At 45.8% G+C, this 113,229-nt stretch overlaps 2 protein-coding genes and 1 non-coding gene across 14 annotated transcripts; 1 reads left to right on the top strand and 2 right to left on the bottom strand.

The window, feature by feature from the left end:
* Positions 1 to 7,034: 7,034 nt before the first annotated feature.
* Positions 7,035 to 25,806, top strand: AP3M2 (adaptor related protein complex 3 subunit mu 2). 10 transcript variants are annotated; one of them, XM_045399088.3, is made up of 10 exons: positions 7,254 to 7,438; positions 8,688 to 8,746; positions 8,826 to 9,170; positions 12,161 to 12,332; positions 16,885 to 17,022; positions 19,700 to 19,785; positions 20,054 to 20,187; positions 21,770 to 21,977; positions 22,274 to 22,418; positions 23,572 to 25,806. In XM_045399088.3, exons 3-10 carry the CDS (start codon positions 8,898 to 8,900, stop codon positions 23,670 to 23,672), a joined length of 1,257 nt encoding a protein of 418 aa, XP_045255023.1. In that variant the 5' UTR covers positions 7,254 to 7,438; positions 8,688 to 8,746; positions 8,826 to 8,897; the 3' UTR covers positions 23,673 to 25,806. The 10 variants fall into 10 exon arrangements, with proteins under 10 accessions (XP_045255024.2, XP_065375219.1, XP_045255023.1 ...); XM_065519145.2 differs by having other exon boundaries at positions 7,254 to 7,296; positions 8,654 to 8,746; XM_005563197.5 differs by having other exon boundaries at positions 7,254 to 7,296.
* Positions 25,807 to 29,180: 3,374 nt separating this feature from the next.
* Positions 29,181 to 69,530, bottom strand: PLAT (plasminogen activator, tissue type). 3 transcript variants are annotated; one of them, XM_045399090.3, is made up of 15 exons: positions 61,905 to 61,976; positions 60,724 to 60,908; positions 47,306 to 47,403; positions 45,583 to 45,625; positions 43,175 to 43,312; positions 42,146 to 42,256; positions 41,639 to 41,813; positions 39,657 to 39,748; positions 37,273 to 37,444; positions 36,492 to 36,577; positions 35,041 to 35,236; positions 34,793 to 34,929; positions 34,477 to 34,617; positions 33,450 to 33,616; positions 29,181 to 30,088 (listed from the first exon to the last, which is right to left on the bottom strand). In XM_045399090.3, exons 3-15 carry the CDS (start codon positions 47,375 to 47,377, stop codon positions 29,930 to 29,932), a joined length of 1,689 nt encoding a protein of 562 aa, XP_045255025.2. In that variant the 5' UTR covers positions 47,378 to 47,403; positions 60,724 to 60,908; positions 61,905 to 61,976; the 3' UTR covers positions 29,181 to 29,929. The 3 variants fall into 3 exon arrangements, with proteins under 3 accessions (XP_045255025.2, XP_005563257.3, XP_005563256.3); XM_005563200.5 differs by lacking the exons at positions 60,724 to 60,908; positions 61,905 to 61,976 and adding an exon at positions 69,311 to 69,530; XM_005563199.5 differs by lacking the exon at positions 60,724 to 60,908.
* Positions 69,531 to 80,142: 10,612 nt separating this feature from the next.
* LOC123575423 (small nucleolar RNA U13) lies at positions 80,143 to 80,242 on the bottom strand. The gene has a single exon (XR_006700710.1). It is a non-coding gene; the product is annotated as a small nucleolar RNA U13 (small nucleolar RNA).
* Between the last annotated feature and the right edge of the window lie 32,987 nt (positions 80,243 to 113,229).

Genomic DNA, 113,229 nt, shown 5'->3' on the forward strand with positions numbered 1-113,229 from the left:
TGATGGTGGCCTGGACTAGAGTGATGACATTACATCGGAGAGAGCCTGAATTCTTGATGTACATTAATGATAGAATCTACAGGGTGTGCTTCTGATTACATGAGGGGATGAGGGTAATGGAGGACTTGAGGATGACTCATGGGTTTGAGTAGCTGGGTGGATGGTAGTATTGTTTACTATGCTGGGGAAAACAGTTAAGGTTGGAGATACATTGAGAGCTGTCATCATTAAAACAGTAGTACACTCATGAAGCCATCCAGGGAAAGCGTAGAGAAAGAACCTTGGAGCGTCTGCTAACAAGCCACAGAATAATGCCATGCCCCTGAGGCAAGAGTGTGGCCTCATGATTGGATATTCTTATGGTTAATCAGCTGGAGAAGGGACCATTTGGTGCAATAATTATGTCCCTCAGGAGACTGGAACCAGGAAGCCAGCCTGAGGCCACCAGGAGAGGGAGGCTGCTGTCTCCTTGTCAGACAGGGCTTGGATTTCAGGAATTTGAGATGGCTTCCTGGGGTTCCTGGGTGAAAGGAGGTACACAGCACCCCTGCCCCCGGAAGCAGGTGTGCATCCCATAGAGACATCTAAGATGCCAGGATTGGATTACATTTGTGAGCTACATTTTTAGTTGCATGTTACTCTTTCTGCTCACTTCCTGTTATCTTCAGGTCTTTTTTTTTTTTTTTTTTTTGAGACTGAGTCTCGCTCTATCACACAGGCTGGAGTGCAGTGGCACGATCTTGGTTCACTGCAAACTCCGCCTCCCAGGTTCAAGCTATTCTCATGCCTCAGCCTCCCAAGTAGCTGGGATTACAAGCGGCCGCCACCATGCCCGGCTAATTTTTGTATTTTTAGTAGAAACAGGGTTTCACCATGTTGACCAGGCTGGTCTGGAACTCCTGACCTCAACTGATCCACCCACCTCTGTCTCCCAAAATGTTGGGATTACAGGCATGAGCCACTGCGCCCGGTCTATCTTCAAGTCTTTAAACAAGCTTTGGATAAATGTCCATCCTAGTTTCTGCTCTGCCATAGAAAATTAAACAAACAACAAAAAAATAGTGTGTCTAAATGCCATTGAAGAGTTAAAGGGATACTGACCTTCCCAAAACCACTATGGTGGTGGGAGCTGTAGCCAGCAGTGAGAGGTCCCTAAGAGGAAGGTGGGTCTCTTTTTCTAGAGTAGGGTGTCAGGTTCAGTTTCTCCTCTCCACATGGACGGGCTCCTTTCATGGCCAGGCTTGACGGAGCTGGTTTTGATTTTTTTTTAGATGGAGTTTCCGTCTGTGGCCCAGGCTGGAGTACAGTGGCGCGATCTTGGCTCACTGCAACCTCCGCCTCCTGGGTTCAAGCGATTCTCCTGCCTCAGCCTCCCCGAGTAGCTGAGACCATAGGCGCACGCCACCACGGTCAGCTAATTTTTTTTTTTTTTTTTTTTTTTTTTAGTAGAGACAAGGTTTCCCCATGTTGGCCAAGCTAGTTTCGAACTCTTGACTTCAGGTGACCCACCTGCCTCAGACTCCCAAAGTGCTGGGATTGCAGGTGTGAGCCACACCGCCTGGCCTGGTTTTGATAAGGGGAGCAGTCTGTTCTTTAACTCCTCCCTCCACTTGACTGTATGTTCCTTGAAGTAACATAGAGTACCGCATCTTTGTACCCGCGGTGTCCAGGAGGTTGTAAGCACTCCATCACTGTTAGTTTAATAGGTGATTGTTCACTAGACAGTGTGAGACAAACACTATGGTTTCCCAAAGAGCTTAGAATCCAGATTTGGTCAGCAGATGCACACACTGATGCATGGCAGAGTGTGCCCGCTCTGTAGGCTACATGAAAGAGCCGGGAAATGCTCTTTGATCACAGAGGAGGGAAACATTACTCCCAGTGTGGGAGTATGAAGCTTCAAACAGACTTTGTGGAGGAGGAAACATATGGCTGGGCCTTGCGGGCTGGAGCGAATTTCCAAAATAGAATTAGAAAAAGACAAACATGTGCCAGGTAGAGGGCTCTGTGAGAAGTGGGGTATGAGGAGAAGGCATTCCATTGCTTCAGTGCATGACCGGTAATGAGGTGTGTTGCAAGGAGAGCATACGTGTGAACAGGGAGGAAGTGGCAAAGCCACAGAAATGACGTTGGAGCTCTGAAAAAAATGTCTTTCTGGGTGGGCAAGGCCCTTCTTGTCTGGGACCAAAAATTAAATAGAAATAAATAAATAAATAAATAAATAAATAAATAAATAAATAAATGGTTCTCAGTGAATCCTGATAGCTGGGATTGACTTTTTATGGTAGAAAAATTTCTCAGCTGTTAAACACCAGAATGGTTTGTCAGTGGCAGCTTTAGAAAATCTTTCCCTAGAGATTTTTATGCACAAAATAGACTGACTTATCGTTTGTCAATGATTTCCTGTGGCCTCTCTTAAAGTCATGGGAAAGTATTATATGAGCTCTCACATTCTATGTTACTTGATTCAATTCAACAAATACTTGAGTGTCAACTTGGCTCATGCCCCCAGGCATTGCTATATGACTGGATTCATACACCCTCCCCTCAAGGGGCCTCTCTTCCAGTGATCCCCATCTCAATGCATGATGCTTCCATCCACGTTGTTGCCTGAATTAGAAACCTACTCTGCCTCACCACCGACATTCCACTAATCCCTAATCCCTATCTTCTCTGGAAGGCATCCACTTCTCTCTAATCCCTGCCTCATGGCTCCAGGCACAAGCTCTCTCCTAGGGATTGCTGCAATTGTCTAAATGACCTCCCAGCCTCCAGGCTCAGCCTGTTCCAGTCCATCCTGCACACGTAGTCTTTCTGAAATGGAAATCTGAAAGCGTGCCACTCTCCTGCTTCACGTTTCTTCAGTGGGTTCCTGGGCTTAGAGATAGAAGGTGTGGAATCTGAGCCATTCTGCTCAGATCTTCCAACGTCCTTGAATCACAGTTTTGCTGTTTGACCTTAGGCAGGTTATTTAAGCAGTCTTTGCACCTTCCTCATCTACAAAAAGGGGATCACAACAGTAATTCATTTTATAGTTGGGGGAATTACATGATTCCGGATCCTCCTCTCTTATGTGAACTCTTAAATTTGGAGAGCCCCTAGAATCTGGTTCTCTTATCTCTCCACGCTCTTTCCCTCAGTCATCGCAACAGGTCCTACTACTTTAAATATCCAGGTACTAAAAACACCCAAATTTATATCTCAAGCTCAGGCCACTCTCCTGAACCCTGGACTCACATGTCCAGTTGCCTTCTCAACATCAATTGGATAGCTAATGGAGCTCACAGATACATTGATATAGTTTGGATGTTTGTCCCCTCCAAATCTTATGTTGGAATGTGATCCCCAGTTTTGGAGGTGGGTCTAGTAGGTGTCATGGGGGTGGATCCCTTGTGAATGGCTTGGTGCCCTCCCCGTGCTAATGAGTGAGTTCTCACTCTGTTGGTTTACAAGAGAGCTGGTTGTTTAAAGGAGCCTGGCACCTCCTCTCTATCACTCTCTCTCGCTCGCTCGCTTCTGCTTTCACCATGCAACTGCCTGCTCCCCTTTCACCTTCTGCCATAAGTGAAAGCTTCCTGAAGCCTCACTAGAAGCTGAGCAGATGCTGGTGCCACGCTTGCATAGCCTACAGAACCATGAGCAAAATAAACTTCTTTTACATTTATTATAAATTACTGAGTCTCAGGTAATCCTTTATAGCAAGCTTTTCCAGCCCGAGGCTAATAGGCTGCATGCGGCCCAGGATAGCTCTGAATGCAGCCCAATACGAACTCATAAACTCTCTTAAAACATTATCAGATTTCTTTGTGATTTTTTTTTTTTTTTTTAGCTCATCAGCTATTGTTAGTGTTACTGTATTTTATGTGTGGCCCAAGACAATTATTCTTCCAAAGAGGCCCAGGGAAGCCAAAAAGATTGGACCTCCCTGCTTTATAGCAAAGCAAAATGGACTAACACATATAATAAACTTAACATGTCCAAAACCAAACTCCTGAGTTTTCTCCCTTCCAACCTGCCCTACCATAGTCTTTCTTTCTTTCTTTTTTTTTTTTTTTTTGAGATGGAGTCTTGCTTTATTGCCCAGGCTGGAGTGCAGTGGCACAATCTCGGCTCACTGCAACTTCCGCCTTCCAGGTTTAAGCAATTCTTTTGCCTCAGCCTCCTGAGTAGCTGGAATTACAGGCACCCGTCACCACACCCGGCTAAATTTTGTATTTTTAGTAGAGATAGGGTTTCATCATGTTGGCCAAGCTGGTCTCGAACTCCTGACCTCAGGTGATCCACCTGCCTCAGCCTCCCAAAGTGCTGGAATTACAGGTGTGAGCCACCACACCTGGCCTACCCATAGTCTTTCTAGTCTCAGTTGATTAAACTATCCTTCTCCATGCTGAAGCTCAGTGGCCCTCGCTTCTCTCTTGTTCTCACTCCCCACATCCCATCCATCTGAAAATCCAGCTGGCTCCTCCTGGAGACTCATGCACAGTCCACCTCCTCCTCACCACCTCCATGGCCACAGCCTGGTCTGAGCTCCATCACTTCTCACCTGGGTCACTGAAGCGGCCTCCTCACTGGTCTCCTTGCACAGTCTTCTCAACCCAGATGACTGATAAATCAGATCCTATCATCCCTTTGTCCAAACACTCCATGGGCTCTCCATAATCTTTAAAAGAGTTTTCTAGCCCCTGTGTGATCAGGCCACCCAGCCTGTAACCTTGTCTCCTCCTTTACCCTGCGCTCATTTCACTCCAGCCACACTGTCACCCTTCCTGCTCCAGGAACTCCCCAGGAGCATTCTGGCTTTACAGGCTTTGCAGTGCCTGTTCCCTTTCCTGGAACGCTTTCCCCTGAGATCTCCCTATAGTTAACTCTCTGCCTTCTTCAAGTCTTGGCGCTAATGTCTCTTCTAAATGAGGCTTATTCTCACTACTCTCTTAAAAACTGTAATTTGCCCTCCAATCCCATAACACTCCTGATAAGAGTTTTTTTCTTTTTATTGCCCATGTCATCTTATAACCTACTATGTACTTTACTTATGTTTATTGATTATCTGTCTTTCCTCCACTAGAATATAAGCTTCACTATGACACGGATTTTTTTTTTTTTTGAGACAGAGTCTCACTCTGTCGCCCAGGTTGGAGTGCAGTGGTGCAATCTTGGCTCACTGCTACCTCTGCCTCCTGGGTTCAAGCGATTCTCCTGTCTCAGCCTCCTGAGTAGCTGGGACCACAGGCACGTGCCATCACACCTGGCTAATTAATTTTAGTAGAGACAGGGTTTCATCATGTTGGCCAGGCTGGTCTTGAACTCCTGATCTCAAGTGATCTACCCACCTTGGCCTCCCAAAGTGCTGGGATCACAGGCGTGAGCCACTGCGCCCAGCCCCAAGGGATTTTTGTCTTTCGTTTACTGGTGTTATGTATCCAAGCACTGGAACAGTGCCTGGCACATGGTAGCTCACTAAATATTTATGGAATGGTACTTACAAATTTAAAACACAGTGTATGGCACAGTGTTTTATAAATATTAGCAATTCCAAGGTTCGCAACCACTTGGCTCCTACTTACCTTTCCAGCCTCATCTCCCTGCACTCTTCCTACCATTCCAGCTCAGCTATACTTAACTTGCTCATCTCCAGAGCCTTCCTCATGTACTTTTTTCTCTGTCCATCTATCCCTGCGTTTGAGGGATCCATTCTCATTTTCAGGTTTCAAGGTAGAGGGTCTTCCCTGACTCTAGGTCAGCCATCTCTACAGCACTCCTCCCACCCGCTATGCGTTCCTTATTCATCACACTGCATTGCAGTCCCTTGCTTCTCATTTGTCTTTCCTGCTGGGCCCTGTAACCACAGGGACAATGCCTGTGACAGCAGTCTCCAGCATCTCTAGCATCAAGCACAGGACGATACCTGGCGGTTTTCGGCAAATGTTAATTCAGTGAATGAATGAGATGCTCACAGCAGCGACTGCATTTCTGCACCTTCGACACACATTATCACGTGTTATCGTATCGTGTGCTGTTCCTTAGGGCATAACAATTGCTAGCATTTTCTAACTCAATCCTCACAACTCTAGGAGGAGGTACTATTCACGTCCTTATTTGAGAACTGAGGAACTTGAAGTTTAGAGGAGTTCCTTCTCACCGTCACCCAGGTTGTAAGTGTTGGAGCGGATTCAAGCCAAGTCCTCTGGCACCAGTGTCCCTAAGCCCAACCAGCGTCACACCATTCTGCCATTTTGCTTCTGGCTTTTCTCCTTAGTTCAAAGTCAGCCAACTGTCTGCCCTTAGCAAGCGTGGAGAGAACCCCCCACCGCACCACCTCAGCAAAGGGCTCGTGTGTGGAGGAGCTGCCACCCACGCTCCATTTCACCAAAGTGAAAACTAATGCCAGGGAGGGCGAACCCCTCATCGGCGAGGTCGCCACTGTCACCAGTGTCCACTGCTGGGTCCAAGGCTGGCGACGCCTCACCGCATCTGGGCCTGACTTCCTGCGACACTGGGGCGACCCCTGGTCCTGACTTCCACTCCACGCCGTCGTTGATCACGACGACTGGGACCACTCAAAAGCGTATCCAAGTCCTGAGGTCTCCAAAGCAGTGGAGAGACCCGTCCAGCCCCTCACTCCCCGTCTGGGAACTGAGATTCTGGAGGGTAGGCGCCCTGCCGCGGCCCAGTGGGGCTAGGGGCCTCCAGAGTAGGGGTTCAGGGCTCGGCGTCAGAGACTCCAGCGCCAGCCGCGTCGACCTGACCCAGGGCTCGGTACAACAGAGAAGGCGGCTCTTCCCAAAGGCACCGATGGAGCGAAGGGTAGTCGCTGCCCTCAGGATTTATCACCCGCGAGGTGCTGTCAGCAACTCCTGCCCGGAAGCCACCCCGCCCCGGCACACACATACTCCAGCGCCCCCTCCAGGAGCACTCCGCAATCACCCGAGCGCAGCGGCCGCCCCAGCCCTTTGTGACTGGATGATTGGGGCCGACCGGGCCCGCACTGTCTTCGACCTCCAATCAGAGCTCGGGGCTACAGAGCTGCACCAATCGGAGATGACCGGGGCCTCAACAGGGCCAATCGGGGTACTCGAGCCCGACAACAGGGCAAGCCGCCAACAGCGATCAATCAGAGGGGAGAAGCGGCTCCCAGATGCCCAATCAGCGGCCTTCAGGCGCAGATCGTGGGCGGAGCGGTCGCGAGGCTCCCGGGTCGGCCAATCAGCGGGCGAGCGGCTGCCTCAGCGCGCGCGGTGGGCGGGGCAGGGCCTGTCCGCGCCTAGGAGCGGTGGGCTCTGTGAGCAGCTAGGCAGGGTGAGGAGTAGTGACGACCCCGGGCCTGGGGCGGGGGCAGAAGGGGGCGCGAGAGTGTCGGGGCCGGGATGCGCGGCGCGGGGGCGGGATCTCAGGATACCGCCGGGCGACCTCTCAGGGCTGCGGGACGCGGCAGGGAGAGGTGAGGGGCCGGGTTCAGGGCTCGGGGAGGGGTCCGCTCCGGCGCCGCGGCGGCGGCGGGCGGAGGGGACACTGTTGCCATGGCAGCGCACGTGCGCTCGCTGGCGCGGCCCGGCGCCCCTGAGCTCTTCACCCGGGAACAGGCGTGCCCCTTTAGCCCGGCCCCTGCCCGCCCGCAGCCCCGCGGCCTCCGTCGCCGCCGGCTCTGGGCCGGGGCCCGCCCAGGGACCGCCCGCCTGGGCCGCCGCCTCTCCCTTGCATGCCCGGCTGTCCGGCTGTCCCTCTCTCCCGCCGTCTCGTCCGGCAGCGCTGGGCACCGCAGGCCTCTGCGTTTTGACCACCTGCGCCGGTCCGCGGAATGGCCACATCCTGGGGACTGGCGCCGGAGAGATGCAACCGCCTGAGGGCCTTGGGGTGTCTGTCCCCCAGGGGAATTTTTTTTTTTTTTTGGAGGCGGGGTCTCGCTCTATTGCCCAGGCTGGTCTCGACCTGAGCTCCAGCGATCTGCCCGCGGAGGCCTCCCTAAGTGCTGGGGTCACAGGTGGGAGCCCCAAGGGATCTTTTTAAAGGCCTCCAATGTCTTACTGCATTAACAAGTGCTTAAGGAGTGCTCAGAGAACAGATCTGATTGGATGAATAAAGACCCCCAAGAGCAGCTTTCCATTCCTCTCCCACCTATTCTGGCGGGCAGAAATGGAAAGCGAACCACATATCTAATTGTACGTGTTCTGGTAACCACCTTAAAATAATAAAACAGGTTAAATTAATTTTAATATATTTGAATTAACCCAGGATATCCAAAATATTATTACAACATATAATCAATATTAAATTATTGGTAAGATTTGAATTTTTTTTTCATACAAAGCCTTCCAAATTTGTCGTGTGTCTTACACTTACAGCACATCTCAGTTCGCACCAGTTACCTTTCAAGTGCTCGGTGGTCCCACAGTGGCTATCGTATTATTAAGCTGCACATTTCTTGTATATGCGTGAGCTGTTGCCAGAACATGACATCAAACTCAGTGTTCTTCGAAGCCCTCTTCAAAGAACTCTGATTGTGTTGCAGTCAGGCAACACAAAACATGAGGCACGGTCCTTTTCTTCAAGGAGCTTGCAGTTTGGTTGAGAAAATAGACACCCACAGATTAAGTACTATTTTAAATGGATGCAATTCGGGCGATAGTAAAGATAACTGGGAGTATATGATTGACAGTCAGATGGCTGATCATTATCCTTTGGAATTCAAGGGAGGGCTATCTTCAGGCTCATGCAGGAGGGGAAGATTGGGCCTGGTCTTGAAAGATGGGTAAGTCTTGGACTGTTGGGAAAAGATGGGGAGGACGTTTTGGTTGAATGGAACTGAATATTGCTGCTTTTGTTTTTAGGGTTGAAAATTTACAGAGTCCTGAGGCTTTCAGACTGAAAAAGGCTTTCTTCTGTCACTGACAATCGCCACCATGATTCATAGTCTTTTCTTGATCAACTCCTCTGGAGACATTTTCCTGGAGAAACACTGGAAAAGTGTGGTCAGCCGTTCTGTTTGTGATTACTTTTTTGAGGCGCAAGAGAGAGCTACTGAGGCAGAAAATGTGCCTCCAGTTATCCCTACCCCTCACCACTATCTCTTAAGTGTTTACCGCCACAAGATCTTTTTTGTGGCTGTGATCCAGACGGAGGTCCCCCCTCTGTTTGTCATTGAGTTTCTTCACCGAGTGGTGGACACATTTCAGGTTCGTGAATGTGGGAAAGTTCATATATGTAAACCGTGAAGTGTCTTTATAGTCCTGTTTCCATTGTATAAAGCCTCCATTAAGAAACTTAAAAAAAAAAAATCAAAACTCTGGTATTACTCACTTCCTTTCCCATCTGATAAGTTTCTGGTTTCTATTTATTGAATTGGCTGCATACAAAATGACAAATGGAATACTTTTGAACCTCTTGCGTGGGAAAGCCAACCTATTTGTGATGACTGTATATAGCCTTTGTAGCTCTGATTCTACTTTTTGCTCACAAATTAGAGTTTAGGTTGTTTTTGCCTGGTGGTCGTGATCCTATTATCTGCGTTGCTTTGAGTTGCATCAGAAAGTGATTGCGTAAAGTTTTAGAAAAGAACAAGTAGAACAAGCTAAACAATGCTTAATTTAACTGTCCCAGTCGCGTAATTCACGAACCTGTACTAGTTCTCAGGTTTGGGGTGTTTCTTTTTAGCGAGAGAGTGCTACTGATGAGCTCTGCTTGCAAAGATGAGATTGGGAAATCTCATGTGCCTATAAGAATTTAAGTGAGCCATTTTATGAGGCAGTTTTCATTTTAAGCTTTTTCTTCAGGAATAGATTTTAAGAACTTAGGGAGTGGTGTCTAAGGGAGGTCAGTGATAGCAGGACACAATGCCACTTGCAGCACAGGAGTTTAGACTGCACCGGCCCTGGATTCACACACAGGAACCTTCTCCCAACAGAACCACTCAGCTTCTAACTGTTGTGGTTATATGCATAACTCGAATGAGAAGCAGGGGCCCTTTGGTTTAAGTTCTGTGTCATATGAGGTCTGGAATGAGTCATATGAACACTGGAATTGTGGAATTGGAGAAGAGAATGAGGACTCACATACTATGATAAAAGTTAAAAAGCAAGTCAAAGAGTGATTTCTCTTGTACTCACGTCTAGAACAACTTCCCTTCCCAAGAAAATTAAAATACGTTTTGTGTTTTCCCCTGCAAATACTCTCTGATAGTACTACTATTTTGGAATTTCAATTCTCATGCAGCATACCAGCCCCTTTGTGCAGTGAAAACCTAAGTATGATAAGCCCAGTATGTGGAAGAACTAGAAGAACCCAGGAGTTGTGATCCTAAACCACTGTAACTAGGGCTTGTTATGATTTCTGCATGTGATACTTTACCCATTCTAAGATGAACGGTTCCACTGGTGGAACTGACAGCCGCTTCATATGGCCATACTAATGTAACTTATTACAAGACAGGAAGTGAGAAGAGTTGTTTGATCTAGTTGAAACCACAGAGGAATTTGGGAAAGCAGAGTAAAGGTGCTAATTTGGAAGTCTGAGACTTCAGAGCTTGTCACATTTGAAGCACTTGTTAAAAGTCAGTGGACATCCTGATTATCAGGTCTTCTCTGATGTGCGTCCTTTCCAGCAACATGATTTTTCCAGGACCGGAATGTGTCAGGAGCAGCCTGGCAATAGAATTGCAGGCTCGCTGGCTGGCTGCAGCACTTGGCCGTATTGCGAGGCTCCTTTCCAGCTGCTTAGTTCACATGATGCCTGGTTTATAAAACCTAGTGGTGTTTTATTTTTTAAAAATAAGTCACTCTTGGGAAGGAAATATGTGACTTTTTTTTCTTTTGAATTCTCATTCAAAATGAGAATTTTTCTCTTAAAAAGAGGAAATCTTTTTGTTTTAGGAATATATTCCTGACTCTTAGGTGGCCTGGGTATTGGAATCTTGTAGATAATTGACGTTATCTAATGTAATTTAGACTCTAGTAGAGTCTGTTCAGTTTTGGATATCAAAGAAATGGAAAGATGGTGAAACAACCTGGAAACCATACCTTATTATGAACTGCACAAGTATCTTGAAAGTGTGGCTCTGAGAAGAAAAAAACTGAAGTGAAAACTCATAGTTTTCAAATAATTGCAGGGCTGTTACATACACTTGCTCTGTAAAACAGAGCTAGGAGGCAAATTTCAGTTTAGCAAAAGAACGAACTTTGGAATGATCAGAGCTGTTCATGAATAGAATGGACTTTCTCAAAAGGGGTAAGTTTTCCTTCATTCTATGAGTTCAGGAGGGTTTTGTGACCCTCTCAGAGGTCCTGTAAAAGACATACTGACGTTGCTAGAAGGGAACATTGAATGGCCATGAACATTTCTTGCTAAAGATCACACATTCCATTTTGTAGTGCTTTATAGTTTACAAAGTACATTCATGAGCATTAGTGCTTAATTAGTCATGCCTAGTTCTTACAGCCCTGTGCCTCCAATGGTGTTATCCTGATTATACCATTAAAGAATCAAGATCAAAATTAGTTAACATGACTTAATCTACAAATGACAAAATTATAATCTAGGTTTTCGGGTTTGAAATCCAGTACTTTCCCACAATCCAGATAATTTAGCATCTAACGGTAGCCTTTTAAATAAAAGGACAAAGAGTTCTTGGAATCTTAGCATCTTAAAGATGATCCAGAGGGATTTTCAGGTATGCTAGCTTGTCCCCCTCATTTCATTTTTTTCCCCTCTCAACTCTTATTCACTGCATGAATATTAAGAAATAGCACGACAGTAGGGGTAAAGATTTTCATGTACTGTTCTTTGTTATATCAAGTATTATTTTGTGTAATTCTTTCAAATTCTTGTTCATAAGCATATATAATCAAGATTCAATTTTGTATTCTGTGTATTTTATCAAGTTGAGGAAATTAACCCAAAGATTTAAGTTCCTCTTGTTTGTAGAGGAAGCTAGTAATCACAGTAGTACCATAAGCCAGTCTAGTGCTCTCTACCAAACAGACTGCCTAGGAGAACTATGGTTATGCTGCATTCCCTCATTGTAGAAGAGTAGCACAGTAACACATGGACAGGCCAGATCCTTAATTCTCTGTAGGCACATTCTTTTTATTTATTTATTTATTTATTTATTTATTTATTTATTTATTTTACAGTATCTGAGTGATCAATGCATGTATTCTATCTCCATCAGGATTATTTTGGAGTCTGTTCAGAGCCAGTGATCAAAGACAATGTGGTTGTGGTTTATGAGGTATTGGAAGAGATGCTTGACAATGGTTTTCCATTGGCTACCGAGTCGAACATTCTTAAAGAACTCATAAAGCCTCCCACTATCCTTCGAACAGTTGTCAACACCATCACAGGTATGGCAGAGGGGGAAACCGATAGAGAGTGGCTATCCTGCAGCCTGAGTGACTTAGTCCAGTGTCACACATTGTTTTGAGTGTTTGTCTTTGGGGATCTCAGGTGTCCCAGTGTTTTAATTTTGCTCTTTGTAGATTTTTTTTTTTTTTTTTTTTTTTGAGACAGAGTCTCCCTCTGTCACCCAGGCTGGAGTGCAGTGGCGTGATCTTCGCTCCCTGCAACCTCTGCCTCCTGGGTCGTAGTGATTCTCCTGCCTCAGCCTCCTGAGTAGCTAGGATTACAGGCATGCACCACCACACCCAGCTAATTTTTGTATTTTTAGTAGAGATGGTGTTTCACTATGTTGACCAGGCTGATCTTAAACTCCTGACCTCAGGGGATCCACCTGCCTCAGCCTCCCAAAGTCCTGGGATTACAGGCGTGAGCCACCGCACCTGGCCACTCTTGTAAACTGAGTACAACCTGAAATAATATTTTTGCTTTGTGGAAAATACCCTGGTTTTGATGACAAAATGAAATGTTCTTTAAAAATATTTTTTTCTGATTACAGAAGAAACACATGATTATTGTAAAAACCTCAGAAATACAGAAAAGCACAAAGAATGTAAAAATCACTCTTAATCCCACCACACTTTTAACATATAATATTTTATGAACATTATCCCATGATGATGTCTTGTACATGGTTCTTGTTCTTTTTTTTTCTTTTTCTTTTTTCTTTTTTTTTTTTTTTTGAGATGGCGTCTTGCTGTGTCGCCCAGGCTGGAGTGCAGTGGTGCGCTCTCAACTCCCTACAACCTCTGCCTCCCGGGCTCAAGTGATTCTCCTGCCACAGCCTCCCTAGTAGCTGGGATTATAGGCACACGCTACCATGCCCAGCTAATTTTTGTATTCTTTAGTAGACATGTGGTTTCATCATGTTGACTATGCTGGTCTCGAACGCCTGACCTCAAGTGATCCCAAAGTTCTGGGCTTACAGGTGGGAGCTACCACGCCTGGCCTTCATTTTTAATAACTTACAGTTTTCTTTCATGTGTGGACCCAAAGTTTTTCAGTTTTTACTGAATCCCTAATTAAGATGTTACTGATATTTTTGTTCTTTTAAATAATAAAGATTACCATTCTTATACTTGAACCTTGGTGTGCACATCTGGATGATTTCTTTTAAGTAGTAGAGGTAGCAATGCTGTGTCAAGGGGCGTATACATTTTAAGTACCATAATGTGTAGCCCTCCAGAAAAGTTAGGCCAATTTATACTTTCAGTAACAATTTCAAAGTGCTATAGTCAAATTGTCATTAATAATTTTTTAGAAACATTGGCAATTTGATAGTTTATTGATATCTTATATTTACACAGTCATTTTTTGTTATTAAGGAGACTAAAATCTTTTCAAGTATTTATTGACTGTTTTCCCTCTATTGTGAATTACCTTTTCATGTCCTTTGTTCATTTTTTTGTTGTTGAAATGTTTTTCTTTTTTCATATGGATTTAAAATAATCTCTTTTATGGGAGATCTTCATGTCTTTTGATTACTGCATTACAGATATTTTCTTACAATCTGTCACTTGTGATTTAGCTTTGTTCTGGTGTAGTTTAGCCACATTCTAAATGTTTTGATTTAATCAAATTAATCATTCTGTTTCATTAAGGTTTTACATTTTGGGTCTTGTTTAATGCATAAACGAACATATTCATGGAATTTTACAAACTGATTGAAAAATGCATTTTAAAAGCATAAATATTGCAAGAATAGCCAGGACAGTTTTGAAAAATAATTACAAAGGGGTTGTTGGGAAGATTTGCCCTGTTAAATATCACTACAGGTTAAGTTTGTATAGTACACAAGACAAATATTCATACAGTAGACATCCTACAAGACCCAAGAGAGTTTTGAAAATAATATTTTTTTTTTTTTTTTTTTTTTTTTTGTTGAGACAGAGTCTCGCTTTGTCGCCCAGGCTGGGGTGCAGTGGCCAGATCTCAGCTCACTGCAAGCTCCGCCTCCCGGGTTTACGCCATTCTCCTGCCTCAGCCTCCCGAGTAGCTGGGACTACAGGCGCCCGCCACCTCGCCCGGCTCGTTTTTTGTATTTTTTAGTAGAGACGGGGTTTCACCATGTTAGCCAGGATGGTCTCGATCTCCTGACCTCATGATCCGCCCGTCTCGGCCTCCCAAAGTGCTGGGATTACAGGCTTGAGCCACCGCGCCCGGCCTGAAAATAATATTTTTAAAAAGCGGAAAGATAAAATGTGTCCTATAAAATGTAATGTAAGATATATTACAGGTTGAACATCCCAAATCCAAAATCCAGAATGCTCTACAATCCAAAACTTTTTGGACACTGACGTGACACTCAAAGGAAATGCTCATTGGAGGATTTCAGATTTTTGAATTTGGGATGCTCAACTGGTATAATCCAGATATTCCAACATTTTAAAAAATCCAAAATTTGAAACATTTCTGGTCCCGAACATTTCAGATAAAGATTACTCAATCTGTATGAAGTTTGGGTAGTTTTTAAAATTTGGTATTTGTCCAGTAACAGACAGATAGATCACTGGGATAAAAGAGTCCAGAAACCGACTCTTGCTTTTATAGGAATTTGGTGTAGATAGATGTGGTCATTTATCAAATCAGCGGACCAGGGGCCAGTTGTTAACTATATTGTGTTAGGACAGTCAGCTTCAATATGGAAAAAATTAAGTCCCTCCACTTCATACTATACGCAAAATAAATTCCAGCTAGGTTAAGGAGCTAAACACAAACTTTATAATTATTAGACAAAAGCAGGAGAATGTCTTTTTGATCTCAGAGAAGGGAAGATCTTTTTCAAATGTCTATTCTAGTTAGTTTGTGATTTTATTTTTGGATTTAATTATTTAATCCATTTGAAAATTATCTTGGTGTACAATAATGTTTCTTTCTTCAAAATAGTTGTCCTAGCACCATTGTGTAATTTATCCTTTTCCCCTGTTTTAGAATGACATTTCTATCTTGTCCTGTCATTGTGGATTCTTGGTCTGTTTTCAGGCTTTCTTGCCTTTTCCCTAGACTGCTTTGATTATTATATCTTGATGATACATTTTAATACATAGTTCCTCTTTTTAAGGAAACAAAGTTGGTGGTTTCTTCAGTATTCTGAGTTCATTTTAAGCCTTGAAAGCTTTGTTAGTGCCTAATCATTTACGAATATTATGAAGTTAGTTAAGCCTGTATCTCACTTTAATCTAGAAGAGGGTATCTAAGAACCACTTTTGAAAAGTTGAAATGGGCCTGACACTTTGGCTCACGCCTGTATCCAATACTTTAGGAGGCCGAGGTGGGAGGATCACTTGAGTACAGGAGTTCGAAACCAGCCTGGCCAAGATGGTTTCGAAACCCTGTCTTTACAAAAAAATACAAAAATTAACCAGGCATGGTGGCGCATGCCTGTGGTCCCAGCTGCTCTGGAGGCTAAGGTGGGAGGATCACTTGCGCCCAGGAGGTCAAGGCTGCAGTGAGTTATGATTGTATCTGCGAATAGCCACTGCACTCCAGCATGGGCAGCATAGGAAGACCCTATCTCTTAAAAAATTTTGTTTAGCTGGTCACGGTGGCTCACACCTGTAATCCCAGCACTTTGGGAGGCCAAGGCAGGTGGATCACAAGGTCAGGAGTTCAAGACCAGCCTGGCCAACATAGTGAAACCCCGTCTCTACTAAAAATACAAAAATTAGCTGGGCGTGGTGGTGCGCGCCTGTAGTCACAGCTAGTCGGGAGGCTGAGTTAGGAGAATTGCTTGAACCCAGAAGGCAGAGGTTGCAGTGAGCCAAGATTATACCACTGCACTCTAGCCTGGGCAATAGAGCAAGACTCTATCTCAAAAAAAATTTTTTTAAAGACAGAAAATAAAAGGATCCAGGTAATGGAAGAAGGAAATAGAATTTAAATTAATGTATTTTATTGTGTCGGTATAAAACCTTTTGAATTAAAAAAAAAATTATGCCTATAAAGGAAAAAACTAGTGAAGGAATTGATCTACAATTCTTAAAAGACAGGGAGAGATCAAATTTGTATTCTATTCCTAAGTTTCAGTGTTGGAACTTAGGAATGAGACAGATCATGTTGATATGTACATTTTAATACCTACCATAAATGTACCTAAGAACCTACCTCAGGCTCAAATACTGTTTTTACCCATGAAATTTTTATATCTATATGTAGATTACCAACTCTACTGAAAGCCAATACATTATTTAAACTGTAAGCTATTGTGGAATCTGAGATACTAAGTTCAGGTTACTTTCAAAACCAAAATATGATATCTGTTTCTCAGGTAACTTTTTCTTAAACCTTTATTCTGTTTGAAGAGGCAGACCAGATGGCAACAAGAGGTTTTAAAAATAGACAAAGTTACCCTATATGGAAGTTGGGGAAAATCTCATCTTATGTTTAAAAAATTATTCAATTGAGTGCATGAATAATGGGAGCATAGAAACTTCCAGGGAGGTGTTCTGTGGTTTCTAGAGTCAAAATGGTCTTAAAATACAGTAATATTAATTGTCTCAGGAAGCACCAATGTGGGTGACCAACTTCCCACTGGGCAGCTGTCAGTGGTGCCTTGGCGACGGACTGGGGTGAAATACACCAACAATGAGGCCTATTTTGATGTGATTGAAGAGATTGATGCAATTATTGATAAATCAGGTAGGTGCTTTTAATATGTTCTCAGAAATATGAAAAGAGAAAGGGGCCTCTTTCATATAATGCTTATAGTTTCAGAATTAACCCCCATTCAAGGTCATGCACTTTAATTTAGTGCCTACTTTGTGCCAGGCACTGTGCTGGGTACTGGGAATGGACGTTAGTGTTATGGTGCAGACCAGGATTTATTTCATACTTTCACTTGCTTTATTGGTGAAATAAAAGCAAGTGAAAGTATGAAATAAATCCTGGTCTGCATCATAATACTAACGTCTTGAATAAAAAAGAGAAGTAACAGGCCAGATGCAGTGACTCATGCCTGTAATCCCAGCACTTTGGGAAGCCGAGGCAGGAGGATTGCTTGAGCCCTGGAGTTTAAGACCAGCCTGAGCAATATAGTGAGACCCTGAGCAACATAGTGAGACCCCATCTCTATAAGAAGTGAAAAAAATTAGCTGAGTGTAGTGGTTCATGCCTGTATTCCTAGCTTCGTGAGGGGCTGAGGTGGGAGGATTGCTTGAGCCTGGGAAGTTGAGGTTGCCGTAAGGCCTGATCATGACACTGCACTCCAGCCTGGTCAACAGCAAGACCCTGTTCAAAAAAAAAAAGAAGTAACAAATTAACTTTCTTATTGATTAAATTTCCTTCTTGAAAGTGGCTTCCAGTTTTGATGGCAGAACTAAAGTTGTAATCACAAAATTCAGGGTGCCGCCTTTTCTATGTATTCTGAATTAGGTAAATATGACTAGAAGTCCTAGAGCTTCAGAATTTGTAGAAGCAAGTCATGGTGGTAATGTGCCTGTAGTCCCAACTGTTGGGAGGCTGAGGCGAGAGGATTACTTAAGCCTGGTAGTTGGAGACTGCAATGAGCTATGATTATGCCTGTGAATAACAGCTGCACTCTAGCCTGGGCAACATAGTAAGACCCTGTTTTTAATTAAAAAGAAACCTCTTCACATTAGTGAACTTATTCGTTCAACAGATGCTTATTGAAAACTTGCATCATAGCACAGTGCTAGAGAGTGGGCACTCGATGATGAATAAGACATAGTCTGCAGCTGCAGAAAGCTTAGTTTAGTCTAGTGAGGGAAAGAGGAAGGTAAAAAGGTGGAGCATATGAGAGGTACCCACCCCTGAGCAAAACACAACAGAGAGGTGGAGGTGTTTATGCTTCATCGGTGGAATGAAATGAAGTTATTAAGATGTGTGGATTTGGGAGCAAAGTATGCGCAAACATCACAATATTGAGCAAAAAATCAGATGCATAAGATTATAGACAGTGGGATTACATGTATATGAAGTTTGAAAACAGATGCAATTTAGTCTAAGGTAATAGAAGTCAGAATTTTGGGGATGTGGATTACCTGGGATGGGTAAGAGGGAGCTCTTGGATGCTGAAAATGTTCCGTATCTTGCTGTAGCTAGTATTTGCATAAATATATATATTTAAAAATTCATTGAGCTGTACACTTTAAGATTTTTACATTTTACTGTTTTACCTCAACGAAAATGTAAAATATATATGGCCAGATCATGAAGAACCTTGCCTGCCAGTTTAAGGAGGGCAGATGTGAGTGATTGAAGAGTTTTAAGTTGGGGAGTGACTTGATGAGACTTGTAGTTTAGAGCGATGAGTCTGGCTGCTGTGTGAAGAATGGTCTAAAGTGGGGTGGGCCTGAAGGCAGGGAGCAGCTAGGAGGCTGAAATCCAGGCCCAAAACATAGACGTCCATAGTGCAATGAGGACAGAGAAGAATGCACAGACCAGAGAGAGGTGAGTCCTCGAAAAGAGAGGAGCTGATCATTGGCTGGATGTGGGCAGAGGAAGTGGACGTCGTCAGGAATGTGTCTGTGTTTCTGGCTTAGGCAGCCGGATAGATGGTGCCATCACACAGGTGGGGAAATGGGAGCACCGGGTTCAGGGCGTGAGAGAATGGACTCACTTCTGACATGTGCCTCAGTGACATCCAAGTGGAGATGTCCATTAGGCAGGATTGGGGCTGAACTTGAAAAAAGAATAGGTAATAATAGGCTGTAAATGAACATTGAAGCCTTGGGAAGTAGGCAAAATAACCCAGGAGAGTGTGTAAAGTGAAAGAAAATAGAAGTTCAGAACTGAAAAAGCATTTAAGGGATGTGCAAAGAAAGAGAACCTGCCGAAGACACTGAGGAAGAGGAGCTGGGAAAATAGGAGGACACCAGGAAAGGTTAGGAGGAAGGGATGTTTGAGAAGGCAGAAGTGATCGACAGTGACACATGCCACAGAGAGGACCTGTAGGATAGAGACCGGGAGTGGCCACTCACTATAGCAGCAGAGCTCACTGGCGACCTTAGGGAGAACAGTTTCTGATAGGAAGTTTTCTGAACTGTTGGCTAAAATAATGGTGCTCTGTTTAATTCTGATACTAGACTGAAAACTCCTTTAGGCTAATAACTACCTCATTAATCTTTTTATCACCATTTCCTCACCATAGTGTCTCATACTTGATATGCAGTTGTTAAGTGTTCAGAATGATGGATAGATGGATTGTATAAATGAATTGGATGGCTAGACAGAAGGAAAGAAAGGGAGAGAGAGGAAGGGGAGGGAGAGAGGAAAAGAAGGAGAGAGGAGGTAAGTTTGTTGAGAAGGACAGAGAAGGTTTCAGTAATCTGTTCTTTTTGTCTTATTCCTGTCTCAGGCTCCACAATTACTGCTGAGATCCAGGGGGTGATTGATGCCTGTGTCAAGCTGACTGGCATGCCGGATCTTACACTTTCCTTCATGGTAAAATCCTGGGCCAGAGATTGAGTTCTTGGGATGAGAAATTAAATGCTGCTGGAAAGACAGAGCAGTGGGAATGGAATAGAACAAGAAAAAATAATTAGGACAGCCACGAGGCTTGTCTCAGGCTTGAATTTTCTAGAAGTTACCACATGATTTCTGTGTGTGTGTGGTGTGTGTTTTAATAAAAAATGGCATTTAAATTGCTTTCCTGAAAGCACAGCGGGTATTTAATGCCCACTTCTTGCTTCTCCTCTCCTGGTGACTGTAGAACCCTAGGTTGTTGGATGATGTCAGCTTCCATCCTTGTGTTCGTTTCAAGCGCTGGGAATCTGAGCGCATCCTCTCCTTCATCCCTCCTGATGGAAACTTCCGCCTGCTGTCTTACCATGTCAGTGCACAGAAGTAAGCAGCTCTTATAATTAAGAATGGAATCTGTGTATGTACGTGTATGTGGAAACCATATCTGTAGTGATTAAGAACTCAGGCTCTAGAGTTACGTGGGTTCACATTCCAGCTTCTGTGGTTACTAATTGGGTAATCTCAGGTGAGTTGCTTAACCTCTATGTATCTCTTTTCTCATCTGTAAATTGAAAATAGTAAAAGTTCTGAATATTGAATAAGAGAATCTGAATAGTGCTTAACACAAAGAAGTGCTCATTAAGTTTGCTGTTATTTTTGTTGTTGTTATGTGTCTAAACAAGAACATTATTTTCTCAAATCGGAATCTGGGCATACTATGTTCAATGTCCCTGATCTAAAAGAAGCATGAAGTTATGCTATGAAAAAGCATAAAATGCAGTGATTTTTGGTCTTGAACATTCTCTTTAATTTGGAATCTAAAGGCTTTTGGAAGCAGTTTTGAATAGTATAAGGTATGCAGACAGAAGAGAGTCAGGAGGCCTCAGAGCCACCAGTCGCTTCCCGTGTGATGTGGAGTGAATCATTTGGGAAAATATCTGAGTGCTTGAGGCTGCAGCCTCTGAAATCAGACTCCCTGGACTTAAACTCTATCTTCAGTCTTAGAACCTTGGGCAAGTTACTTAATCTCAGTTAAGTATAAGGACATCAGTATTGACCTATAAAATCAGTACCTACTGCATAGTTACAGTAGCAATATCTATTTCATACTTACTGGGAGGATTAAACACGGTAGGGGTTAACTGGATATAAACCATTTAGCATAGTGACTGGCAAACAGGAAGTACTCAATAAATGTTAGGAACTGTTATTACTTCAGGATTATTCCTTGACTTCTCTGAATCCTTTTCTTCTGTCAAATCATGACAGCCTACCCTACCTTGTGGGGTTTTTGTAAGGACCAGATGAGGTCAGATGAAAGCATCCTAAAATGTAGAGACAAGAGGATCACTTGAGCCCAAGAGTTTGAGACCAGGCATGGGCAGCATGGCCAAACCCTGCCTCTACAAAAAAAAAAAAGAGTAAAAATTAGCGGGGCACAATGTTGTGTGCCTGTGGTCCCAGCTACTCAGGAGGCAGAGGTGGGAGGATCACTTGAGCCTGGTAAGTCGAGTGCTGCAGTGAGCTATGATCATGCCACTGCACTCCAACCAGGGTGACCGAGCCAGACCCTGTCTAAAAAAAAAAAGAAAAAAATTATAAAAGGCCCTTGAGCTATGAATATTATTCTCCCCAGTGCAAATGATGATTGGTCACATGTTACAAGTTAAAAACAGAGTCATAATGACAGTACATTTTTGTACATTATGCCTTTCTCATAGTAGTATACTCTTTGATTTTGTTTATATTATTCAGAGTCATTTAGAAAAGTTAATTTACTTACTAGACAGTATTTTAGCTTTTCAAAAAGAAAAAAATAGATTACTGGGGTTTTTTTCTGTTTATTTTTTCAGATAAAAAGTTAGGACACAGTTAAGGGAGAAGAAGCTACCCACAGGCAGAAAGAAGAGAGAACTACTATTTTCCCAGTGCACAAATGAAATGGCTCTTTGTCTCTCATTTCCAGTCTGGTTGCAATCCCAGTGTATGTCAAACATAACATCAGTTTCCGGGACAGTAGTTCCCTTGGACGCTTTGAAATAACGGTGGGACCCAAGCAGACGATGGGGAAGACCATCGAGGGAGTGACTGTCACCAGCCAGATGCCCAAGGGGGTCCTGAACATGAGCCTTACTCCATCACAGGGGACACACACATTCGACCCAGTCACAAAGGTAGGGATGAGCAGGACATCTTGAATTGCTGATGTTAACTTAAGCAGAAACCAGTCTGCAGGCTCTCTGCGTAGACTCTAGACCTTGTTTGGAAGGTGAGATGAATCAAAGGGACCTTGTTTTCTAAACTGCGAGATAACAGTAACACATAGGATTCTCAATGGAAAGATACCCAGAGGCAGCTTATAATGTTGTGGACAGGTGCCCTGAGTTTAGATCTCAGCCACCTCAAATGCAGGATTCTGCTGTAACTATTTTTTGGAAAGACCGCTTCTCCATTTTTATTTTCCTTGAAGATGCTGTCTTGGGATGTAGGAAAAATAAATCCACAAAAGCCACCAAATTTGAAGGGGACCATGAGTCTTCAGGCTGGAGCTTCCAAACCAGATGAAAATCCCACAATTAACCTGCAGTTTAAGATCCAGCAGTTGGCCATTTCTGGTAAGTGACCCAGAGCTCGAGAGGCTCCAAAGGGAACAAAAATGGCTTTCTGCCACACGGCGCAGGCACCAGGAGACTTTTCTGGGCTTCCTGTTTACAAGGTTTAGTTTCATTACCTGATATGCAATCTTTAGTAACATCTTTTATGGCACGTTTCTTGGGAAAATTTACAATCCTTCCTTTGAAGTTGGCATAAGTGACCTGAATAAAAGTGCCTGAGACACACTGAGAAAGAAACAGTACTGGTAGAAGAAAGTGTTCACCAGCCATTTTTGGATCATCTTAGGGTTGTTCATTTCAGGTTCCCAAGGTTTTCAGTATGAGAATGCATGTGCATTCTCAGCTACAACTGAAGAGTAATTTCCACTCCTTTCTCCTGATTTCAGAAGACTTTCATGTTTGCTCTTATTTCTATTTTGGAATGACTGGGCCTTTCCAGGTCAGTTCACTATAGTCTGTGCCGACCTTAACACGATAGTGATCAGTTCCCACTTTGGGGGCATTTACTATGTTCCAGGCACTGTTTTAAGCTCTTTTCATGTGTTTTCTCTTTTAATCCTTAGAATAACTCTGTGATGTGGAAAGGAGATGATTTTAGCTTTATATGAAGTTTCTGTTTTTCTGTACAAACGGGCCTTATACAATTTAAGTGATTGGAATTCATTTAACATATAAGCTCTTCCATCTTAAAACGATAAACTATAAAGCTGTATACAGTATAAAATATTTTTGGCTTAGTCTAGTGAGAATACTTAGGAAGCATTCATTTATTATCACTTTCATTGTTAATTCCTTTAGTTATAATTTACTTCACTATTCATTTGTTTTGTTATTAATTCATTTATTCAGTCCAATAATTTGAGAAAAATCATGCAGTGGTCTAATTTTTTCCTTATCCTCATTTCAGTCTGCACATCACTTTGTGCCCTTTCCACTTTAGGGACAGGTCTTCTCACAGGTAGCTTGTCTGTTGGAGCCTTTTTTTTGCTGTATCTGTCCTGAGACTGGAGAATCCATCTGCTCTGCATAAGTGGTTCCCTGTCACAGCGACTTCGGTCCCACTGACCTCAGTGTATTGAAGTGAACAGAAACAGGTAACCTGCTCCTTTTGAATAATTCTCATGTCTATTTTCCCTCTCTCCCTCCTTTCTAGGACTCAAGGTGAATCGTCTGGATATGTATGGAGAAAAGTACAAACCCTTTAAGGGCATAAAATACATGACCAAAGCTGGAAAGTTCCAAGTTCGAACCTGAAGGGAGCATTTGCAGAGGGAATAGTATTGCACACTTTTTCATTTCTTACTTGTCTAAAAGTAAAAAAAAAATCAGCCTGTCTCCTAGGTCAGTCCCCTCCTGGACCCACCCGCTCCCTTTTTTCCTTAGCCTTCAGTGCCATGGAACTAATCAAGGGAGGAAAAGGTCACCAGGGAGAACTGGATGGAACTGAAACACAGCAACACCAGTTCTCAAGGACGAGGTGTGTGATGGGGGTAGGAAGCTTGGTGCTTATGTAACCATTTTAAACATGGTTTCTATAGAAAAGACCAGCATTGTTTAGCTTGCTTGGCTTTAATTATCTAAAGCCAATGAAATACTTCTTTGTTGATTTTTAAGGTAGAAAGATTAGAAAAAAAGAAAGATGGGAAGAAAATGAATGTTAGTCAAGGAAAGACCAGTTAAGGATCTGATCTATGAAGGAGAAGAAAGAGGAAAAAGAAATAAAGGAGTTAGGAGGAGACACTGAAATGAAAGATTGGCAAGAAAAGTGGTCAGACTCTACTTTAAGGAGGGCTGGGAAGGAAAGAGTTGAGTTGGTTTCTTTCTCATTCCTCTACTCATGTAGAAAACACTTGTACTTCTGGAAATGGACTGGAGGCTTTTTAAATTTGAGTCCACTATTGACATGGAAACCCCGGTGAAATCAGATTTTCCCTCGAAGACCATGATGGTATCGGACTAGTTTTTAGACACTGCCTGCCTGTTGCTGTCCATCAGCACTTGGTCTCTTGTCTTCAGTGAGAAGGTGACCCGCCTTCTTCCCATGGTGGCTGCCTAAAATGCTTCTTTTCTAACCCAAAACAGTTCTACTCAATTCCTTTTACAGAATTCACCAGCCATTTTCCTGTTACCTGATCCTTCCACAGGATTTTTTAAAAGTAGGAGAGTTTCAGAGAAGCCAATCTCATAATCCCCAGTGCAGCCAGGGATTGTGTGTCATCGTACTGGAGTAGAGAGGGCCAACTCTTCCCATGAAGGTGGGCACGGCTGTGAGTGAGTGAGCTCGTATCTCCATTTGTCAGTGCTGGACTGGTACCAGATCCTAACCTTCCCGTTGGTTGGAAACTTTTTCCGTCTGTTGCCCTAGGAAAAGAGAAAGCTTACCATCGAGGGTGTGGTTGATCCTTGAAGCTGCTTGGTAAAGTTATTTCCTCACAGTCTTTTCTTTTGTACTCTATCATGTATTCATTAATATCTACCAGTCCCTTTTCATTCTAAGACAAAACATTTCCCCTAAATCTCTGAATAAAATCAGTGCTATAGGAAGATGGACTGTGTTGATCATGGGTGTAAGCAACCCAGTTTAAGAAACATGGCAACTAAAGGGATACCTTGGGCTTGCTTTCCCAGTGGCTCATTTTTGTCCTAGTTCAGTGTATCTATTACTATTTATATATGTATACAAAAGGTTTTTCGTTTAAGTATAGCTTAAGGAATGATACTGTGCTCTGCTTTGTGCATGGAGAAAAAGGAAGACCCATACTCTCCACACCCTAGAGCTTTTCTCTAAATATTGTGCAAAGTTTTTGCTAGTTTTATCTTCCGACTTTGGGACTAGTTTTTGCTGCAGAGTTGTGTTGCTTTGTGATTTTCCTCTGGGATAAAGTGTACTGGACACAACCGGATGTGTTCCACATTCCATCACTCCGCAATTTGTCCTGGAGTGACATACACATCCACCACGGAAAGGGAATCATCTCTGCCCCACAATTCCCGAGTACTTGGAAGCACTTCTCCTGAGGGACCTACAGGATCCTAAGGTTTCCTAGGTCACGGAACAACTAATCTTGGTCCCTGAATATTTCTAGGTTTTTAAGTGCAGCTGTTTTATTTCCTCTAGAACTCATCCTGTTTCAAGGGAAGCACCTAAGAAGATATATATAGAGTGTTTCTAGAGTAAAGGACCTGCAGGTGTAAGCATAGATGAAATAACTGTCCTGTCACATGTGGTGCAGACCATGGAGTGAAGCAGGCATCGCCACCACCATCCCTGCAGTGTCAGCATAAGCAGTGTAGGGTGTCTCCATCAAGCTGTTCGGTTCCGTGTGTGTTTAACATGTGCAGAAGTAGCTTCTCTGTTTAAGTTTAATAAAGTTGAGTTTCACCAGTCCTCTATGTCCTAAGTGGTTTGTTACCAGAACTAACAATAATGCTATGCCACTCACACCTCAGTAGAAGCAGTGAGTAAGGAACTCATCGACTTGGGAGGATCTTACCGCTTCTGTCCTCTCCAGCCAGCAGACCTAAAGCATGTGTTTCAGTCAGTTCTCTGGTCGCATCTGGAAGATAGCGGATACTGATATTAACATCATTTTTAGGGTTGTGCTAGTTATTTTTCACCAGGGTTTTAAAAGACGAAACCGTTGAAACTGCAGGCATTTAGTCTAGCACTTTCCCCATTCTCTTTACCTGCTTCTCTTGTCTTGTTAATTTAGGCTTGAAACGGTGTCACGGTACTTGGCATCTTTATTCCAGGACAGGCTTCTTACAAGATAAGGCACTGGGAGCCGATTGTTACGCCACACCTGTAACTATTTTCTGTAAACATCTCATGGCTGTGAAAAGACCTTAAAACTTGTGTGTAGTCGCTGTGAGTGTTCAGTGCCAGCTAGTGCTCCACCCGTTCTCCCTCTCAGCCACTGTTGACTGCCTCTTTGCCTGTGCTCCTGGTGCTCTGACCCTGGTGGTGGCAGAGGAAGTTGGTTGTATACATGTACTTTTCTCTGTGGCCAGTAGGTGGGGACTCTATGCCATCAATACTCATTATGTTAATAGTTAGAATTTTTTTTTTTTTTTTTTTTTTTTTTGAGACGGAGTCTCGCACTGTTGCCCGGGCTGGTGTGCAGTGGAGCGATCTCGGCTCAGTGCAATCTCCACCTCCCGGGTTCAAGCTTTTCTCCTGCCTCAGACTTCTGAGTAGCTAGGATTACAGGCGCCCACCACCATGCCCAGCTAAATTTTTTTTTTTTTTTTTTTTTTTTTGTATTTTTAGTAGAGACAGGGTTTCACTATGTTGGCCAGGCTGGTCTTGAACTCCTGAACTCATGATCTGCCCGCCTCGGCCTCCCAAAGTGCTAGGATTACAGGCATGAGCCCCTGTGCCTGGCAAACTGTTAGAATTTTTAAAAGGAAATTTGACCAGCCTGGCCAACATGACAAAACCCATCTCTACTGAAAAATACAAAAATTAGCCGGGCCTGGTGGCGGGCACCTGTAATCCCAGCTACTCGGGAGGCTGAGGCAGGAGAATCGCTTGAACCCGTGAGGTGGAGGTTGCAGTGAGCCGAGATCGCGTCACTGCACTCCAGCCTGGGCAAAAAGAGTGAGACCCCATCTCAAAACAAAATAAATAAAAGGAAATTGAATTTCAAATTCAAACTAGTACTGAGGATTGCATGAGTCTTTGGCTTTTGAAGTTAAGTGTAACCAAAAGTTTATGCACTTTTTGATAAACAGACATGACTGGGGCTCTGGGAGGGTACAGTGTCACCATCCGAGTTCCTCTAGGTCTTCACCCAGTAGGAAGAGTTGCACAGGTACCTGGAGATCTTGTTCTCCTGGGCTGTTACCATCTATTTGTTTTATTAACTAGCTGGGAATAATGAGGAGATGATATTTAATTTCCCCTGACACCCGTTCCCGGTAATGATGTGTTGCTCTTTGTGTTTTAGAATTTGCCTCGCTGGGCTGGGGCCCTGTCCCTCAGTCAGGGGCCTCTTCTGAGCAATTGTCTCTATTTAGTCTGTGGTTCCAAGACTGTGTGGGAGGAATGCTCGGGCCTTTTAACCTCCCTTTTCCATCCCCAGGGGCCTCATTGCCTCAGTTCATTTCATTAATCCTGAAGAAGAGCTTGTCCTGCAGAGGGGGAGGGGATGAAATCAGATGAATTTCTGCCAGAGATTCAGTGGCTGAGGGTTCCTTTGTACTGATCCTCAGTGTTTTTCTTTTTTTTTTTTTTTTTTTAAGACAGAGTCTTGCTCTGTTGCCCAGGCCTTAGTGTAGTGACACAATTTCAGCTCACTGCAACCTCTGCCTCCCAGGCTCGAGTGATTCTCCTGCCTCAGTGTTCCAAGTAGCTGGAGCCACAGGCATGCACCACCGCACCTGGCTAACTTTTGTGTTTTTAGTAGAGTTGGGGTTTCGCCATGTTGGCCAGGCTGGTCTCGAACTCCTGGCCTCAAGTGATCCGCCCACCTCAACCTCCTAAAGTGCTGGAATTATAGGCATGAGCCACCGTTCCTGGCCTCAGACAATGTTTTTCTGAAATGACTGAGATACACATCTGTCTAAAAATTGTAGAACATGCAAGTGAGCAGTCTGAAGTCAAGAAATATGTGACTTAAGTCTCTGTGACCTGCATTTACTTACTGGCCTAGGGACTTCAGCACTTCAGGGATGTCCCCCAGTGCCTCCCCCCACCCCACTCAAGCTCTTGGGTGTTAAAGAATCTCTTTCTTTTGTGAGTTTAAAGGTCTTTTCTTCCAAGAACCTCTAAACTGAGCAGTTCTGACAACTCCACCAGAGAGACCACCTTTCTCCTCTCTGAGGAGCTGTGTCAGCATATCCCCAACAGCAGCATTGCAGCATCCGATTTATTCTTGGAACTAGGATGTCAGCGAGAACAAAAGCTGCCAGGCAGCAGCCAGGAATAGGGGTTGCATCTCACGAGTAGAAAGTAATCTAAGATAAGCAGAATGCAGCCTTACTTAGATAACATACTTGTGTGGACTGGTCTAGGGGTTCTTGCTAATGAGCAGAAAATTAAGACAGAATGGGAAACAGATGGCCCAAATACCAGCTTCTAGGCCGAACCAACAGTTGGGATGTTGCTGTGTTAGCAAGGTCGTGCGAGGTTCTTCCTCCCTATCCCCACAACATTCCTCTCCTGCTGTCTGCTCGCTCGCCAGCCACCCTCTGGTTAATTTTCCTAGGGCATGCTTAGTTCCTCACTTCCCTGAGCACAAATCTCCATGGCTGCTGGTTGCCTACAGAATTAAGTCAATTAAGTCCAAAATCAGTTTGGTGTTCAGAGCCCCCATAATCTAAATTCCAGCCTATGTTCCTCTTCCTGAAGTTCACTTCAGACAAGCTCAACTCCTCATTTCTCCCTGTATTCCCCTCTCTTGGTCCTCTAGATACTCACATCTCCATGGAGAGTGCCTTTTCCACACCTGTCCACAGTCCACATCTCACCCAGTTATTTTTTTCCTTAAGATTCCCCAAACCCTCTTGCAACTGAGTTCCACTACAAGTCTGCCCTTTTGTGGCCAGCTCCATTGTACCTTAGTACTTCTCTAAATGCCGATCATCCCATCAGACCAAGCATCCCTGTTCCTCCTTTTCCTGTTCCAGAGCACCTAACCTTGTATGTTACAGGTGTTGTGTACATGTTGAACAAGTGAAGCAGAATTCCAAATGATTTTAAAATGTGAACATGAATAAACAGTGGGATACAGCATCTATATCAAAACCATTCCACTCTGATTTTGGAAAAACCGTGAAAAATATATCTGAATTTATTAAGTATAGTATAAAACAGGGTTGTGGCAACAGTAAAAACTAACATGGATTGCTATAAATATGGTAAAGCCTAGTTGTTCAAATGATACAATTCTTTCATGCTACTCTAAAGTTTATAAAGAAAAAGGATTTACACTTTACACTGTACACAAAAGGAATACCTTCCGAGAGCCGGGGAGTGGGTAAAGGGGAAGGAGACTTGATGTCAAGGGTGCTTTTGAGGAACATGACAGGCTGGCCAGCCTGCCCCAACGTTGAGGCCCTGCTGGGCTCTTGTGACTATAAATATACTGTCTGTTTCTAATGCAATCCGTCTTTCCTGAAAGATCTTGTTATGTTTTACTATTGAGACATACTTTGTGGTCCTGTTTCCAAAGCTGCTCACGGTGACAGGTCAGGAGGTTGAGCTTTAGCTGAAAACAGGGTGGCATGGCCACTTTCTGCCCTGGGAGGAGGCATTCCTGGAGAGGCTAGTGTGCATTCATGTCTTCCCATCTGACAGAGCATCCTGCAATCAGACCAACTCCTGAAAACTTCCAAAATGGGAAGTATCTGGGAAAATGCACTCTTCCCTCTCCTATAGGGTCTCCTCCCGCTCCTGCGGTGTGGTGGGTCTGGAGATGTCTGTATAGAGAAGCACTCTGCCTTTGCAGTGTCTTCTAAAGAGGAAGAGGCAGGGTCTCATTTGCTTTTGAGGAGTCGGTTGTTCCTGGTCACGGTTGCATGTTGTCTTGAATCCAGTCTAGGTAGTTGGTGACCTTGGTGTACACACCCGGGACATCCTTCTGTCCACAGCCCAGGCCCCAGCTGATGATGCCCACCAAAGTCATGCGGCCACCATTCAGACACACCAGGGGGCCTCCTGAATCACCCTGCAAAGGAGATAGCAGGTTTAGTGTTTGCAAAAAAAAGCAGACTATCTGGAGAAAGTATGTGCAGCATGAACATTGTATTCTTCAAAATACAGCAAGCCCTTCAATAATATCCCATTCAATGTCATTTCATTATAACATTGACAAGAAAAAAAAAATCAATTCCTGTCTGGGGACACTGTCTGCCTGGGTTTTGTCCGGGTATCCTGGTTTCCTTCCACATCCCAAAGCTTGCACGTTAGGCCGACTGAGGATGTGTCTACATGGGCCCAGTCTGAGTGAGTGTGGGTGTCAGTGGCTCTGTAATAGGTTGGTGGCATCTGTCCAGGGCTGGTCCTGCCTGGTACCCCGAGCTGCCAGATGGCTCTGGCCACCCCCACCTGAGACCCTGAATTCAAATAAGCAGGTTGGAAAATGAATGAATGAATACAAAGTGTTATAAAGTAAAAACCTGTCTGGTCTATGATAAATACACGAATGAATGATGATAAACTGTGAGGTGTGGAGGCAGTCAGGGAGCCTGCCCTATTTGTGATTGTTTTTGAACTTCATGGCAGTAAGGTGTTCCTTACCATTTTTGCTTTGCAAACATTTATTCCCTGAATTAACCCACCACTATTTCGACTGCCATCACTCACTTATTCTCCAAAAATTGGGTGAATAAATACCATTTGTTTTTATTAACTTTTCTTAAATGTTGTGTTTATGTCAATATTGAATGTTAGAAGTGTTTTGGGTCTTTAGAAGTTTGCTGATATTTTTATGACTAGAAATATTGCCACAAGAACTTCACTCTTTTTATCTTTTTTTTTTTTTTTGAGATGGAGTCTCACTCTGTCACCCACCCAGGCTAGGGTGCAGTGGCGCAATCTCAGCTCATTGTGGCCTCTGCCTCCGGGGTTCAAGCAATTCTCGTGCTTATGGGCATGTGCCACCACACCTGGCTAATTTTTGTGTTTTTAGTGGAGACAGGGTTTCACCATGTTGGTCAGGCTGGTCTCCTTGGTCAGATGATCTGCCTGCCTCAGCCTCTCAAAGTGCTGGGATTATAGGGATGAGTCACCGCACCTGACCAACTCTTATTTATATCGATTAGCTGATGGTAAAATTGGTTTTGGAATTAGCTGATGGTAAAATTGGTTTTGTTATACGTCATTTCACTTACAGTTGCAGTTTCTAAGAACCTGTTTTTTCCTGGCATGCTGTTAAGTGGAGACTTACTGAAGAGTGGGAAAATTGTATCTCAGTTATCTTGGTCCTCTGGAGGATTAGGCTGTATCTATTCTGGTAAAGTAGAGTTAATTACTCAAACGTTTCAGGCCTCAAAAACCCTGGCTTGGCTCCACCACCTACTAGCTGAGTGGCCTTAGACTAACCATGGTTTTCTTATCGGTACCATAGAGATAATATTAATACTAACCATAGGGTGGTTATGGCATTCAGTAGAAAAATGCGTGAAAAGCAATGGAAGACATCTAGTAAAAGTCTTGGTAATTGTTAGCTGTTCTTATATTAAAATGATTTGGTTTTGCTTTTAAGCATGCAGATAGATAATGGTTTCACTTTGGTACAACCTTTTTGTTTTTGGAGTGTAAACTGGGTGGTACAGCTGAGGTTTCTGAAGTAACCATTCAAAAAGAAACTAAGTACTGTCAGGGAATCAGAGGGGAAACCACTGATATGACTGCCTTGCAAAAACAAAGCCCACACATCCTTCAGTGCCAGAGCCTGGCCTCACTTCTCTTTGTATCTCTTCTACTCCCAGCCCCTAAAGAAGAGCTTGGCACACTGCAGACACTGAAATGTCTGAGGAAGATCAATTCCTTGGCTATGTGTAGGTCTTCATACCAGCAGACTGGCCTGTCCTCCCGCACCCCCGTATCTGGCTAATCATGAAATATAAGTACTAATTCTGATAAGGATGCCCACACAAAGGACTCCAAATAGTGTGCTTTCCCAGAGTATTAGGGCTGAATGTGAGTTTTGAAAACTTCTTTCTCGCATCATCTAGATCCTGCTTCCCAATAAGTTGCCTTTCTACCTTCTCCTTCTACAAAGCAGACTCCAATTCTCTAGCACCAACAGAGGCAAACACTTCTTTCTTTCTTCTTTTTTTTTTTTTTGAGACCGAGTTTCGCTCTTGTTGCCTAGGCTGGAGTGCAATGGCGCAATCTCGGCTCACTGCAACCTCTGCCTCCTGGATTCAAGCGATTCTCCTGCCTCAGCCTCTCGAGTAGCTGGGATTACAGGCATGTGCCACCACGCCAGGCTAATTTTGTATTTTTTTTTTTTTTTGAGACGGAGTCTGGCTCTGTTGCCCAGGCTGGAGTGCAGTGGCTGGATCTCAGCTCACTGCAAGCCCCGCCTCCCGGGTTCACGCCATTCTCCTGCCTCAGCCTCCCGAGTAGCTGGGAGTACAGGCGCCCGCCACCTCGCCCGGCTAATTTTTTTTTTGTATTTTAGTAGAGACGGGGTTTCACCGTGTTAGCCAGGATGGTCTCGATCTCCTGAACTCGTGATCCACCCGTCTCGGCCTCCCAAAGTGCTGGGATTACAGGCTTGAGCCACCGCGCCCGGCTAATTTTGTATTTTTATTAGAGATGGGGTTTCTCCATGTTGGTCAGGCTGGTCTCGAACTCCTGACCTCAGGTGATCCGCCCGCCTTAGCCTCCCAAAGTGCTGGGATTACAGGCATGAGCCACCACACCAGGCCGTGGCAAACATTTCTTTTTTTTTTTTTTTTTTTGAGACGGAGTCTCGCGCTGTGTCACCCAGGCTGGAGTGCAGTGGCGCGATCTCGGCTCACTGCAAGCTCCGCCTCCCAGGTTCACGCCATTCTCCTGCCTCAGCCTCCGAGTAGCTGGGACTACAGGCGCCCGCCACCACGCCCGGCTAGTTTTTTTTTGTATTTTTTTTTTTTTTAGTAGAGACGGGGTTTCACCATGTTAGCCAGGATGGTCTCGATCTCCTGACCTCGTGATCCACCCGCCTTGGCCTCCCAAAGTGCTGGGATTACAGGCTTGAGCCACCGCGCCCGGCCTCAAACATTTCTTAATTGTGTGGCTCTCTCCATCACTTCAACAGTCAATCAATTGCCTGGGCTGAAAGGAAATCCTGTACAGGTGGAGTTTCTTGTGCAGATCCTGGGGAAATTTCCTGCAGTTTAAAGTTCTTAGGTTTAGGGGACTTTGATCTTCCTCCAGTTGCTTTATTCTCTGAGGCCCTCATCTAGAATCCCCAGGGGTATCGCTAAGAGGAAATCGCTCTGGTGATAACTTTTTTTTCCTTGGTGAAGAACCTGTTGTCCCAGGGGCATTTTCCCCTGGGTTGTGCCCAGCATGGGCGCGCCACTCCTGTTTACCTGGCAGGCGTCGTGCAGGTTCGCCTGGGGCCCGCCGCTCCGAGTGTCTCCAGCACACAGCATGTTGTCGGTGACCGTTCTGTTAAGTAAGTGTTGTGATGTGCAGCGGCTGGATGGGTACAGTCTGACATGAGCCTCCTTCAGCCGCTCCGAATAGAAAGGAGACACTGAAAGGGGAGAACCGTCATATGGTTTTAGGGAAAGTTATTTATAAACCTTTTAGAAAGAGAAAGCCAAATTTTCCAATAGCTAACATTGATCTAGATTCAACATATATTAGGTCGAATCCTATGACACTGCTGGTATTTTATCGTTTTGACCCACAAAAACAACAGGATTCCGGGACTGAACCCCCAGCCTCTCCCTAGTGGCACTGCTGATGCTTCGGACCAGGCAGGTCCCTATTGTGGGGGACGGGGACAGTCCTGAGCCCTGCAGTGTGCAGCGTCCCTGGCTGCACTCACTGAAGGCTGGTGTTAACCCTCACCCTGAACCGTAACAACCAAAAATGTCTCCAGACCTCGCCAAACGTTTCCTGGGGGACAAAATCACCCCAGCTGACAACCATTTGTTCAATGGTATCTCATTTAACCCTCCTAATCTAATTAGGGAGATAGTTCTGTCTCCACTTTACCAATGAGGAAACTGAGGCTGAGAACAGTTCAAAATAAAAGTCCATGTCCACGGTCACGTAGTTCAGCAAGTGGGATTTGAAATCAGGTCTATGCAACTCCAGCTTCCCAGAACCCACACGCTTAGCTACTGTACTCCACTTCCTACTCAGAACCTTCCCAACACCTGCAGCACTTTGAGGTCTTCATACTGTTGTGTTCTTTCCTGGCCTGCAGTGTCCCTGTGAGGCAGGGGCAGCAGAGACAGACCCCCACTTCACAGGGAGACAGGGGACTGGCATCAGTGCCTGACCCGGACTGGAACCTCACTCTCCTGACCCCATTTTCCTCTGGTGGACCGCAGCCTCCCCTGCTGTCCTGCAGACAGGATGGGGCCGAGACATCCTTCCACTTACAGGCCTCATGCCTGCCGTAGCCGGAGAGCTCACACTCAGTCCAGTCCGGCAGCTGCAGGTCCGCCGGGGGGAGGCACACAGTGCGGACCACGCTGCTCTCCTGTGCACAGTGGGACGAATCTGATTTCAGCTGCAGTAGCGCTGGGAGAGAGAAAGGAGGAGTGAGCGGGCGTGAGGGCCACGTCCCTGGGAGGGGAGAAACACGCAGGAGGGACGGGCTGGAGGAGGAGGCCCGTGCGTGTAAACACAGGTGAGTGCATGTGGGTGTGTTGTGTGATCTGAGTGTGAACTGGAGCCGGGAACGACGAGCTCTTACCAATGTCATTGTCGTAAGTGTCATCATCGAATTCCTTATGGACAATGTATTTTTCTACTTCAAACTTCTGCTCTTCCTCACCAGGGACCACCCGGTATGTTCTGCCCAAGATCACCGTCAGGTGGTGGGGTGGAAACCTGGTGGAGAAACAGCCTTAGAATGCTATTTTTGCTGTGGGATTTCCCCTAAAGGGCTTGGTTTCTAGGCCTTAGAGGATGGAAAAACCAGCTAGGTTTCCGAGCCCCTACCTCTCCTGGAAGCAGTGGGCGGCGGAGAGAATCCAGCAGGAGCTGATGAGTATGCCCCCGCACAGGAACCGCTCTCCCGGCAACCTCCTGTGCTTGGCAAAGATGGCAGCCTGCCAGGGGTGGGAGGCGATGTCGGCGAAGAGCCCTCCTTTGATGCGAAACTGAGGCTGGCTGTACTGTCTCAGGCCGCAGGTGGCTTCGGAGGAAAGGATGAGGAAGCTGTCAGACCCACAGGCCTCCTGCGTGTGTGTAGGTAGAGGGAGGGGGCCATCTGCGTGGCTGTAAAACCACAACTTTCACTTGGTGGGATCAGCATGCCAAGTGTTGTCCATACATTCTCTTTAGTTCTCACAGCAATGAGTTTCAGGAGGCGGAGACTCCTTTTTTTTTGCCCAAGGTTGCAGTGGCACCCGGATTAGTTCCCAAGTATGTTTGACTCCAAAACTGGGGATCTGCCATCCTTCATTTCTTCTAATGTTTTCCTACAGCCATTTCCTGGCCTAAGAAATAAAGGATTGCAGCTTCCTTCTGAGGAATGCCTGCTCACTTCTTTTCCATCTGCCCAACCTTACCCATGCTTCAAGGCCCATGTGCAATCCTGCCTCCTCGCAAAGCTTTCCTGACGTCCCCGCCTGCTCAGCTCTGAGGAGCTTAGGGGCACGGACCACTGCGGACTCACACTAATGCCCTTGGGTGTGAGTTAGCTGGTGGTCTGTGTCTCATCGTCCCAATTAGACTTGTGTTCCTTGGGGAACATGGTTGATCTGTGTGTTCACAGGAGCTGATTAATAACCTACTCACCAGCCATTTCCAAACTAAAGTTTCATTTTGTAGCAATATGCACCAACTTGAATCTCGTATCTCTCACCCACGTCGTGAGCCAGCTCCCCTGTGTGAACTAGGTCAGCAGGAAACGCGGGAGAGCTCACAGTGGAAGTACATGCCTTGGGGTCAGAGGGCATGAGGGCAGGCCCTGGCTTTACCTCCCGGCGCCCAGCAAGCTTGGGCAGGCCACCTGGCGTCTGGGAGACTGCTTCCTACTCAGTGAACTGGAGGTGGGAAGACCACCTCCACCACGCTATTGGACGAATGTGATGAAGGCACTTTATTATCTAAGGAGCCATGCATGCGAGGCCTCCTCCTCATTCCCCATTACTCTCAGCATCACCAATAGAGGCGTCTAGAGAGAGTGGGGTAGAGCCTACTGACTTCTCAGAGAGGTTGCTGTGTTCTTTTCTTTCTTCTCGCCACTCCCCACCACCCCCATGCATGGGACATGGACACCTGTCCACCCACCATGGCTTCAGTCATGGAAGCCCCCTCCCCACCCAGCCTGGAAGTCTGGTAGGCACACAATCTGCACCGGACAGCCATGGAGGCCTAGAAAGTGGCGAGGAGATGGTGAAGAAGGGAAACCAGGTGCAGGGAGGTGGCCGGGGCCCAGTCCTTACAGCAGGAGGGCACATCACAGTACTCCCATGTCAGCCTGCGGTTCTTCAGCACGTGGCACCAGGGCTTGGCGTCCCCATCAGGATTCCTAAATGATAAGGGAGTTTAACGTTTCCTTTTTATCTTCTTATTTTTTAATTTTTACAGAGATGGGGTCTTGCCATGTTGCCCAGGTTGGTCTTGAACTCGTGGGCTCAAGTGATCCTCCTGCCTCAACCTCCCAAAGTGCTGGGATTACAGGCGTACACCACCAGACCAGGTCAGGAGTTTAAGGTTTGCAATCCCATTTTCAGTCACATCACAGGCCATGTAAGAGTAGGAGACTCAGTAAACCGATGAAAACCACTGAGCTGGGAGGGAGGACGCTGAGTTCATCTTGACTTTGTGGCACACCCCCACCCTAGGAGAACTTCTCTTTAACTTTGTTATGCAATCAGTAATGCCGTGTTCTAATCTCATAGGGTTGTTGGGCAGAACTGTGTGAGCTGTCCTGTTATGGAACTCTTACAAATCGTTGGAATAAAGATGTCATGAGAACAACTGAGGACTAAATGGTTACAGGCCAGGACCCTTAACTTGGGATTTGGGTTGGAAAACTGGCAGACCTTCCTTTTCACAATAAGTGTTATTCTAGCAAGTGAAGAGGTTGGACTAGATAGTATTGATGGGTGTTTCCCACATACTGGGTCTGTCATGTAACTTGAGGCATTGAATCTTCCCCCATCTCACACCCTAATCCCACGTTCTGCCAAAACCTGAACCCCCCGCCCCTGTGCTACCTACCGGCAGTAATTATGTTTGCCCAGGCCCAGTGCCTGGGCATTGGGGTTCTGTGCTGTGTAAACCTTGCCTATCAGCATCATGGAATTCCACGGGAGGCAGGAGGCACCCGATGCGGTGAGGCTGTGGGTGCCACGGTAGGCTAACCCATTCCCAAGGTAGCAGTCACTGTTTCCTAGAAGAAAAGAATTCTCAAACTGAAACAAAAACAAATTCTGAAGCATGCAAGTCGGGGCTGGGGCTTGAAGAAGAGCTGCCGGCCGGGGAAGCTGGAGGCCACTAGCCCGGCACTGAGAAGAGTGTAACACCTCACACTTCCCCTTTTGTTGCCCAGGCTGGAGTGTAATGTGCGATCTCGGCTCACTGCAACTGCCACCTCCTGGGTTCAAGCGATTCTCCTAACTCAGCCTCCCAAGTAGGTGGGGTTACAGGCATGCGCCACCATGCTACGCTAATTTTGTATTTTTAGTTGAGATGGGGTTTCACCATGTTGGTCAGGCTGGTCTTGAACTCCTGACCTCAGGTGATCCGCCTGCCTCAGCCTCCCAAAGTGCTAGGATTACAGGTGTGAGCCACCGCGTCCAGCCTGAGCCTTTTTCCCCTTCTTTGAGTCCTTTTACTTAGAGATGGCAGGGGGGTTTCATCTCCACCGGAAGTGGCTCCCTAGATTGCTGTGTTGAGAGACAGACTAGGGGCATCTTCAGGTTCAGCAGGAAGGCTGCTGCGTTCCATGAGTGGGGACTGTTTCTGGAGCTGCTTTGAAAGCTGGTAGGGGTTTCCTTGTGTACACTTAACAGGCTGCGGTGAACCAAGGTGCTTCAGTAGGGCTGGGGTGGGAGTTATTTCTCAGACTGTGTCTGCCAGTGTCCTGAGGATCTGATGATGGGCTTGGGAAGGAGGAGGGGATGAGCCGTAGAGTGCTGCCTGTTTTCATCTATTTCCCCCATTTTTCCATTTTTTTCTCCCCACCTGAAACTGACAAAGCATACTTCTATACATAAATACCATAAATGGAAGGGATTTTCAAGATTATCTAGATCTGCAAGTCCTCATTTAGACCAGATCATGGGGGATGGGGAGGATGCTTTAGAGTCACCATAAAGTCTTCAGAGTCACAGGCATCACCTGTGGACCTGGGTGCTGAATGCACATAGCTGATGCGTGTTTATATATATCATGTACAAATTTAATATATGTGTGTTTTTTATATATATATATATATACACATACACACACACACATATTTATGTATTTATTTTGAGACAGGATCCCACTGTCACCCAGGCTGGAGTGCAGTGGCACAATCATTGCTCACCACGGCTTCAATCTCCCGGGCTCAAGCGATCCTCCCACCTCAGGCTCCCAAGCAGCTGGGACCATCGGCATGTGCCACCACACCTTACTAATTTTTGTATTTTTTGTAGAGATGGAGTCTCACTTTGTTGCCCAGGCTGGTCTCAAACTCCTGGGCTCAAGCAGTTCTCCCACCTCAGCCTCCCAAAGTGCTGGGATTATAGACATGAGCCACTGTGCCTGCCCTAAAAATATTTAGAACTTAAAAAAATATCTTTCATAGTGCTGTGATAAATAATGTAATGATTTGTAAAAGCACCACTGAATTCATAGTACCTTTCTGTAAATTAGGATTTTTTTCTTTCTTTTTTTTTTATTTGAAACAGTTTTTTTATTCCATCGCCCAGGTTGGAGTGCAGTGACATCATCTTGGCTCACTGAAACCTCCACCTCCCAGGTTCAAGCAATTCTCCTGCCTCAGCCTCCTGAGTAGCTGGGACTACAGGTGCCTGCCACCACACCCAGCTAAGTTTTGTATTTTTAGTAGATACACAGTTTCATCATGTTGGCCAGGCTGGTCTCAAACTCCTGACCTCAGGTTATCCACCCGCCTTAGCCTTCCAAAGTGCTGGGATTACAGGCATAAGCCACTGTGCCTGGCCTTGTAACTTAATATTTTCTTTGTTCAATTTTGGAAGTTTGGTTTTTTTGTTTGTTTGTTTGTTTTTGCATTAAAAGGTTTGAGAGGGAGCAAAAGAGAGAGAAAGGCCCATTCACCCATTAATCAAAAAAGGGAGAATCTTCATTCATTCTCAAAAGGACTGAAAACCACTGATTCAGCCCCATCCTCTCCTCCATAGTGGAGGAAACTGAGGGTCAGAGTGTGAGGAGATCAGCTCCAGGTCAGACAAATAGCCAGTCAGAGGCCAAGCCCAGGCACAGACCTAAGTCCTGTCTTTCTTCCCTCTGCAACCAAAATGACTCACTCCTGGCCTCCCCTTTCTCCCCTCAGGTGCAGGAGGGCTGTCGGCCTGTCCTCCCAGACTCTCCTCCCCCAGGGACGCTCAGGGAAAGGTGGGATGGTTGCCACTTACCCTCAGAGCAGGCGGGGGTGCTGCAGAACTCTGAACTGTACTTCCCCGCCTTAAAGACGTAGCACCAGGGCTTTGAGTCTCGGTCTGGGTTTCTGAAAAATCAGCCAAGGGAAGGGCCAGGGTAGGTCAAAGGTGAAGCCTCTCCTCTAGGACCCAAGGTTTGGTATCCTTTTCTGGAGGAATGGGGAGTGCTTTTTTTTTTCTTTTTTTTGAGACAGAGTCTCGCTCTTTCTCCCAGGCTGGAGTGCAGCAGCGCATCTCTGCTCACCGCAACCTCTGCTTCCTGGGTTTGGGCATTTCTCCAGCCTCAGCTTCCTGAGTAGCTGGGATTACAGGCGTCCACCACTATGCCTGGCTAATTTTTATATTTTTAGTAGAGACGAGGTTTCACCGTGTTGGCCAGGCTGGTCTTGAACTCCTGACCTCAGGCGATCCACCTGCCTCGGCCTCCCAAAGTGCTGGGATTACAGGCATGAGCCACTGCGCCCAGCCAGGAGTGCATTTTTGGTTATACACTGGTAGTTGTATCATGTTAGGCAGGAGTATGATTTTGTTCCTGTGTTTACTTGGCGGTGAAGTATGGTTTAAGGAGTTGCATGTGGGTGCCAAGTTGACAAGGCGTGGACTGGAATAGTCTTATGTGTCAACTTGGCCAGGCTGTGGCACCCAGTCAGTTAATCAAACATTCATCTAGGAGTTGTGAAAGTGTTTTATAGATGTGGTTAGTACCTACAGCCGGCTGACTTTAGAAAAGGAAATTGTCCTAGATAATGTAGTTGGGCCTCATCCAATTACTTAAAGGCCTTAAGAGCAAATATGAGGTTTCCTGAATAAGAAATTCTGCCTTAAGACAGCAGCCTCAGCTCCTGCCTGCATTTCCAGCCTGGCTTACCTACATGTTTCAGACTTCCCAGCCCCCACGATCCTGTCAGCCAGTTCCTTAACATAAATGTCTTTCTATCTGGTGTGAAAGGAAAACAAATCTGGGGACCCCAGCGTCAGTGAGCCAAGGGAAATGTCAAGCCAGGAACTATGGCTAACCTGCCTCTCATTTTATTCCTCAATAAGGTAGTTGCAAAGGTTTTTTTCGTTGTTGTTTTTTTTTTTTTTTAATTCCCTACAAGGAAATTCCTTGTGGGCCTGAAGATCTTTACCCTAAAACAGTTCTGTTGACTTTCACCTTGGCATTGTCAGTGGATAGCTGATCTTCCCAGGTGCAGGACAGAAAGTCATCCCTCTGCTTACCTGAGACAAATGCATATTTGATTGCTTCCTCTGCCCTATTGTTTATGTAAAAATGCAGATCAACTGAGCCAGACTCAATTGTGTGTTCAGTGAAAAACTGATCAAGGACTCAGAATACAGCCTTTTGTCTCTTACCTACCTATGGCCTGGAAGCCCTTGCTTCAAGTTATCCCACCTTTCCAGACCAAACGGATGTACACCTCACACATGCTGATTGATGTCTCATGACTCCCTAAAATGTCTAAAGGCAAGCTGTGCCCTGACCACCTTGGGCACATGTCCTCAGGACCTCCTGAGGCTGTGTCACAGGGGTGTCCTTAACCTTGGCAAAATCAACTTTCTAAATTGATTGAGACCTGTCTCAGATACTTTGGGTTCACACACACTCTCTCTCTCTTTCTCTCTCTCCTATCTCTCTATCATCTATCTGTCCGTCATCTATCTATCTATCATCTATCATCTTACATCTACTATCTATCATCTATGTGTCTATCATCTATCTAATCTATCATCTATCAATCATCTATTATCTATCAATGTATCACCTATCATCTGTCTATCATCTATCATCTATCCATCTATCATCTATTTATCATCTGTCCATCCATCCATCCATTGATCCATCTATCCTATATTGGTTATGTTTCTTGGGAGAACCCTGACAGATCTGACAGAATCTTTCCCCAGCCATAGCAGCTTCTTACGGGGGGAAACCCTCCTGGGGGATGTGCCCTCACCTGCAGTAGTTGTGGTTCCCCAAGCCCAGCCTGATGGCGTCAGGCCTGCGCCCGCTGTAGGGCTTCTGGGCCAGCGCGCTGCTGTTCCAGTTGGTGCACTCGGCGCCGCTCTCTGCTGTGCTCCATGTGCCTCTGTAGCTGATGCCCTGGTCCTCGTAGCACGTGGCCCTGGTATCTGATGGAAAGCAGGGCACGGATGCCTCACATGGGAATCCCCTTTCATTCAGCCCTCAGGAGGTTCCCCTCTCTGCCCTGTCATCCCCCAGGCCTGACGCAGGCTGGCTGGGAAGCCATAGGCTGGGCGGTGAGGGTGCCAGCCTGGATCCAGGTTCACACCTGGGCTCTGCCTGCTGCCTGGCACTGTGCTTCCCGACCCATGGCAGAAGCGCCTGTGCTGTCCCTGGCCCCCACCCTTGGCCCTGCCATCCGCACCCTACCTTTCCTTCCTGTGGGGGAGAACTGGGGAGGTGGGATTTCAGCTCCTCTCACATGCTCCCACCTACTCACCTATTTCACAGTGCTTCCCAGCAAATCCTTCAGGGCACTGGCACACGAAATCTGAGAAGTACAGGGCCTGCTGGCAGGTGCCGCCATTGAAACACCTTGGCTCGCTGCAACCTGTTGAGTATAAACAAGCCCCTAATGACAGCCTCCCTCTGTGTGCTCACGCCATGGTTCCAGGAGCCCTGTCTACCACAATCCACACACACTCAAGTCCCGCAGTGTGCAACACACTACAAATACTGTTCCGCATCCTACAAATACTGTTTTCATCCTGCCTTTGGTTGAAAAAAATCCATGCATAAGTGGACCCTGCAGGTCAGACAAGTGTTGTTCAAGGGTCCCCTGTACTTTCAAAGCAGCTCCAAGGATGATGTGAGTTAAAATATTAAGAATGTGCTCTACGTGCCAGGCACTGTTGTACAGTCTACAAAAATTAGCTAATTTAATCCTCACAGCAAACCATGAAGTGTGTACTGTTATTCCTGCCTCTTTACAGCTGAGGAAACTGAGGCAATTGGGCATTTGCCCAAGGTCACTTGGTCTTGCTCCCTTTTCTGCTTATACCTTCACCTTTGCCTAAGGCCAAACAGGCCTGGAGGCTCCTTTTGAAGATTTGAACTTGCTGGGGACCATAAAGGACAGGGCTCATGAGACTGGACCCCTGAACTCGAAGCCTCAGCTTAAAGTCGATTTGTACTGGGCTTTTCTGTGTTTTTGTTTTTGTTTGTGTTGTGTTGTTTTGTTTTGTTTTAGAGATGGGGGCTTGCCCTGTCACCGAGGCTGAAGTGCAGTGGCACAATCATAGATTACTGCAGCCTCCAACTCCTGGGCTCAAGTGATCCTTTTACCTCAGCCTCCCAAGTAGTTGGGACTACATACCAGGTCTGGCTAATTTTATTTTTTGTAGAGAGAGGGGACTTGCTATGTTGCCCAGATTGGTCTTGAACTCCCGAGCTCCAGTGATCCTCCCACTTTGGCCTACTAAAGTGCTGGGATCACAGGCATGCGTCACCTCGCAGCCTCAGTACGTACTTTTGACAGGCACTGAGTGGCACTGTGCCCTGCCACTGTTGCACCAGCAGTATTCCACCCGGTTGCTTCTGAGCACGGGGCGCAGCCATGACTGATGTTGCTGGTATATCATCTGCGTTTTCTCATCTCTGCAGATAACTATGAGAAAAGACAGGCCAGCCTCATTAGAGTATGACTCAAGATGAAATGACTTACCACCCTTGGACCTACTGAGAAAACTCCCTCACTTGCTTTCTATAGACTCCATTGCATACTCCCTTACTGAAGAGGCACAACTGGAAGACAAAAAGATAACGAATACTGGCTGGACATGGTGGCTAACGCCTGTAATCCCAGCACTTTGGGAGGCCGAGGTGGGCGGATCACTTGAGGTCAGGAGTTCGGAGACTAGCCTGGCCAACATGGTGAAACCCTGTCTCTACTAAAAATACAAAAATTAGCCAGGCATGGTGGCAGGTGCCTATAATCCCAGCTACTCAGGAGGCTGAGGCAGGAGAATTGCTTGAACGCAGGAAGTGGAGGTTGCAGTGAGCTGAGATTGCACCACTGCACTCCAGCCTGGGCGACAAAGCAAGACTCCATCTCAAAATAAAATAAAATAAATTTGCATTTCTTTTCTGAGTGCCATTGAGTACCTTCTCATATTATTTATTTATTTATTTATTTAGAGACAAAATCTTACTCTGTCGCCCAGGCTGGAGTGCAGTGGCACGATCTTGGCTCACTGCAACCTCCACCTCCCGGGTTCAAGTGATTCTCCTGCCTCAGCCTCCTGAGTAGCTGGGATTACAGGTGCCTGCCACCATGCCCGGCTAATTTTTGTATTTTTGGTAGAGATGGGGTTTCACCATATTGGTCAGGCTGGTCTTAAACTCCTGATCTCAAGTAATCTGCCTGCCTTGGCTTCCCAAAGTGCTGGGATTACAGGCGTGAGCCACCGCGCCCAGCCTAATTTTTTCTTTTTCTTTTTCTTTTTTTCCTTTTTTTAGGGTCTCTGTTACCCAGGCTGGAGTGCAGCGGTGCTATCTTGGCTCACTGCAACCTCTGCCTCCCAGGCTCAAGCAATCCTCCTGCGCCAACCTCCCAAGTAGCTGGGAGTACAAGTGCACACCACCACACCCAGCTAATTTTTAAATTTTTTTGTAGAGGCGGGGTGGGGTGGGAGAGGCGGCGGGGGGAGTGTCTCACTATGTTGCCCAGGCTGGTCTTGAACTCCTGGGCTCAAGCCATCCTCCTGGATCAACCTCCCAAAGTGCTGGAGTTACAGATGTGAGCCATTGCACCTGGACTTTTTCTCATTGTAATTAATCAACAAATATATATATATGCATAACTGTCTACCAGAGTTTTTGATCCACATAAGTATTACCACACAGAAATGATGCATTTTTGGCCCCAAAGAAAATTGACATTTTAGTTTTTGCAGAAAATGTGCTACTTCTCCAAGTATTTTTGGCATACTGAAAGTAGTTGAAGTACTCCCATTAATATTCTCATGCCATCTTTCTGTTTTCAAGTCAGAATGCCAACTTAAAAAACAACAACTTTACTTTCAGTTAATTAAAGAAGTAGCACGTGCCCACTGTGAGTCAGACCCTTGCTGCTTTTGAGGTCGCTGATGCCAGGATACCCTCGTAGGAAGCAGGAGGCCATCCAACAGTGAAGGCATTAAGAGTCGAGGTGTGACTCACTCCTTTTTTAACACCTTTACAAAGGGTATTGCGGAGTCTTCCAGACTCAAAGGAACTGGGTCGTGAAGGAGGGAAATTGAGGGCCTGGGTTAGTAGTTTTGGACCTGAAGCTGGGCCTCGCATTCCTCAGCCTTCTAGAGTCAACTCTAGGCGTGGACTTAGAGACCCCACCATGTCTGGGGGTTGCCTGGGTGGGACATTCCGGTTGGGACATCCCAGTTAGATCACCAGAGGGAAATGGATACACAGGGATATTGTTACCAAAGCCGCTGGCGCCCTGTGGTGGGATCACAGCCTAGGATGGGACCCAGAGCATGGGGCTGGCCTCCGCCGTGACCGCCCTCACCCTGCTGCTGGCAGCTGTGTGGCCCTGGGCAAGCCGCTTGCTCTCTCCTGGGCTCCGCCTTCTGATCTGTATAACCAGGATCTTGGGCTAGTGGCTGCCCCCTGCCCCCCAACAGGTTGTGATCCCTGACAGCCTGGCTCCTTGGGGGGACACCTGTTTCTGCTTCCCTCAGAATCAGAACCCGCCCCGTGGCCGCAGCTGATGGGAGAATGGTGCCGACACAGGCATCTCTGTAGAATCATGCTGCAATGGCACTGTCACACCGTAGGCAGGTGGCAGGTGGAAGAAGGCCTCATAGGGCCTGATGCACCCCGCACCCCCGTCCTGCCTCCCACTCCCATGACCCCATGTACCCCTCAGCTTCACCCGACCTTGGTAAGATCTGGCTCCTCTTCTAAATCGGGCGTGGATTTCCTGCCAAGAAACCAGAGGTGGAGGAAGGATCAGCACACGCCAGGTGTACTAAGAGTAAAGGTGGCCAACCCAGAAGCCCACAGGAACCTGCCGGCCAGATGCCCCTGCTCAGAGACCCCCTCGGGTAACTGGCCCAAGTGAAAGTCCATCTCCTGCCTTCTAGTCCAATTTTTCCTCTCCTTTCTGACTGGCACTGTCCAGAAGAGCTTTCCGCATGGTGGAAATGTTTTCTGTCTGTGCTGTCCACGACAGACGCGATACAGGGCCACCGAGGGCTTTGAATGTGGCCAGTGGGACTAAGAAACAATGTTTAACTTTAATTCTTTTAAATTTAAACCACTACACATGGTCAGTGGCCACCATATTGGGCAGTGGAGTTGCAGCTGCCTGTCTACTCCACACAGTCACCTGGGCTCTCCCCACTCTAGGGGAGAGGTGTGGCTAGTTTGGACTTCCATGAGGCCCTCTATTGCTAGGCATTTTCAGAGAGTGTGTGTAGCACTTCCATCTCAGCTAGAGAGTAGACACCATGAGGGCAGCTCGCCTCTGCTGTGGCTCATGGCACTTGCATTGCCTTTTTTTTTTTTTTTGAGACAGGATCTCAGTTTGTCACCCAGGCTAGAGTGCATTAGCGCAATCATAGCTCACCAAAATCTCAACCTCCTGGGCTTAAGCGATCCTCCCGCCTCAGCCTCCCGAGTAGCTGGGACCACAAGTGCATACCACTACACACCTGACTAATTTTTGAATTTTTTGTAGAGATAGGGTCTCACTATATTGCCCAGGCTGGTCTCAAACTCCTGGGCTCAAGTGATCCTCCCACCTCGGCCTCCCAAAGTGCTGGGATTACAGGTGTGAGCCACTGTGCGTTGCCCTGAATTGTCTTTTATAAATACAGTCCACCTTGTATATCTGCAGGTTCCATGTCTGTGGATTCAACCAAAACAGATGTAAAATATTTGAAAAATTAAAAATAATAATATAAGCCGGGCTTGTGGCTCACACCTGTAATCCCAGAGCTTTGGGAGGCCAAGGCTTAAGCCTAGAGTTTGATGCTGTGTGAGCTATGATTGTGCCATTGCACTCCAGCCTGGGTGACAGAGTGAGACCCTGTCTCCAAAAAATATATAAATACTACAACAATAAAAATAACGCAAATTAAAAAATACATTATAACAACTATTTACATAGCATTAACATTATACTAGGTATTATAAGTAATTTAGAGATGATTTAAAGTATACAGGAGGGTGTATATAGGATATGCAAACTCTGCACCATTTTATATGAGGAACTTGTGTATTTCTGGATTTTGGTATCCTTGGGGGTCCTGGAACAAATACTCCACAGATATGAGGGACAACTGTATTTTATGGATTAATTCAAATACATTCTTTAAAAACAGCGGCAAAATAATGCAGGCACAGGCAGGGAGTGGAATTAACTGCTTACTCAGGTCAAAATAAGTGCCTGGGCTCTGCACTGGGCCGAAAATAGAGAGTCTGCTGTACCGAAGGGAGTGTGTGCTGTGTGCTCTGCAGCGATGCAGCCCTTGGTCCCTGTGCCTCTCTGCTCCCTGACAGCATTCCCACCCCCGTGGCCCAGATGGATGCAGACTCCTGGAGCCTCCGGAAGCATTGCAGCCTCGAGGGGCAGGACATAGGGATCCTGGACACCCACCTGGCTGGGCGAAGCAAAGACTGCTCCACACAACAGCAGCACACAGCAGAGCCCTCTCTTCATTGCATTCATGATTGCTTCACAGCGTCCCTTAAATTCTGGAAGAAGAGAAAAAAAGAGCTTGATCACGTGGTGCGAGAAGTCCATGATGGCAACAGAGGAGGAGAAGTCGCAATGTTGTCCTGGCTGGCTTCCTCCAGCGCCAGCCCCGCGGGAGAAACGCCAGACATACATCTAGAAGAGGATTCTAGAAACTACGTATTTTGTATTGTTGTAAAATACACATGGCACAAAATTTACCACCTTAACGATGTTAAGTGCACAGTTCAGTGGAATTAAGCATGTCACATTGTGACCACCGATCTCCAGAACTTCTCCATTACCCCCAACTGAAACTCTGTAGCCACCAGAGAGTAACTCCCCATTCCCCATTTCCCCCCAGCAGCCACCCTGCTACTTTCTGTCTGTAGGAATCTGACTGCTCTACATACATCCTAGAATTGGAATCAGACAGTGTTTCTTCTTTTGTGACTGGTTTATTTCACTTTGCAAATGTCTTCAAGGTGTATCCATGCTGTAGCGTGTCCTTTTTTTTTTTTCCTTTTTTCTTTCTTTCTTTTTTTTGAGACAGGGTCTCGCTCTGTCATCCAGACTGGAGTGCAGTGGCACGAACACGGTTCACTGCAGCCTTGACCCACCAGGCTCAAGAGATCCTCCTGCCTCAGCTTCCCAAAGAGCTGGGACTTCAGGCATATGCCACCGTGCCTGGCTGAGAGAGAGAGAGAGAGAGAGAGAGAGTCTGTGTGTGTGTGTGTGTGTGTGTGTGTGTGTGTGTGTGTGTGTGTGTGTGTGTGTGTGTGTATGTAGAGACAAGGTTTCTCAATGTTGTCCAGGCTAGTCTCAAACTCCTAGGCTCAAATGATCCTCCTTCCTCAGCCTTCCAAAGTGCTGGGATCAGGCTTGAGCCACCGCGCCCAGCATTTTTCCTTCCTTTTTAAGGTTGAATAATACTCTACTGTGGGATAGAACACATTTTGTTTATCCATTCATCTGTCAATGCTGGGAGATAATTTTGCCCAGAGATTTCTGTGGGCTGAAGGGCTAGACCATTTCTGAGACTTCTTTGGCAGCCCAGAGACCACAGCACTCTGGCTTGGTTTCCTGGAAGGGCATTCCCGCCCTGGGCCTGACTAGATGGAGCCACAGTCATGTCCTCCTGGACTTCTGCAGCGGAAGCCGTCGGGATTTTATTGCCAGCACATCATACAGCCAGCCTGCCTTAGACTGCCCAGGTTCCTCCATGCGTGATGGAGCCTACTCACCTGCCTGAGGGTCTCCCCACAAAGCAGAGGCCCCCAGCCCAACCTCCACCCCTCCCCACCACTCTGCCGAACATCTGTCTCCTTTTCCATAGACTGCAACAGATCTGGCAATGTGCATATTTGCAGGAAGGAGGGGAGGCAGCTGGTGTTTGGTCGGAAGACTCAGATCTTCCTGGACCCCAGAGCCCCAGTTTCCATCTGCTTCTCCCCTGTGATCCTGCCCTTGGCAGCTCAAAGTAGGTTAGTTGGTCGGGTGTTATTTTGTGGTCTGGCGGCCTGCTCCCTCCTTCATCCACAAAAATTGAAGCATGGCATTTCTTTCCCTGACTCATTTCCCTTTGGTCACAACAACTTTAGGTCCCACCCTCCCGCTTCCCTGAGCGTCCTAAGGGCATGGAGGCATGCATAGGGGCTTCCAGGCCTTGCCTCCTTGCCTGGGTCCGGCTCTGGATCTTTGATCATCACTTTCAAAAGAGCTCCCCCGAGGGAGGTGCTGATCACCCTCCTCGCCTCACTGCATTTCATGTCTGACGAATTCTCCCTGGGCTGCTGTGTCAGGCAGAGGGGTGTAGGGAGAGGGAGAGGGAAGCCTGCAGGAGGCTCTGGGTACAGTGATTCCAATGGGAAAACATGGCCCAGAGGGAGGCTCACGAGCCTGGCACCCTCCCAGCCTCCCTGCACCTATCCCATCACAAGGGAACAGAAGTGCCGTCTCCAGCCTTTGTGCCCGCAGTGCCCGAGGTGCGCTCTTCGGGGATCCCTTTCTCCCTGGGAGGAAGCAGCTGTGCTACTCCCTGGCTCCAGGCAGTTTCAGAGGAAAGGGAGTCAGGAGCCCAGGCCACCCAAAACAGGAGTGCAGGTCAGAAGCCAAGGCCACCCAAAACAGAAGTGTGGGGTGGAATCTTCTCATCACGGAGACTTACTCCAGATCTTCTCTTTCTCAGCTTTCCTCAAATGTCCCGTTTCTCAGAACTTCCCAAAATTCCTCTTAAATTCCCCTTTTTAATTTTATCCCATTACTTAATCTTGTAAAAATAGCTCATGTGAAACTCCCTCCCCATTTCTCCCTGATGTTCATGTATTTCTAGGTTACCCCACTCCTTACTCTTAAGTAAGACCCAAGGATGGTGAGAGCTCCCACTTCACAGGAATTCTGAATGAAACAACAAGTAAGTGAGTACAAGGAACTTGACCTTCTTCATTGTGCTGTCCACACCACCCAGCCCTCTCGATAGGGTCCTGCACCCCAGCCTGGGATATCAGTTTGGGTGTTTTTTCCAGATGCCCACCAAGATACTGTTTTATTCCAAGAACTCAAAGTCCTTCTAAACGGAATGCAATCCCAGATGCCGGGAAACTGCAACGTCAAGAGTGCAGTATGGACATGTTGGCATTGCCTGGGAACATCCCCCTTTCTGGATAACTAGGGGTGGGGGGCCAGATGGAGGAGGAGCACGACCTAGGGCCGGTCCACACACACCACCGGCTGCATCATGTTCAACCCTTTTGCAACTGAACAATCTGAATACGAGATAAGAGAGCAGGAACATATTTTTGTCTTTGCTCCTGAGAGAGTTGGAGACTTGTTTCTTCTCTTCCTTGGCCTCCCTGGACCTTCCTGCACCTTGAGCTGATTCAGTGCAAGTGAATCTCACCCCAGCGGGGCGATAGCTCTGTCTGCATCACGCAGAGGCGATTCGAGCGGCTGGAAAGGCCGAGTGGGGTAAGAGATGACAAAGAAATGAGTCATCCGGCCAGCAGAAAAACAGTGCAGTCTGAAAACAAGAAAGAGAGAAGAGAGGGAGGAAAAATGTGTCCTTGTTTTGCCTTCGCTGAAGAGGTGGGCGTCGAGGTCTGGGGGCAGTGCCGGGATGCAGAGCAGAGTGAAAGCCAGAACCGTGGACTCAGACTAGGGACCGCAGGGCGTGGCTGGGATGGACTTTGGGCCTCACCGAAGGGAGGTCCACGAGTGCTCTGGCGAGGCCCGGGTGAGAGATGACATTGGCGGAAGGGATGGTAGAAGCCTTCAGAGGCTCATTTTTATAAATAGAAAGACTTCTAATTTTGTTATGTGTTATCTCCCTTTTGCTATATTTAGTAGCTTCTCAGGATCATCAAAGAACTGAAAAAAAAAAGAAAATCAAAAAACGGGCAAATGAGAAGAAGGAGGGAAGGGGGTAGGAAGGGACGCACAGAAAGACAGAAAAGGGAAAAAAAAGAAAGGATAAAAGAAAGGAAGGCCCCAAGGTTGACTGACTTTTGCTGGGCTGGAATCCAGAATCACTATATGAGAGGAGAGGTGGAATGCTGGTCCCCAAGACCCCAAGGCCTAGCCCTGTCAGGCCACCCTAGCACACAAAGTTGATTTTTTTAGATTTGCAAAAGGCTCCCTCTCTGTTGGATGAAGTTCAACAGCCTCAGGGCATGGCAGGTTGACAAAGAATCTGTGCAAATTAGAAAAAACAGAGTCCATGGGTTGGCTGATAGAGTGCAGCCTGGATCTGAAGCATGTGTGTGCAGGCACCTGTGTGTAGGACACAGCCAGCATATCTGTGCTTGGCCGGCCCTATCTGCTTCCAATCTGCGTGTGCGTCCTGCAGAGCAGCTCTGACCTTCCTGCCTGGAAGCCGTGTTTGGTCTGTTGGCTGTAGCAACCGGAGTGACTCTGTTCCCGGGCCCCGCCGAACAACCTGTGAATGATGACTGTTCTCGGGGAAAATAGGAACAATAGTCTGGTAACCAGGAAGTGGGGTACTGTGCTGTAAGCTCCCTTTCCTGGGAGATGTACTGTTTCCCAGAGCCAAGGATGTGTGACGTTTTGGCTGAGAAATTGATGATCATGCCAACCAGAAAGGTGGTGTTCATTTCTGTGGTGGCCACATGGGGAAATGATGGTCGATGGGCACCAGTGAATAACTGATTCTGGATTGGGCACAGACCCTGGAAAGGAGGAGGCCAACTGGAAGAGGGACAGGGGAAAGTCGGTGGGGTGCTGTCTCAGTGCCTGTGTATTACTTCTCCCTCTATCTGCTTCTACCAGCCCCATCTTCCCTCCATAAAAACCAGCTCCTAGCAAAGGAACTAATCAGCTTATTCACATAAGATAAAAATGACTGAAAAAAAAATTAATGTGCTGACCTTCGAAAAAGTATCTATATTTTGACATAAAAGCTCCTGCCAGCAATGCAAAACCAAGTGGACTGGATGCTCCAAGGTTGCCTCTGGGGCTGACATCCTGTGGTTTCTGTTCTGCTGTGAGGACATGTGATATAGGGAGTGTCACATGCGGTATAAACTGGGAAACTCTTACAAACGGTGCTATAGATCTATTGTTTCGATTATATAGGAAAGTGAGGCCTCATGAGGTGGTTCACGCCTGTAACCCCAGCACTTCGAGAGGCCAGGGTGGGAGGATCACTTGAACCCAGGAGTTCGAGATCAGCCTGGGCAACACAGTGAGACTCTGTCTCTATCTATTTTAATACAAAAACATTTTTTAAAAAATAGATTATATGGCCAGATGCGGTGGCTCATGCCTGTAATCCCAGCACTTTGGGAGGCCGAGGCAGGTGGATCTCTTGAGGTCAGGGGTTCAAAACAAACCTGGCCAACATGGTGAAACCCCATCTCTCCTAAAAATACAAAAAAATTAGCCGGGCATGGTGGCAGATGACTGTAATCCCAGCCACTTGGGAGGCTGAGGCAGGAGAATCGCTTGAACCCGGGAGGCGGAGGTTGCAGTGAGCCAAGATCATGCTACTGCACTCCAGCCTGGGCGACACAGCAGGACTTCATCTCAAAAAAGATTATATAGAAAAGTGACTTGCAATACAGGAACTGTACACATGTAGTCAATCAATCAAATTGCAAACAGTGCAGTCACTCCAGATGTTAGTGAACTGGAGAATTATAGTCTGTACTCTTGCCAGCAAGAAGGCAGAAACATGAGCAAGCTAGAGGAGGAGGGAAATTGCAAGGAAAACACAAATGTAAATTGATACCATTATCAAATGTTGCACCATGTGCAAAGTTTGCTACATTTTCCTTTGGTCAAGGAGATTCTTAGGTTATTGTTGCTTTGCAAAAGGTCTCTCTGAAAACCTGAGCAAGAGAAAGTCAGTCTCCAAGAGTACCAATACCCTAAAATGACTCACGGGTTTAAAACAACACACTCTTCACTGCCACCCCCGCCACAACCACCATAGCCCAGATGGATGCCAACAATTAAGAAAAGAAACGACCAGGATTCCTTGGACCAGCAAAGGCACGTTTCTAGAGCAGGACGAGAGCCGAAGTGTGATGCTGGGAGAGGAACTAGCCTTGGAAAGGGTGGCGTGCTCCCACGAAAGCACCACTTTGTTCGGGACAGGAGCTTTGAGCCTGGTAGCTCTCATCTGACTTCTCCAGGCCCTGTGTATTACAGAGGCCATGATCTCAAAATAAAAACCACTTTCAAAAACTACCATCACATAAGTAATTCTTAACTTTTTGAAAAGGTGATTTGCTATAGGCTAAATGGTTATTTTCCCTCTCTTAACAGAACATTTATATCCAGGGGAGAAGAGAGGAAGAGTCTGTTTCTTATCTAATTTCGCCAATTCCAATAAGGTGAAGAGAATAGAATCATCTCAGAGCTGGGTGTGGTGGTTTGCATCTGTAGTCCTAGCAACTCAGGAGGCTGAGGCAGGAGGATCACTTGAGGTGAGGAGTTCAAGACCAGCCTAGGCAACATAGCAAGACCCCGTGTCTTCAAAAGAATAGAATCTTTTCCTGGCACACCCTGTCCCCCACCCATCAGAGCAGAATTTTCTCCAAAGCATCTTCCAAATGTAGGCATATGGCCTGTGTCTAAGCTATATGGAATTAAACTCAGAAAAACCTAGAGCAGGCATGCACAGCTGTCATCTCCTCGATGCCCCACCCTCTGCCTGGTAATCCTGGTTATTTAGAGGAGTGGGGAATGTTGGTTTCCGGTCTAGGAAAACAGAAGTCTATCCTGCCTCCTCCCACAATCAAAACAGAAGAAACCCTGTCCTAATAAACTTAGATCCTTCTGAAGCAAACACAAGGTCCACCTGGTGAAAACTAAATCAGTCAGTACAATAAAATGTTAACCGCAAAGTCTGCATCTAAACAAGCCCTGAGATCTAAAGTGAATCTAAATGAGTGTCATCTTCCGTGATGGAGGTGGTTCGTTCCTTATGTTCCTTCCACTCCCTAAAGCAAACATCACCACATGGTAATTAAATACTCAATGATTTGACAATTCTCCAGCCCAACTCCACATTTCAACACACTTGAATTAGGAAATACTGATCAGAAACTTTCATTGTATTGTTACATGACTTTACCCACATTTTACTGGCCTTACATGAAAGTAACATTATTGTTGCCTGAGAAATGTACACGGATTAATGCCACTCACTCAACAGGTATTTGAGTAGCTTCCACCTTTCCAGGCACAGAGTTTACAAAACGCTTTCACATCCATTAAGTAATCTGAGGCAATATTATTACCTCGTTTTTACAGACGGAAGAACTGAACTTCAAAAAAGTGTAAGGGGATGAGAGCAGTGGCTCACGTCTCTAATCCCAACACTTTGGGAGGCTGAGGAGCGTGGATCATTTGCGTCCAGGAGTTTGAGACCTGCCTGGGCAACATGGCAAAACCCCATCTCAACAAAAAATACAAAAAAATTAGTTGGGCATGGTGGTGCATGCCTGTAGTCCCAGCTACTTGGGAGGCTGAGGTGGGAGGATGGCCTTAACCTGGGTGTTTGAGGTGGCAGTGAGCTGTGATCATACCACTGCACTCCAGTTTGGGTGACAGAGCGAGACCCTGTCTCAAAAAAAAAAAAAAGTATAAGGGTCGTGCTGTATGGTGACACATCCTGTGAGAGTTGGCATCAGGACTCAAGCCCAGGGGACACAGTTCTCTTACCCCAAACCTAACACTCTTTCCACTATTCCTCACTGTCTATGTGACACCGAATTGTAACATTCTTTTTTTTTTTTTTGAGATGGAGTTTCACTCTGTCGCCCAGGCTGGAGTGCAATGGAGCAATCTCAGCTCACTGCAAACTTCACCTGCTGGGTTCAAGCGATTCTCCTTCTTCAGTCTCCCGAGTAGCTTGGATTACAAGTGCATACCACCACGCCCAGCTAATTTTTGTATTTTTAGTAGAGACAAGGTTTCGGCATGCTGGCCAGGCTGGTCTCAAACTCCCAAACTCAGGTGATCCGCCCGCCTCAGCCTCCCAAAGTGCTGGGATTACGGGCATGAGCCACCACACCTGGCCATAACGTTCTTAATGTGTTCCACGTGGTATACAACAGCAGAATGCCACAAAGAAGGGGCGTGGTCACTGGATTCTCAACCTGGAAATCTAACTGCATTTACAGTACAGGTCCTGTGTGAGCAACTCACTCTCTCTGAGCCTGTTTCCTGGTTTTTGTCATGGGCTAATCATTTCCGTCTTGCTGAATTGTAAGGTAGTTAGAGAAGCAGCAGCAAAGTCCTTCCCCCACACCTGGGTGCACGGCAGGAACGACCTGCACCTACTGTCATGAACATCCTTCTTCAGCAAAAGCACTGAGGCTTCCAGCTTCTCCCTGGAACGACTTGAAGCTGCTGATGCAGAGGAGATGCCATGCTCCATGGGGTCCTCAGGGATCCCTGTTAATCCTGAATCCTGCTTCCTCGATCATCTGACCACCTGTGTTAGTCTATAACCAATTCTCTGCAGTTGATGTAGAATTTTGTGCCTTCATCTGTGTTCGTAGAACAGTATCAACAGGAACCATTATTTCCTAAATACAGGGTGGTGTCTTTAATGTGGTTTTTAATCTGCTTTTTTATTTGCCTTTCCCACACCATGCATGCAGAGGCCACTGTGGACTCCCAGCAGAAGCCGGAACTAGCCGCTGAGATGAGACAGCTGGGACATCAGGCCATCTCTATTGATAAGGCCCATCTGACCAGGCCACACCATGAAAGTCAGAGGCATCACATGAGAGAAATAAGTAAATTGGAGCTTCCCAGAAAAAAACCCTTCCCTTTCTCTCAGTAGCCCAGGTGGTAGACACTGGCTCTTGTTACAACAAGATAAAATACAACAAGTTTCTCTTTTCGGTGAACATGACAGAAAGAGAATAACCAGCAGAAATCAAGTTGACCAGTAGTCTCTCTTTCTTATTTATTTATTTATTTTGAGACAGGGTCTCGCCCTGTCACCCAGACTGGAGTGCAGTGGCGTGATCGCAACTCACTGCAGTCTCAACCTCCCGGACTCAAGTGATCCTCCCACCTCAGCTTTTCAAGTAACTGGGACTACAGGTGCATGCCACCATGTCCGGCTAATTTTTTTTTTTTTTCATTTTTTTGTAGAGACAGAGTCTCGCTAGGTTTGGGACCCAGGTTGGTCTCGAACTCCTTGGCTCAAGCAACCCGCCCACCTTGGGCTCCCAAAGTGCTGGGATTACAGGCAGGAGCTGCACGCCTGGCCTCTGTTAGCTCATCCATACTGGGTTACCAGGTTTAGCATCCCCTACCAGTCGCCGTCCCCTGCCTTCTGGAGACTCAGCTAAAATAAAACTGCCCACATCAAGAGTCCCATCTATGGGACTGGAGAAGCTACAGGGGTGTCCTCCTCCGAGCGCCTACCAGACCCCCACCACTCCCCCGCAGGTCTCAAGCACCCGTGTGAGCTGCTTCTCTGTTAAGTACTCACAGACAATGATCTACCTGTGCTATCTATTCACCATCAACGTGTATGGGGCACCAGCTGTGCCCTGGCACAGGCTCTGGCCATGCAAAGACACAGCTCTTATCCTGAAAGAGCTCATAGTTAGGATGGGGCCTGATGAATAACTAGACACTCAGGGTACAGCAGAGCAGTGCCATACCACTCAGCAGGCGGGGGATGGGGGTAGGCTTGGAGTGGAATGTGGGGGAGGTTGTCCATCCCAGGCTTGCTGAGGTGGGGGTGGTCAGGCAGGCTTTCTGGAATGCGTAACACAGAAGCTGTTCCGGGAACACACGAAGGAGTTAGGCAGACAGCGAAGGGGTCTGCTCCCGACAGAGCACATCCCCACAGCTTAGGCCTGGGCCACAGCAAGCACAGAGCCCCTACCCATCAGCACAGGCCCCGACAGCAGGCAAAGGTGAGAGTCGCCCACGGGCTCTCCTGCCAGGGTGTCCTAGGAGGACGTGTGCTTTGGAATCTCTGAGTGTTCTAAGGATCTAGGGGCCTTTGGAGGAATCCAGCATGGATTCTCTAATGCCTAACTATATGTTAATGGAATATTTGTGACTACATAATAAACACAAAAGGCTCTCAATACATAGGTCTCCTGGTATCCGGGTTCAGCCTAGCCCGGAAGTGATCACTTCAGAGGCTCCAGGTGGAATCAGATCTTCTGATCAATCCTCAAAAAACTTCCCCCAGCCACCGGTGCGTGTGTCAGGAGCATCACGTGGCCACCCATGCGCGTCGGCTGGGCCTGTTGGCCAAGTTGTTGCTGGGTCTTGGCCATTGGTGTGTGCAATTCACAGTGGGGCAGCTGCTGCAGACACCCAGTCATGTAACTTGTATAGGAAGAACAGCTGGCTAGCATTCCCTGGCAGTCATGATCAGCACCACAACTCAGGCAAAGTTGAGTTCAAAAATGTTTCTAAAACACTTGCTGTGTGCCCAGCACCTGTTTCATCTTCACTCTGTCACAGGTGTTATTTTTCAGTGGATCAAGAATTGGGTTTATCTGTCCCTCTATCCCATTCTACAGAAGTTTCCCAAGTGGCATAAATAGAAAATATTTTTTGAATATATAATATGCAAATTATCACTAAGAGGGGCTGGGCACAGTGGCTCTTGCCTGCAATCCCAGCACTTTGTGAAGCCATGGCAAGAGGGTCGCTTGAGGCCAGGAGTTTGAGACCAGCCTGGGCAACAAAGCAAAACCCTGCTTCTACAAAAAAAATTTTGTAATTAGCTGGATGTGGCAGCATGCACCTGTAGTCCTAGCTACTTGGGAGGCTGAGATGGAGGATCACTTGAGCCCAGGAGTTTGAAGGTTCAGTGACCTATGATCACACTGCTGCACTCCAGCCTGGGTGATGGAGTCAGACCTTGTCTCTAAATATATGTATATACACACACACATATACAAACACATATTGCTAAGAGAATGTGCTGTCTTTATATGTAGGTAGAAAACAGTCACTATCAGAAGACCATGTGGCTTGACTTAGGGTTGGAGCAGAGTGGATGAGCTTTAAATTTCTTTCTAGCTCTAATTTTCTTTGAGTCTAAATCATCCTCACTCTTTTACCTGGTTTGATGTGAGACCCACCATATGGTTTTGTGAGCTGGCTGACTAGGATGAGGTTTATAGCCTGACACTATGGACAGAAATTTTCTCCCGTATATACGAAAGAAATGGCCCCAAGAAGGAATGAGCAGAATGCACTGGTCCCTCATTGTCCGTCCCAACAGTCTCGTCAAAGCAGAAGCGGAAGTCACTCAGAGAAAGGAAAAAATGTATTTTGAGACTGCAGATGCGTAATGCCAAATAATCAAAGGAAAACCTGTCTGGGCGTGGTGGCTCACGCCTGTAATCCCAATACTTTGGGAGGCCAAGGCAGGCAGATCACTTAGGGTCAGGTGTTCAAGACCAGCCTGGCCAACATGGTGAAAACTTAGCCCGGTGTGATGGCGGGCACCTGCAATCCTAGCTATTCAGGAGGCAGAGGCGGGAGAACCGCTTGAACCCAGGAGGCAGAGGCTGCGGTGAGCCAAGATCGTGCCACTGCACCCCAGCCTGGGTGACCAAGTGAGACTCTGTCTCAAAAAAAAAAAAAAAAAGAAAAGAAACATTGGCCGGGCACGGTGGCTCATGCCTATAGTCCCAGCACTTTGGAGGAGGAGGGCATCACAAGGTCAGGAGTTTGAGACCAGCCTGATCAACATGGTGAAAACTCATCTCTACTAAAAATACAAAAATTAGCCGGGCGTGGTGGCATATGCCTGTAATCCCAGCTGCTCAGGAGGCTAAGACAGGAAAATTGCTTGAACCATGGAGGTGGAGGTTGCAGTGAGCTGAGATCATGCCACTGCACTCCAACCTGGGCGACAGAGCAAGACTCCATCTCAAAATAAATAAATAAATAAATAAAAATAAAAGGAAAACTTGGCATCTCAACTAAAAACCTAAAGTTCTCCTCACCACCAGATACTCAGTATCACAGAGAAGTAGGAGGATTTTGAATTCCAAGGGGAGCTACATTCACCACCATTGTTTATCAGCCATGTTGCCCCCTCAGCCATAGGATTGAGAATAACCTTTACATACTCTTTGGAAATCCTGAAGCCAGCACTACTTTTTCCAAATGGAGGAACCCAGCAAAAGGCCCTCTTAGGCTGCTATAAAACCCCTTGACCAAAAAAACACCTGTCGGCAGAAGAGTAATAGGCCTCGCCTGAGCTACACAGTAAGTTTTCCCAAATGTGCTTTAGTCCTGGCTACTCACTTACCAAAAAGAAGAAAAAGAAAAACAAACAAAAAAGAAAGAAAGAAAGAAAGAAAGAAAGAAAGAAAGAAAGAAAGAAAGAAAGAAAGAAAGAAAGAAAGAAAGAAAGAAAAGCCTTAGATGGTAATGGTGGCTTCAAGTGACACTACCAAGGTATGAAAGGAAAATAAATCTCAAGACCCCCAAATCACTACGCCAAAGGGAAAAGCCAAGCTGGGAACTGCATGAGGCAAACCTGCCTCCCATTTTATTCCTACATAAGACAGCTACAAAGATAAAAAGCTACATACCTCCCTCACAATTTACCCACAAGGAAACTCCTTGTGGACTTCAAGATCTGTACGCTAAAACAGTTCTGCTGAACTTCACCTTGGCAATGCAAATGGGTGCAGGACAAAGGACAGAACTCAAAGTCATCCCTCTGCTCACCTGAGACAAACACATATCTGATTGCTTCCTCTGCCCTATTGTTTTTGTAAAAATGAAGATTCAGGCCAGGCATGGTGGCTCATGCCTGTAATCCCAGCACTTCAGGAGGCCGAGGTGGGTGGATCACCTGAGGTCAGGAGTTCAAGACCAGTCTGGCCAACATGGTGAAACCCTGTCTCTACTAAAAACACAAAAATTAGCCGGGTGTGGTGGCAGGCGCCTGTAATCCCAGCTACTCAGGAGGCTGAGGCAGGAGAATCACTTAAACCTGGGAAGTGGAGGTTGCACTAGCCAGGATTACGCCATTGCACTCTAGCCTGGGCAAGAAGAGTGAAACTCCGTCTCGGGAAAAAAAAAAAGTAGATTCACTGAGCCAACTAAGGCATAAGTGACTCTTCCTCTGCCCCCCCTCACATGTAAATTGTGTATTCAATGAAAGGCTGACAAAGACGCAGAAGAATGATATCTTTTCTTCTCTACCTATGACCTGGAAGCTCCTACTTCCAGTTGTCCTGCCTTTCCAGACCGAACCGGTGCACACTTTACATGCATTGATTGATGTCTCATGTCTCCCTGAAATGTATGAAACCAAGCCACACCTTGGCCACCTTGGATACACGTCCTCAGGACCTCTGGAGGCTGTGTCACAGGTGTGTTCTTAACACTGGCAAAATAAACTTTCTAAATTGACAGACCTGTCTCAGTTACTTTTGGGTTGACAAAGGAATGCCTGGGCTGTTTGTTGAAATCCTTTGAAATCTACTGGCCACTGACTCTGCTCGGCAATGTCAGGCCCTGGGGGAAATCAAAGCCTCAGTGAACTCAAAAACCAACAAAGGGGAACTGCTATTCCCAGCTACTCCCTGGCTGCCTGGACTGTCCCAGGTCTGTGATGAAGCAGGGGGAGCCACAGACACTGGGAGAATCCGATGCAAGCCATCGTGAAATAAACCGAGCTGGTCTTGGGGAGTTGGGCAGAGAAGGAGCACTTTGGAGACAGGGCAGCTTTCATTTGCTCCTGAGATTTTGATCTTGGGCTTTATCATTTGATCCAGAGCTTGGAGGCTGGTGTCTTTGAGAACATTTTAGGTGGAATAAATGGGTGGGCAGGATGGAGCTATTCATATCTCAATACTCACGGTGTCCCTGCCAGTGCTGGAGTCCGACTCTGCCTGCACAGGAAGCACGCACCCAGCAGCTCAAGCTGACCGTCGTGGATTGATTCTAGATCCCAGAATGAGTGTTCTTGCCACAGCAAGTACTACTGCTAGGAAGTCACCTTTGAGGGAACTCCACCTGACAATGGTATTTGCAGGACCGCTTCCTGGGATTGCAATGCACACACATACACACACACACGACATTTTTTCTGTCATCAAGGAGCTACAGGAGACCACCATATTATTCCCAATTGGCCGCCAAATGCATCCTTGTTACCACACTTCTTTGAGCTTGAGTTTGTCATTAGTTACCTGGGACCTCGGCATGTTTTCCTCTTCCCTCCCTCCCTTCCTCTCTCCCTCCCTGTGAGGTTAAGAAAATAAAGATAATAACAGTGAAAATCTAGAGAACCCCACATGCTTTCTGCAGAGTGCTTTAGGAATAAAAGACATTGATGTTAGTTTTTTCCCCTGTAATTAAAATGTCCTTTAAGGAGGACTGCACGCTTGACTGATGCACCCTGGGCAAAAAGCCAGAGGGCCAAACTGACCTGTGGAGACTTGTGGGGGTGGCACCTAGGGAGGAGATCAGAGGCATTTCTCTACCCCACGGGGTAATGTGGGGCGCGAAAGCCACCTGCTTCCCTCTCCCAGCACCTAGCGAATAGTGCTCTGGAAGTAAGGCCCCTCTGCTCCATCCACAGCCTCAGTTCCTTCCTGGGGGTTCATCGGGGGAGGGAGGAAACTGGGGGACCCCAGAGGGCCCTCCCAGCTGTCACAGCCACGTGTCCCAAGGCAGCCGATTTTCCTTTTATTGCCTGCTCATCTTGAGGTGCTCCCACAGCCTATTTGGGGCATTTCTGTATCGTTCTTTTCACCTTCCCCCTTACTCTGCCAGCAGAGGCTCCTCCAATGAATGCAAACTCCCTAGTCTCCCTTCCCCTGACTCCCTCTCACCTCCAAAACACTCCAGCCTATCCCAATCACATGCAAATGCAAACAGACATCTCCCCTCCGGAGTGGATTCTAGCGGATCCTCTAGTTGCCTGAATTACAAAGTTGGTCCGTTGGTTAAAGCATTCCTTCACTGGCTCAGCTTGCTGGAAAGACTTTTAAGAGACAGAAGAGGAGACAGACCCCAACACAGAAACCTGACCTACCGCGGCTTGCTCCTTGCCTTTCCTCGCAGAGGTTTTCTCTCTAGCCCTGGACTCCTGTAGGATCTCAGCTTTGAGCTCCCTGAACAGCTCCAGCCTCCTTTAAGTTTCCAGGCAGGGGGTGGGGTCGGTGGCCCCGGCTGGGCGGGTTTCTGTGTGGCGGGAGGATGCTCAGTGGACAGGGCCATGAGGGAGCTGGGGCGGGCCTGTTTTTATAAAGCAGGGGGAGGAAGTTCACGGTGGAAGCAGCACAGCCCATCCTGGCTTCGGGCCAGGCAGATTATTCACAGCCCTGATGTCATCGAATCACAGGAATTTGGAAGTGGGACGGGATCTTAAGATTCATCTTCCTTTAGAGTCTTAGTGTCCAAGACTTAAAAGGGACTTTCAGGACCCTGTGATGACAAGAAGTGTTTATAATTCTAAAGGCACCAGGCTGGGGCTGGGAGTGGGGTGTCTTCTGGAATCTGTGGCTGTAGCTCTGGCCTCTCAGGACATGAGAGGTTAAGATTGGAACACTTTGTGTGGTGGCGGGAGCTTAGGGGGCTAGCCACTGAGAAGGCAGGACTAGCCTCTGGCTCACCTGCGGTGGGAGGTGCCCCCATGGGGATTTGCTCCAGTAGGCATCTCAGGCCCAGCTCTGTAATTTTAGGGAGAATCTCTCTCTTCCTTGTAAAGTGCAGGGCTGCAGTAGGTGGCCTCTGGGGAGTTTCTGACGCCAGCATCCCCTCGAGTGGGCCCAGGGAATATACACAGGGCCTTGGGGCCAACATGCCTGAAATTCGATCAAAGCCATCAGCCCTTAAGCCCACAGAAGCCTTTCAGTGTTTGCTTGTAAAATGCCCCTGGAAATAGACAAGCCATTTCCCTTGCTGACACCTTTTCAGATGACTAAGAAATAAAAGCCCTGTGGTGTAGGGGAAAGTCTTAGGTTTAAATCTGGCTGTGCCAGTAACTGGGGTATGACCTCAGTCAAGGTTTTCAACTATGCTGAGCTCTGGCTTTTGCATCTGCAGGTCACGTGAGGATCAGAGAGAAGCCATGCATGTCAGGTCCCTGGCACATCATGGGGCTCAGCAGGAGCATCTATCATCATTGGTTCATGTCTGGCTGAGACCAGACCTTTTAAAAATTAGAGAGAGGTGAAAGAAAGAATGCAGGGAGGGAAGAGAAGTTTGGCAGAGGAAATTGCGGGATGACCGACTATCCAGGAGAGGCCAGATTTCATACATTCTGATCCTAAATATACTCATATGTGTCAAACCATGAGTGCTGAGTTTGAAGTTGAAAGGCACCTAACTGCTTTTCACATTGCTTTCAAACTGCTTTTCCACATTTTTATCAAGCTGCAGCCCTGCTGATGGTCATTGTAGAAAAGGGGCACTGGGGGTGGGTCGCCTGCTGAGCGTGGGAGGTAGACCTCCCATGAGCGGCAGCAACTGTGGGTCTGTCTGGTGGGCACGGGGCTGCTTTGCTGCAATGTGGTCTAAGATGGTGAGGTGGTCTAAGATGGTGAGGTGGCTAAGATGGTCAGGTGGTCTAAGATGGTCAGGTGGTCTAAGATGGTCAGGTGGTCTAAGATGGTGAGGAGGGAAGCTTTTTTGGGGGGTGGGGCATTGTGGTTCAGCAGGGAGTGCTGGTCAGGAGGAATCTCATTTGAACTCTTGAGAGGATGGTTTTCCACTGAATGGTTGCACTTAAATACTGGAACTCGAACCTCTATGGAAAACAACATGGAGATTTCCCAAGTAACTAAAAATAGGACATCCATTTGACCCAGCAATCCCACTACTGAGTATCTATTCAAAAAAAAAAAAAAAAGAATTCATTACATCAAAAAGACACCTGCACTCATGTGTTTATCACACACAATTCATAACAGCACAATTCACAGTAGCAAAGGCACAGAATCAACCTAAGTGTCCATCAATGGAGGACTGGATAAAGAAAATGCACATATACACCAAGGAATATGACAAAGCCATAAAAAACAATAAAGTCTGTCTTTTGGAGCAACATGGATGAAACTGGAGGCCATTATCCTAACTGAAATAACTCAGGGACAGAAAGTGAACAACCACATGCATTCACTCATAAATAGGGGCTAAACAATGGGAGACTGAGAGGAGAGGGTTTGCAGATCATTAGCCGGGGCCCTGAGCTTTGCTGAAATATACCCGAATGATTAAGACCCAGTAATACCCTGCAGCCCTAGAAACTGGGGTATCTGTGTTCCTTCTGAATTGAGATCGGTTTCCCTTGGACAGATTCTGGGGAAGCCTGAGAATGCAGAAGTAGGAGTGGGCAGGCTGATAAGGTGACAGTGGGAGGCTTGATTTTAGTCAAGGGATCACTTCGAGGAAAAGAAAAGAATAGAAAAAATGGGAAATAAATCTTGGTGACCTCACATCCTGGGAACATTTTATCAAAGTCCTTCGTTTTCAAAACAGAGAAATAAATCCAGGCCTAGATAACACAGATACAAAGTGGGCACAGGGAAACTGGATGGGGAATTGCTGCAGAGCTTTTCCCAGCCCGGCTGTTTCTGCAGCGGGCGCCTCCTCCGTGGAATGCATGAGTCATGCAGGTGGCAGGGGCAGAGAACAGGGGCTGCTCGGACCCTTCTCACTGGGGCAGGTGGCAGGATGGGCATTCAAAAGAGAGCCATGCTGAGACTCTGCTCAGCTGGGTAAGAAATGATGTGATGTCTCTGGAAACTCAGAGAAAGGAAAAGTGGGCAAGAAACTTATGACAAGGTGGTTTTGGACCAGAAGACGGACATTTTGTGTCTAAAGTAAAATTTAATTTTGGTAGTCATCTGGTTTTCCAGGGGATGGGGTAAATGTCATGATGGATCTGAAATCGGTGTTATTGTGCACGTCTTGTCTGGGTCTCAATCTAGACCAGGAATCCCTGACCCCCGGGCCGTGGACTGGTATCTGTCCATGGCCTGTAAGGAACCAGGCTGCACAGCAGAAGGTGAGTGGCTGGAGAGCCAGTGAAGCGTCATCTGTGTTTACAGCCGCTCCCCATCGCTTGCATTACTGCCTGAGCTGCGCCTCTGGTGAGATCAGCAGTGGCACTAGAGTCTCATAGGAGTGCAAACCCTACTGTGAACTGCACATGCGAGGGATCTAGGTTGTGCACTTCTTATAAGAATCTAATGCCTGATGATCTGTCACTGTCTTCTATCACCCCCAGATGGGACTGCCTAGTTGTAAGAAAACAAGCTCAGGGCTCCCACTAATTCTACATTATGCTGAGTCGTACCATTATTTCATTATATTTTACAATGTAATAATAATAGAAATAAAGTGCACAATAAACGTAATCCTCTTGAATCATCCCGAAACTATCTCCCCTCCCCCGTCCATGGAAAAACTATCTTCTACAAAACTGGTCCCTGGTGCAAAAAAGGCTGAAGACCACTGATCTAGACTAGACTCCCATGGTGGTAACAGCACCAGTTGTGTGAATTCCACACAAACAACGAGAAACATAAAACAGGACAAGCTGAAGGCATGGGAAGAACTCTTACAAATCTTATTCTTGTTAAGAGCTGTTCACCAAACTGTAGCAGGAGGTCTTTATTCTTGCAACTCTTTGGTAAGTTTGAGATTGTTTCAAAATATTAAGTTAAAAATTGGATTATTCTCTTGGAGCAGTAATTTTTTGAATATTTAGCCTGCTGACATGCATTTTTAAATCCCCATACAAGATAATGATAGGTATTCAACATTGTTTTGACTATCTAAAAACTGAAAATAACTTATATGTCAAAAAATAGGGGCCTAGTAGACTAGGACATGTTAGAATAGTGCAATATTGTGTAACCATTGGGATGACTGGTAACATAATTATACCGACATATCAAAATCAGTCATAAAATTGCCCTGCCCAAAAGAAGAAGAAAATAAATTTGTACATGAGCTGTGATATAAATAATGTAGGTCAGGCATTGTGTGTCATGCCCATAATACCAGCCCTTTGGGAGGCTGAGGCAGGCAGATCACTTGAGGTCAGGAGTTTGAGACAAGCCTGGCCAACGTGGTGAAACCCCATTTCTACTAAAAATACAAAAATTAGCCAGTCTTGGTGGCGGGCACCTGTAATCCCAGCTACTCGGGAAGCTGAGGCAAGAGAATCACTTGAACCTGGGAGGTGGAGGTTGCAGTGAGCCAAGATTGTGCAACAAAAGTGAGACTCCATCTCAAAAAATAATAATAATGTAAACACTACATAGATGTATGGATAGAGATTAGAAGAGAAAATTAGATGTTGGAGTACTGTCATTATTGGTGAATTGTTTTTCAGTTCCTTTAGTGATGCTTCTAAATGGCTTTCATAAAAGTAGACGTACTGGCTCCACACTGGGTGACCAGCCCAACACTCTCTTTCTGGCCCTGGAAGGGCCTGGTTGTTCATGGAAGCATGTCAGAAGAATAGGAATTTTCCTTATTCCTTATGATGGAGTATCCATGAGTTTATTCAAATTATTTTTGAACACATCTCATTTTCAATCAATTCTTTTGTGGAGTGAGTTGAGTTTCTTAGGTTGGTTTGCTGATTCTTCAACACAGAACTTTCTCTGCTCCTAAATCTACCTCTTTTGAGCCTCCTAACACATCCCACATCCCCAGCTATCAATCTTCAAATAAACACCCCCCCCCCCCCCCCGCCAAACCCTGCCCCGAGCTGGTGAATATGCAGGCTACTGGAATGAGCCTGCGCCTGGAAGTCAAAAAGTTTCCTTTCTCTCCTCTGAGGTCAGTTGTGCGACTCTGGGCAAGTCCATTTGCCTTTGCTAAGCTATAGGTTCCTTGCGTTTCAGATAAGAGAAGTAAACTCACAGGATTATTATTTGACTCAAATAGGATACCATGGGAAGGAAAACGCTTTGGGACATGCTATTGGTGACTTAGTAAACTGTTTTATAAACATTTTTTGTAGCTTTGTTCTTTAGCTATATCCATCCTCAGAAGGAAAGAACTTTGCAAGGGAAAGCCTCATACTCTTTTCTCAAAGATGAAGAAAGGAACTTTAAAGAGCCCCTGACTAAAATTTTCTCCAACTGTCTCCTGAGCAACATAGGTCTCACACACGAAAAAGAACCAAGGCTACAAAGTTAAGAATTGGAGAATTCTCTCAGAGCAGTAATTTTTTTGACTATTTAGCTGATATGGTTTGGCTCTGTGTCCCCACCCAAATCTCACCTTTAACTGTAATCCCCATAATCCCTACGTGTCAAGGGCAGGACCAGGTGGAGGTAATTGGATCATGGGGGCGGTTTTCCTCAAGCTGTTCTAGTGATAATGAGTGAGTCTCACGAGTTCTAGTGGTCTTATTATTGTCTGGCATTTCCCCTGCTTGTGCTCATTCTCTCTTCTGCCGCCCTGTGAAGAGGTGCCTTCCTCCATGATTGTAAGTTTCCTGATGGTCTGCCAGCCATGGGGAACTGAGTCCATTAAACCTCTTTTCTTTATAAATTACCCAGTCTCGGGTATTTCTTTACAGCAGCATGAGAACGGACTAATACATTAGCCGAGTAAAATACATTTTTTAAATTCCCATACAAGATAATGATAGGTCTACAACTTTGTTTTGACTGTCTAAAAACTGAAAAACAATAGTAGTTTAAACAAAAAACAATATCACTGCACTAAGTAGAAGATAATAACAGGGGAAACTGCGGAGGGAAGAGAAGGGATAATAATAGGGGAACTCTGTGCTTCCTGTTCAATTTTTCTGTAAACCTGAAACTGCTCTAAGGAATGTCTATTAATTCAAAAAATATTGACAAGATGCAGTGGTTAACATCTATAATCCAAGCACTTTGGGAGGCCAAGACAGGAGGGTTCGCTTGAGTCCAGAAGTTTGAGACCAGTCTGGGCAACAGAGCAAGACCCTGACTCTGAGAAAATATTTTTTAAAAGTCATTCAGGGCTTGAATCTGGGAGGTGGAGGTTACTGTGAGCTGAGATCGTGCCATTGCACTCCAGGCTGGGCAACAAGAGCGAAACTCCGTCTCAAAAAAAAAAAAAAAGAAGAAGAAGAAGCCATTCAGGAGGCTGAGACAGGCAGACCACTTTAGCCCAGGATCCCAGGGCTGCAGTGAGCTATGATCATGCCACTGCAGTACAGCCTGGGCAACAGAGCAAGACCCCAAACTCTAAAAATTAAAAAAAAGAAAGTACTTGCAAATGAAAAATATTATCATTTCTGATATTATAAAATCATATCTATATTTATGTATGCATATTATACATAAGAATTTAATTTTATTTGCAGAAATATTTGGTCTGTGAGAACATTCACTGCCATCTGCTTATTTACATATCCAAGTATATCATAGCTAATGAATATAGGAATTTTATCACAGTCTTATAATTTTAAGGGTGTCTATGGTCAATCTGTTTGGTAAAATTGAGCTACTCTTTATTTAACTTAATTAATTTTGAGACAGGGTCTCACTCTGTTGCCCAGGCTGAAGTGTAGTGGCATGATCTTGGCTCACTGCAACCTCCACCTCCCCGGTTCAAGTGATTCTCTCACCTCAGCCTCCTGAGTAGCTGGGATTACAGGCACTACTTAGCCATGCCTGGCTATTTTTTTTTTTTTTTTTTTTTGATAGAGACAGGGTTTCACCATGTCGGCCAGGCTGGTCTCGAACTCCTGAACTCAAGTTATCTGCCTGCCTCAGCCTCCTAAAGTGCTGAGATTACAGGCATGAACAACTGTGCCCAGCCTACTCCCTATTTTAAACGTGCAAACTCTGCAAAGTGGCTGTGCTGAGGCACTTCCAAATGCCACCCGGCTGGTGCTGGAGTTTTGGTTTCTGCTCTATGGGTCCTTCTTCTTCTGGACCTGGTGCCACCAACCTTTGCAGCCTCCTATGGAGGATGGTGCTTGTTTCCTTTCAGCCTTTCTGGTCATTTCTTTTCTTGTTTTAAAATAACAACACCAGGTCAGGCGAGGTGGCTCACTCCTGTAATCCCAGCACTTTGGGAGGCCAAGGTGGGAGGATTCCTTGAGCCTAGAAGTTTGAGACCAGCTTGGGCAACATGGCGAGACCCCATCTCTACAAATAATTCAAAAATTAGGTGTGGTGGCACATGCCTGTAGTTCCAGCTACTTAGGAGGCTGAGGTGAAAGGATCCCTTGAGCCTGAAATGTTGAGGTTGCAGTGAGCTGTGATCGCATCACTGCACTCCAGCCTGGGAGACAGAGTGAAAGCCTGTCTCTAAAACTAAAAAATAAATAAATAAACAAACAAATAACACTGAAAATAACCAAAACCAAGTGAATATGGATAACTCAATTCCTTCTGACCCCAGGGTGACTCCAGAGTCCCAGGCCATGGCTGCGTCTGGGGTGGGCTCCTTTGGGAGAGTGGCCAAAGCCCTACTCACCTCAGTAATGAGATCACTCAGACCTGGGGGCAGGCGCGTTCCAGGAGAGCATGATGACTTCCGCAGCAGAGGCTCTTGCATCAGTTCTGGTCACCCACGGGAGACTGCATGTGCTCGGGGTGACAGGAACACCACTGTTTACGTGGGACCCACCTCCCGCCATGGCATCACAGGACTCGCCGCCCCGGCCTCCTTCCTGAGTCAAGCATTTTTGTCCAGTGAATACAGCTTTGGTGCAGCTTTCCGTATCTTCTCTCTCCTCCTCGCCACGGGAAGTGACACATATTTTATAGAGCTGTTCTTTTGCTTCATTCTAACTGTACATTTTTTCCTCTGTGAGGAGTTTGCGCCAATCGAAATGAACTTGAGATCATTTTCCCCCCAGCCTGTCTTTATCTAGGGGCACACAGCTTCCTGTCTGATTTTAGTCACCGATTGGATTGATGGGCTTAATCACATTCCAAATGTCCGTTGTCCTATCTCCCTGTGTGTGCAGGACTGGCTCAGTCTGCAGCTTTTATTAGAAATCAACAGAAGCCACCAGAACACAGAGCCCTGAATGAGCACTATGGACCCGAATCATCCGACCTGAACTCCAATGTAGAAGAAAGGCCCTCTGCACGCACCTGCTGACCTGCCTGTCACCACTCTCACAGCTGTGCCGGGACAATGGCACAGACCCACCCATTCCAAAGTTACCATCTGATATGTGTGGGCTCATGCAGAAAGTATGCTATAATGTGAAGACATAAATCAGATGGAAAAACACATTGATGCCAACTTGTTTTTTTTTTTTTTGAGACAGAGTCTTGCTCTGTCACCCTGGCTGGAGTGCAATGATGTGATCTCGGCTCACTGCAACCTCCGCCTCCCGAGTTCAAACGATTCTCCCGCCTCACCCTCCTGTGTAGCCCACTACCATGCCCGGCTAATTTTTGTGTTTTTAGTAGATATGGGGTTTCACCATATTGGCCATGCTGGTCTTGAACTCCTGACCTTAGGTGATCCACCCGCCTTGACCTCCCAAAGTGCTGGGATACAGGCTTGAGCCACTGTGCCCAATGCCAACTTTTAAAAAATGCACACTCCCTCAAAGGGTTAACAGCACAGGAGAGGTTGTTGCTGAAGGTTTGCAAGGTAATTGCTCTGAAATCATATTAGAAACCAAAGCAGTAAGTGTGCTTCCCCAGTAGAGAGTGTTGACAGGGACTTGGGTTTAGAATAAGAAGGAAAGAGTTTCCAGCATGTCAATGGGCACGGTGGCAATGGTTCACGATGGGTCATTGAGTCTAGGCTGACAGAGGGCAAAGGGCTGAAAGATAGGGAGGAGTAGCGCTGAGGAGCTGTGGAGACTCCAGGAGCAGGAGGCAGGGAGCTGGGAGGGCCATCACACACAGCTGTCCCCCTTAACCACAAGGATGTGTTCCAAGATCCCAATGGATGCCTGAATCCATGAGTAGTACCAAGCACTATATATAAAATGCTCTTCCCTATACATCCATACTTAGGATCAAGGTTAATGTGGCCGGGCGCGGTGGCTCATGCCTGTAATCCCAGCACTTTGGGAGGCCGAGGCAAGTGGATCACTTGAGGTCAGGAGTTCGAGATCAGCCTGGGCAACATGGTAAAACCCTGTCTCTACTAAAAATAAAAAACTTAGCCAGGTGTGGTGGCGTGTACCTGTAGTCCCAGCTACTCAGAAGACTGAGGCATGAGAATAACTTGAATCCAAGAGGCGAAGACTGAAGTGAGCCGAGATCGTGCCATTGCACTCCAGCCTGGGCGACAGAGGAACACCGTGTCTCAAAAAAAAATTAAAAAAAAAAAAAACAAACAAAAAAACATGGTTAATGTATAAATTAGGCGTGGCAACAGACTAACAACAACAACCAATAGTAAAATAGAACAATCATATCAAGGTACTATAATAAAAGTTATGTGACTGTGGTCTCTCTCTATATACCACTTTCTCAACTTATTATAGTTCTGAGCTGGGCACGGTGTGGCTCACACCTGTAATCCCAGCACTTTGGGAGGTCAAGGTGAAGGATCGCTTGAAGCCAGGAGTTCAAGATCAGCCTGGGCAACATAGTGAGACCGACCTCATCTTTACAAAAAAGTACAGAAAATTAGCCAGGCATGATGGTTTGCGCCTGTGGTCCAGCTACTTGGGAGGCTGAGGTAAGACGATCTCTGCAGCCCAGGAGGTCAAGGCTGCAGTGAGTGCTATACCACGGGTAGTTACCCTGTGGAAAGTGAAACCACAGATAAGCCAGGGGGGTCACTCTAACATGGAGCAGAGAAGGAAGCAGCGGTGGGGAAATGAAAGTATTCTGAGTCATCAAGGAAGGTGACAGTGATTCCTGATTCTGCATGGCGTGGCCCTCCAAGTCATCATACCACCACCACGATACCTCAAGGATGGTAAGGATTTGGAGAGAAGAGGGAGAGAGGAAGGAGAATCGAACAAGGAGAAGCAAGAGAATTCCCCAAGAGCCTGCCTTGCAGACCCCAGGTGGGCCTAAGGACCAACTTTGTAAGTGCATCGCCTTTCACAAAACTCCTTCATGCACACCACCACATCTGCTCTTCACAAGTGTCATATCCTGAGAAACAGACAGAGATGGTGTCATACCCAATGCACAGAACAGGAAACCAAGGCCCAGAGAGGTCAGGTGACTTGCCTATGGCCACAGGTTTGCTCATCGGTACATAAGGGAAACCAACAAGGCCAACCACAGTGGAATCTGGGTTCCAGCCAGGGCGCCATGCACAGAGACACTCCATGCCTTTGGGCTACCTGTCAGCCTCCCAGAAGGCAGCTCAAGTGAGGACGGAGTTTGTTGATGTTTTGTCTGCTGCGCTGCACGCAGAGCCCACACCAGAGGAGAAACACCGATGACAGCATGCTGGCCAGGAGGGATTGCGGTGGCAGTTGCATGTCCTGTGGCTTCCTGGAGCTCAGGCCACCCCTGCAGATGCTGCGGCTGGTCCCCAAGGCAGAGGGGGCAAGTGGGGCTCCTGTCTCCGCAGAACATTCCTGAGACTTTGCATGATATTTCCTCCTGCTTGCTCACTCATGATGGGAACAGAGAACCCTTCCTGAGTCCCACAACTGCCCCACATCTCCTCTGGGGCCTTCTGTGCCCATCTCCCAGTTAGGAGCCCCCGGCTGAGCACAGGAACCATTGGTCTCAGTGGCTGCAGCCTCCTGGCCAGAGGGCAGGTGCCAATCCGGGAAGCTGCAGCTGCGGTGGCACTTTGCCCTCACAGCAGCCTCCACCGTGCGGGGCCAGGACAGGTGGCCCATTTTCCATCCCCACAGATGCCAAAGGCATCGCCTGGCCAGAGTCTTTAAGTTGTCCCTGCAGATGTTGGCAGCCTCCTGGCCTGCGCTCAGCCACTAGGATGTCAGAGCAGCAGGAGGTTGTGCTCCGGAAGGGCAGAGCTGTCCTGGCTGTGCCACAGGGCCAGGAGGGGAAGCCATTTTCCAGCTGAACGAGGCTGAAGGAGGCCAATGGGGGAACAGGCCCACACGTGCAACACATCTACCCAAAGGCCCTGGCATCCCGCATTAACATCAACATGATCCAGAGGTCAAACCACACGCAAAACCATCTGCTGTGAGCCACTGAGCAAGCCACTTCGCTTCTTGGACCGAGTTTCCTCATCTGTAAAATGGGAATGTGAGCAGGGCACAGTGGCTCCTGCCTATGACCCCAGCACTTTGAGAGGCTGAAGCAGAGGGATCACTCGAGCTCAGGAGTTTGAGACCAGCCTGAGCAACACAGTGAGATCTCATCTCTACAAAACATTTTAGAAAATTAGCCTGGCTTGGTGTCTGCCTGTGCTAACAGTGACTCGAGAGGCTGAGGGTGAGGTGGGAGGATTGTTTGCTTGAGTCCAGGAGGTTGAGGCTGCAGTGAGCCATGTTCATGTGACTGCACTCCAGGCTGGGTGACAGAGCAAGACCCTGTCTCTTAAATAAATAAATAAAACAAAATTAAATAAAATGGGAATGCACCTGACACATCTACCCTAAAGGGGGTTTAGAGGATCAAAGGAGATTTTGTGCAACATTTCTATAATCAAGCATACATTAAATTATTATTCCCTAATAAGTAACTTTGTAAACTGCTCAGACCAGAAAGGAGGATCGGGAGCAGAGAAGGTGGGAAGGAATGCAGCTACCTCTGCAGCTCTGCCTGGGAGCCCAGCTGCATGGGATGTTGTTCAGGCCGCCCTGGGGTCCTCCAGCTGTGCTAGTGGAAGCACTGGGGGTTTAGGGGGTCAACAGTGCAGGGAGCAAAGCACCCAGTGGCTGAACGGCACCATTTCCCTGAAGCACTCCTGCCTCCCCTAAAAAGCAAGTAGTGCCTGACTGCCAAATTCCTATAAACGATTCAAGGTAAAGGAATAAACAAAAATACATCTGAAGTGCTCCTATCCGGCAGCCAGGAGTTGGACAAAAAGTCAAACTCAAGTGTTTATTAATATATTAAGTCACCTACCCTCCCAAGCTGAAAGGAGAATGTGCTTCAGTGGATGGTCCAAACTTCCTCAGTGGTGACAGAAGACATCAAAGGACCAGGGCCCCCTGTTGGAGTGTGCTGGCACGCCCACCGCAGAGAACATTCTGGGAACCCAGGAACCTGCATTCTTATTTCCTGGTGGTTTCAGGTCCCTGGGAGAGGCTGTGTTCCTGAGAGTGACTGCCATTAGCAAACGCATGTCTCTGTGATTCTGTGTGGCTCTCTTGTGCCCCCAACAAGATTATCCAGCATGCAGGGGAGGCCTCTGGGGTCTGGCCTCTTGCTGTAACCAACCGTGACCACTGGCACTCCTGTTGTCAAGGTTTCAAACATTTCACCACCACGGGTTCCCTTGACCTGACTATAATTTTAAAAACAGGCCAGGTGTGGTGACTCCCGGCTACAATCCCAGAGCTTTGGGAGGCCAAGGTGGGAGGATTGCTTGAAGCCAGGAGTTTCAGACCAGCTTGGGCAATATAGCAAGACCCCATCTCTAAAAAAAAAAAAAAATTAAAAATTAGCCAGGCATGGTGGCACACACCTGTAGTCTCAGCTACTCAGGAAGCTGAGGTAGGAGGATTGCTTGAGCCTGGAAGATTGAGGCTGCATTGAGCTATGATTGCTCTACTGCACTCCAGCCTGGGCGACAGAGCAAGACCATGTCTCTTGAAGAAAAAGGGTAGGGAGAGGCGCAGTGGCTTACTTCTGTAATCCCAGCACTTTGAGAGAGTGAGGCAGAAGAATTGCTTGAGCTCAGGAGTTTGAGGCCAGCCTGGGCAACATAGGGAGATCCCGTCTCTACAAAAAAAAAAAAAAAGTCTCAGCCAGTTTAATGTCATCATCACTTCCTAAGAAACTGATTTGATCGTTTGTCAAAATCTGACATTTATAAAATCTGACTGTATAACACTTCCTCGGACAGAACTTCTGCCAGGTTTCCCTGCTGTTCTCCTATCCCCAGAGTCCTCTCTCTGGTTCTAGGACGTCCTGGAAGCTGTCCTCAGGAGCACTGTGCCAGGAGGGGAATCTCTCCTGACGGAGCTTTTCCTGATCCAGAGAGGCTGCTTCACACCACAGTTTCACTCTGGTCTACTTATTAGGACCCAGGAAGCCTTGCTTCCATCAAACAGAACCTATGCCTCTACTTCAAGGCACATGAGGGGCCCTCACTCCCCTGGGAATGAGAAGGACAAAGATGAAAACACACATACGATTATGTGCTCAGCCTTCTCCTCCTCAGTGCTGGGTTCTGCTAGGCCAGGTAGCGTGCTGCAGAAGCTAGTGACATTTGTTCTTGGCCCTCAGGACAAATGTCTCAGAAGTCTAGGGAAAGGAGACAGGGAAGTGCTAGAGCTGACGGGTGGAAACACTTTTCTGGGAAGGGCCGGGTGGTGAATAGTGTAGGCTGTACAGGCCGCATGATCTCTGTCGTAACTACACAATTGTGCCCTTGCAGTGTGAAAACAGCCAGGGACCCTATGCAATGAGTGTGGCTGTGTTCTAATAAAATGTTATTTCTAGGCCAGACACAGTGGCTCATGCCTGTAATCCCAGCATCTTGGGAGGCTGAGGCAGGTGGATCACTTGAGGTCAGAAGTTGGAGACCAGCCTGGCCAACATGGTGAAACCCCATCTCTATTAAAAATGCAAAAACTAGCCAGGAGTGCTGTCGCGTGCCTGTAATCCCAGCTACGCAGGAGGCTGAGGGAGGAGAATCACTTAAACCCGGGAGGCGGAGGTTACAGTTAGCTGAGATCGTGCCACTGCATTCCAGCCTGGGTGACAGAGTGAGAGGTTATTTACAAAATCGGGTGGTGATTTGGATTTAGTCCGTAGGCTGTTGTTTGCCACCTTACACTAGAGAGGAGACACACAGGACAGAAGCAGCTCAAAGGAGGGACTGGTCGCTTTTACTGAGCAGGGGGTTAGAATGGGACAGGTTTCGTAGGACAGGCATTGCTGTGCAGACCTGAATAAGGGAAGTAGGCATTTGCCAAGCAGGCTGGGGCGAGGGGCACTGCTGGAAAGGGGGGCATAGGTGGGAGCCCAAGCCCTGCAGCATGGCATCGTGGCGGCCATGGCAGTCTCAGCCCATCAGTGTGGCTGGAGTCGGGGGAGGTGAAAGCCAGAGATTAGGCTAGACAGGGAGGCGGGGCCAGCTCTGAGAGGCACTGTGAGCCATGCTAAGGGCTTTGGTCTTTATCCTCAGGGCAGGGAGAATAGGAACTAATGGAGCCTCTGGGTTTCATCGCTGTTCCAGATAGTTTACGTAAATGATTAATGATCTCATTCATTCTCACGAAATTTGATGAGGTAGGTGTTACACATCCCGTTTTGCAACAGCAACACTAGCTCAACGTTCACTGCTTTCCCTAAGTGGCAGAGTCCGGTCCAACCCAGATCCTCCAGGAGCTGGACCCCTGCTCTCTCCACAGCGCAGCCTCCAACGGAGCCTGAGACCCAGGATGCTTTTCCTCCCTCATCCTACTGCCAGGAACCACCCCCCTCCTCACCCCACCAGCAGGAAGGGTTCAGAGAATGCCACGATTTCCCAGAGTTGGACCCTGGAACCTGGGGTGGTACGGGGGGGGACCTCAAGGCGTTGGCCACTCACCCTGGGAAGCTGCCTGGGGATGCAAAAGCCTGGCTCCCTTGGGGAGAAGGGAGTGGAGTGTTTGTCTGCTCTGCTCCCTTCGTCCTGGCTGAGACCCACCCGGAGCCCACCCAAGGGGTCGTGGCTCCGCAGCTCTGTGACTGAGGTCACCAGGCGAGAGGAATTCCAGAGATTCCTGCTGAGGCGTCAGCCCCAGCTCATCTCTCTGCACCCAGTTTACTCGGTTGCTTAGTTGCAGAACATTTTGGTTCTTTTCATTCCACTCTCTGAAAGTTGGAGCCATTTGCAAGAACAGGTCCCTTTTCTTCTGTCATATGCACCAGGCATTTGGGGAATCCTCACCGAATATCTGTTGAGTTAAACAATTAGTACTGAAGTGCATCATTTGTACAAATGCCTTTTATTTACTCCTTCACATTTACTCCACACCAAGCAAGACCTTCTGCCACCATTTTATAGAGATTTATCCTTAAAGAAGTCTGGTTCAGCCAAGTGTGGTGGCTCATACCTGTAATCCAGGCACTTCGGGAGGCCGAAGTGGGTGGATCACCTGAGGTCATGAGTGTGAGACCAGCCTGGCCAATATGGCGAAACCCTGTCTTTACTAAAAATACAAAATTAGCCAGGCATGGTGGCAGGTGCCTGTAATCCCAGCTACTCGGGAGGCTGAGGCAGGAGAATCGCTTGAGCCCAGAAGGTGGATGTTGCAGTGAGCTGAGATAGCACCACTGCACTCCAGCCTGGGAGACAGACTGAGACTCTCTCTCTCTCTCTCTCTCTCTCTCTCTCTCTATATATATATATATATATATATATATAAAATTTTAAAATCTCTCTCTCTATATATATAAAATTTTAAAAACAGCAAAGAAATCTGGCTCCTTGCAACTCAAAGTGTGGACTTGGGACCAGCAGCAACTGGGAGCTTGTGAGAAATGCAGATTCCCGGGCTCCACCCCAGACCTGCTGAACTAGAAGCTTTATTACAAAAAGATCCTCCAGTGTTTCATGTGCACGTTAAGATCTGAGAAACAATGGAGACGTGACTTTGCACTTGTACCCTGAAACAATCACTAACCCCAATTCCATTCCTTTGATAACTTCTAAAGTGATATTCTTTATATATTCAGAATCAAGTTACATTCCGAGTTCAGAAAACATCATGAGCCCCTACAAATTTCCTCTTCCAAATTCTTCCCCTTGAGTGTACCTGTCCCATCCCTGTTTTTGGCAACAATAATGGTTTTAAGTAGGTAAGAAGGAAGTGAGTAGAAAAATGTTGAAATGACACATTTGAGGGTGACAGCCGAACACCTCGTCTCTGAAATTGCCACTCTGCGTAGGGTGTGTACATCCTGTGCCCTGTTAATTCATTCCTTTGCCAAGTCTTTAGCCATCTAAAGAGAAGATAAGGTGGTTTTTCCAAGGTCACGCACATAGCAGCAGGGATGGGGAGGGGAGAGGGACATGTAAGCCCAGAGGATGCCCTGGTTGTGCCAATGTCCCCGGAAAGACAGGAGAAACCCATGTGCCAGGCCAGTGCCCTCTCTTGCCGTGGCAGGCAGGGTTTCTACATTTCTGGCTGCAGCAGCTGCTTCTTCATGGCCACTGCCTGTGGTGGAAGGAAGAATGCCAGCTCCCACATCAGACACCTGTTTTAAATCTTAGTTCCACAATTTACCAGTAGTGTGGCCTTCAGCGAGACACATGCTCTCTGAGCCTGTTCCGACAGGGACAATATTCACTTTGCAGAATAGCTCTGACGACTGAAGAAAACATGTCAGCTGGGCCTGCAGTGTTCAGCTTGTATTAGATGTTATTTCTCAGAGAGGTGCCCCTAGTCATCTCCCAACCATGTGTTGTACACATTGCCACCTCGTTCCACAACCTTCACTGACACTCTGCTACCTGTGGGAAAATGTGCAGACTCTAGAACTCAAGGTCTCCCCGATCTGGTCCCTATCTCACACTTCCAGCCTACTTCTATCCTACTTCTCCTTTAAATGAAAGTGTGCTAACAAATCTGATTTTCTTATTTCTAATTTACATAATATTATTTTTTCTAGAAATATATAGACAAGTCCAATGGCGCAGGAATCCCCAACCTCCGGGCCATGGACTCGTACCAGTCCATGGCCTGTTAGGAACCGGGCCACATAGCAGGAGGTGAGTGGCAGGCCAGCTAGCATTACCACCTGAGCTCTGCTTCCTGTCGGATCAGCAGCAGCATTAGATTCCCACAGGAGTGTGAGCCCTATTGTGAACTGCACATGCGAGGGATCTAGGTTGTGTGTGTGCTCCTTATCAGAATCTAATGCCTGATGATCTGTCACTGTCTCCCATCACCCCTAGACGGAACTGTCTAGTTGCAGGAAAACAAGTGCAGGGCTCCCACTGATTCTACACATTATGCTGAGTCGTACCATTATTTCATTATATATTACATGTAATAACAATAGAAATAAAGTGCATAATAAATGTAATCCTCTTATATCTTCCTGAAACCATGACCCACAACCCTGGTTCATAGAAAAATTGTCTTCTACAAAACCAGTCCCTGGTGCCAAAAAGGTTGGAGAATTCTTCAACGGACTGTTAAGAGTGCTGGTTGAGACTAGGCTCAGTAGCTCACATCTGTAATCCTTTGGGAGGCTGAGGTGGGCGGATCGCTTGAAGTCAGGAGTTCAAGACCAGCCTGATCAAGATGGTGAAACCCCATCTCTACTAAAAATACAAAAATTAGCTGGGCATGGTGGCACATGTCTGTAGTCCCAGCTACTGGGGAGACTGAGGCAGGAGAATCGCATGAACTCAGGAGGTGGAGGTTGCAGTGAGCAGAGATCACGTCACTGCACTTCAGCCTGGGCAACAGAGTGAAACTCCGTCTCAAAAAAAAAAGTGCCGGTTGATTATAGGACTTAAGCCACTTAATTGATGACTTCTCTTATGCCTGCTAGGGAATTTTGGTGTTTTTCTTCATGGACAAATAATATTCCTTATTTCCAAATAGCTGTACCTCCTTTTTCTATTAAAATAATCCTAAGGTTATTATTGGGAAAAGCGTATTTAAAGTTTAACCCAAGTTCCATTTAAACAACTACGTCAAAGTGAAGTTGGCCTCTTCCACTATTAATAAATCTTCTCACTATTTTGCAACATAGATGACTTCATTCTGTTAACTGTTAACGTTAGTTATGGGATTTTAAACTGATAAGAGTTGGGTGTATAGTTCCAGTTAATTTTTTATGCTAACTACGTAACTTTTTGTCTTTGCTCACTTTTATTATTACTTTGTTATTTTCTTTTGTTGTTGTTGTTTTTTGTTTTGTTTTGTTTTGTTTTTGTTTTCTTGAGATGGAGTCTCACTCTGTCACCCAGGTCGGAGTACAGTGGCGCAATCTCAGCTCACTACAACCTCTGCCTCCCAGGTTCAAGCGATTCTCTTGCCTCAGCCTCTCGAGTAGCTGGGATTACAGGCTCATGCCACCATGCCCGGCTAACTTTTGTATTCTTAGTAGAGATGGGGTTTCACCATATTGGTCAGTCTGGTCCCGAACTCCTGACCTCAGGTGTTCCACCCACCTCGGCCTCCTAAAGTGTTGAGATTACAGGTGTGAGTCACTGCACCCGGCCTACTTTGTTATTTTCATACAGCACTGTTTCTTTTTTTTCTTTTTAAAAATTTACATCACACAGGTAGTGTGCCGACATCTTGATAAGTTTTGAGGGAGGCACATCCACCCATGAGCGTGAAAACAACCATCTGCTTATGAGCTACGAAAGGATTACGTAGCACTTCTTCTAGATTCCCAGTGTTGTTCATGTCAATGACTGAATATGAATATTTTGGGAAATGTTAAACACAATTTAATTAGACTTGGGAAAGGACTAGGGTGAATTCAGAGTAATCAGATGTCCCCAAAACTACCCCTAGTAAATTAGTTTCTTGGACTGAGCTATAATTTGATCATCGAAACCTTTTAGCATTCTTACCATTTTCTGACTCATGTCCTTAGAAGTTCCAATAAAATGCATCATATAATGAATTACAGATTTTTCATTGAGAGAGAGGGGTGGTGTATGAGCACTTTATGGACTGTTTTATTAATTGTCAAATTCTCCTTTGGACTATTTAACCATGGAGACCTTCATTAACATTGTAGTCTAAGCAAGTGAATGTAGCCTGTTGATTTAAATTTAAAGTCTGCGCTTTTCCTAACAGTTTTTTATTTTTTTCTTTTGTGAGATGGAATCTCACTCTGTCGCTCAGGCTGGAGTGCAGTGGTGCAATCTGTGCTCGCTGCAACTTCTGCCTCCCGGGTTCAAGCAATTAACCTGCCTCAGCCTTCCAAGTAGCTGGGATTACAGGTACACGCCACCATGCCAGGCTAACTTTTGTATTTTTACTAGAGACGGTGTTTCACCATGCTGGTCAGGCTGGTCTCAAACTCCTGACCTCATGATCCTCCCGCTTTGGCCTCTCAGAGTGCTGAGATTACAGGTGTGAGCCACTGCACCCGGCCTTCCTAACAGTTTTATAACTACACTTGTACTGACTCTTCTATTCAACCAAGGCTTTGCTGATATGGTGGGCAAATAAGCTGAGGTTATAGGAGAATATCATTTCTAGAAGAGGTTCTCAGAGAGATATTAGCACCACACATTTAATGTTAAGCCATTACTTGCAGTTCTCTGGTAAAAAAATTCTTTGTCTGTATTTAGGACAAAACATGGTGAGATACCTACTTCTCGTCAGGGTCTCGACTTATGTATTCTCTAATATTAAAATCATTTTTGTAATATCACCTACTTACAAACCTAAATGTAATAATTTATTTAGTCAAGAATTATCAACAGATACTAAAACCATCAGGTGAAAGGTTATGGTAAACAGAATATTTTCATGGCACTAAATAATTATGCACAGATTCATTGCGAGTTGCAAAGAGAAAATGTAGTTTTATGATGGAGAGATCTGGCAGTCACCACTTTAATAAGGCAATCAAAATTAGCCTCACAGATAGTGGAACAACCTCACCCAATGTGCCTCCTTATGTGATGCAAAAAGTACACCCTATCATTCATGAACTCTTTCTTGTCCACAATGTTTAATCTGAGTCTATTCAAGGTGGTAAATGTAACTTCCAGGTCCCTGGAAGCAGAGGGGATAGAGAAAAACTTTAAAAAGCCATCAAGAGATCAATTACACAAATCTAGGCAACTTCAACCTGTGTAACATTCCACAAGACAACTGTCCCAGACTTACCACAAATTCAAGGTCAGCCAGATGCAGTGGCACACACCTGTAACCCTAGCACTTTGGGAGGCCAAGGCAGGAGGGCCACTTGAAGCCGGGAGTTCAAAACCAGCCTGGGCAACATAGTGAGACCCTGTCTCTACAAAAAAATGTTTAAAAATTAAACGGATAGGGCACGGTGGCATGTGCCTGTGGTCCCAGCTACTCAGGAGGCTGAAGTGGGAGGATCGCTTGAGCCTGGGAATTCAAAGTGCAGTGAGCTGCGATCGCACCACTGTACTCTAGCCTGGGTCTCACAGCAAGATCCTGTCTCTAAAAAAGAAGAAAAAAACATTAAAGTTATGGAGGGGGAAAAAAAGGGCTGGGTGTTTCAGGGCTAGGCTGAAAGGGATGATGGAAGAACACACAACTAGCGCTTGCAAACAATGAAAGCTACAAAAGACATTCCTGGGATCATTTCAGAAATTGGAATACGGTTTGCATGTAGATGATCTTATGGAAATATGATTTGTTCTTATAGGTCTGATAATAGTACTGTGCTTACATAGGAGATTATTCTTAGAAGATTAACACTGGAGGCTGGGAGCAGTGGCCCACACCTGTAATCCCAGCACTTTGAGAAGCCAAGGTGGGCAGATCACCCAAGGTCAGGAGTTTGAGAACAGCCTGGCCAACACGGTAAAACCCTGTCTCTACTAAAAATACAAAAATTAGCCGGGGGTGGTGGCTGGTGCCTGTAATCCCAGCTACTTGGGAGGCTGAGACAGAAGAATCGCTTGAACTTGGGAGGTGGAGGTTGCAGTGAGCCGAGACTGCGCCACTGCAGTCTAGCCTGGGTGATGAGAACGAAACTCTGTCTCAAAAAAAAAAAAAAAAAAAAGCCGGGTGAGGTGGTGGTGCCTGTAGTGCCAGGTTTTTGGGAAGCTGAGGCAGGAGCATCGCTTGAACCCAAGAGGGGGAGGTTGCAGTGAGCCGAAATCATGCCACTACACTCTAGCCTGGGTCACAGAGTGAGACTCCATCTCGAAAAAAAAAAAGAATATTCACACTGTAATATTTAGGGATGACCTGTCATTCATAATAATTTCTACAGCTTATTTTCAAATGGTATAGCAAAATCTAAACAAACATTTTCTATTTAGCTATCTATCTCTCATCTGTCCACCTAAGAGACAGGTTGAGAGAGAAAGAATGCACAAATATGATAATATGTCAGCAATTGTTTAATCTGGGTGGAAGGTGTATAGATTTTCATAGTACCATTCTTTCAACTTTTCTGTGTTGGAACCCCTCCCCTTCAAAAATGGAAAAATAGTTTTAGCTTCATTTTTATTTCAGCTGGAGCCATCCATGATTTAGTTGAAACTTAACTTCACTTTGTAAATCTTAAACATACTGTACATTGGTGAGTACTGGTTTAAGTGAATGGTATGAATTCAGTTACTATGTTAGAATGAAATTTACCATTCCGAGGATAGCTTAGTTAAACCCTCAGGTATCACTTGATTTTTCAAAATCACTGCTGATTTCCAGGTGACACAGTCGAACAAGATATGGTGAACTGCCTCATGGTGTGCTTGCTGCCAGGGCCCTTGAGCTTTCGGTGAACGAGGGGCCCTTATGATCAGTGTGCTGATGCTCCCATGCATAGTTCTGCTGACAACTAACAGTGAAGCCAGGCCCAACCTCTATGCTTCTGGGCCTATAAAAGCCCGTCTGTGGGTTTCCATTGCCCGGCTCTCATATAAGCTAAGTTAACTCGGGAAGCTTTTGTGTCCTGTGTCTGTATTATTATTACTTTTTTTGAGACAGAGTCTCACTCTGTTGCCCAAGCTGGAGTGCAGTGGTGTGATCTTGGCTCACTGCAACCTACATCTCCGGGGTTCAAGTGTTTCTCTGCCTCAGCCTCCCGAGTAGCTGGGACTACAGGCACCCACCACCACACCTGGCTAATTTTTGTATTTTTAGTGGAGACAGGGTTTCATCATGTTAGCCAGGCTGGTCTCAAACTCTTGACCTCAAGTGATCCGCATACCTCGGCCTCCCAAAGTGCTGGGATTACAGGTGTGAGCCTCCATGCCCAGCCTGTGTCGTTATTAAAGCATAAAATCAAGTAGTTTACATAAATGTAAATCCAATTTACAAGTATTATAGGACACATTAGTAACTTAAACATTGTTTATACTTAACAATTAGCCTTCTCATATAGTGTAATAGCTATTGCTGTTGTAGATACTAATCTTCCTTTAGAGGCTTAACAAGATAATAAAAGTAATAGGGTTAGTAATTCAGGGAGGTGGGAGGATTTGTGGTGAATTAATTAGATTAATTTAATTTTATATTTATTTCTACTTTATACTTTTTTTTTTTGAGATGGAGTCTTACTCTCTCACCCAGGCTGGAGTGCAGTGGCCTCGGCCTCCCGAAATGCTGGAATTACAGGCGTGAGCCACCGCGCCTGACTACTCACAAACATTAAGTAAACAGCATTTCCAGATTGCACTTGGCAAGCTGTGATCCTATTTTTCGGTTTCCATGGCCATATCAGGATTGCAGCATCCTTCCTATTTAATAAGATACCATGTGACCTGGGTGATGGCAAACTGTATCCATATGATTTGTGCACTTTTCTGTTTTTCTGCTAAGGTTACATTAAAATAAAACAAAACAAAAGATATCCAACAGATGAAACCAGTTATGCATGACTATAGATCTATTAGTCATGAATTCATTGTCATAATGTTTTATTTAAGAGAATGAAGGTTAATTTTGGGTTGCACGATCTTGAAGAAAGACTCAGATACTAGCTGTCTATATTTCAGCCTAGAAATTGCTTTGAACAGTGGCCCAGTGCCAAGAAGAAAGATCCTCGGCCAAGTACCTTGGGGCACATCTGTGGTCCCAGTACTTTGGGAGGCTGAGGCAGGAAGACTGTTTGAGCTCAAGAGTTGAAGACCAGCCTGGGAAACATAGTGAGACTTCACCTCTACTACAAATTTTTAAAAAATTAGCTGGGTTTAGTGACACACGCCTGTAGTCCCAGCTACTCAGAAGGCTGAGGCAGGAGGATCACTTGAGCCTAGGCGAATTGAGGTTGCAGTGAGCTATGATTGTGCCACTACACTCCAGCCTGGGTGACAGAGCAAGACACTGTCTTAATTAATTAATTGATATATAAATTTCCTACATTCTATTATAATGATTCCATACAACTAGAGAGCTGTAAATAGTTAATTTAGACCTACCAATAAAACAGTAATGTTTACGTAGAGGAGGAAAGATCATTTTCTATTATACACAGTTCTTTTTTTTTTTTTTTTTTGAGACAGAGTCTCACTCTGTTGCCCAGGCTGGAGTGCAGTGGCCGGATCTCAGCTCACTGCAAGCTCTGCCTCCTGGGTTCCCGCCATTCTCCTGCCTCAGCCTCCTGAGTAGCTGGGACTACAGGCGCCGCCACCTTGCCCGGCTAGTTTGTATTTTTTAGTAGAGACGGGGTTTCACCGTGTTAGCCAGGATGGTCTCGATCTCCTGACCTTGTGATCCGCCTGTCTCGGCCTCCCAAAGTGCTGGGATAACAGGCTTGAGCCACCGCGCCTGGCCCACAGTTCTTAATTGGAACTGAGAAAATAACTTTTATGTGATGAAAGTGAGCCTTTTAAATTAGCATCCCCAGGCTGTAATCCCAGCACTTTGGGAGGCCTAGGCGAGCAAATCACTTGAGCCCAGAAGTTCAAGAACCAGCACGGCCAACATGGCAAAACTCTACCTCTAATCAATACATCAAAAATTACCTGAGTGTGGTGGCGGATGCCTGCAATCCCAGCTACTCTGGAGGCTGAGGCATGAGAATTGCTTGAACCCAGGAGGCAGAGGTTGCAGGGAGCCCAGATTGCACCACTGCATTGGAGCCTGGGCAACAGAGTGAGACTTTGTTTCAGGAAAAAAAAAGAAAAAAGAAAAGAAATTATTCAACCCCAGAGAGGCATAAAAATGAGCCAGCAATCATGTCCTGCTCCCCACTGAGCTATGTGTTCATCTATTGAAACTACTTGCTAGTGCCACAAGTAGTGAATTAACCTAAGAATGGTGCACTGCACACTATGACACATACCCTGTACCTTATAACAATATACGGCCAATCACAAATCAGTGCTATTTCTGTAAACAATGAGAATTCTGGACAAGCAACTTTGTATCCCCCTTTTATTGCCTTTAAAAATCCACTTGTAGCCAAGACCAAATGGAGCTTCTATTCGAGGTTGCTTGAGTCGGAGTCCTCTAGGCAGCTGTCCTCACGTTGTCTCAAGTAGACTCTTTAAATTATACTTTGTGTCTCAATCCCTTCCTTTTAGGTGGACAGGATAGACCCCTGTAACAAAAGACAGATTACAAGAGAAAAAGAAGCAGATGTTTAATTACATGTGTGCCTCATGTATACATGGGCGATACCTAAAAAATGAGTAAATCCCAGGCATGAATCACTGCGTCCAGCCACTTTTTAAAATTTAAACATACTGCACACTGGAGAGTACTTGTTTAAGTCAATGACACCATTCACTTAAATTCAGTTGCTAGGATGAAATTTACCATTCTGAGGATAGCTTAGTCAAACCCTCATGTATCATTTGATTTTTAAAAATCACTGCTGATTCCAGGGTGACATGGTCAAACAAGATGTGGTATGCCTTACAGTGTGCTTGCTGCTAAGGCCCTTTAGCTTTTGGTGAACGAGGGGGTCTTATGATCAGTGTGCTGACAGCAATCACATTCTACACATTCTACTCCCCCTCTGTTGAGCTATGTATTCATCTCTTGAACCTGTTGCTATTACCACAGGTAGCTATAAATTAACACAACAATGCTATAACAGACACTATAACCCACACTCTCAGTTTAACGATGTATAGCCAATCAATAACTCATGTTGTTTTAATGTAAATTCTTCGTAAACAACTCAGAAACTGCCTCTTCTCTCCCATAAAAATCCACTTGTAATTGCTGCTAAGCAGAGTACGTATTCAGGGCAACTTGAATCTGTGTTCCTGGGTTGCAATCCTCAAGCGTGACTCAAATAAACATTTTACTTGTACTAATTTTGCCACAACTTCTTCCTTTTAGGTTGACACCATAAGGCCAGGAGCCCTTTTGAGCCAGGTACCAAGTCAATTCCTCCAAAACGCCTTATTGTTTCCTTAAAGTCCTCTTTAGTTCCCCAAAACAGTCAGGTCATATCTGATTCTGTGCACGTTCTTCTCATGTACGGCTCAGTGAAATAATTGGTAATATCACCAGTGTTTCCAGTTGTGTTCTATTATACACAGAACAGATTCTCATTGAACCTATGCAAAAAACTACATTGCCATGAAAATAAGACTGCTTCGTAAGAGTTCTGAATTCCAGATGGAACAGGTAGAGAGAAACAAATAAATACTTCAATTCTGTTTACAAACGTATAATTTACCAGATTGCTGTAAATTATAGTTAGCTTAAGAAAAAGAAAAAAAAAACATTTCCTTAAATCAGGAAAAAACAAAACATTTAAAAAAGCAATGTTTCAAACAAGGAGTCATAAAAATTATAATCAGCCTCCTCAGTTTATTTAGTCCCAGGTAATTAATTCTTGTTCTGCTTTATCTTGGTTAGCAGTTTTAAGAACCCACCAGTTTCATTATCAGAATTCTGGACTGAGGGGCATAAGGCAGAAGAAGAGTCCAAGGCAAGTTTCAGAGCAGGAGTGAAAGTTTATTAAAAAGCTTTAGAGCAGTAATGAAAAGAAAGTACACTTGGAAGAGAGCCATGCGGACATCTTGGAGGTCAAGTGTGGGGTTTGACCTTTTTATTTTTTAATTTTTTTTATATGATGGAGTTTCGCTCTTGACCAGGGTGGAGTGCAATGGCTTGATCTCAGCTCACTGCAGCCTCCACATCCTGGGTTCAAGCAATTCTCCTCCCTCAGCCTCCCAAGTGAGTAGCTGGGATTACAGGTGTACACCACCATGCATGGCTAATTTTGTATTTTTAGTAGAGACAAGGTTTCACCATGTTGGCCAGGCTGGTCTCAAGCTTCTGACCTCAAGTGATCTGCCTGCCTTGGCCTCCCAAAGTGCTAGGATTACAGGTGTGAGCCACCGTGCCCAGCCAGGTTTGACCTTTTGACTTGGGGCTTTATATGTTGGCGTACTTCCAGCATCTTGCATTCCTTTTCCAGTGGAATACCCCAAGAAGGTCATATATCAGTTAAACTCCGCCATTTTGCCTCTTAATGTGCATGCTTGAACTCACTCGCCCAACTCCTGAGATCTTATCAGGAAGATGCTGATCACCAGTTTCAGGGTTTTTTTAATCTATAGGGAGACTGCCTTTCTTTGGCAGTGGCTGGGACGAATTATTATTTTAGAGAGGCAGTGTGACAACTGCCTGATTGTAACCACCCAAGGGGTTCATCTTGTTCACCTCCTAGAGAGAGTCAATTCATCAACACAGGGGAATTGCAATAGAGAAAGACTAATTCACACAGAGCTGGCTGTGCAGGAGACCGGAGTTTTATTATTACTCAAATCAGTCTCTCCCAGTGAGAGGTGACAACATGCTAGCAGCCCTCCCTCCCTCTCTGTGCCTTCTCAGCCTCCACGTCCATTCTGGCCGTGCTTGAGGAGCACTTCAGCCCACCACTGCACTGTGGGAGTCCCTCTCTGGGCTGGCCGAGGCCGGAGCCAGCTTATTCTGCTTGCAAGGAGGTGTGGAGGGAGAGGCATGGGCGAGAACTGGGGCTGCATGCAGCGCTCGCGGGCCAGCGTGAGTTCTGGGTGGGCACGGGTTCGGCGGGCCCCACACTTGGATTGGTCGGCCGGCCAGCACCACTGGCCCCTGGCAGTGAGGGGCTTAGCAGCCGGGTCAGCAGCTGTGGAGGGTGCGCCAGGTCCCCCAGCACTGGTGGCCCACCCACGGGAGTTCTCGCAGGGCCTCAGCCACCTCCCCGCAGGACAGGGCTGGGGACCTGCAGCCCACCATGCCCGAGCCTCCCCGCCGGTGGGCTCCCACGCTGCCCGAACCTCCCCAACGGGCACCACCCGCTGCTCCGTGTGGTGCCTGGTCCCACTGACCACCCAAGGGCTGAGGAGTGCAGGCAGGTGGCATGGGACTGGCGGGCAGCTCCGCCCGCAGCCCAGGCATGGGATCCACTAGGTGAAGCCAGCTGGGCTCCTGAGTCTAGCGGGGACTTGGAGAACATTTATGTCTAGCTCAGGGATTCTAAACGCACCAATCAGTACCCTGTGTCTAGCTCAAGGTTTGTAAATACACCAATCAGTACTCTGTATCCAGCTAATCTAGTGGGGACTTGGAGAACTTTTCTGTCTAGCACTCTGTGTCTAGCTAAAGGATTGTAAATGCACCCATCAGCATTCTGTCAAAACGGACCGATCAGCTCTCTGTAAAATGGACCAATCAGCAGGATGTGGGTGGGGCCAGATAAGGGAATAAAAGCAGGCTGCCCAAGGCAGCCACGGCAATCTGGTTGCCTCCCCTTCCCTGGTGTGGAAGCTTTATTCTTTTGCTCTTTGGGTCCGCACTGCCTTTATGAGCTGTAACACTCACGGGGAAGGTCTGTAGCTTCACTCCTGAGGCCAGCAAGACTATGAACCCAACAGGAGAAATGAACAGCCGTGCTGCCTTAAGAACTGTAATATTCACTGTGAAGGTCTGCAACTTCACTCCTGAGGCTCAGGGAGACCACGAACCCACCAGAAGGAAGAAACTCCAAACACGTCCGAACATCAGAAGGAACAACCTCCGGACACACGATCTTTAAGAACTGTAACACTCACCATGAAGGTCTGTGGCTTCATTCTTGAAGTCAGTGAGACCAGGAACCCACCAATTCTGGACATACCGTAAGACGGGGAGCAGAGTTTTTAAGGACAACTTGGTGGGTGGGAGGAAGCCAGGAGCCAGGAGAGCTGATTTGTCAGGGATGAAATCATAGGGCGTTGAAGCTGTCTTTCACTGAGTCAGTTCCTAGGTGCGGGCTGCAAGATCAGATGAGTCAGTTTATTGAACTGGATGGTGCCAGCTGATCCATCAAGTACAGGGTCTGCAAAATATCAAGCACTGATCTTAGGAACAGTTTAGGGAGGGTCAGAATCTTGTAGCCTCCAGCTGCATGACTCCTAAACCATAATTTCTACTCTTGTGGCTAGTGTCAGTCCTACAAAGGTAATCTAGTTCCCAGGCAAGAAGCAGATCTGCTTTGGGAATGGGCCACTATCATCTTTGTTTTAAACTATAAGCTATAAACTGAGTTTCTTCCAAAGTTAGTTCAACCTATGCCCAGGAATGAATAAGGGCAGCTTGGAGGTTAGAAGCAAGATGGGGTGGGTTAAGTTAGACCTCTTTCACTGTCTCAGTCATTTTGCAAAGGCAATTCCATGACCATCACCTGATGGTCGCCTGGTGAGGCGTGACGCCTGCTCCTGCCCTGTTTCTGCCTGACTAGCTTCCCACTGTAACAAAAATAATTAACTGTGGATGATGAAATTCTTAAAATGGTCATGATTAAAGATTTTATGAGAGTTCATTATAATGTAATTGATAAGAAAATGTGATTATTTCCGTGATACACATTTTAAGGCAATAATGAAATCACCTTTGCAAAATTAAGACAGGAAGATAAATCTGATGTGTCTGACTGCATTTGTCTGTAGCTGCACAGATTGGCTGTCTGTTTATTCTTGGGCATGGGCCAAGCTAACTTTGGGAGAAATTTATTTTATACTTCATTTTATTTTATTTTATTTTTTGAGACGGAGTCTCACTCCATCACCCAGGCTGGAGTGCAGTGGTGCAATCTTGGCTCACTGCAACCTCCACTTCCCAAGTTCAAGCAATTCTCATGCCTCAGCCTCCTAAGTAGCTGAGATTACGGGCGTTCACCACCATACCTGATTAATTTTTGTACTTTCAATAGAGATGGGGTTTCACCATGTTGGCAAGGCTGGTCTTGAACTCCTGACCTCAGGTGATATGCTCACCTTGGCCTCCCAAAGTGCTGAGACTACAGGCGTGAGCAATTGTGCTGGCCTATTTTATAGTTTAAATGATGATGGTCCTTCCCCAAAACTGAACTGTTATAAAACGAATGAAAGGCCACCAAGTTAAGAGAAAGAGAAGGGCTCGAATTCCAAATAATTACCTGCCGTTATTCCGGAGGTCATAAGATTTGCAACTTCTCCAATTACTCGTGACGATAACATCACTACTCTAGAATCTAACGTTGGCTTTTTGATGTCAAAATGTTTTTCTTTTTCTTTTTGATTTTTTTCTTTTTACTTTAGTTACTGTGGATTCTTTCTCCTTCCTTCCTTCTTTCCTTCCTTCCTTCCTTTTCTTTCTTTCTTTCTTTCTTTCTTTCTTTCTTTCTTTCTTTCTTTCTTTCTTTCTTTCATTCTTTCTTTCTTTCATTCTTTTTCTTTTTCCTTCCTTTCCTTTCCTTTCTTTTCCTTTCCTTTCCTTTCCTTTCCTTTCTTTTCCATCTTTCCTTCTTTCTTTCTCTTTCTCTCTTTTTTGACAGAGTCTTCCTCTGTCACCCAGGCTGGAGTGCAGTGGCACAATCTCAGCTCACTGCAACCTCTGCTTTCCAGGTTCAAGCGATTCTCGTGCCTCAGTCTCCCAAGTAGCTGGGATTACAGGTGTACACCACCACACCCAGCTAATTTTTTGTATTTTTACTAGAGTCAGGGTTTCTCTATGTTGACCGGGGTGGTCTCAAACTCCTGGCCTCAAGTGATCCACCCACCTTGGTGCCCCATATTGCTGAGATTACAGGCATGAGCCACCGCACATGGCCTGATTGACGTTTTGAGATGACTTTTCAAGTTTTTGCATTTCTGACAACCAGATGGCCCCACCAACCAGTCTTGTGGCCCCCACCTAGGAACTGACTCAGCATAAGAGGACAGCTTCAATTTCCTGTGATTTCATCTCCAACCCAAACAATCAGCATTCCCTCTACTTTACCGGCCTGCCCACCAAACTATCTTTGAAAACCCCCTAACCTCCAAGTGTTTGGGGAGATTGATTTGAGTAATAACTTCATCTCCCACGTGGCATGGCCAGCCTCATGTCAATTAAACTGTCTTTACTGCAATGCCATGGTCTGAGTGACTTGATTTTGTTTGTGCAGTGGGCAGTAAGAACCCATTGGCTCAGCCTGGCCAACATGGTGAAACCCCATCTCCACTAAAAATACAAAAATTAGCTAGCCATGGTGGCAGGCGCCTGTTGAGGCAGGAGAATTGCTTGAACCAGGTGGGGGTTGGGGGGCGAAGATTGCAGTGAGCTGAGATCACATGACTACACTCCAGCCTGGTAACAGAGTGAGACTCCATCTCAAGAAACAACAACAACAAAAAACCAAAAAACTAGAATTATGACTGACAGCATTATACCAGGACATAGCATGGAACATTCATATTAATAACATATATCCATACAAAGGAAACTTTTAAAAGATTAAGCATCACTTCTCTCTCTCTCTCTCTCTCTCTCTCTCTCTCTTTCTTTTTATTTTTTTTAATATTTAGAGATGGGGTCTTGCCATGTTGCAAAGGCTGGTCTTGAACTCCTGGCCTCAAGCAATCCCCCCACCTTGACCTCCCAAAATGCTGGGATTCCAGGTGTGAGCCACTGTGCCTGGCTACTTCTTTTTCAGTCATGCTTCCTATGTAATTTAACATATCAAATAAGCCTAATTAGTTTAATACCTCTCTGTAAAATCTCAGAGTGAGTTCTAGGTCAAAAAGACTTCATTTAGATTTTAATTTGGGAAAGTTGTCAAAACTGTCAAAACGTTTAAAATTCTTGATTAAAATAAATCAACAGGGGCTGGGTGTAGTGGCTCATGCCTGTAATCCCAGCACTTTGGAAGGCTGAGGCAGGTGGATCACCTGAGGCTGGGAGTTTGAGACCAACGTGACCAACATGGAGAAACCTCGTCTCTACTAAAAATTAGCCGGGCGTGATGACGCATGCCTGTGATCCCAACTACTTCGGAGGCTGAGACGAGAATTGCTTTAACCCAGGAAGTGGAGCTGAGGTTGTGCCACTGCACTCCAGCCTGGGCAAAAAGAGCGAAACTCCGTCTCTCTCTCTCACACACACACACACAAAGAAATCACAGGTAACTGTGAAACAATACTTAGTTATCCATATAACCAAAGTGAAAAAAAATTTCAAGAGCAAATACAAAAACTAACATAGCTTTTAAAAAATATTTCAAAATTTTAATTTAAAATATTTTTAAAATTAGAGACAAGGTCTCACCATGTTGCCCAGGCTGGTCTTGAGCTCTTGAGCTCAAGCAATCCTTCCACCTCAGCCTCCCGAAGTGCTGAGATTACAGGCATGAACCACCACACCCAGCCAATGTAGTTGTTTTTTAAAAAAACACCCCCAATCTTATCTCTTTTATGAGAGAAGGCTGATTTTTTTGTTTGTTTTTTGAGATAGAGACTCACTGTTGCCCAGGATGGAGTGGAGTGGTGCAATCTCGGCTTACTGCAATCTCCGCCTCCCGGGTTCAAGCAATCCTCCTGCCTTAGCCTCCTGAGTGGCTGGGATTACAGATGCCCACCACCATGCCCAGCTAATTTTTGTATTTTTAGTAGAGATAGGGTTTCATCATGTTAGCCAGGCTGGTCTCGATCTCCTGAGCTTAGGTGATCCTGCTTCCTTGGCCTCCCAAAGTGCTGGGATTACAGGCATGAGCCACCGTGCCTGGCCTAGTCTTATGATCTCTATTTTAACATTAATACTCATCAGTTGCTCCACCTAAACTCTGAAAGGGAGGGATATAATGGGGCATATCTGACCTCCCTTCCCATAGTGCCTGGGAATTCAGTTTTTAAGGTTTTTCTAGGGTTCCCTTGGTCAAGAGGGGGCCCATTCAGTTGATGTGGGCCTTAGGATCTTATTTTTAGTTTATACCTTGCCAAACATCGAAGAAAAAATTCTGGACTGACACCCACCCCTACCAGTAAAGGCCAAGTGGGGGACTCTTTCTCTCCCCAGGTTATGATGAGGGGGATCTGCTCCTCTCTTCTGGGGGTTACAGAAGAGCCTGGTGAAGAATATGGACTGGCCAGGTGCAGTAGCTCACACCTGTAATCTCAGCACTTTGGGAGGCCAAGGCAGGAGGATTGCTTGAATGTAGAAGTTCAACATCATCTTGGGCAACAGAGTAAGACCCCCTTTCTACAAAAATTAGCTAGGTGTGGTAGTGCATGCCTATAGTCCCAGCTACTTCAGAGGCTGAGGTAGGAGGACCACTAGAGCCCAGGAGGTCAAGGTTGCAGTTAGCTGAGATGGTACCACCGCACTTCAGTTTGGGCAACAGAGCAAGGCCCTGTCTCAAAAAAAAAAAAAAAAAAAAAAAGAATAGGGACTTTCACCAAGACCGAGGGGTAACAAGGCGACCCCACAACTTAGTATCAGTAGAGACCAAGTGGGGAGCAGTAACTAGGAATTCCAATCCCTGCCAGCCAGAGAAGTGTTAGTGGAAAACATTGTCCCTGCCTAGCAGTAATGAGTCCCCACCCTTGAGAACCAACATTGGCTGAGTGGGGAGTGGGGAGCATGTGAAATCATCTTTGCTGAAATTATGAGAGTGAGAGAAATCTAGCATGGCTGGGTCCATCTTGCTTCTAGTCTTACAGGCTGGCTGTCCTCACTCATTCCTGAGTGCAAGCCAAGCTAGCCATGGGAGGAATTTAGTTTATAGTTTAACTTTAAAGCAAGGATGATAATAGCCCCTCCATAAAACTGACTCCCTCCTTGTTCAGGGACTGAAACAGCCTTTGTAAGACTAATGAAAGTCCACAAGATGAGGATGATGGGAGGGGCCTGAATTTTGCTAAGATGCAGGTGTAGTTAAATGATAACCAACCATGGTTCCTTAGGTGGCTTTCCTATAATCCTTTACTAGTTGGGAGTCATGGTGCCAGAGGTCACAAGATGTGTGACTTCCCCAATCACTTCTATAGATAACATCCCTGTTGTAGAACCTAAGATTGGTCTTTTGTGGTATTTTTCAGGCTTTTTAATTCTGGGACCAACTGACTCCACCTGGACCCAAGAGTCATGACTCACCCAGTCCTGTGGCCACCACCCAGAGGACTCATTTTCACACTCCTGTGATTTCATCCCCTACCAATCAGCAGCACCCATTCCCTAGCCTCTGCTTGCTAAATTAGCCATAAAATCCCTAGCCTCTGAATTCTTCAGGAGACTTACTTGAGTAATAAACTCCCATCCTTTTGCTTGGCGAGCTTTGCATTAATTAAACTCTTTCTCTACTGCAACACTGCTGTCTCTGTGATTTGGTTTTGTCTGTGCAGAACACAAGAAGAATCCATCTAGTGATTACACCTGGACCTGTACCCCCATCTGACTGTGATGAGGCTGCTTCTCCTCCCCTGCCAGAGTGGTATCAGAGCAAGCAAGCTAAAACACATGCTTTAAGTAAGATCCAGAGACTCATAGTCTAATGCCCCAAATGTCCATGGGTCAATCAAAAGACACTCAACACAGTTCCTTTGACTGGAGTCTTCATGTCAGCAGCCACAGCCATGGGGCCTCTCCTGTGAGCTGGGGGCAACTGTCCTCAAAGCCCAACAGCATGACCCTCATCCCCCTTCCCATTTCCTTCTTGCTCCCTTTACCTGCCCTCCGGGCCGCTGCCTCTGCCATTCCTCAAGTGGCCTAGCCCGACCTGCTTGGCTCTCCCCACCAGCCCAGCCTAATTTAACATGTTTTTAAATTGGACTTCCTTTATATTGTATTAAGAGTCAGCATCCAAAATTGACAAATTACCAATTTGAGGCCCAACAACAGTGTATTTGTTTTTCCAAAACAAATACTTTCTTTTGAATGGTTTCAAATGAGCCAACCATTTTTGTAAAAGGTGATTTTTATTTATTTATTTATTTTTGAGACAGTGTTTTGCTCTTCTCGTCGAGGCTGGAGTGCAATGGCGCAATCTCAGCTCACTGTAACCTCTGCCTCCCAGGTTCAAGTGATTCTCCCACCTCAGCCTCCCAAGTAGCTGGGATTATAGGCACCCACCACCATGTGCAGCTAATTTTTGTATTTTTAGTAGAGACAGGGTTTTGCCATGTTGGCCAGGCTGGTCTTGAACTCCTGACCTTAGGTGATCCACCCACCTCAGCCTCCCAAAGTGTTGGGATTATAGGTGTGAGCCACAGTGCCCAACTGTAAAAGGCAATTTTTAAAAACCATAAATACAAGATTTTAAACTGAATGATGATATGCCTTCCAGGAAAAACCTTTTTGAATTTCTGTTTTCCTTTATAACAAACTGATTTTTGGATTCCCAAGTCATTTGCACGTTAACAGAATACTTAAATTTGCTTGTTCTGTACATAAACTATGATACAGCCTCTAGACATAAGAAAATTTGAAAAATTAAAGATGGTTGCACAAGATGCTTTCATAATCAAACATGTGACACCACTTGACAATTTGTTAGCCAAATACTGGTTGTTTTGGTTTTTTTTTTTTTGAGGAATCACTTTGGTTTTTTTTGTTCCCCCATTATTTATAACCTTATTAGAAGTGTTCGTTCTTAGCCTGTCTCTTAAGTTTATTTAGAAACAGCAAGTAATTGGGGCCAGGCACGGTGGCTCACACCTGTAATCCCAGCACTTTGGGAGGCCGAGGTGGGCAGATCATGAGGTCAGGAGATTGAGACCATCCTGGCTAACACGGTGAAACCCCGTCTCTACTAAAAATACAAAAAAATTAGCCAGGCGTGATGGTGGGCACCTGTAGTCCCAGCTACTCGGGAGGCCGAGGCAGGAGAACGGTCTGAACCCAGGAGGCGGAACTTGCAGTGAGCCGAGATCGCACCACTGCACTCCAGCCTGGGGGACAGAGCGAGACTCTGTCTCAAAAAAAAAAAAGAAAGAAACAGCAAGTAATCTATATTGCCACACACCTTGAAAACAGAATGTGGGCCAGACACTGTGGCTCATGCCTTGTAATCCCAGCACTTTGGGAGGCCAAGGCGGGTGGACCACGAGGTCAGGAGTTCGAGGCCAGCCTGGCCAATATGGTGAAACCCCATCTCTACTAAAAATACAAAAATTAGCTGGGCATGGTGGCACGTGCCTTTAGTCCCAGCTACTTGGGAGGCGGAGGCAAAAGAATTGCTTGAACCCAGGAGGCAGAGTTGCAGTGAGCCGAGATCATGCCATTGCACTCCAGCGTGGGTGACAGAGCAAGACTCTGTTCCCGCCAAAAAAAAAAATATATATATATATATATATTATATATATTATATATATATAATGTGGTACATTTAGGACACCCACAAAATGAATTTTTTCTTATTGCAATTCAACCTTCTTTTCTGTCTGGCTGTGCTAGGAAAACAGATATTACATGATCTTTATCATTTTTGCCATTATAGTCAAATGTTAAAAGAAAAAATCAGATGCTTTTAATCTTTGTTTCCACTGTCTGTCAGGGTTGAATTAAGAAGCTACTGGTTTATTCCCAACTGTTGATGCCTTTAGATATGTTGGAATCTTTTTTTTTTCTTTTTCTTTTTCTTTTCTGTTTTTGTTTTGTTTTGTTTTGTTTTTGTTTTTGTTTTTTTTGTTTGTTTGTTTTGCTTAGGAAGGGCCAGTTGAAAATCTGTGGCCCAGGAGGCAGAGAATGTAATACCGTTTTCTGGGGAAAAACTGGTTGGCTACTTGATGTTAATTATGGCACAGTAATAGGAAAAGGCTGTGTCTGTGTTTTTAAGTTTTCTTTATTCTGCTTTTCTGTTGCTGTAAGAGTTTTCTGAAATTTATATTTTAAACTTTTCATACACTTTACTGCTTCTAGTTTCAAAATGTGACATTCTTAATAAGCAAGGAATTTTCCTTTAAAAAAACACTCATCACAGCAAGAACCAGGAAGATCTCAAACCGAATGAAAAAAGACAATCAACAGAGGCCAACGCTGAGATGTTAGAACTATCTGACAAAGATTTTAAAGCAGTCATCCTAAAAATGCTTCAATGAGCAATGACAAACCTACTGGAAACAAATGAAAAAATAGAAAGCTTCAACCCTTTGTGGTAGAATAGAGTGGAATTGATAGGCATCTATCAGTCCACCTGCTTATAAGTAGCAGTGGTAAAAGTCATGTTAATGCTGGCAGGAGAACACAAAGAGAATGGGTAGAACTGGTTAGTATGGAACTCAAGCTTCAGTTAGATGGTCGAACTAATATCAGAGGAGAGAGATCAGTTAATATGAAAAAGGGTACCCATTTAAAGTAAGCAGATGGCCTGGCGTGGTGGCTCACACCTGTAATCCCAACACTTTGGGAGGCTGAAGCAGGCGGATCACTTGAGGTCAGGAGTTTGAAGTCGGCCTGGCCAACATGGTGAAACCCCATCTCTACTAAAAATACAAAATTTATCCGGGCATGTTGGTGCACGCCTGTAATCCCAGCTACTCAGGAGGCTGACGCACGAGAATCGCCTGAACCCAGGAAGCAGAGATTGCAGTGAGCTGAGATTGCACCACTGCACTCCAGCCTGGGTGACAAAGCGAGACTCTGTCTCAAAAATAAATAAATAAATAAATAAATATACATAATAAATAAAGTAAATAAATATACATAAATAAATAAAGTAAGCAGATTACGGCATCATCCCTATGGTTGGGATAAAGATTCCTAGCATTGAAAAATAGGATTTTGAATAGAACTAGTATTGTGGGGTTTAGATGCCATTATTAGCAGAGCTCACCTTATAGCAGTATTTTACACTAAAAGTAAATTAGAGATATTAAGGTGGATGTTGTCAAGTGGATGCATCAAGGAAGTAGGGGCTCTAACCCATAATTAAGGTATAATGAGAATTCTATGTATGTGGTTGATAGATTAATTGTAGCTGAGTCCTGTAGAGGGTGGGGAGTAGTACTGGTCCACACTATCTTCCGCCACCCTGTACAGCAATGTCCTCCATTTGGCCTGGTCACTGGTCATTGACCTCACTTGCTGCAGCATCTGCCACTGATGCCTGCAGTCCTTCCACGGCCTCTGGCTTGTATAGCCAGTGTCACCTCTGCCCAGTGTCCCCTCATCCATGCTGAGAAGTTGCTGCTGGTGCTCTGAGCCTCCCCCAGTTCCTTCTGATGCTCTACAGGGAGCTGAGGGACACTGGCCCTGGCCACATCCAGTGCCATTTCCACATGATGGCTATAGGACCAGACTTTACAGTAATGAGCAGGCCACTTGACGAAGGCCCAGATTGTAACCAAAATGCAGGGTCTATTCTGCTACTTGCAGAATCCAATTCATAAGAGCAAGGTCTGGTATAAAGTGGCTTTTATTCCAAAGCCAGTTTAGGGGAAGAAGTACAGGTTTCCTGGCTTAAGGGTACTGCTTTGCTCTTGGAGCAGAAAGTGGGCACTTTTGAAAGGCAGGGGAGGAGGTGAGCAGGTGGGGGGTGGTCCTCATGCCAGCTTAGTATCTTACCTACTGGGCAGTTGGACTGGCATTTTCATGGGCAGAAATGGGTTGTAAAACTGGCCTAAAACTCTCCAGTGGGGGAGAGAGTTCTGTAGTGGGACTTTGGATTGTAAATCGACTGTTATCTCTTGAGGCAGCCTCATGGTGGGTGAACGTTCTGTTCGTGTCTAAGCACAACGTTAGATGAATTTGCCCTCTAAGAAATGTCTGATGAAGAGGCAGTAATAGGCTATTATTGCATTTCTAAAGAGCTAAAGTAGGAGGTGGGGAAAAGGAGGAAAAAGAAGAAAGAGAAAACATAATTGAACTATTTCTTAGAAAAATTGGGGTAGCTGGTTACAGATCTGTGTTCTCAGAGCCCCAAAACATCTCTGGAGGTTTTATATCCCACCGCTTTCCTGAGTTTTGGTTAGGATTCATCATTATCTCAACTATTAATTGACATCATGGACAGTAGAAGAATAACTAGTGTAACTTCACATGAAAGTGTTGGTGCTACTGCTTATAGCACTCCATAAAGACACTTCAGTTTGAAGTTTGGTCAGATGGTAGAATTGAGTTTAATTTAAACAGACAGTATTCACAGGAAGCCAGTTTGTAACTGGTAGTGAGTAGGGTCATGTTGTTCAGAACGTTAAAATAAGGATAAACAGTCCTAGATTCTGGGTTAATCATTTTAAGAGTCTATGTATTTGGACAAGCTCATTTATTGGGTCACATAATATTTGAGGTTTTGCAATTGCACATGGTCTAGAATTTTGTTCATATGGAAAAATCAGAATATATGTAGATACTGGCTGAACTCAGATGATGTAGGATCATCTAGGCAGGTGTGGATTAATCTACAGCTACCCCATTAGGGCATTCTAATCTAACTCCAAGCCTATATGCCCGATTGTCTATACAAACTGCAAAACAAGTTCCTACTATCCTTAGGGTAACTGCTTCTGGAAACCAAGTTTTGGTTCTGTCAATTATATTTATGAACATGTTTCACAAAATGCATTCCTTATTTTATTTGGAAGTTTTGCCGTGCTTTGAGGTCACCCACCCAAAATGAGAAAATCCAGGCCCGTGTGTTTGTTACACAGGTCAGGTAATTTTATTTGAAAGGATTAATTATTTTTAAATCTTCAGAGTCTTCCAGTCTTACTTGACACAGGGTAGTCAATTATCCTATTTGGGAGAAGATCATGGAACAGAGCCCATTCTGTTTCCCCTTTAGAAAATAAGGGAAGGGGCTTCCCAGGCAGTCCCAGCACTGTGTCATTGATGGAGATGGTTAACAAACAGACACATATGGAGCTATTGGTTATATTTTGGGTAAATAGACCTGATTTAAGTATGCCACATTCCTTTTACTTCTTTTAATCTCCCTTGAGGTATTCCTGTGCTAATTAATAATAATTTGAAAAAGTAATTGAATTTTTTTTTAATTTTTAGAGATGGGATCTTGTTCTGTCACCCAGGATGGAGTGCACTGGTGCGATCACAGTTCACTGCAGCCTTGACCTCCTGGGCCAACGTGATCCTTCTGACTCAGCCTCCCAATTAGAATTTCATTTTATATGTGAAATTGTTGTCTATCAATAGATTATCTAGCTACATTGGGAGCCGTCTGTAATTGGGTCAGGGTTTAGAAAGACCCAGTGTCCAAACTGACCACACACAAAAGTGGTATTTCCTATGCCCTACCAGGCTGAACTGCACTTCAGTGCTAGCTCTGTACTCTAGTTTATGACCTATGGAAAAAGCTCTTCTGTGGCATTTGAGAGACTGGTCTGAGAGCATGTTGTTGCGAAAATGATTTACTTTCCAAGGGCTTTTGGGCCCTTTCTTTAGAAAGTCTAGTTTGGGCCGGGTGTGGTGGCTCACGCCTGTAATCCTGGCACTTTGGGAGGCCGAGGCAGGAGGATCACGAGGTCAGGAGATCAAGACCATCCTGGTCTACATGGTAAAACCCCATCTCTACTAAAATACAAAAAAAAAAAAAAAAAAAAAAAATTAGCCAGGTGTGGTGGTGTGCACCTATAGTCCCAGCTACTCAGGAGGCTGAGGCAGGGGAATTGCTTGAACCCAGGCGGTGGAGGTTGCAGTTAGCTGAGATCGTGCCACTGCACTCCAGCCTGGTGAAAGAACAAGACTCCATCTCAAAAATTAAAATAATAATAATATTAATATTAATAATAAAAGAAATTCTAGTTTGATGATTCTTTACGTGTTGGGAATACCTCTCCCTCATGTCTCCAATGACACCATGAGTTTACAACTTCTGGTGTGATGGAAGCAGAAAATGGGCCAGGACACCTCACTCCCTCAGTTCTGCAAACTGATTGTGTTCACAAAGGCTCATTGACAGGCCCCAGGCCATCTGCCAGCAGCTCCCAGGGAGCCACACAGAAATGTGTTGGAGAAGCCTTTGAGTGGTGGAGAATCACACGGCCAGGCAGAGAGTAATGCAGGTTCTGTCTGAACACACTTGGCATGCATTTGACAGCAAGATAAAGAAAGAGTGAAATCCTGTCTCGAGGGGCTCATCGTTTCATCGTTCTGTAATCATTATAGAATCAAGTACTCTAAAGCTCAGAAAGGAAAGACAGCCCTTAGTTTACAAGACCCAAGAGCCCTTATCTGGAAAATGTACTGAAAACACAAACATTCTGGAAAGCAGTTGGGCAAGAACTATTAACAATGTTTATATCTGCTTACTTTTTGAAGCAGCCATTTCACCTCTAGGAACTTCTCTGAAACTCTTGACATGTACAAGGATGTTTACTGAAGATACACGTAAAAGGATGTTTATTGCAGCACTTTTGCAGTAGCCAAAATTGGAAACAACCATAAACAAGGAAATGGTTAATTAAGAAGTGATACATCAATCCAATGGAATATGATCCTGCTGTTAAAAAGAATAAGATCTGATGCAGAGATATTTTCTTTTATGCTTTCTTTATGTTTTGTTTTTTGTTTTGAGACAGGGTCTTGCTCTGTCACCCAGGCTAGAGTGCGGTGGCACAATCACAGCTCACTGCAGCATCAACCTCCCAGGCTCAGGCAATCCTCCCACCTCAACCTCCTGAGCAGCTGGGACTGCAGGGGCATGCCACCGCACCAGGCTAATTTTTGTAGAGACAGGGTCTCGATATGTTGTCCAGGGTGGTCTCAAATTTCTGAGCTCAAGCGATCCACCCCCCTTGGCCTCCCAAAGTGTTGGAATTACAGGTGTGAGTCACGGTGCTCAGCCCAGATATGGTTTCAAGATATAGTACTAAGTGAAAAAAATTGCAGAAGAGTTTATCTCTGTGAATGGCTTTGTCAGAGTTTCACTTTCTATAAAATGATTCTCTATTGCTCTGGTTCCCTTCTCCCCAAAATACATTGTCTCGCACTTTAAAAAGTATCAAAATGGGAAAGATATGTATAATAAAACTTCTATGTCAGGATCCGGTGAGATTTATCAGGCCCCTAGCACAGATCAGGCATCAAGCGATGCTCACTAAATCTTAGCTCTGCGATATCAGTAAACATCTATGTGCAATGATACCTTCTTGATCTTGTTGCATAAAACTGCAGAATCTCAGGGAGAAGGACCAGGAGAAAACAGCTTCTTAAGCAGCTTTTCCACCCTTTGACTATCCCTACATGGCAATTTCAAGTGTTCTGTCTAAGGAAATTGGGACTGGTTTCTTACAGCAGCAGTCCCTTACCTTTTTGGCACCAGGGACCGGTTTCGTGGGAGACAATTTTTCCACGGACCTGGGGTTGGGGTGGGAGTGAGGGGGAACGGTTTTGGGATGAAATTATTCCACCTCAGATCATCAGGCATTAGTTAGATTCCCATAGGGAGCACACAACCTAGATCCCTCATATGTGCAGTTTACAATAGGGTTCCTGGTCCTAGGAGAATCTGAGGCCGCCACTGATCTGACAGGAGGCGGAGCTCAGGCAGCCTAGTGGAGCTATGAGAAGAGGCCACCATCCTTCAGACCCCAGAATTGTATATTCACTGACAACTTGCACCATGCACCTGTAGAAGCCACAGACATGCCACAAACACTCAATGCCTGCTTGTGAAAGCAGCCGGCAGTCGGAGGGGGTGGGCTGTACCCTGCAAAGCCACAGGGGCAGAGCTGCCCAAGGCCATGCATCAGCACATTTTGGATGTGAGACATGGAGTCAAAGGATATTATTTTGGAGCTTTAAGATTTAATGACTGCCCTGCTGGATTTTGGACCTGCGTGAGACGCGTGGCCCCTTGGTTTTGGCCAATTTCTCCCATTTGGAATGGGAAAATTTGCCCAATGCCTGTACCTCTGTATCTAGGAAGTAACTAACTTGCTTTTGACTTTACAGGCTCATAGGCAGAAGGGACTTGCCTAATCTCAGATGAGACTTTGGACTGGAACTTTGGGTTAATACTGGAATGAATTAAGACTCTGAGGGACTGTTGGGAAGACATGATTGGTTTTGAAATGTGAAGGGGCCATGAGATTTGGGAGGGGGCAGGGGCAGAATGATATAGTTAGGTTTTGTGTACCCACCCAAATCTCTTCTTGAATTGGAATCCTCAGGTGTTGAGGGAGAGACCTGGTGGGAGGTGGTTGGATCATGGGGGCAGTTTCCCCATACTGTTCCCATGATAGTGAGGGAGTTCTCATGAGATCTGATTGTTTTATAAGTGACAGTTTCCTCTGGGCTTTTCTCTATCTTTCCTGCTGCCTTGTGAAGAAAGTGCCTGCACCGGGCGTGGTGGCTCATAGTGTAATCCCAGCACTTTGGGAGCCTGAGGCGAGTGGATCACAAGGTCAGGAGCTCAAGACCAGCCTGGCCAACATGGTGAAACTCTGTCTCTACTAAAAATACAAAAATTAGCTGGGCACAGTAATGGGCGCCTATAATTCCAGCTACTCAGGAGGCTGAGGCAGAAGAATTGCTTGAACCCAGGAGGCGGAGGCTGTAGTGAGCTGAGATCTCGCCACTGCACTCCAGCCTGGGTGACAGAGTGAGAGTCCGTCTCGGAAAAAAAAAAAAAAAAAAAAAAACTGCCTCCACCAGTAAGTTTCCTGAGGCCTCCCCAGCTATGTGGAACTGTGAATCAATTAAACCTCCTTCATTTATAAATTACTGTCTCTGGTATATCTTACACTTTATAGCAGTGTGCAAATGGACTAATACAGGTGGTAATGCTCACTTGCCCACCACTCACCTCCTGGTGTACAGCCTGGTTCCTAACAGGCCACAGACAGGGACCTGTCTTCGGTCCAGGGTTTGGAGACCCCTGTTTTGGAGTATTGATACTACCATTCATCATTCTGGCCATTTTTGCCAAGCAGCTGTTCAGTGCATATCAATTGCTGGTGATGTAGAAAGATAGATGTTTTCCAGGAAGCACTGATCTTTACCTTAGAGTCCAACGTTACTGCTCTTTTTACAGAGAGCTTTGATTTTCACGAACATTTTCCATAATGCAATTTGACTTTAATTGGGTGGGTATGCCTCTTTTTAAGAGACCGAAATAACTGGGCGCGGTGGCTCATGCCTGTAATCCCAGCGCTTTGGGAGGCCAAGGCGGGTGGATCATGAAGTCAGGAGTTCAAGACCAGCCTGGCCAACATGGTGAAACCCTGTCTCTACTGAAAATACAAAAAGTGGCCAGGTGTGGTGGCATGCACCTGTAGTCCCAGCCATTCGGGAGGCTGAAGCAGGAGAATCACTTGAACCCAGGAGGCGGAGGTTATAGTGAGCTGAGATCATGCCACTGTACTCCAGTCTGGCAACAGAGACTCTGCCTAAAAAGCAAACAAACAAACAAACAAAAAAAGAGACCCAAATATCCCCTCCAAATTTGAATCACAAAACAGATAAGCACAGGTGCAAATTTTACAATTGCAAAAGGACTCTGCTTTACTGGAAGTTCTTTCAAGAATTCTTTTACACTGGTTCATTTGAAAAGGGATTCACTTTACAAAAATTTGATAATACAACTCTTATTCAACATTTCTTACATAGAACAGGATTTTTTTTTTTATTGGGCTGGGAATGGTAGCTCACACCTGTAATCCCAGCACTTTGGGAAACCAAGACAGGAGGATCACTTGAGCCCAGGAGTTTGAGATCAGCCTGAGCAACACAGGGAGACCCCATCTCTACAAAAAAATTGAAAAATTGGCCAGGCGTGATGGCCCATGCCTGTGGTCCCAGTTTCTTGGGAGGCTGAGATGGGAGGGTTGCATAAGCCTGGGAGGTCAAGGCTGCGGTTGGCTGTGTTAGTGCCACTGAACTCCAGCCTGGGCGACAGAGCAGGCCCCTGTTTAAAAAAAAAAAAAAAAGACAAAATATCCTTATAATTTATATATGTATGTGTGTGTGTATGTGTGTGTGTGTGTGTGTGTGTGTGTGTGTATTATTTTTCTATTAACTGGGACTATCTAAGACTAACAAGACCAACAAATTATAAGACTTTTGATTGTACCATGGGAAACCTGACGGCCTTTCTGAGTCTTAGGATGACATGAGAAACCACAAAGCTCTACTAGAAGGCCATGCATTCAAAAAGGCCCTGGAGAGAAATGCAGAGGCTAGTGCAGATCTCAGGGTTGCACTTAACATCCCTGTGGTCAGGGACAAGTTGCTTCACTGCTCTTCCATTTCCTCATTTGCAATCATGGAAGAAGGATTTTACTCATTGAATTATTTTGAGTATTAAAGAAAACATGTATTATTCTCCAGATGTTAAGACATTATGGGATGGGCACGGTGGCTCACACCTGTCATCCTGGCACTTTAGGAGGTGGAGGAAGGAGGATCACTTGAGCTCAGGAGTTCAAGACTAGCTTGAGCAACACAGTGAGACCTCGTCTTCACTATAAATAATTAAATAAATAAATAAAATACGCTGGGCGTGGTGGTGTAACTGCCCAATGAATTCTTCTTGCCCACTGCCCAGATGGAGCCAATTTATCAAGGCAGGGGAATTGCAGTGGAGAAAGAGTTTAATTCACACAGAGCTGGCTGAATGAAAAACTGGAGTTTTTTTTTTTTTTTTTTTTTTTCTCAAATCAGTGTCCTAGAGCATTTGGGGGCTAGGGTTTTTAAAAGGTAGTTTGAGGAAAGGGATTGGGGTGACTAGGTAATGAGTGCTTGCTGCTGGTTGGTTGGGAATGCAATCACAGGGGTGTGGGAAATGGTCCTTCCGGGCACTGAGTCACTTCCGGATGGGGCCACAGGAGCAGTTGGTGGATCCACATGGAGCCATCCGTATTAGACATGCAAAAAAACCTGAAAAGACATCTCAAAAGGCCAATCATTGGTTCTACAGTAGTGATGTTATCTGCAGGAGTAATTGGGGGAAGTTGCATATTTTGTGACCTTCAGAATAATGGCTGGCAATCATTTACATCTATACCCTAGGAGAATTCAGGATCCTCCATCCTCCTAGCCTGGTGCTCTCTCATTAGTATTATAAAGGCAGTTGAGTTTGGGGAAGGGCTACTATCGTTTAAACTATAAACTAAATGTCTCCCAAAGTTATCTTGGCCTAAGCCCAGGAATAATTAAGGGCAGCCAGAAGGCCAAAGACAGGGTGGGGGATGGTGGTGAGGGGGCTTGGCAAGATCAGATCTTTCCCACTGCCATCATTTTCTCACTGATATGCTTTTTGTAATGGTGGTTTCAGTGGTGTGTGTCTGTAATTCCAGCAAGGAGGCTGAGGCAGGAGGATTGCTAGAACCTGGAAGATCAAGGCTGCAGGGAGCTATGATCACACCACTGTACTCCAGCCTGGGCTGGTTTGTCTCACAAACAAACAAACAAAAAACATATTATGAAGTTACAGTGATTAAAATAGTTCCTAGAGAAACAAATGAAGAGCTGCGTGCAGTGGCTCACGCGTGTTATCCCAGTACGTTGGGAGACCAAGGTGGGCGGATCACTTGAGGTCAGGAACTTAAGACCAGCCTGGCCAACATGGTGAAACCCCACCTCTACTGTCAGAAATACCAAAATTGTTAGAAATAGATAATCAGTGCCACGAAGAAAAGTCAGCACAGAGACAAAAGATATCTCAGCAAGGCCATCTTTACTTTCTGCAGAAAGGCTGCTCAATTGCAGATGGAAAAATGGCGAGAGCACCCTTGAACAAAGGAAAAGCAGACATATTTATTCCTTAAGCATTTGGGTCATCCTTACTGCTGTATTCTGCATCCATTGGTTGGAGCAGGACATCACAATCTTAAACTGACACCCGATTTGCTAATATCCTAAAACTTTCCTAAATAGGTAAGTGCAGGGAAGAACAAAGAAGTTGCTTACGAAAGGTTTAAGGAAGCAATAACATTTCCAAATAAGGAAGGAGCATAGGCTGTGAGCTGGAACGTGCCTGTGAGCATGTCCAACAGTTACATAGGATAGGGCTTAACACACGGTTATTAGTACAAAGCCAGGAGGCTTGAAGAAAGTTAGTCTTTAAATGAAACTATTATTTCTAACACTTATGATTTATTCTTTAATAAGAAGGAAAACTTTGAAGAGGAAACTTTTTATTTTCTACATCTACTAAAAATGCAAAAATTAGCCAGGCATGGTGACAGATACCTCTAATCCCAGCTACTACGGAGGCTAAGACAGGAGAATCGCTTGAACCTGGGGCAGAGGTTGCAGTGAGCTGAGATTGAGCCACTGCACTCCAACCCGGGTGATAGAGCAAGACTCTGTCTCAAAAAAAAAAAAAAAAAAAGAAAAGAAAAGAAACAAATGGAGAGATTGTTAGCAGTGACAAATCCATACGGGTTTGCAGCAACCACATTTCTTGCCTCCTCAGAGGAAAGAACTCATCCAAGGGGCATAAGGCAGAGTGAGAGACTGAGGCAAGTTTTAGAGCAGGAAGGAAAGGAAGTACACTTGAAGAGGGCCAAGTAGGTGACTTGAGAGATCCAAGTGCACCATTTGAGCTTTGACTTGGGGTCTTATACATGCACCGTGGCCTGCCAGCACTTAGGAGGGGCCACATGCGCAGTGTGTTTACTGCAGTTGTGTGCATGGTCATGTGGGGCATTCTTCCCTTACCAGTCGAACATTCCTAGAGGAAGGTCATATACCAGTTAAACTCCAGCATTTTGCCTCTTGGTGTGCATGTTTGAGCCCACTCGCCCAACTCCTGAGATCTTAATGTGAAGCTGCCGATCACCAGCTTCAGGTGTTTCTAGCCATTGGGAGACTGCCTTTTCCTGGCACCAGTTGTGACCAATGACTATTTCAGCAAGATGGTCACCTGATATTCCTGGAGTGGTTGTGGTGGGGCCGGGAGGTGGTTTGGGGGAGGTGCTCTCCTGCCCTGCTCATGTCTGCCAAATCACCTACTCTAACAAAATGAGTTAAACAAAATAGAGTCCAAAAATAGATTAAAACAAGTGAGAATGAAGTTTATGATACAAGTGGCATTTCAGTGTAGTGAGAAATAAGACACATTTTTAGGGGTTTTTTTTTCTCCTTTTTTTTTTTTTTTTTTTTGAGACAGGGTCTGGCTCTGTCACCCAGGCTGGAGTGCAGTTGCCTGTCAAGCTCACTGCAGCCTCGACCTCCCAGGCTCAAGGTAACCTCTCACCTCAGCCTCCTAATGATACAGGAGCTAGAAATAAATTATTTAGGCATTTAGTCAGGGTAAGAGAGTCCTTGGCAAAGTTTCCCTTTTAATAAAAAGCAGTCCCCAAATCATTTCTTTTCAAACAAAGAGCAGCCTGTAAAATAAAGCTGCAGACATAGATAAGCAAGTGAATGCTGGCTGCTGCGCCAATAGGAAAAGGCTGCCTGGAGGCCAGGCACGTTCAACATGGAGGCTCCATCTTCCCTTTTCTTTGTCCCTACATATGCAGTAAAAAAAGCAGGCAACATGGCACTGGACAGGTAGAGACCCCATTTACATAATAAAAGATTAGGGTGGGATGGCCAGCTTCTTTGCACTGTGCAAACAGCACACCTGGTCCGACCAATCTCTTGTGCCATATGTAAATCAGACACCACCTCCTCAAGCTCCTCTATAAATCCCCATGTGTTCCACCACAAAACAGGATGACCCACTCAGGAGTCCCTCTCTCTCTGCAGGAGAGACAGCTATTCTCTTTCTTTTGCCTATTAAACCTCTGCTCTTAAACTGATTCCTGCGTATGTCTGCATCCTCTATTTCCTTGGTGTAAGGCAATGAACCTCAGGTATTACCCCAGATAAGCAACACCACCTCACTAATAGCTGGGACTACAGGTGCGTGCCACCACACCCAGGTAATTTTTTAAAGTTTTGGTAAAGACCAAGTCTCACTACGTTGATGAGGCCGGTCTTGAACTCCTGCGCTCAAGCAATCCTCCTGCCTTGGCCTCCCAATGTGCTGGGATTACAGGCATGAGCCACCGCACCCAGCCAAGACAGATTTTTAAATAAATGTCTGGAATAATAAGCTAGTCTGCTGGGGAAAAGAAATAGTGCTGAATCCCTTCCTCATTCCTCATACAAAAGGAAATTTCAAATGAATCATTACACCTTAAAAAGTACAAAGGGGTCATTCCTCTACAAACCATAAATTCTCATCCAATGGGTTTTATTTAACCCTATATATTGTGACTTACTTTCCAATCTGACCCTGGTATAATGTGACAAAGAAGAAAATTAAAATATTTTAACCCAAAACGTGTATTTGCCATATTTTGAAATGGCCCTGCAAAGCTGTCCTTTATGGGGGAAAATTTGTATCTGTAAAGAATCTCTATTAACAAAGCTAGATCTTTTTCTTCCAGGCCCTCCCAATTCTGAAGAGATTAACTAAGAGTCTAGCACTTTTTAAACATCTGAATAGGAAACATCTATCATCTAAACATCTATCATCTCTAAGGGCAGCCACTATAAGACTTCAAAAGAACCTTGGTCTCCACAATCTTTTATTTTAACCTGAACATTTCCTTTCTATCATCGCAGGTCTTTAGACAAATTCAACCAATTTTCAACCAGAAAATGTTTCAATTTACCTATAGCCTGAAAGCCCCTGCTTTCAGTTGTCTTGTCTTTCTGGACCAAACCAATGTATTTCTTAAATGTATTTGATTGATGATGAATACATTTGACATCAATCAAATGTTTGATTTGATCATCAGTCAAAGAGTCTGACTCTTCATCGACACTCTGAAGTTAATATGAAGTCAAGCAGCTTCAGGTTTTGCAGCTTCATGAAAAGAGCAGCTTTTGTTCTTAGTGATTTCAAGTCAGAAGGGTTGGAAAAAAATTGGAATGTTAGTTTGGAGAGTCATAACCAGATATTGGAGGAAACTAGAATTGGGGATCCAGTCCAGTTTGCAGGTAAATAACAAAACTTCAAAGACAATGAACAGAACTAGAATCTAATCATGGGTGTGTTTGAAATGCCTGTTCCCTGGTGCCGTAAAGAAATAGTACTTGAACATAAATTTAATTTACTCAGCAAGGCCATTTTTATACTTTCTGCAGAAAGGGTTCACTCGCCAGCAGTTTTGCCACAAGAATACACCAAACAAAGGAGACAGAGTCATTTACAACCTGCTGCATTCACCCTACTGCTGTGCCCGGTTTCCACTGGCTGCAACAGGACCTCACATTCTGTATTCTAGCAACTTACAACTTTTTAAAAGAGGCAAAGGCAGAGGAGAACAAAGGAAGGAGGAAGTAACGTGGAATGCTGAGAAAGGTAAAAACACCTTCAAATAAGGAAGAGGAACAGGCTATGACCAATGCTTGCTTGGACCAGTATAAGCATGCCAGGGCAAATATTTAGGCTAAATTGTGGGAGCTAAGAACATAAAGTACATTGATTTCTTTATTACAATTAGCAGATATTTAAGAACAGGTCTTTGAATAAATTTTGCTTCTGAGAGAAGTTACTATTTATTCCTAATTAGACGGGGAGGAAAGTCTTTGAAGAGGAACCTCTACTTTACTTTTTACAGATGCATGATAGTTTTTTTACTAAAACAATATTTCTCTCTTTCACCCCCATTTCTTCCAAAGATAGTCACAGTAAAGACTAATTTGCAAAATCAGTCTAGTCTCATTATACTTGCCCTGATTAAGTGCAACAAGAGTAGTGATTAATCATGTAGGCTCTTGGCCACTGCCCCGTCTGGGAAGTGAGGATCACCTCTGCCCAGCCACCTACCGTCTGGGAAGTGAGGATCACCTCTGCCCGGCCACCTACCGTCTGGGAAGTGAGGATCACCTCTGCCCGGCCACCTACCGTCTGGGAAGTGAGGATCACCTCTGCCCGGCCGCCCACCGCCCACCGTCAGCAATGTGAGGAGCGCCTCTGCCTAGCTGCCAACCGTTCGGGACATGAGGAGCGCCTCTGCCCAGCTGCCAACCATCTGGGAAGTAAGGAGTGCCTTTGCCCAGCTGCCCACAGTCTGGGAAGTGAGGAGCGCCTCTGCCGAGCTGCCAACCATCTGGGAAGTGAGGAACCCCTCGGCCCGGCCGCCACCGCGTCTGGGAAGTGAGGAACCCCTCGGCCTGGCCGCCACCGCATCTGGGAAGTGAGGAGCGCCCCTGCCTGGCTGCCCACCATCTGGGAAGTGATGAGGGCCTCTGCCTAGCTGCTGCCCCATCTGAGAAGTGAGGAGCGCCTCTGCCTGGCCACCACCCTGTCTGGGAAGTGAGGAGCGCTTCTGCCCAGCCACCCAACTGACTGGGAAGTTAGGAGCGCCTCTGCCTGGCCAACTCATCTGGGAAGTGATGAGGGCCTCTGCCCGGCCGCCGTCCCATTTGGGATGTCAGGAGCGCCACTGCCCAGCTGCCCACCATCTGGGAAGTGAGGAGCGCCACTGCCCAGCCGCCCAACTGTCTGGGAAATAAGGAGCGCCTCTGCCCGGCCACCCCGTCTGGGAAGTGAAGTGCCCCTCTGCCCGGCTGCCCACCGTCTGGGATATGAGGAGTACCCCTGCCCAGCTGCTGCCCCCTCTGGGATATGAGGAGTACCTCTGTCTAGCTGCTGCCCTGTCTGGCAAGTGAAGAGCGCCACTGCCCTGCCACCACCACGTCTGGGAAGTGAGGAGTGCCTCTGTCTGGCTGCTGTGCAACCTTCCAAGTGTGAAGTGACAGTCTTGTGTGTGATCTTTTCTGTCTTCTCCAAGTTTGCATTTTTGACATTAAAGTTTACTTTTTAATTAAAAAAAAAAAAAAAAGGCTCTTTTTAAGTCTGCTTTGCTGGAACTTTTAATAAGGAATCTCAGGTTAGACTTTCCTAGTCTCTCAAGAATACAAAGAGAACTTGTCTGGCTTGTTTCAACTTTGCCTGCAATATCTATAGACTTTGATGAATTATTCTTTTCTTGATGTCCCCAGTATACCTGAGGTCTGCCAGGAAGTGACCTTTCTTATTCATCTATAAGGCAACCACTTAAAGAAACCACATAAGCAAAGCACGAGGTTGGCTTTTTGGCTCCATAAAGTCAACCTTAGTTCCTTAAAACTGTCTGATCATATCTGATTATATGTTCATTTTCATATTTGATATTCCAGTCAACATCTTAGCAATATAATCAAGGTTTTCAATTGTGTCCCTGTTATAAGGAGACTAGATTCTTACTGAATTTATGAAAATAACTATATAGTGCCAAGCACGGTGGATCACACCTGTAATCCCAGCACTTTGGGAGGCCGAGGTGGGTGGATCACGAGTTCAGGAGTTCAAGACCAGCCTGGCCAACATAGTGAAACCCCATCTCTACTAAAAATGCAAAAAAATTAGCCGGGCATGGTGGCAGGCACCTGTAATCCCAGGTACTCGGGAGGCTGAGGCAGGAGAATCGCTTGAACCCCAGAGGCGGAAGTTGCAGTGAGCTGAGATTGCACCATTGCACTCCAGCCTGGGTGACAAGTGTGAAACTCCATCTCAAAAAAAAAAAAAAAAAAAAAAGAAAAGAAAAAGAAAGTAACTATATAGTCATGAAAATAAGAATAGCTA

This window comes from Macaca fascicularis, chromosome 8 (genome assembly GCF_037993035.2).
Source record: "Macaca fascicularis isolate 582-1 chromosome 8, T2T-MFA8v1.1".
In the NCBI taxonomy this organism is placed as follows: Eukaryota; Metazoa; Chordata; class Mammalia; order Primates; family Cercopithecidae; genus Macaca; species Macaca fascicularis.

Coding starts and splice junctions, on each gene's coding strand:
- AP3M2 (XM_045399089.3), top strand. CDS start 7,039: ATGACCGGGGCCTCAACAGGGCCAATCGGGGTACTCGAGCCCGACAAC. Junction 12,333..16,884: donor AGTTGTCAACACCATCACAG/GTATGGCAGAGG, acceptor TAATTGTCTCAG/GAAGCACCAATGTGGGTGAC. Junction 21,978..22,273: donor CATTCGACCCAGTCACAAAG/GTAGGGATGAGC, acceptor TTTTCCTTGAAG/ATGCTGTCTTGGGATGTAGG.
- PLAT (XM_005563200.5), bottom strand. CDS start 47,377: ATGAATGCAATGAAGAGAGGGCTCTGCTGTGTGCTGCTGTTGTGTGGA. Junction 39,749..41,638: donor GGGAACCACAACTACTGCAG/GTGAGGGCACAT, acceptor CTGATTTTTCAG/AAACCCAGACCGAGACTCAA. Junction 34,618..34,792: donor CACTTACGACAATGACATTG/GTAAGAGCTCGT, acceptor TCTCTCTCCCAG/CGCTACTGCAGCTGAAATCA.